This window comes from Taudactylus pleione, unplaced genomic scaffold (assembly GCF_031769625.1).
Source record: "Taudactylus pleione unplaced genomic scaffold, aTauple2 ptg000331l, whole genome shotgun sequence".
Classification (NCBI taxonomy): Eukaryota; Metazoa; Chordata; class Amphibia; order Anura; family Myobatrachidae; genus Taudactylus; species Taudactylus pleione.
This window is the reverse complement of record NW_028284732.1, coordinates 1,084,193-1,228,371: the sequence shown is the minus strand read 5'-3', so window position 1 is coordinate 1,228,371 and position 144,179 is coordinate 1,084,193. Positions and strand designations below refer to the sequence as shown.

The 144,179-nt window shown below is 42.7% G+C and overlaps 2 protein-coding genes and 1 pseudogene across 3 annotated transcripts; all 3 read left to right on the top strand.

The window, feature by feature from the left end:
- The first annotated feature begins 7,541 nt into the window (after positions 1 to 7,541).
- LOC148509127 (lysozyme C, milk isozyme-like) lies at positions 7,542 to 12,084 on the top strand. Its single transcript, XM_088443550.1, has 4 exons — positions 7,542 to 7,677; positions 7,871 to 8,017; positions 9,326 to 9,401; positions 12,024 to 12,084. The coding sequence occupies exons 1-4, from the start codon at positions 7,542 to 7,544 to the stop codon at positions 12,082 to 12,084; spliced, it is 420 nt and encodes a 139-aa protein (XP_088299676.1).
- A 37,942-nt stretch (positions 12,085 to 50,026) lies between these two features.
- On the top strand, positions 50,027 to 62,641 carry LOC148509126 (lysozyme C-1-like; annotated as a pseudogene).
- Positions 62,642 to 73,040: 10,399 nt separating this feature from the next.
- TMEM98 (transmembrane protein 98) lies at positions 73,041 to 131,158 on the top strand. Of its 2 annotated transcripts, none has more exons than XM_088443548.1 (7): positions 73,041 to 73,104; positions 96,505 to 96,683; positions 101,219 to 101,350; positions 104,245 to 104,278; positions 115,372 to 115,487; positions 125,896 to 125,955; positions 127,730 to 131,158. In XM_088443548.1, the coding sequence occupies exons 2-7, from the start codon at positions 96,553 to 96,555 to the stop codon at positions 127,935 to 127,937; spliced, it is 681 nt and encodes a 226-aa protein (XP_088299674.1). In that variant the 5' UTR covers positions 73,041 to 73,104; positions 96,505 to 96,552; the 3' UTR covers positions 127,938 to 131,158. The 2 variants fall into 2 exon arrangements, with proteins under 2 accessions (XP_088299674.1, XP_088299675.1); XM_088443549.1 differs by lacking the exon at positions 73,041 to 73,104 and adding an exon at positions 78,809 to 78,887.
- Positions 131,159 to 144,179: the final 13,021 nt, after the last annotated feature.

Sequence of the window (144,179 nt, the reverse complement as noted above, 5' to 3'; positions counted from 1 at the left end):
TGTAGCATTTCTTTAATGGCAATAGCCAAGCATGATGCACTTCATAGACCTTGAATCAGGCTTGAGTCTTATTTCCTTTGGTATGTGTTCATAGGCCGTACTGCCAAAAGTTCTGAGATGCTCTACATTTTGTTTTCTTGCTGACCATACTTAAATAGGTGTTTTATCTTTTAGGCAACTTTGGGAGATTGATCTTTCAGCTAAACTGCTGTGGACATGGCTTCTGGGCAAAATTATTTGTCTAGCCTTGCAGCCTTCAACATGCATCTGTCTTTCTCCACTAGTGTTCAGTTTGCTCACACACTTACACTGGTTTTGTTCTGGAGTTTACGCAAGAGTCAATTTATGTTCAATTAAAATTTTCTTTAGGAAGAATTCCACATCTTTGTTTAGATATTCAACACCGGTATTAGTTTTCAGTGTTTTGCATCTGTGACCTGTCTGATTCTCTACAAGTCTCTTGTAGTCTGAAATTTCTTCACTACTTCAGAGTTCTCTTTGATGAAATTTATTTGTATAATTCTTGTGAAATTTATCAATGCATTTTATGAAGTAGCTGTATCTACTTACTGATCTGACTGTATTTGTTAACCCTAGTGCTGCTTCAGCTCTGCTTGCTGACATTGGAAATTGCTTTCCTGTTATACAGCTTTAACATGTTTTTTTTTCACCGACATTGCTGTGACCATTCCATTCAGTAACGTTGAATACTGTCATATCCAAGGTGACAAAATATTTTGTGCCAGAGTTATATAGACTGTGACACAGTTGTCATCATCACATAACAGTACTGTGTATCATGGATGTATATTTGATGGCACTGAGTACCTTTTGCTGTTACGCTCCCTTTTCTATTCCACACAATGCATTTCCCTCAAATTAAATTAACTCTATCTCTTCTTTGCTCTGATAACTATAAGATTAGTTCCCATTTCTGGCACATTATGCATGTCTTGGATTTTTGTGACTCTTATTTCAGTCACAATTTTTAAGCAAGTTGTAATTGTTCCAACTTTTTTGCTGTAAGCACTTCACTCTCAACTCCTTTGATTGTGATAGTACCACATGTGACTATTATAGTGAACCACTCCTCATTGCAGCCAAAATGTCATGTAGCACCTGTATCGATATATTATCAAAGTTTTTTGTGGCTATCTGTGACACTCAGCACAAACTCATCTTTACTGTTTTCAATCTTTTCCTACCCTGGTAGACTTGATTGGAACTATCCCCCCCATGTTCTCTCATGTATATCTTCGTCATCTCGCAAAGGAGGAATATCTTTTTGGTACTCTCTTATATTGTCGACAGGAGAACCGGATAAGACACAACAAATTTTTAAATGGGAACAACATCTGGATATATGTTTAGACTCGTATGTATGGTCCCAACTATTTTTAAAATGTCTACATGTATTTCACATATTGAAATGTATATGAAAACTGTTCTACCATATTTACTGGACTCCTGACAGGTTGCAAAAAATATGGCCTTCTCAATCTAAATTGTGTTGGTGTGCACGTGGCCAAGTTGGAGAGCTTTTACATGTTTTTTGGCATTGCCCAGTTATAAGCCCCCTTTGGTTGGAGGTGTAGGATTTAATCTTGAAGGTTACCAGCCTACGGCTGACCCTATCCCCCTCTACTGCTCTCTTACATATATTCCATGATGACGTCCCCGTTCAACATAGATATTTTATTAGGCATGTTTTTATTGCTACTAGAGCAGCTATTGCTCAGTTTTGGAAGCAGGATAAACCCCCACCCCTTCTGTTGATTAAGTCCAAGCTTAATTATAGTTTTTTGATGGAGACTCTAAACTGCCCTTATTCTTCTTCTGCCACCCCAATTATAAAGTGGTTAGCTGGCATCAGTTTATAGCGGAGGGCCCATGCCTTCCAGTTAATGCACATTGATACTCTATTTCTTTTTTTGTATGTTTTGAACTGTCTGACAGGTTAAAAGTATTATCTACCAATTGTGTATGTTATATACTGATTTGGGTCTTTTTATTGTTTTAAACTACTGTTTTGAAGTGCCTATTGCCTGTACCCCCTAACCCCCCCCCTGTGTTTTCTCCCCCTCTCTTTTTCTGTATCCCTTTATTTTTGGGGGGAAAAAGAAAGAAAACCTCAATAAAAATGAATGTTTAAAAAAATAAAATAACATGTAGTAGATGCTGCCATTACTAGATCTAGAGCTAGTAGTGCTAGAGCTGTGATTCGCAATGTGTTAACACTTGTGTGTTTTCAGGAACTGTTATCAAAAATTAAAAAGTATAACATTATTATCATATCACCCTTATACTAGGAGTGCTGTGAGGCATTGTGTTTTGTGTTCAGACACTGTTATCAGAAATTAAAATGATAAAACTTCTGTGTTAAAAAATATAATGTCATTAGGGTGCCACCTGTATAATAGGAGCGCTGCGAGTCGATATGGATCAGTCTATAGAAGAGCAGGAGCAGCAACCCAGTACTAGTGCTGTGGCTGCTGCCAGCAGCCATGATAGTACTTCAACATCTACTAAAGGTGGTCCAGGGGAAATAAACTTAAGAAAGGGCACCTGATATCTTAGCAATATTTCACAATGTTAATGAAAACATCACCTCTAATAATGATAAAGGGTTTAAAAAATTGCACAAAATACAAACACATCTATATGGATCAATCCCCTAATTCAATAGGTTTGAATAGTAGAGGAATATACACAAGTAGCAAACAGTCTAAACACAGGATAACAAGTAGAGCAGGCAAGAGTCTACAGGAGTGGATCGGCTGACGCAGGAGGATCACACTCATGGAACTATGCCAACTATTACAGGTAAGGACCAGACATTCCATATACACTTTACACTAGTGGGATCCCACTAGCTTTTAGAGGAATCAACAATATACAGTACTCTGTAGACGAAACTATTCATTCAGCCCGATTTATATCTCTGACAATATCTGTAAACTAGAATTTAGCAACTTTGCCTTATACCAACTGTTAGAGAGATTATACATCTCCTTGGAGTAGCACATTTGTGTTACTTAACCCCTACAGAGACATGTAAATATATCTATATTTCTGCTTGATTTGGACTTTAGAGCTAAAGCTTTTATCTTCATACCGATTTATATCCTTTTTTCTCTCTGGGAATTGAAATACAGTTATTAATTTTATTGTATATGATTGCCAAGAAACAAGACAGTTAGGGGTCTATTCATCATCACTTAATTTCTACAAAAGCATATGTACTGTATAAATTAAGTGTCAGGGTAATTAATCATTTATGTAACACAGATCTCTTCTGGATACAATTGTCCCCCGATAATTAACACAGTCCCCATAGTACAGTATGGGGATGTGGAAATTATGTAATTCATCAAGTTCCAAAAAAGTTTTTTTTTCGGAAATTAACATTTTGAGATGGCGTACAGCACCCGATGCAGCAGAGGGATCTGAAAAGATCCTTCACTGCGGTGTACTCTTACCTGAATCTGCTCCCTCCTGGCTCCCCAAGCTCTTCTCCTGTGAGCCGGTGCCAAGGGAGAGGGCACGGAAGCGAGGGACCTGCACGGGGATGCAGGTCTGAGCGGGGGGAAAGCACAAGTCTCTGGTGGTGGCAGCTTTGAGGAGAACAAGGGGGAGTCTGAGCACTGACACCAGCGAGGTTTTCGTCGGGCAGGCAGATAGGTGTGGGGGTCACAGTCTCTTGCGGCGGCAGGCATTAAAATCTGAAGACAGACTGGAAGAGCAGGAGAGAAGTCTCTCACTTCCAAAAAACTGACTTAGTAGAAATAGCAGAAGTGATTGTTTAGAGCACGAGGCATGATGAATTCCTCCCAAACGTTGTTTGAACTCGTAGAGAGTTCAAACCATAATTATTACAAGTGATAATTATGTTTTGATGAATAGATCCCTTAATGTATTGTTACTTCACTGAAGTATCACAATATTTTAAAACAATAGAACAAATTAAAAAATAAATATAACAATAAAAGGAAAAGAGAGATTAAAAATGAGGTTCTCTCACACCTACCACCAACAACTTCAGTAAAGCAGTGAGTAAAATCCATCAAACAAGTCTCACATTCCTCAAAAGTCAGAATTCCTATGGGTCTAACAGATACATACATAAGAAGAGCTATAAGTAAAAACATGGAATTAGGTTACAGGTGGGCATAATTATCAAGTCCTTCAGCCCCAGAAATCATGCGGAAATTACCAACAAATTAAGTAACAAAGCTAATTGTTAAGAATCAAAACACACCACAGTCCCCATACACTGTATGGGCACATTGCAGTTGTGCTATTTATCAAGCTACTAATACTAAAAGTTTTAGTGGAATGTAGTCAATATACCGGCAGACGGGATGCCGGCCATCGATATACAGATGCCAAAATCCCGCCGCCCTGCAAGATGTAGATACACACTATCCCAAATATGGATAGCCATGGGAAGGGGGGGTTAGATTTAAGGACCCGCTGGGGGTGGGGAAATTAGGGTCAGGCACCACCCAGGGAGGGTTATGTTTAGGCTGTGTGGAGTGGTAGTTAGGATTAGGCACCACAGGGGGAGGTTAGGGTTAGGCACCCCCTGGGAGGATTAAGTTTAGGGTGTGGGAAGGGGGGGTTAGATTTAAGGACCCGTGGGGGGGGGGAATTAGGGTCAGGCACCACCCAGGGAGGGTTATGTTTAGGATGCGTGGAGTGGTAGTTAGGATTAGGCACCACAGGGGGAGGTTAGGGTTAGGCACCCCCTGGGAGGGTTAGGTTTAGGGTGTGGGAAGGGGGGGTTAGGGCTAGGCACCACCGTGGCCGGTTAGGGACCCACCTGGAAGATTAGGGCTAGGCACTACTAAGGGAGGTTTAGGGTTCGGGGGGAGGGGTAGGGATAGTATCCTTACCGTTGCTGTCGGAATTCTGTATGTTCCAGCTTGCAGCATCAGCCGCCAGGTATTTCATATTCAACCCGTTTTAATAGTTACTAATAGCATGACAGAAAGCATGTGAAAACCAGGCTTGAAAATAAATGATTCTTCATCAATCTACCTAAAACATTTTCACATGCTTATAATATGTAAGTACACAGTGAGAGAGAGAAATAAACTACCGAAAACTTCTCTAGAAATTATTTTAAAATTGTATTAATGAAATCATGAAAAACTGCTTCAGCGTGGCATAAACCAAAATATATGGCCAGATACACATAAAGACCATCCTGAGAATTAAAGGCTGTCTCCCACTCATCTTGCTGCTGAATCTCTATCAGATTATAAGAATCCTCTAAATCAATTTTAGAATAAGTGGTAGCTCCATTTTTTGACAATTTTAAAGGTTTTTTTTTTATATTTCTCTATAATACTGTATGTACAAAGACAAAACACCACATCTATTTTTGAAACAAAGACAATCCCTACACCAGCAGATAATATGGAAGGCATAATGATTCTCTTTTATAATTTTTCTTCATTCCTCAAAACATAGGTACTCACTATGGGGAGGTTTGAAAAAGTAATTAAGTCAATACAACAGTCAAAATTGCTTTGAAAGTAATTTATCAGCAAACTTTACTTTTTATTTCATATACCCTGTTAGCAACACATACAGACAAATGAAGTCACTGCTTATGGCTATAATTATTCTATTGGACAATGTTCTTCAAATTCCAGTCATTAACTAATTTATGGATATACTGTGCAACCAAGAGTATTCCAAAACCACTGGAAAGAAGGGGAAATACTAGGGTAAAAGAAAATTCCATCGACATGAAGGCTGCTGAAGGCAAGGATCTCTATGGTATCTATTAAAAATACCATCAGATTATGAACCAATGGTAAACACCAATTCCAAGAATGAGCCTCTAGAACCACAGTAATCATGTTTTTCCCCTATAGCTGCTATAAACAGCAATAAGGAAAGACTGGAATTTGGAAGTATACTAATTAATGTATATCATGGTCTGTGCAACTTAGGAAAAGGATCTGCATTAATCTAGATGTAACAATGACAGTAGCAGTATCCATGGATAAGTTAAACACTGGCAATAAATCTGCAATGCCAAAAACAGAGATCAGACATGCAAAAATTAATATCACATGATTGCCCAGAATCTTAGCCATTGCAAGAGGACAGGTGACCACAATTTAAAGCAGGCCTGGCCAACCTGTGGCTCTCCAGATGTAGTAAAACTAGAAGTCCCAGCATACTTTACCAGCTGATGGTGAGAGGGTATACTGGGACTTGTAGTTTCACAACAGCTGTAGAACCACAGCTTAGCAAGCACACACCCAGTCACTTGGAAGTGTTCTTGGAATCCTGACAGGCCAGTAGGGAGAAAGCAATGAACGTTGCAAGGGGCACCTGCATCAGATGTGAGTCACATTGATTTAATGGGCATATGTCTAAGTGGAAATTGTTACCCATATGACATAACTGAATAAAGAGACATAGGATATGAATATTCCAAAAATGTGCCAAATGACTACATAAGTCAGTGTCCTTAAGTGATAGAGGCACTGTATATGGGTTGGAACATGGTAAAGGGCCACTGATTAAACTAGTTTTGTGGCAATTCTAAAATCCTCTTTACTAGTGGCATGGATCTGGAGTTGAGCAAATGTGTCTACATTTCCTCTTTATATTACAGTAGCTAGTCACATCATTGAGGCACTTCATGGACAAATATGTGGAGTATGAGTTACAATATGTGTTACAGCTTCTCAGTGAACGAACAGGCTGCATTTTCAGTTTCAGCCAACTGACAGTACAAAATAAACTTGGACTCTCTATATGCTACGATTTGAGGTGAATGGTTTTATATAACAATATGGCCTTTGTGATAGTATACAGTAACTGGGAAAAAGTGCATTATGATGTTTTTATTGTGGGGTTATATAGAAATAAAATTTTCAGGTAGAAACAAAAACACACAGAATCTGGTGCTGGATCTCCACACAGCTGGTATTAATAAAGTACAAATCCGACTGCTGCTTCAAATTCAAGATAGGTTATACCTGCGTATCAGAAAATAGCTAGGTAGAAGCTTAGTGAAATGAAATAAAGGGGTGGAGAGGGTCCACTCTCGGATGTGTTATTTGCTTTGATTAGGAAAAAGCAATTTACAGTCCTCAAACTTGAAATTAATTTTGCATCAGCTTAGAACTGGTGGCCTTTGGGTCATGCTCTAGGCGGCTCCACTACGCACACCCTGCACCCTGAATTCACCTATATGGATCAATGCAGAGGACCCCCTCCCTAATGTAATGTGCCCGTGGTGACATTTTTCAGGTTCTCTCTTCAGAAAGATGACGCAGCTTAATGAAAACAAAGATTTAGGTACTTTGCCAGAGCCTTTCCTATCTTCTGCTCTTTTTTATTTGCTCCAACAAAACTTTCTAACAATACAATGCCCAATACAATGCCCATACTTGCCTGAGGGGTTTACATCCATTGTTTTCTTAGGAGTTTGTACACAGTGAGTGTTCTGTGCTGACACATCTTTGGGCTATAATTATGAATAGTGCAAAATGTTACTCTCACAACACCTCAAGATGAAGATCATTATTGTGCTCATTATAGCAACCCTGGCTACTGGCAGCTGGGCAGTAGCACAATGCTCAAAAGATCGATGCACTCTCTACAACGCGCTCAAAAACGCTAAAATAGGGGATGACGTTCTGTCAAATCGTAAGTATATTATCTACTTTTCATTTCTATCTGTCTTTCAAACATTTATTTTTATTGTGCTCATATTTTTTCAGCATCTTTATTATGGTGTCCTTTCTGCAATGTCCCAGTATGTGACATCTCCTGCTTGCTCCCATTATCTAACAACTAGTGTAAAAATCTGTGCCCTTGTTTTCTCTCTCTCTCTCTGCAGTAATGTGCATAGCTGATTATTCCAGTGGGTTTAACGTTCTTTTTAAGAAAAATCCTCAGTATTCCGGCATCTTCCAGATCAATGAACAGGATTGGTGTCAAGGCGAAAAATGCGGAAACAAGAACCTTTGCAATATGCCATGTGCACGTAAGCATATATCTCAGTATTCTGAATTCAAATACTGGGTCACAAATCTACTGCCAGCCAAGCTATCATCTGAAGTTCACATTGTAGCATGTCCCTTTAGCTTAGCAAGTATGTTACAGAGCTTAGCAAGTATGTTACAGAGCTTGACGCAACTTAAAATGCATCGAGCCCTGAGTCACACATAGCGCCATTCAAGGTAAAATCTAGCAGATCTTAAAAAACTGTGCAGGCGCAATAGGGAAAATCTTTTCGTATCTCCTTGCAATTCTGACCTCAACTGTTTTATCCAAATGGTATTTTTACTAAAGCTATTAAAAGTGAAAAGTGGTGGTGTTGTCTTAGATTCTATCTATTAATTTCTAGGATGTAACAGAGAAATTAATCTGTTTGGTTGCTATAGGTAACACCTCCACTATTCATTGTTAGAAGCTTTAGTAAATCTTCCCTAAAATGGGAAATAGGTGTTTCTGGAAATCAACTGGGTGACAACTGGGAGGAAACACAAAAGAAAATTGTCTTGTGGGAGAGTCACAGGAGTGTTGTGGGTGTGAGTTGTGTCCTAGTATGTCAAAAGAGCGCCTACTGTACTTCAGATTATCTCTTTCACCCAGCATGGAGTAGGTGTAAGGTTCAATACTAATGATGATGGCTGAGCTAGCGGACAGAAAACATTGGGCAACTTATGTAGTTGTATTAGCATTCCTGTAGCAAGATATCCGCATTCCTAATGCTGCTGCTTATGGAGCCGCATGTGACAGCACCAAGCCCAATTTGTGCATTTTCAAGTGCATTTTAAACCTAGATATTAGGAGTAAAAATTGCTTTACTTTTATATCAGTCCCTAAATGTATAAAAGGCATGCATAGTACTTAGAAAACAAGTAGGATTTAAGTGGGGATAATCTAGATGAAAAATTATAGCCTGAGGACTATCATAAACACAAGATCTTGATTAGTGCCGTCCCTCCCTTAGATTTTGTCATATATAATTTGTTAATATATGCATATCACACATGTAATATACATACAAGTGTGATATTGCATATGTGGCACTGAAGGTTTTTCTTTATTACAATCTTTTAGATAATATTTATTTACTAGATTAGAGATACCTCTAAACAGCACCAGTAATAGTTAATATAAAGTGCCTTTTAAAAGTTAAAAATATTTATGTCATTTAAATAAAAGCATCCAAACTATTAAATCCCATTAAAAATTATGTCTCAATAATCTAATTTTTCCGTTCTAGCAAAATGTTATGGTAATAAATGAACATATGGAGATTTATTATATTTTTTCTGTTCTCTAGAGTTACAGGATTCAAACCTAACAGATGATATACAATGTGCTCTGAAAATCTACAATACCCAAGGACCGAAGGCTTGGTATGTTTGCTATAGGTTTTACAAAGTGTTGAAAACAAGATTTCATCTAGTAGACTGCTTGTTCTTAATTTATCAATAACCTCATCACAGTGACTAGAGTGAGGAGAATCTAAAAATCCCATATCAACTACTTGAGATTGCTTAGAGAAACCGGTCTGATGTTTCCGATATTCAATACATCCAAACCAACTCATGAGAAGAAATTAGGCTGTAGAAGAGTATTTACAATCTGAAATGTCTCTGTATCTTACCCTCGATTGTCCTCAAACTAGGCATACAAGCAGTCCTCCATAGCTGGGCAATGGCCGCTTTGGTGGCTACAAGGATATCGCCCATAATGTGCCTATTAATTTGGCCCCCTAAAATATTCATCAAATAATATTGCCTCCACAAGATAATTTTTCCACCTTATTCAAAACAGAATGATTGCCTACATAATAAATGTGTAGTTCCTCCTCATCTTCTGAATTTATGGAATTTGGGTGAAACTGCCAGCAGTATGATAATTTCTAAATGCATGAGATTCAACCAACAAACTAGTGAATAGAAAAATCCAGTGAGTTGGAGGTCAAAACTTCTGGCAATGTTCTGCAATTACCAATCGTCTCACAAACCGCCCGTTAGAAAATTTCCCCTTTAAACTGTACCTAATTCACAGCATTAGAGCAAAGGAGGCAGCTGTCTGTCTTACAATACTTATTCTGTATATGGTACAAACTGTGTTGTATAATAATATTGCAGTTAAAATGTATACATTAATTTTTTGTCTAGTATATTGTATGCAGGGACAATCTCAGGTCTAAAGATTTGACTTTGGAATGTTTTGTTGCTGAAAATTGCCATAATTTTCATTACCTGAACATTTAAATAGTACAATTGTTATTATTCCGCATATTAGTGTAGTACTTCATATCTGTTCTAGAATATAGAATTTACAGCTTATTAAGGCCAGTAGTACAGTAGTATTTCAAAGTTCAGTAATGTGTCACAAATGGAGACTGCAGTGCACTAAGTCGGCCCCCTTTTGGGATATGTTTGTATTTACCTACAGCAGCATATTGTAAATAAATATTATTTTACCATGTTGCTAACTATATTGGTGTATATCATGTTCCCATTCCTTATATACAATCTCCAAATTGAATAAACTAAAATGTTTATTGTATGATAAATTCATGATACTAGATCAGGGGTCAGGGAACTTTTTTACCTTTTACCCCAAAAATATATTTAGATACGCCGACATTACCCCCCTTGATTTGAAAGGAAAGAAATCATATAGTAGTGCCCCATATAATGCCCCTGTAGTAGTGCCCCCATATAATGCCCCTGTAGTAGTGCCCCCATATAATGCCCCTGTAGTAGTGCCCCCATAGTTATGCCCCTGTAGTAGTGCACCCATATAATGCCCCTGTAGTAGTGCCCCCATATAATATTCCTGTAGTAGTGCCCCCATATAGTGCCCCTGTAGTAGTGCCCCCATAGTTATGCCCCTATAGTAGTGCACCCATATAATGCCCCTGTAGTAGTGCCCCCATATAATATTCCTGTAGTAGTGCCCCCATATAGTGCCCCTGTAGTAGTGCCCCCATATAATGCCCCTGTAGTGCCGCTTGTACAAAATAAATAAAAAAAAAAACACTTACCTTAATCCCCACTACTGCATCCACCGCTGTCCTGTCCGCCCGGCTGCTCCTCAGAACTATGGGAGAGATGTCATGATGTCTCTCCCATAGTGCGCATGGAGAGAGCCGGAAGCTGGAGTTCAGAAGAGAGCTCCAGCCTCCAGCTAACATGGCGCTGAAGGGAAGGAGCCGGGCGCCCGCTGGTAATAACATCTCAGCGGGCGTCCGGCTTAGAGACTCCCTGCGGCACAGCCGGGCATGCATATGAATCATTCTATTTTATAGAATAATTCATATGCATGCCCTGCTGTCCGTCCATTACCCCCAGGAATTTTATTTTTATCCCATGTGGGGTAATTTACCTCTGTTCCCCGACCAATGTACTAGATCATAACTAGAAGGTATTGTACGTATACTGTTTTGTTACACTCTTCTAAAGAAATGGAAGCATTAATTAGAAAGCGCTTTAAAACCATAGAGGAAATAGGTCAGTATCAGGACTGTTTCTGTGCCTTGTCAATGCAAGCCTCAGATATGAAGTCCCGCTTATCAACAGCAAATTAAGCTTACTGTAATAGTGGAAATTTAATAAGATGTAAAAAATTAAAGCTCCAACAAAATCTTGTTTGTGAAACTTATTCCAGGTGAGTACATACATATAAGTAAAAATAATTGGCTACTTAGAAACAGAAACATAATAAGAAAGGGCAGAGTATCTATTTCTCATGACTATCAAATTGTCCCTATTTTTGATCAGATGTTTATATCTGCATCATCTGCATGTACAAGCTCATCATTTGTACAAGCTCATCATTTATCTCCTAGAAGTGCTTCTACTACATGTTAATCACTAGGTTTAGCACAAAACGTTGTTCTCCCCAAACGGTGCAAGACGACAGTTGATATCCACTAAGTAAGGTGTTACAGTAAGTAGCTGAAGCGCAACCTGGATGGATTATTGTTTGATCTAATTTGTTTTTCTTTCTCTTTCCCAAAGGGGTGACTGGGCACCCAATTGTCAGAATAAAGATCTCAGACCATATTTACAAGGATGTTAGATGAACCCCTCTGAGTGAAAACTGACAAAGTGATTCTGATTCTACTAAAATAAAATTATACAGTATTTCTTGTCTCTGTATCACCAAAACTGCTTTAATTTTCACCTTCTTATTCCATCTGTGAATCACCTAATCTATTAAACATTATGCAGCATTGATATTTGTTATTTGTCTGTTTTTTTTTACTAGTTTACACAACATTGGGATTTAAAAGCATTACATACATATTACAGATCAGAACCATGATTTATAGCTGCACTTCTGTAGTAAGACTGTAACCTACTCATGCAGATTATAATATGAGTATTAAGGAGAATAGTTTGAAACTATTGTTGACACCTTTTATAAAAAAAAAAAACACTTCTTATCTCTGTTATGTTTTTGGATTATTAATAAAATGTGGACAAAGGGCCTGATTCAGCAAGGATCGCAATTGCGATCGCAGTTGCGTAATCGCACGCAATGCAGCTGCAAAAATATTCTAATGTCTGCCAATGTTCAGCCAGCATAGACGCCCACATAGAGACGCCCACCACTGCCTTCTCACATCCATAATACCTCGCAGTCCTGCATATACTTTGGTAACATCGAGTAACATCTGACCCTTGGCAGAATTACAGCAGGTCTGACCTGTCTCAGAAATTGCAAGTCTCATCGCACACAGTGAGTACTCAGGCTGCATAGGCAATCGCAGTGGCTAATTTATGCACACCCATGCAACGGACAGGCACGTCTGTGTTTCTGCAAACACTCCCCCGTCACCACTCCCAAACGCTCACGGTCTGTCACTCACTCTGCAATGGATTACTGTCTACTTCCGTAATCGCAGTGCAGGCGCAATGCAGTGCATAAACATGCGCCGTACACAACAATCGGCCAATCTGAGTACGCGGTTGCAATTGCGATCCATGCTGAATCAGGCCCAAGGTGCTATTCTTAGTGGCCATGCCAGCAAACTATCAATGAGGTGACAACTCTACTTGTAACATGGGACTGTGATGCAATCAGATTTTCCATTCTTTAACTTAGTGTTCCAAATATATCCTTGACATGGATAAAGCAAGACTGTGGCTAGGGTTTTGCAGTTTATCCCAGTGAATTTGTGCATATACAGTACTGATTATTGTAAAGTACTTTGAGTTTGAGGCTTGATGTGTATATTAACATAATACAAAAAGTTATTTCATAGGTCATAATAAATAATTGTCACTTTTGTTTGCACAAAAATAATGGTAATGATGACTCATCAGTTCCGCACCACCTGGGTAATTTTTATTTGAAACTAATTACCCATTAAAGTGGAAAAAACTGAAATATATGTAAAATGTCTATTACAGAATAAAAGAATCTGCATTGTTTAAAATGTCTTTGTTGGCAGAAGAGTTCTGTTTAATCAGGAGATCAATTATACTACAAGAAAAAGAAAAAAGAGAAAATGGTTTCCCCCAGCACACTGCAAAAAACCAGCAGAAAAACTTGAATACTACAGGATAATAGAAATTGTTGCATACATTTGCATATATATGGTTAAGCGCCAGGCCAGCGTCAAGGCTCCTCTTTACTGGCGTCCCTAATGCTACATGATAATAGCACTCATTCGGGGTCATATAATTGCATACTGTGCTACATGATAACAGCACATACATAAATATATATAAGCTGGCAGCCAACTCACCTAGGAGGTACCCCAGAAACCTCCAAATAGCACTACAGGAACCAGCACACCCTCCTACTGCTGGTCCTATCCATGTCTCTCAGAACAGAAATACAAAATAGTGGTTGCTCATATGAACTTAATGGTATTTCACAGGTGCTTGTAAGAGGAAGGGTTTATTCTGAACTACAAGGGAAAAAAAAGAAAAAAAGGTTTCCCCCCAGCACACTGCAAAAAACCAGCAGAAAAACATGAATACTACATAATAATAGAAATTCAAAGGTATTTGTTGCATACATTTGCAAATATAACAAACACTTTTGAACAGTATATTGTTTGTCTCTATTTTGAACAGGAGGGGGGGGGGGGTTGGGGCACCAATTCTTTTTATGGCACAGGGCTCCAAAATGTCTTGTTACTGCTCTGTATGTACACACCAGCATATGCCCTTAGTCAACGAGCAGCCCAATGGGGCTGTTTATTCAGCAGTAATGAAAAGTGTAGAGCCGTCCGCACAGTTATGCTTATACAGACTCTTATGCATGGGGCAGAGCTTGAGTAGACTATACAGGTCCCCAGCCGGCTACTCCATCAGGGTAGCAGTGCAGTGAACAAGTGGCAATACAACATCAGGCAAGATGGATGTGCAGCAATCAAAACATCCATTTCCCACTGTGGAACTCTAACAGAGTTATAAGATGGGGCCACACATTTACAGAAGTATGGTTGGTGGCCATCTTGGTTAGGGATTGGAATATAAACAAAAAATATATTACATTAGGCACAATAGAATTACTCCTCAATCATTGTTCTTTGAATAGATTAATTCAGGAAGTTGAACAACAGGCAAACAGATTCACGGTAAATCAGTGACAAATTTGTAAAATGCTAGGCAATAGCATCATCTTTCAGTTTCAATGTGCAAGATTATAAATCCACAAAATCATCAGTATGGTTTACCAACCCAAAAATGGGCAGAAAGTTTTATAATCGCAGATAATGACTACACATATATCTCATCTCACTAGTCTATGTACATCTCTTAGTGGCAATTTGAAACCAAATAGTTACACAATGTTATTCTTTTAACGGTACTCTTGTACCCATAACTAATGTGATAAGACACCCTACATAAAAGCAGTCTCCTATTTCTTAATGGTGTGTAAGGTCTCAAGTACGCTGCATAACCTAAATGTCTGCAGTAAGATAAGATTGTCTTGAACTGAGCTGCTAATGATTTCTACTTTCCAATCATTTGTCACTCAGACAGTGAATTATGGATGAGAGGATCATAGACAGGTGTTTCCAGGACAAGAAGTATAGAAAAAAGGAGAGACACCTCTGCTGTTTGTATAAGAAGTCAACCTCTAGAGTCCCCTGATGCTATAGTATTGCAGGGTAACATCAGGGGACCAGATGAGAGGGTGTCTTCTTGAAATACCTGATTGTTCAGTAGAAGTGCCTAAGTGTGCAGTCCTGTTCGTCCAACCAGGTACTGCAGCAGAGGTGTCTTTCCTTTTTTCTATCCATCTTGTCCACGGGATTACAATATACTTACAAAGGGCTTTTAGTGATAGCAAGTACATCACCCTGCTGCTCAGCTGTCCTAATGGAGCTCCAGGAGGATGTGGCTAGTCTGCATCCTGGCTGTCCCAAAGGTCCAGTTCAAAGCCCTAAGAAGGAGAAAAGAAAGATCATTAACATGTATAAGTATTCACGCTGTCAACTCTGCTCCTGGGAAAAGAAAGAAGACAGATACTAGACTTAGAAAAGTTATACTTACCAAATGTTTTAATTTTCTTATACTCCTTAAAGTTAAGGCATTTGAATATGCAGGTGCAACAGCAAATGATTAATCTGCTAAATAAAAACTTTACAAGTAATACTATAATAACCAAACATATAACTTATTTAAAAAGTGTTTCAACTTAACAAAATTACCTGCAAAACATGTAACACTTATCTAAAACTGTAGAAACACTGTGTAATACTTTAACTGTTCCAGTAGAGAGGACCAAACTTGAATTATTTATGATTCAAGGATGATGTTCTATGAAAATACAATAAAAATATTGTGTAAAAAAACTTTTTATAAATTAGGTTTAACATGGATTAATAAATGTCCTAAAAACTTATATTCAAAAAAGGCAGCTATGAGATCACGCCAAGAGCTTTGGCCAAGGCCAGCATCATCAGCCACTGCAGGGGACAGGTCAGAATAAAGACACTGATCAATGGATCAATCTCGGCCTCCAAACGGTTTGCAATACATATATTGTGTAAAATTGTATAAGCAATAATGATATTGCAAACCTTGGTTGGCAAATTCAGCAACACACTCCCTGACCTGCCAAGACAGGGAAAGCAGGTTTTAAGAAGACCAAAGGAGCGTTCAATCATTCCCCTGGTCCTATTGTGAGCTGCCTGAAACCTGTGTTCTGCAGAGGTGTCAGGATTAGCCAGTGGAGTTAGTAGCCAGGGGAAACTTCCATATCCTTGATCGCCTAAACGAAAATAATCTTAAAAAAAAAAAATAATAATTTAATTATTTACTTACCAATCAGCCATCCATGAGGCATCTGTTGATCTTGAAACTTCTCATAGAGGCTAGCTTGATGCAATACAAAGGAATCATGAGAAAATTCTGGCATGCCAGCAAACACCTGCATGAAGCGTATGTTTGAATCACGAACCATTTGTACAATTAGTGAATGGAAAGATTTTAGATTTCGAAAAATTTCTTCCATTCAGCGGGGGGCTATGAGGGCAACATGGGTGCAAACTTTTACACCCAAAACATTAGGGATTCACTCCACAACAAAAAAGACCACTTTCACAGCATTCCATTCATGTTCTGTCTAAGGAAAATGTACAAGCTCAGAAGCATGTTTTCACATTGCCAGAAGGACCTGTGACAGACAGCGAGAAAAAGTGGCTTGTGAAAAGCCAGCAATTATTGCCAGGGTAGGTTAGAATGTTCCCGATGCCAAAAAATGAAGTGTGGCTAGCAGTTTTGCCAAGCCTGGAACAGCTCTGTTCATAGGAACACGCGGTTCAAGATCCTTCTTCAGCAGATCATACAGCTGGTAAATGGCAGCAGAGGAGAATCCCAACAACTGTCTTTGCCTATGCCTATATAGACGTGGCCTTGGGATTCAAGCATGACCCGAGGAGGATGGAGTACTTTCTGGTGCACCTGCAGAAACACCCACATTCACAGCTGATTCATCCGGAGTGGCTGCAATACTAGTCTGCGCTCTGAACTGCAGCCTACTCGCTTGAACACATGCTACAAACATGAATTCCCACACTTGAGCCAGAAAGCGCTCCATTTTTAAAAAGGGGGAATTTTACAAAGATAAAATTAATAAATCCAAATATAAGGATACTATCCGAGTCACGTGCCTTCTTCCTTCTTCTCCAGAGTCAGGTGCCTACTTCCTTGACAGGTATAAATTCTCTCTTCTGCTTCTGCTGCTGAGAAGAGTATAAAAAAATTACATGCTGGTATATTTATAACAAGCCAATAGATTGTTAAAAAAAAACATCTAATCAACACCTTTTAAAACAAATATTGCATGGTATAACTTAATTGCTTGCAGTTTTAGCAACTTCATGGCAAAAATCGCCTTTTAAGCGAATGATATACACCATTCTGGAATTGAATAGCAATGCTCTACTTTCGCAATTGGATAGATTGGTCTTTTAGGCGAATTGCACTTTTCACATAATTCGCTAGGTCAATTGAATTAGGCGAATCGTTATTCGCTGGTGAAAATTACGACAAAGTCCAATTCGCCTGCCATTCGCACCTAACTGAATTCCCCTCAAAGTGTTAAGTTCTTGGAAGTGGAGGATCCAGAGGTAAGGCTGCAGCACAGTCCAATATTCAAATAGGGGAGTCACACCAACTGCCACCCCAAATGCTGTCAATCATCACTGGCAGTTGATATAGCTCCCCTATCTGAATATTGGACTGTGCTGCAGCCACACCTCTGGAGCCCCCACTTATCCCAGACAATAAGCTTACAGTTCCGCAGCACTGGGGTCATATTGCTTTGTCACCAAACCAACTAGGTCGAGAGGAAATATTTTACTCATTTTCAGCCCCTTAGAAGGCAAATTTTTTCAAAAAATCCTTGCTTAGTGGCTGCTTAGGTCATGTTTCTAGGTCCAGGGGTTTGGGCTGGGCATTGATGAGTCAGTTAAACAGGACACTGCACAGGGGGAGGAAACCTTTTACCCCTTTTCACCCCCTTAGAAGTTGAATTACAAAAATCTTTGCTTATCGGGTGCTTAAGACATGGAAGGAATATACTTCCCAGATTTCATGTTTCTAGGTTAGGGGGTTGGGCTGGGCGTTGATGAGTCAGTGAGTCAGGGCATTTGTTTTTATATATTAAGATTAGTATAATACAGGCTCAGAGATCCAGGGCTGGTTATAGATTTGGAAGGACCCCATGCATTTTTTAAATTAACTATTTCACTGCTACTAGCAGCATCTAAACTAGCGGGTTTGTAGAAGTGTGTTAGTATTATATTTTCTACTAGGCTTCTACTTTTAATCTATTAGTTCTTGATTAATAAAAACATTTTATAGGGTCATATAGTTTATTAAACTGCGATCATGCCTTCCACTGCTGTGCCACTATGTTTCATAGAAGGGCTATATTATTTTTATCTGCCATGTGTTTGTGCCACTGCATTGTCGCTTAGTTTAGCTAGCCAGCTCTCTGCAGCCTTTGCCCAATATTGGTGAAAAAAATATTTTGAGCTGTGAGGTGGTCAAAATTGACTGGAAATTAATGCTATTGATGTTCATAATACTGTAGGAACCAAATTACATGATTTTAGCTGTTTTTATACATTTTTAAAGAAATACAGATTTCAAAACAATGATTTAGAACCAAAACCAAAATATGAAGTCAGCGCACATCTCTAGTTAAAATATCAGCAATAATTCATTTGCAGTTAATATGTGGATATTGCTTCATAAACCAGCTCGGCAATCAATCCTGTCAGACTTGGCAACTTAACAATGGGCCTCATTCAGATGTGGACGCAAATGCCATTGCAGCTGTGAACTCTTAGGGATACGCAATTGCAAAAATATGCTAATGACCCACTAGTTGTCCAGTGCTTAGAGACCCCACTGAAAGCATTTCATATCCGCTGCTCATGCACAAAACCAGAAACATCGAATGAGATCAGTCAGCCATCAGTCCTCTGAGTAAGTCTAAGCTGTTAGATACAGCGGGTCTCCAGATATGCAAAGGGCTCTCCTGCTGCGAGCAAGAACACTGTGGCTAATTTATGGATGCCCAGAAACCAGTGTTTAAATGGTCAGATGCATCTCTGTTTTTCTAACCACCCCCATTACCTCCCCCAAATGCTGACTACCTGTCACTCACTTTGTGATTGACTCATCTGTGTGAGCATAATAACAATTCAATCGCTGCGTATGCGCAATGCAGCTTATAATATGCGCAAGGTTAACACATACTCAATCTGCGTATATATCAGCTTTGCATCCACATCTGAATGAGGCCCAATATCAATTGATTCTTGTTCTAATGGCACATTTTTTTAGCTAAACAAAATATTATATGTCTTTTGTTTAGGTGTTAATATTAGCTCAGAAATTCAAAACTGATATTTTGCTCTATTGTTATTATGCAATAGTAGCCTTCCGTAAGCTACATATTTATTGACACAAATGTTCTGGATCACGCTGGCCATACACTCTGCAATTATCGGGACGATCCGCCCGATATCGGCGGATCGCCGCGATAATTGCATCGTGTATGCGGGCGACCGAGGGTTAAATATTGCTCGGTCGAGCATGCTGGATTGTCCAGCATGCCCGTCCAATGCGATATTTACCCGGGAAGCTGTCGGCCGCATCGGGCAGTGTATGCCCAGCGCGGCCGACAGACAGACATTTCCTGTGTTCCTTCCTACGAAAGGAACAGGGAAATGTCTCCTCCCCCGGGGGTGGAGCGGGGATGTCGGGCTATACACTGTGAGATTTCTCTCACAGTGTATGCCGGCGACATCTGCGGCTGGCAGGCAGCCAGATAAAATGTCTGTCGGTCTGACAGACATTTTATCTGGCAGTGTATGCCCAGCATAATGTTTGAATAAACCAAATATTTCTTATGTGCACTGCAATACGGACACATTGTAATTAACTACATGTATTCAAAGGTTACATTATATAAAGATTTTGTAACATCTATATCCAATACAGTAATCTTCCAGCAACTGGTGCTACAGGCAGTGCTTTCATAACTAGCACATTCAGAGTAGTGCTACCTTGCAGAGGGGAAGCAGTCGGGAAGCCGACTGACGTAATCCCCACCGCCGGCTTCCCGACTGTCTAATCCCGGCAAGTGTCTAATGACAGGTCTCAAAATCCAGATACCTGTCATTAGACCTACGCTGGGAGCCCGACACCCGGCTTACGGACCAAAGGTAAGCCGGGCGCGGACAGCTGCAGGGGGGCGGGTTAGGTTAGGGGCTCCCGGGGGGACTTAGGGTTAGGCACCCCCTCCGGGAGGTAAGGGTTAGGCTAGGGCAATGGGGGGTTAGGGTTAGGCACCTCCGGGGGGAGGCTAGGGTTAGGCACCCCCCCGGGAGACAGGGTTAGACTGCAGGGATGGGGGGGTTAGATTTAGCCACTTAGAGGGGGGTTAGGGTTAGGCACTTGGGGAAGAGGTTAGGGTTAGGCACCCCTAAGGGAGGGTTAGGGTTAGGGGGGGAGGAGGTTAGGTTAGTAAATAGAAAATATAGTTACCTGTCGTGATCTTCACTGCCGGGCTTCCGCTGTCTGCCGCCGGTAAATCATATCGATCCCCTTGCATACCGATATTGTTCTCTACTAATCTGATGAGACTACCTAGCTATATGCAGAGCTTTCTCATATATATGAATTTATATGAACACAACATATAAACCACCACTCTGTATTACTATCACTGTTATACTGTACATACACGCTGAATTGTATCATGCCATTTGTCTCTACATGTTATTATATAGAGTGTTTTATTTTGGATTAGCAGGATCTGTATGAATGCACCAAATAGAGAGAATTTCCCCAGTGTTCAAAATTATTGTGACTCTAGGATGTATATCTGGTCCTCTTCCATATTAATATATTAATGGGCACATATATACTGTAAAAGTATATTGAGTTAGAATACTACTTAATTATATAGTTGTCCACAATCTATAAATGGCTAATCATCTTGAAATAGTATGTTTATGTGAACTTATTGTAATATTATACCATTGTCTAGTGCTCAGTAAATAATTCATGTCCATTTAAAATGCTAGTCTTTACCAAGGTAGTCTTAATTTTATGTAAGGATTCTCATAATCCACCCATTTTACTTGGTAATTTTTACAGACTTTGTCATTTCAAATGTAAACAAACACATATTAAATTCTAAAAGAAGACAAAACACAGGTATATGGTTGAAGATTAACTTACAGTATGTTTAATTTCCCCCGTGTTCTTGTTTTGGCAAAACCACCCTCAAGTGTTTTGGTTCAGATTTGGTGTTTGGTTTCGGATATCTTTAAAATTGATAAAGACAGCTAAAATCATGTCATTTGGACATTTTTACACTTCTGAATTTACAACTGACCCAGGTTGGGACTCGGGGCTTGATTCAGAGCCGGACACTCTGACCTGAGCGCTCGCTCTGAATCAGGGCCCTCCTACCTAAAAATGGAGCGGCCTCTTGGACGCTCGCATAGCTGTGGGTTACCACCCACAGCTTATGTGAGCGTCCATGATGATGGTCGCGATGGTCAAGACCATCGTGACCATCGGGCTTGCGACGAGACCCAACGGTAGGGTCTCGGTGACCGCAAGCCCTGGAGTGATTTTGGCTCTATCAGAGCCAAAATCACTCCCACTGACAGCACTAGTGATGTCAGTGGGGCCGGACCCAGACGGTAGGCATTCCCATGGGAACGCCTCCGTCTGGCAGCCACGACCCCGGCACACCCACCAAAGGGGGCGTGCTGTCAGTCACCATCGACAGCACGCCCCCTTTGGTGCGAGACCCGGAGCGACAGCTTGGCTGTCGCTATGCGGGTCTCGCGCATGCACACGACGGAGCTCCCTCCATCGTGCTCATGCGCATTAGGGCACCATCGACCCGCTTGCGAGCATCCTATGCTCACGAGCAGGTCTGAATTAGGCCCTCGGTTCTTCTCAGAACCCCAGAAGTGTTCTGAGCTGGGACTCCTTTTGACTCAGAACCCCAAAGTTCAGGTGTATTAGTTTTTTAATGAAAACTGAGCAAAACATCTAATTCTAAGTTCTGAGGTCTAGCAATGGTGGTAAATATGAGATCTAGCTATCTTTATAAAGAGGAATGACATCCAACACCAATTAACAAATGCCTGCACACTTGAACAGAATAATATAAGTGAAAAGATAAACAGAACAATGTGGGTCTGGATAAAAGATTATCGGCAGAAGCAGTCCTAATGCAGTATACCTCAAGAATTGAACACCTACAGTGGCAGTTAAAGGTAAAACACCATTGGAGGCATGATCCAGTCAAAAACCAAACACCAGTCACCTACATGTTTTTTGGGTGCAAAGTATATGCCAATATCCCTAAGATGAAGAGACACAAACTAGTCCATCACATGTATTATGTTTCAATATTGTCAAGAAAGTAAAAGACACAGATGGTGGGACAGTGTCAACCAAAAACTCATAAAGTGGAGAGACATATCCTTCCATGAGAGACCTTCGATTAAGGACAAGCTAGATGTTATAACACTTCAAAATCTTGTGATGCTAGATATACCAACAGCTGGAAACGTGCCAGCAATTGAGACTACAGACATAAGTGATGAATCACAGAGCAGGAGTCCAATGAGGAGCAACAAAGTCAAACTACCTAAAAGATACAGCAAGGAATTTGCCAACTTTGGGCCTGATTCAGAGCCGTTCGCTATTTGTGGTCGTTCGTTCAAAAACAAGGGGTGGCTATTCAAATGATCCGTTCGCAAATTGCAGTCTGTTCCCACCTCTAAGTCTGAACGAGCGAGCAAAACATACGCTCGTTTATTTGATAAAAACGCCCCCTGGCCGCACGCACCATACGTCATGTCCGCTATTTATTAGATTAATCGAGTACATCGTATGAACTGCTCGCTATTCTTGTGGTTGGTGTTTTCAACCGCTATTTTGCGAGCAGTTCTGAGTTAAAAAAAACAAGTGACGTGGTCAATGACGCTGCTGTATTAATTATGCACTCCCTTAAAACGCCCGTTTTGACCTTTAAGCACGCCTGCGTTCGGATCTCCACTCCCCGTTTTCAAGCACCTTCCCCTGTTACCACCCACATACGCCTCATTCTGTCACTCAAAATAGCAGGCCCTCGCTATATTGCGTACCAACGATTTTCGGCCGCACTGACTGGTTCGCGCATGCGTTCTAAAAACCGTATGCATGCGCAGATGTGCGAACATCGCTCGGAACGAGCGTACTGCCGCTAGCGAGTGGCTCTGAATGAGGGCCTTTGTCTTCTGTGAACCTCAAACTATACAATAAGCAAAGGAAAGCAGCAACTGGGAAGAATGGAAATCATACAATGTTTAGAATTGTCTGCACTTGCTATATTAATTATACAATGTTACACCATCACCCAGGATATACATCAGATGAAGATAGAATTATCTATTCTCTGATTATCAGGGGGCTGTTCCCTAGAACAAAATATATTATCACTAGATTTAAAAATATAAGAATCCCTCTGATCTAATGTTCATGGCTATTCAGAATATAAATAGGAACTGGAGAGGAGGAGATATTGTAACCAGCTTAAAGAAAAATGAAACAAAGTGGATCTTTGAATTAAGGACCTTACGACCTCAAGGCCTGAACATCAATATTGTTGGTGTTATTATATTTTATGAATCTTTTTTCCTCTTGAATTTTTGCATTTTATAAAGTTTTTTAAAAATGTTTAGACATATTTTATTCACATATATTCACATATATATTTTTCCCAAGTGGCACTAGATCACAGCGCACGGGCAGGAAGGTGCAATGGCAAACAGTCGCTCTATCTGCATGAAATTGCATTAGCTTCAGTCTCTGAATCAGGCCCATAAAGACATCCACTGCTGCTTTCTCACAACTGTCCACTGTTGTTTTTTTGTGTAAACATCAGTACCATCAACACATATCGACCACTCATGCAGAAATTACACAAGGTCTGACCTGCTGCAGACACTGCAAGTCTCTACGCACGCAGTGGGCTCTCAAACTGCATATGCAATCACAGTGGAAAATTTATGCACGCCCAAGCAACGGCATTCAGACAGCCACGCCTGCGTTTTTCCTACCACTCCTGTCACCACCCCCAAAGGCTCACAGTCTGTCACTCACTCTGCGATGGATTCCTCTGTGCATCTGTAATCACAGCGCACACCCAGTGTAGCTTATACACATTTGCAATGGCTAACATTCGCTCGATCTGCGTTTGTAGTTGCATTTGTGATCACTGCTGAATCAGGCCCTAAGAACACTGTCAAAACTATTTTTATAAACTCTATAATTAACAAGGAGCATAAATGAGGTTCTTAGCTCATATTTGAACACAATTGTTAGTGTAAACCTCATCAGATGAGTCTCTAACATTGCTAATACTAACACATTATTTCAATTCACTGTATTCAAGAGCTTGCCATAATAGTGCCCTCTAATCTGTTGACAGCAGTGCGGGATCTGAGAAGATTCAAAGGGCAGATGGTGCCAGTACCAATTGTACTTTATATATAGAAATAAAGATGAAAGGGGGGGCTTGGACTCAGGGGAGTCTTAAAAGAGGAGGGGGCCTGTGTGCACTCCTTGTGCGGGGCCCCCTCTTCTCTCCCCGGTGGCCGGCAGCCGACTGATGCGGCCAGAGCCGGATTAACAATGGGGCGGGTGGAGCTTCAGCTCCAGGCCCTCCCATAACAACAGGCCCACAGCATCTGTTGTGCTGCTGTACACAGGAATTGTTTTTCCTGCTACAGCAGCCTGCCAGTGGCTGTCTGATGCCCCGCCCCCTGAACGAGGCCCCGCCCCTATACACGGTTTATTTATATATATATATTAAAAGAGATCACTAACCTAATGAGCCAGCCCCAGCTTAATTATGCTCTTCTGGTGGCTGGCCCCTCCCCATGTACCAGCGTCCAACTCTGCAAGAGCTCCTCCAGCCTAGAAAAAAGCTGCAGCTTCCGGTTGGAGGAGCTGTGCTGTGGATGTCAGGAGGGATGGGGGGAGCTGTGCTGTGCCTGTGGACATCACTCAAGGGATTCCGCGCTGTGTGGAAGTTACAGGAGGCCTGTGGGCATCGGGACTGGAGCTGCTGCTGCTCTATTAGGTCAGTCACTGTCTTTGCTTGCCGGGTGTACACACGCAGGTCAGTGGTGCAGCCCCATGACCTGCAATATGCTGCACACCAGATCTGTCACGTGCTGGCCCCTAACTGCTCCCTATGTCCCTGACTGCTCCCTATGTGCCTGACATACCTCTGACTGCTCTCTATGTGCCTGACATACCTCTGACTGCTCCCTATGTGCCTGACACACATCTGACTGCTCCCTATGTGCCTGACACACATCTGACTGCTCCCTATGTGCCTGACACATCTCTGATTGCTCCCTATGTGCCTGACACACCTCTGACTGCTCCCTATTTGCCTAACACACCTCTGCCTGCTCCCTATGCCCCTGACATACCTCTGACTGCTCCCTATGCCCCTGACATACTTCTGACTGCTCCCGACATACCTCTGACTGCTCCCTATGCCCCTGACATACCTCTGACTGCTCCCTATGTGCCTGACACACCTCTGACTGCTCCCTATGCCCCTGACTGTTCCCTATGTCCCTGACGTACCTCTGACTGCTCCCTATGCCCCTGACTGCTTCCTATGTCTCAGGGGCACTGTCTAACCCAGTGTTTCCCACCATTACTGACCCCCCCACTGTGCCCATATCACTGCCCCCCCCACCCCACCTAGAATCCCCTCAGCCAGTCCAGTCACAGCGATCCCCCTTCATTCAGCCCATTGTTCCCCCTACCATCCTTTTCTCACTGTCCCCTTTCCATCCTGCCCAGTGCCCCCCATCCAGCCCGGTGTCCCTCACCCTCCCCCTGACCTAGTGTCTCCCCCCTTCCCTCCCCTAACCAGCCCACTGCCCCATCTGACTACCCCTCAGAAAGAACCCCAAGCCAGTCCAGCCTAGTGTCCCCCCTCCCACCACCATCTCACTGCCCCCTCCCATCCAGCCCAGTGACCCTGTATATTTAACCCTCTGCCTCTCCCCCATCACCCTTTTATATCACCCACTGCCTCTCCCTGTCACCTTTTTCCTGTCACCCACTGCCTCTCTGTCTCCCACTATTTCTCCCAATCACCCTCTCCGTCACCCACTGCCTCCCCCGTCACCTTCGCCCTGTCACCCACTGCTTCTCCCCATCACCCTCTCCGTCACCCACTGCCTCCCCCGTCACATTCGCCCTGTCACCCACTGCTTCTCCCCATCACTTTCTTGTTAGCCACTGCCTCTCCCTGACTCCTGTTCCTGTCACCCTCTGCCTCTCCCCGTCACCCTTTTCTGTCACCCTCTGCCTCTCCCCGTCACCCTTTTCTATCACTCTCTGCCTCTCTGCCCCCGACTGTCTATCCCTGTCACCTATCTCTCCCGTCACCCTCTCCCTGTCACCCACTGCCTCTCCCCATCACCCACTGCCTACCTCTGGTATCACCCACTGCCTCCCCATCACCCTTTCCCAGGCATCACCCACTGCCTTTCCAACGATGGCGTGGCTCATGGATACGGCATTCAATTTGAGACCACGACTCTTGTTGCAAGGCCACACCCACTTTTACATGAACACAATTCCCCCTGCTCCTTCCCCTGTCATGGTGACCCCCTGTCATTTTGTTCTGGATCTGCCCCGGCCCACACCACACAACACTGGTCACACGCACCATATCACTAGTCACACTCCCGTGGCACTGGTCACGCCACCTGCATTAGCACACAGTAGGCCCTTCAGAAATATCAGCTCCAGGCCCATGAAGACCTTAATCTGGCACTGGATGCAGCTGGCCAGCCATCGGAGCATTAGTAGACTCTGGGCACTAGAGTGTGCCCCGAGTTTACTGCACATGCGCAGAACGCCAGAAAAATGGCGACAGCCATTTTCCGGTGTTCTGAGCAGCGCTGACACCCAACGCGGGGCCAGGGACAGGTAGGTTTAAACGAATATGGGTGCAGGGTGTGCGGTGCGGGGCCCCCCTGGGCCCGGGGATCCGTGTGCCCCACACACACTGCACCCATTATAGATACGCCACTGCTTGGATTGTACACCCAGGGCTGGCTCGACCATTACTCAGATTATGCAGGCATTTAGGGTGCCAGCCAGAAGAGGGCGCCATACTCACAGAGCCCCCAGATCAGCAACACCCGCCATGCTCCCTGCACTGAGCAGCAATTAAAGCCCCTCGCCTGCCCTGCCTCCAGCCTACTCTGGAGTGTGGTGAGTAGGAGGGGAGAAGCACCTGAGAGATGTGCTGCTTACCTGATGTTAGCAGGTCGGTCGGCCCCTGTGCATACTCTAATCTGCTTCAAAGTTCACACTGCTGTGACAGCTTTAGCATCTTTTCCATAGTTGCATCTGCGATGCTATGCTAATGCAAGCCAAAGCCTTTCCTCTGATGTACAATGGTGTATCAGAATGCGCAAGGACTGGGGCACCCACTTTGTGAATCTAATCAGATGTAGCAATCCTGCATAGTGCATCTATAGATTCTACCATTGGACACACCATCAAAACTAGGTGCAGATTCTGATTCTCCTTCAGACTCTGGCCTCCAATTTACCAGTGATGCAATACATCTGCGACACTCCCATATCAAGACCATAAGACAGTGCATCTCTGTACATCTGAATAAGCCCCTTCCAGTCATCACCTAGGAATGCCCACTGCATTCCCAATACATTTCTGAGACTGTGCGTCTCAATTGTTACTTCAACTCTGTGCATACATACTGTGGAACGCATGCGCTGTGCGACTTTTCAGCTACTTGTGCAATTGAAAAATATTGGCAATTGGCGTGAAGAGGTGCTACCCTGTGGAGACTTGTACTGCCATGCAGGATAAGAAAATCGAAATGCAGGTACAAACTCTAAGCACTAAGGACACTGATTGTCAAAATATTGGTATATTATTGAGACTAATCCTGTTCTAGCTCCAAGGTGTGCTTCTAAGCTTTAAATTTACTACTATATAACATTAAAGATTTTGGGCCTGATTCAGCACTGCATGCTAGATGGTCGGGAATCTGCGCAGGCGCCTGACCCGTACTGCCCATGTCAGGGGCTGGCTGGCAACTTTCAGCCTGGGGGGCAACACAAGCAAGAGGCCCTGGTGTTGTTAACCCCAACTAGAGGTTGCACGTAAAACACAATAGCCCTCACAGGAAAAAAATAAAACACACTGTCGCCTACAGGAAAAGCAAATCAAATGCAATGGCCCTCACAGGACAAAAAGAAAACACATATTTATTGCCCATGCCGCCCTACAAAATTCTGACTTCAGACTCACACAGCAGAACTACTAGTTGCCGCCACTTCAACTTGCAGGCGCTGAAGAGCGGAATAGAGGGAGGAGCTGAGGTGAATTCTCAGCAAAATGATGAACTGACACTTCACACCAGTTGAGTTGTGGTAGGACTGGAGAAACTGTTAAATAGGTGCAATGTAAAAGGATGTTTGTAATTAGGACTGGACTGCAATAAAATAATAAAAGTTTTTACCTAGGGTGGGAAAGCAGAGCTGACAAATGGCTGAACAGAATTCTCTGGATTTCTGCACTGCTGTTCAGAGATAGACAGAGAGTGTATGTGGCAGTGCTAATTCAGTTAGCTACAGCAGCAACGTTTCCCCTTTCAGCACAGGGTGCTACTGACTGCAATTTCTCCCAATTATCTCTGCAGTGCAGACTTTGAGGAGCAGGGCATTTAAAATGGAGTTAAGTGTTGTAGGGCAAAAAAAAAATGTCAGATGCATGCCTACCTGAGAAATAATTTGCAGCAAGTTGGGCTCTTCAGGCAATCTGTGACCCATAACAATGGCATCCACTGTAGTGTTGCGGCTCTTCTCAGCTCCAACTGCCCATATCCTTGCCAGTCAGCCTGACCTATCAGCTCCGCTGGCTGACTGACACAGTCCGGCTCCCTCAGCTCCTCCTGCCCCCATGATAGTTAGTCAGACCGACCTCTTAGCCCCGCCGGTGGACTCAGCTGACACAGTTCAGCCACCTCAGCTCCAAGTGCCGCTATCCCTAGAGTGAGTTAGTCAGTACAGCCGCCGCAAGGATTACTGTATGCTGATTGCTGACAGTGTAGGGACAGACTGCGCGGGACATTTGGGAAGTGGAATGGAAGAGGAGGTGTCTTGCTCCCTCACCTCGCCCCATGGCGCCCAGCCCCAGGCTCTGGCGGCCGGAAGACATGCACAGAATGCTGCCGGCTGATTATTACAGGGGCTTCAATGAAATCAGTGCGGCAGGCGGCCACGTTGATTATCTTTTATACACAAACTGAGTGGCCGGGGAACATCCTCTGCATGTCTCCCGGCCGCCATAAGTGTATTTGTAAAAGCATATTAGGCAACTGATGGCCCAATAACACTAAAACAATAACGGCACCCTGCAACCCGGCCCAGCCCGCCCCTGGCCCATGTTCAGTATGGGTCATGCATGTTCGCACACAGACTGTCAGTGATTGACAGTCTGCTGCCGTTTGTGGGTGGGAGGGGGCGGCAACGGCCTCCGTTTCCCGAAATGGAGGAGTGTTGCCATTTTTGGGCCAGGATCTCCGTCTTTCCTAGCCTCTTTCTCTCATCTGCGCCGGCGGTTGGCTCGTCCCCATGGATCACTTAGCCGGCCGATGTTCTCGCAGATTATCCAATGCTGCTTTGTACAACGCAGCTGGAATAAGTAATGCCTCCTGCTGCTTTACCATAATTGCAAGGGCAGAATTGCAAAGCTGCTTGCTTGCTGCTTTGCAATTTCGTCCTAATTTGAATCTTGCACTAAGTGCGCGCAATTCCAATGTTCATATAGTTGAGCAATTATTTGCTATTGCGTATGCACAAAATAATCTGGAAACCCTTATGGCACATGCATTACCCCGAGTGCACGTACAAATGCACTGTTGTACATGGGACTACTGGTATCAGAACTGTCAAGGGAAAGAGAAGCACATGAGGGTAGAGGGTCCTGCTTGTGAAAGCTTACATTCTAAAGGGGAGGGGCCGACAGACAGGAGTAACACAGATGGGGTAGGCAGTGAGGAAAGCACATGGAGCAATGGATTAGGATGAGAGTGTCACGGCTGCCGACACTTGAGACTCCTGGAAGGAGTCAGGCCTACTGGGTACTATAAACTGTGGTGGTTTTAGGAATTACCTTTTCATGAAATCTCAGTAACAGGGAATAAAAGTAAATAGAATTTATTCACAGGCAGAATCTTATAGCAACGTTTCACATAAAGTCTCAACAACACAGAAGTTCAGATAGGCAGTAATCAATATAGGAGTAAACCCCTATATGTAAATAAAGTCTCTGATACAAATGTGATAGGGAACCCCGAGTCCAATATGAGGCAAGACATTAGGATGGTATAATGGACCTTACTAGGGTTGAACCCTGTAGCGTGGTGAAAATCCGGAACAGGGTTGAGCCCTGCAATGTAGTGAAGATCCGGAACAGGGTTGAGCCCTGAGACGTGGTGAAAATCCGGAATAAGGTTAAGCCCTGTGATGTACTAAAGGTCGGAGCAGGATTGAGCCCTGTGATGCAGTGAAAATCCATGACAGGGTTGAGCCCTGCAATGCAGTGAAGATCTGGAGCAGGGTTGAGCCCTGTGATGTAGTGAAGATCCGGAGCCGGGTTGAGCACTGCAGCGTGACGAGCATCTGGAGTGAGGTTGAGCCCCGCGATGTAGAGAGGGTCCAGAGCATTGTTGACCACTGTGGCGTGATGGGGATCTGGAGCGGGGTTGAGCACCGCGATGCACTAAGGGTCCGGCGACGATAACTGTAATGGTGCAGTTGACAGCTTTAGTAAAGGTGAGTTCAATGTCCTCGGAAGTAGAAGACAACAGGCAGAGTAAATAATCCAGCAGGAGATGCAACCACAGCAATGGAGCAGAATATCAATACTTAGGCAATGGCAATGCTGAGCTCTGTAGTGCAGCTGGTAACCAGTATCAGAAGTTTAACCGGAACACGGGCAGAGATATAGCAAAGTCCACAGCAAACCACAGGCACAGCAGGGATCTGGCAGGAGTCCAAGAAAGACCTGAAAGTGATGTTGCACAGACACTGAGACACAGTTAGTAACAGGCTTTATACTAGAGGTCTGTGATCCATAGGAAGTTCAGGACATGTGACCCAAATGGTTTCAGGTTTGAAATAATAAGCAATCAGAAATCCCACAACCTGACAACACCTTTGAGACAGATGATCATTTTAACTCTCTGTCCCCTCTATGTGGAGAACGCCGGCAACCAGGATAGCTCCTCCAATGACCACAATGGAACTTTGGCAAATGGAGTTTATCTTTACATACTGAAATAGTTACAGTCCTGACAGAGAGCTGGAAAGCTTTGATGAAGTAGTGGGGCTTGAGATCCCATTAGAAGATTTGTCGAGAAGTGGAGAGTTCCAGAGGTACGGAGCAGCACACACAGCAGGTGCATCCAACTCTGAATCAGGCCCATTAGTAGCAGAAATATTGGCTCTAACTGGCCTTCTCTCTAAGCATTTGCCTTCAAATGTACAGGATGTGGTAACGGTCCATATATGATAAATGGGAACTCTTTTGTGTAACCAAATAATGGTGTTACACATAAGTTATGGCACAGACTGACCTGTCAGAGCAAATATATCAATTATTTAATCTTGTGTCCATGTAACCATGTTATTATGAGTAGTATGGTGACAGCAGATAGCAGTAGAAGAGTAAAGCTGTCATATATACTGTATGCATAGCAGAATGTGCATAGTGCAGTAGTCCTTCAGATAAGAGGTTAAATCCAGGTACATATGTATTGGCCAAGATACTGACGGGTGCTGGTGGCAGTTAGTCTACACATGGTATGCTTAAACAGATTTATTATAATCTGGTAGAACAGTAAATAACAAATGACACAGGGATATCACTGTTGTAACAACAGTAGGAATTATGTGTTAAATATAGTACCCTGGAATTTAGGGTAATCCTGGGCATTCTAGTGCTCCTGGCAGGAACTGGGTGATGGCACCGGCAGATAGTATCCCTGATATCCTACTATGCACAGGTGGTGGTAAAGGGCACTTGTGGTTATGTTTGGGCATGAAAGGGCTCTAGCTGTGGTGAGTCTCAGAGTCTGTCCTGATGGACACAATGAGCTAAAGACCTATGGAGTCATCGTGCATCTGCTGCAGCACATGTCAGAGGTCAGACCCCTTCTGACTGAGCTTGGTGAGTTGTAGTGACCACCAGCTCAGTGTAACTAACAGAGTGCTGGAGGAAGGCAGAGCAGGAGCCCACTCCTTCCAACCCCCCCAACCCCACACACACACACACACACACAATCAAGACATCTATTCATCACAGGACACATTACGAACATCACATTTGACATATATTCAACATTTTGAATAAGTTCCAGTCCACATTTTTGTAAGGGAAAAATGTAAGTACAAGAAATGAAATATTTACTGAACATTTCACTGGAAACAAATTGCACTGAGCAAAGTATTCTTCATCATAGCCCTGATAAAGTGAAATTCAGTAGTAATATAGATGGCCCTCTCTGAACTAAATATATTTAAATCCCATTTATTCCCACAAGCCAGAAAAGTAACTGTAGGTTTTCATCCACTTCTTCCCTTTACAGTTGGATACACAATACTTGATATTTTCATGCTTCTTAGGCCTTTGTTTTAGAAATCTGGATAAATAGTAGACTTCCATTACTTTAAATCACAGGTTGGCCTTGGATCATGAAGTCTTTTAGGTATACAGGAAACAAGTCCAGCAAACTCCTCACTAAATCTTTTAGGTGGTTTCCCCTTGTTGCTCCTCATATATCTCCTGTTCCCTGGATGGTAGTTTACTTTAGTAATTTCACTCTTGTTAGACATGCTTTCTGGTGTAGTCTGTTAGGAAACTCCTACACTATTACATAAGCCCCTAGTGTCCCTCTATGGAGGGTCTTCTGCCTATAACAACCACCCACTGTTCTCTTAGTGTTAGACGCACACACACGTTACTTAGGCGGCTACCAAGTCTTGTACTTCTGAACAGTAGGAGCTTATGCAACAGACAGGAGATCACTAGATAATAACTGGAGTAGTAGAATATAAAGCACAGTAATTTGGCAAGGACACAGTTAACTGAAGTACTGACAACAACCACTATTTTTTTCCAGTATACTGGAACAGGTAGGAGCCAGGGTATAATATGATGACAGAGGATATGGACATCGTATAGAGTAATGCAAATTTTGAACTGCAGCACCGTACTTAAACACAGGTGGAATGCAAGTAATAGTACACTCAGATCTGCATCACAGGTGTTAATGCAGTTGCAATGGTGAAACACAGCCACTTCATTATTGCAGCAGCAGCATAGCTCAGTAACCCAATATAGAAATGCAATTGTATAATAAAAGAGACTCCAGTAAGGCACAGGTGGATTGCTCAGCAGAAAATGAATGTACAGGTCCCACAGCAGTATACTAAGGAATATATATCAGCAGGGTTAATGCACAGTAGTGAAACACTTAGCTGAGTAAATCTTTCAGGAAGACAGCTAGGATATCAGGAACAGTAACCAAGAACAGGGACCAAATGACAAGGCTCCAAGAAGAACTATCACTGGTTGAAAGTGTAGGGCTGGCTGTAACTTAACAGAAGGGACCAATGAGAGCAAGTCCTGCAGAAAGCCTCTTTGATGAGTAAATGGATTGCAGCTGTGAGCTACACACACAGAGACTGAATGGATTGCACCTATGAGTTGCACTGACACAGCCAGTGTCCCAGCTGCCTAGCAGCAGCCAGGGCTGGAATCATAGGCATAAAGCAGCATCCCAGTCACCTAATATGGCTGGGACCTGCACCCAAGATGATACGCTGGATCATAACATGGGCATATTCTAAGACACAGGTCCCTGTGGCTGTGCGACATCCCTGTTAAGACTAACTGAAGTTGTCTTATCAAACACATGGCACAGGGCACTGCAGGGCAGAGTGCGCTGTTTAGGCCTGTCAATTTTCCTGTTTATTATCAATCTCACTTGTAGCTTCCTCTTTTTTTATCCCCAGCATCTCCTAGCACCCTATCTCTTCCCTGGACCTTCCCCATGAGGCCATGGCCCTTTTTCAGGTGCACTATCTTATGTCCCTATTTAAAAAATGCAGGGAGGGGCACCATTGCTCTCTCTGGCACAGGGCACCAAAAAGTCTAGTTACGGCTCTAGTATAAGTCTATTGTTATGTCGATTTTTACCTGTTCACGCTTTTTATCTGTATATGCTTCCAATAGTGTACTGATGTATTGTGCGTGTAACTCAGGAGTTGGTGCTGGTGGTGGTTATTCCACACATGGTATGCTTAACCAGTTCTTAGATTTATTGCAATCTGGTAGAATAGGGTCTGTGCTGGCTACTGCCGTGTCATGGACTACGCTATCCCCCTTTCCCTCTGGGACATAGACAACTCACCTGAGTGGCCATGTGAGTAGTCCATATCTCAGAGGTAGTGGTGTATGTGGTTGTCCATGACCCAGCGGAGATGTGGCACCCTCTGTACCAGCGTCTTCCCACACCTATGATCACAGGTGTAACAATGGTAGGCAATCTGTTTGGAATATAGAATCCAGGAACATAAAGTAATGCTGGGCATTGTAGTGCGTCAGAAATTAGCTGGGTAAATGCACCGCAAGATGGTAGCCCTAGTATCCCACCAAGTGTTGATGGTGGATTAGGGTACTTGCATTTATGTTTTGGTGCTGAAATAGCTCTAGCTGTGATGAGAGTCTCAGAGTCTGTCCTGTGGTCGTGGACGCAATGTAGTAAAGACCCATGGAAAGCACACCCTTTGCAACAGGATCAGCAGGGGAAGTACCACTGCTACTTCTATAGTAGTGTTAGGGATGGCAGGGACAGCTGCTTTTTGGAGCAGCTGTCTCCACAGCCAAACAATACAGAATTTCTCCAGTGGTTGAGTATCGACCGCCACAGCACAATTAGAAACGTAATTATCAAGGGCCACCTGGCCCCTGTTGATGAATAGCCCCTCATGCCGTAATTTATAACTAAAGGTCATCACCTCAAATCACATTTGTTGTAATTGAAAAATCAGTTAAGTCCCATGTTAGAGTGTGCTACCACTGACCATCAATTCAGTATACCATTTGAGGCAAAAGAGAAGACAAAGGAAGTATCATTAGCACTGCAGACAGGACCTTTAGTATTCAGTTAAAATTAATAAGATTTATTAATTTTAAGTAAATGTTTGTATTTAAAAAAAGTCCCCCATAGTAATAAAAAATATAGAAAGTCAGATTAATAATGGTACTGATGGGACTGCAGCCCCAGGCCTCCTTCTCAATATAGGAACATCAGCCTTCAGCTGTGACCCCACTCTTACATATAACCTGCTCTCTAATAAAGCGGAGATGTTGAAAGTTGAGCAGGAGCTGCTGGCTTCCATGTCATGTGACCTCCTCTGCACACTACAGGGGGGACAGATGACTTACACAGCACATCAAATACGAAAGAGCTTTGTGCTATCCCTCCTTACTCTGTGGGGCCCCGTGAGTCTGTAAAGGTGAATATCAGCATTTCAGTGAATGAGAAATATGTGGACAGTGCTAAGTTGGGGCATGTGTGGAGTGCCAGTTTGTTACGGTGAGGAGGGAGTGCCAAGTGGGGGGATGTGTAGAGTGCCAGCTTATGGGGGCATGGGAGCAGTGCAAGTGGCATATGTGGATATTTGAGTGGCATAGAGAAAGATTGAGTGCATCTGTAACCTTTCCTAAATTTGCGGACTGTGGAAGGGGTGGGGCTTATATGGAAGTGGTCAGGGCTCATTTTGTCCTGATTTAGCCTTTATATATTTTGAGGGAGATGTACAGTATCAAACCAATCAGCTTCTAGCTATCATTTATCTAGCACAGTCTATAAAATCACAGTTAGAAGCTGATAGGTTGTTCATAGCAACCAATCATTTATCTCTCTCGAAGGTTTGATACTGTACATTTCCTCCTTTCAGAGTTATGTGAAAATCAGGTTGGGAGGTTTTATAGGCATGTAGGTTGGTCTGAGTGGCATGTGGGGAAGTGTCTGGGGTATGTTGGATGGTGTCAGTGGCATATGGGACATGTAAGGTGGTCTACGTGGAATGTAAAGAGATATGAGAGGTGGTTTAAGTCACATTCAAGATGTTCTATTGCATCTGAGGAGGTGTGGGATTTTCTTTGTAAGTCAGAGTGGCTTTCCGCAAGGTCTGAGTGGCATGTGGGAAATATGAGTTGCATGTGACAATCTTTTTTTTAAAGATCTTAGTGGCATATGGAGAGGAGTTGGGGTCATGTGGGGTGGTCTGAGTGGCATGTAGAGTGGGTGTGTGATATTCCAGGAAGTCTTAGTGGCTTATGGAGAGGGCATGAAGGGAACATTTGGGAAGGGCTGGGCGCCATTCTTAGATTTCTTGGAGGAATGTGTGGATATCTGTGTGGCATTCCAGGAGGTATAAGTTACATGATTACAGTTGTGGGTCATGGGAAAAATGTCTGTGACATGTGGGGAACATGTGAGGAGGTCTGAGTGGCATTTGGTGAGGTCTGTGGCACAATGGTAGTTGTGGCTCACATTTTGGGCTCAATGGCATGTGGGGAGGTATTGGGGCATTTGGGGAATTCTAAGTAGCATGTGAAAATATGTAAGACAGTCTGAGTGGCATGGGGATGTGGGTTACATGTATGGCATATGTGTAGAGTAGTCTATAAGTACATGTGGTATATGTTGGCTTGTGGAAGCATGTTATGGCACGTGGGCATCTAAGTGATAGAATTAGGCTCAGCCTACATGTAGGGACATGGTCCCACTTCCATGTGGGATATATTTCCCATATTTCAATTTCCTTACATTCTGCATGAACTATAGAAAATGTGGAAGGGAGGTGTAGGTGATTAGAGGGACGCACTACCTATGCCCTCTATGGCATTGTCCACACCTACATATCACTGTACACACGCTCACCCCACTGGCAGCACATCCACCGCTTCTCACGGTTGATAAATTTCAGTCCAGGCCATTGTGTCCCTTATCGTGCTAGAAATTAGAAAAAGTGATTAAAAACCATTCACTGTGCAGAAACCACTACTATAATGTTACTTGAGTCTGCATTGGCTAATAATGTATACATTATTTCACTTTAAGTAGTGATACAATGCCATTTGGGTAGGCAGTCTTCATATCTCGCTCCTCCCTAGTGCTTAATAGCGTCTAGTGTTATGAAAATTACTCCCTCTAGTGGCAGAATAAAACAAGAGCATCTACTATTCCAAATAACAGTTAAGCTGAGTAATTTAGAAAATAACTTGCTTGCACAAAGGTATGTCCCTGGTTTTATTGTGTGACCATCACATGTTGTCCATAACAATGAGGTTCTCAGGATCAAAGATCACTTGAAATTCTGTGGCAGAGCAACAAAGTTTTGATTCTATAAAACTTCAATAAGCTCTCTAAGATTTACAATAATTATTCACATACATGGTATTCTAACACTGTGGCCCCATGGGTGGAACAGCAGGACAGTGCCCAAAAAGAAGGACAGTCCTGCTGAAATCGGGACGGTTTGGATGTATTATTCATAATCACGCTAGCACTTCATCAATATTACCCTTCGTGCTATGTCCGTTACAGGTACCTACAGATGTACTGTACCAGTTGTGTCCCCCTGTGTCAGTGTCAGGAAACTAAAAGTGACTGCTTGAATTTGTGCTTACAGTTTGATTTCCATGGCAATAATGTAGCAGCGGTAGGATTGCAGTCAGTATGTGTGACTGCCCTAACATCAGGGATGATGTGACAGAACAGAAGGTAGCACCACTGTTCAGCATTTATTACTGGGGGCAGGATATACTAACGGCAAAATGTGGTCACAACTTCTAAAACTGCTGTTTGCGATGGCCGCACGTGCACATGACTCCCGGGTCATAAACTCGGAAGTCCTCATATCACAGTGAACAGCTCTTTTCGGAAGTGTTGTCCTTTGCTAATGGGGGGAACCCCAGTAGAGGTTCCCCCCATTAGTGTCCCCAGTAGAGGTCCCCTCCATTAGTGCCCCAGTATAAGTGCCCCAGTATAGGTCCCCACCATTAGTGCTCCCAGTATAAGTGCCCCAGTATAGGTCCCCTCCATTAGTGCCCCCAGTATAAGTGCCCCCAATATAAGTGCCCCCAGTATAGGTCCCCTCCATTAGTGCCCCCAGTATAAGTGCCCCAAGTATAGGTCCCCTCCATTAGTGCCCCCAGTTTAGGTCCCCTCCATTAGTGCCCCCAGTATAGGTCCCCTCCATTAGTCCCTCCAGTATAAGTGCCCCCAGTATAGGTCCCCTCCATTAGTGCCCCCAGTGTAAGTCTCCTCCATGAGTGCCCCATTAGTGTCCCCAGTATAAGTGCCCCAGTATAAGTTCCCCATTAGTGCCCCCAGTATAAGTGCCCCCATTAGTACCCCAGTACAAGTGCCCCCAGTATACATGCCCCCAGTATAAGTTCCCCATTAGTGCCCCCAGTATAAGTGCCCGCAGTATAGAAACCCGCCCCTGACAAATACACACTGAAAATAAAACAATACATAAAAGAAAAATACTTACATGAATCCATGCTCTGGCTCCCGCCGCCGTCCGCACATCAGTCCTCCTGTGCTGGCGCGCTCTGCATTATGGGAGAGATGTCATGATGTCTACACTTCTTAAACACATTGGGAGTGATCTTGCCACAGTGTCCAATTGTGCACTGTAGTATGCTACAGGTCTACTAGCGTCACCATGTTTTTGTGTGAGGACGCCTGCTGCGCAGCCATCAGCTTCTGTACAATATAACTCAAAAGGTTTTTCATAATCTGGTATTCACAATGCAGGTGCTTTTGTCAGACTGTCCTTAAGGTTAAGTAAAGCCTGCTCTGTTTCCTCAGTGTGTGTGACACGGTCGGGTTTTGAGGTTGACATCAATTCCTTCAATGGTAATGCCAAAATAGAAAAACCTGGGATCCAAATTCTGCAGTATCCACACATGCCCAAGAAGGTACGCATTTGCTGTTGGTTTTGTGGCAGTGTCACGGTCTGTATGGCCTGTATTCTGTCAGTCGTCAAATGTCTTAGCCCCTGGGTTATACAGTGTTCCAAGTATTTAACCTTAGTCTGGCATGGCTGTAATTTGTCCTTTGCAACCTTGTGTCCTGTTTGTGAGAGATGAAGTAACAACAGTATAGTATCATTTAAACATGACATAAATGAATCAGAGCACAACAATAAATCATCTACATATTGAATTAGAACAGATCCATTGCTTGGTTGAAAAGATTGCAAACAGTCATGTAAGTCCTGAGAGAAAATACTGGGGCTATCTATGAAACCCTGGGGCAATCGTGTCCATGTATATTGTACCCCCCTGTAGGTGAATGCAAAGAGATATTGACAGTCAGGGTGCAGAGGGACAGAGAAGAAGGCAGAACATAGGTCAATGACAGTGAAGTGGGTTGCAGATGGTGGAATTTGCATGAGGATGACAGCTGGATTGGGCACTACGGGGAATTGGCTCTCAACTACTTTGTTTACACCCCTAAGGTCCTGTACTAATCTATAGCCCCTCTCCCCAGCCTTCTTCACTGGAAAAATGGGACTATTGGCTGGGCTAGCTGTACGAATTAAAATCCCCTGTTGTAACAACCTCTCAATTATTGGATAAACTCCTAACTCTACCTCTGGTTTTAACAGTTACTGAGAGATTTTTGGAGCTTGCCTACCACTTTTTAAATTTACCATTACAGGAGATGCATTTGCCATCAATCCAGTGTCCTGTCCATCCTTGGTCCAAATTGAACCCGGTATTTGAGATCACATCACTTTTACTTGGGATGAGCTTTGTTCTAAAACAGTAGAGTGAAGCATTAACCTGTGTGGAGTGTCCAATATATCCCTTACCTCATGCACAACCTTCTCTGGGATATCTAGGAATATACCATCAGGGGTACAGTAAATGACACATCCCATTTTACACAACAAATCCCAGCAGGTTAGTAGGAGCCGCCGCTGCCAGGAGAAAGGAATGCTTGGTTTGCAGTGGCCCAATAGTAACCTCTGCAGATTTGGTTAGAGGATAATGCTACACTCTCCCCGTTACTCCCATTGCTGGTACTGTCTTGTTAGTAATCTGCAAATTAGATGGAGAATTTAACATGGATCTGGTCGCCCCTGTGTCTACAAGAAAAGTATGTTTAGTACCAGATATATCAACTGTCATTGAAGGTTCTTCCCTAGTATTCTCAGTTAACCTGACTGGCTGTAGACTACAGGTATGACCTGACCCCTAGCGTTGACTATCACTCTCTAGCAAAGCATTCACTGCCACTATGTGAGCAGGTGATTGTTAGACGTTTCCTGAATTATGTGGGTGTCCTCTCTATGTGTAATTTGGTGTTCCTTTCACTTTACAGAACCTACTTATGTGTCCTACTTTATCACAATTATAACACCTTCGGGGTTGGTATGTGTTTTGTGGCTGTGCGGGTTGATATGTGTTGAGATCTTTTAATTGTGCTGGGAAATATGTGTTTTGCAGCTGTGTATATGAACCCTCTAAAGTCTGAATGCTCACAGCCATTAACCTTTCGCTTTGTGTCTCTTTCTTCCTGACTATGTTCTTATCATGGTCTATTGCTGACTCTCTAAGAGCATCTACAGTAATTCCTCTCCAGTTAGGCTGATAGGTCTGCACCTTGATTTTTAGAGGGTCTTTGAGCCCATCCATGAGTACCATTGCAGCTACCTCCCTGTGGTTTATATCATCCTTTATATTCTCTATCCCAGTGTACTGAGATATCGTCTGCAGTGCCCTGGGGAAATAGTCTGCTGCAGATTCACTATCTTTTTGTTTGATAGTGAAGATCTTGCTCAAGTTAACTATCACTGGAAAATATACGGCCAATTGTGTGACTATACGTTGAATGTTAGCCTGATTATCCTTGTCAGTTAAGGGTACATCTTCATCCAATACACAATCCGTGATAAACTTTTTCACGTTGGTATTGGGAGGGAGACATGCCCTTAACACCACTCGCCAATCTTTATTAGTTGGCTCATGGGCATTACCTAAGTCCTTAATAAATTTCTGACACTTAGCTAACTCTTTTCTAGGATCGGGAAAGTCTGACATTATGGAATGTAACTCTGCTCTCGTCCATGGACAATGCATTGTTACAGCCCGCATGGGAACTAAACCTTCTCTGTCCGGTTTCCTATGGGGAATAGTTATTGTACAGACTGGATGTATACCTGCCACACTAAGTTCAGGGTTAACTACGGGGCTTATGGTTTCGGTACTCTGGAGGTTCAGTTTCTTACTGCAACGCACTCCACTACCCTCGGCAATCTCCTCTTCTGCTACAACTGGGGGGGTCACTTCCTTTACTTGTTTCTGTAGTGCCTCTAACAGATTAACAGTATGTGAAATGGCTGATATTACTGTGGGTCCATCATCTTCTACATACACATTTTCTTTATAGTTGCTTAGTACAGGGTACAAATTACTTGTTACATTTTTATTATTTTTGGCATTGGCTGTGCCTTCACCTTCAACCACATAGGGCAGTGGAGGTGTGCATGCGCGATCCCCTTTACCTTTGGTAGCGCTACCTTGCGGTGCATGCGCGCTCCCATGCGGCGCGTACACGACGCTGTTTTGCATCGCATGCACACTCCCTTGCGTCGCATGCGTGACGCTATTTTGCATCATGCACATGCTCCCTTGCGTAGCTTGCATGACGCTGTTTTGCGTTGCGTGCACACCACTCAACCATGTGTTCCCCTTGTGCTGCCACAACTTTAAGCAGTCATTGTATTTTACTCGTTTCTTCAGTGATTAGACTAAACATATGCTATTTTTTACATTATTTAGTACATCCAAATCGAAACTGCCAATTTTAGGGAAAGATTTTTTAAATCCTTTGATCATCTTGACATATTCATCACAGTACACAGTAGCATACGCACCATACTTCGTATACATTATGTACCTTGCCGACCCTTCCATGAGCAGCACATCGTTGACCGTTACTAGTGTTTGCTTAGCCCCCATTCTGGAAAATTCTTAGCAACTTCTCACTAGAGGATTTTGAATGGTGAACGATTTCTAAGAGCTACTTTGCTTTGTGTAGTTTCCCGCGGAAGAACTGGTTAAACTGGCTACAGACACTACATACAAAATGTTAACATGCTAACCAATAACTCTCTTTAACTTGCGGACGCATGATTCGATCTCCTTGCTGATAGAACCGGAGATCTGCAAATGAACAGTGATTTAATATAATACCAAACATGACATGTCTACTATGTTCTAAACCTTAGATCTTATTTACGCACACATTACATCATAATTAGTTGTTAAAAAGACCTTTAATAACTCTCTTTATTAACTTATTGTAAATAGGAACCATTATATACATATGCGTTTGCATATGTGCATCAGTGCATTGATGTAGGAAATGTTCGTATGTATGTGAGGACACACGTGGGCATCTATGTGTATGCATGTGGTTACACATATGAGCGTCTATGTGTAAGCATATAAGTCTATTGTGTGTGCATTATGTGATTCAGTGTGTGTGTGTGTGGTGGGTTCGCAGTTGTCCGCATTGGATTGTGCTGATGCAAAGTAGCGTCTGATTTACCATTTATCAGACAATAGACGACTAGATCATCAGATAATAACTGCAAATGATCATACTCAATTATTTGACTTCGACAGCCCCTAAGAGCGATAAAAGATCAGTCGACCAAATAATGTTCATGATAAGTAATACCGATGGTAGGAATTTTAACTTACTAAATAATTGCCCAAATGGCTGAAGATCTATAGACAGGAGTTGTCGTAAGCCAGGTAGCAACACCCACCTATGATTCCTATGTGACTGATGACACTGCCCGTTTCACCACCACCATGTTTCAGACTAATATATGGAAGAAAAGAGATACATGGCATAACCATTATAAGTGCCAGAGGTTACCCTAAGTTCCCTATTGTATATGTAAATATTGAATTAAAATGACGTGTCCCAGTAGTTGAATATACAGTACATTTGTTGAGTTACAGTAGCTACCACAGCCGCAGGTAGTGAAGCATTTTGCGTAGTACCACCTATGCATGTAGAGGAAGCATACAAGCATACTTTATGACTTACTGGGAAGTACACATCTGGGTGAAAACAGGCAAGTTTAATGTAACCAATTACCTGGGCCCAGGCTTGCTAGAGGGACCTGGGGCCGCCCCCCCACTTCCTCTTATCTCACAGCAGCCCAGCACACGTTGAGCAGCAGCCGCAGAAGTCTCCTATGCCTGTGGGTGGTAGCGAAAAGTATTATTTAAATTATTTTTTTTTAGCCTAGTGGCGCATGGCACTGCCTCCTCCGATTAGGTCACGCCCCCCGTGCCCGGCTTGGCTCTTGACGCCCCTAGGAATATTACTGGGAGGCCATTACTACAGCCTTAGGATAATACTGACAAGTGTATAGAGGAAGTTCAAGGAAGCTTTATATGGCCCGATATGTATCTACCAATGGGTATATTCTTGTTATGCGGTAATATAGCTTTTTCTAACGCTAAAAGCACTGTTATCTCTCTTATAAATCATGAATTAAGGGAGGTTAGAGCATGGATGTTAGATAACCTGTAGCTGTAGCTCAAAACTGGAAGTAGGTATGAACACTTCAAAAGGATGCGTTGTTTCAATGTTTCAAGCAATTATGACCCTATTTAAATTAAAATCAAACAGTTGTAGGATATAAAAGAAAGTATGCATCAATATAAGGACTGGGATACTTTTGGTTGAATAGGACAAGTTCTTGTTAGTGTAGTATTCATGTATTCATGTAAACCATCTATGTAAAGCGGGGGTCTAATAGTAATTGCCTTGATATAAGTCAGTGTTACTGTAAGTATCTACCAGCCATGGTGCACTGCTTTAAGAAAATCTGTACTCCAGCTAGAAAGCCCACAACACAGCTTATGATTGTAAAGCCGTATATATATATCCCAGTAGCACAGAAATGAGTGAATCATCGATTCCAGGATGTTATACATAGACCTACTTCTTTTCCCCTGTTTCTGCTTATCATTTACACGCACACCACTGCTAAAAATCTGCATCAAGCTATGGGCCTCAATCCAATGAAGGAGTGAAGATTCTCCTTGCTGTCACTACTCTATATTTTCCTCTATACTCTGACAGGGATGGTGCACCCCACACCATTACCAATGGTCCAGGGCTTGTGAGACGCAGTCAGAGTAAGTACTATATCCCAACACACACTAATTACCTTTTCCTATCTCACTAAGCATTTAGAAGTATCTTGTTATAGGAGGATCAAGTGTTAATTATTAATTAACTAAAGGGTGGACTGTGGAGTTAAACCAAAATACTTCTGTATTGTCTCATTGTACATTTCTGTGTTCATATTAAAATTTCTAATGTTTAATTTTTGCAGTGACCAAGAGACTTTAAAAAGGGTTAAATGCTGAAGACGTTTAATTAGTGTTTATTGCTGGACTATGATCAGGCCTGGGCATATGAAAATGTGTAATGGAAAGAAGTACACTTTATCATCTAAGACTTTGATCATATCACTATAATCAAGATGGACCATGGACCCTTTTGATTAAGACTATATGAACAATACTGAACTCTTGTTTTCCCCTAAAAGTAATTGCTCCACACTTCTCCAGGTACTTTTCCATGGACTTGAAATATTTGTCCTCTCCCAAGTATGCCCTCACATCCATTCCCAGCCCGTCACTCTCTATCATTATCAGTGGCGTAAGTTCATCCCAGACGCCCATGGGCAAGTTATAATTTGGTGCCCCCCGTCACAGCTGCAGACACTGTAATGTAGTAATTTGCATGCAGACAGGCTATAGACAGACGAAGGCAGCAGCTGATGGTCTGACATGGAGCTCTCCACTAGTGTATGGTGGCTTCTCAGGTGCCAGGAAAGGGTGCCATGTATTGAGCGGCCTTGACAGTACACTCCGGGTACATAGTTACAGCCCTAAGTGGAGTGAATATGTTGTGGATAATGGAGGAGGTGCCCCTTTAGAGCTGGAACCCGGCGGCAGGCTCCTCCATTATTTCCCATAGTTCTGCCACTGGCCATTATGTTCCACAAATCATGTCTCTGTATAGTGTTGTAATGATATACACCTTTTTATTAATGATCTGCTAATGTTGTATATAAATTGTATTGGATATTGCCCTGATGGCAAGAATTCTCATTGATTTCTCACTGTATATGGTCCATGTCAGTGCGCACAAAATAATGGCGGGAACTTTTTAATCTATCTTTGCTTTTACCACAGAAACATAATTAACTTAACATTGACCAAAGGCTGCAGCAAACTGACTGGCTAAACTACAAAATAACATGAACGCCCCAGTAAAGTACAGTAAAACTGTTACTTGATACAAAAGAAAACATCCTGGAAATGTATAGCAATATACACTGCCTGTCAAACACACACAATCTTGGCAAAGCCTATAATGAAAAGTGGTGAAAAGTGGTGCATGATGGAATTGTCCTTGGGCCCTCCCATCCACTCTTGTTGTATATTAGAAAGGTCATGCACAGTTTAAAAAATCAAGCACTTCAGCAACAAGGACTGCCACTTTTGTGGCTGAAGCACTTGGTTTGTTTGGGTCCCCACAAAACAAGCTAACAATAGGTTTAAGGCAGCTAACAATGTGGTTAATCATCTCTACAGTTTGATCATCTCTACAGTTAAAACACGTTATTATCATTGTCATCCTCACCTTCATCACTGTTGTTAACATCATCATAACACTATATTAGCTCATCCCCACTGGAATCCACTATTACAGAAGTCTCTGTACATTGTTGTAATTGGCTGCAAAGTTCTTCCTTATAAAATTTGTAGTCCATTTTTATGAACATCAGTTTTTCCACATTTTTAGAAAGTAGCCTCCTACACTGATAGCTCTCAAGGTTCTCGGCTGTGCTAAACACACTTTTCAAGTAAATAATCCTCCTCTATTTTTTGAAGCTCACTGTATCAAATTGAGTCACAGTAGAGGTGTCAATAATTTGGGGCAATTCTTTTAAGCCTGACCAGATGTCATAATGGTGCTTCACTCTGGTGCGCTGAGTTGACTCATCCTCCTCACCAGTGGGTCTCTTGTAAACGGTCAGTTTTTTCCTGGCAGCAGCATTTTCTGGAAAAACTGAAGGAGGAGACATCATTCTGTCATCTTTGTGAGAATTGTTTTGGGGTGCAGATTAAGGGTGGGACACCACTGCACACATCATTGCTTACACTGGAAGGATAACACATTTTATTTTGCACTAATGAATTTTACCAAAAAAAACCCCAAAACACTGGCAATTGTTTGCACACACTTGGAGGAATAGGTCTTTGTGAGAATTGTTTTGGGGTGCAGATTAAGGGTGGGAAACCACCGCACACAGAACAGCATAATTTTTTAATTCAATTAGAAAAGACTGCAGTTTTTTTTTTAGGCTAAACGGACAAATATATATATATTTTGCTATTTCTTGTTTCTATAACTGAGAAAAAAATCAAAACAAAGAGGTCTTCTTGGGGTGCAGCAGCCTTAAACACAGTAGAGTACTTTTGGGACAGATAACAAATAAGTATACAGTACTGCAGAAAAAAAAGGTGCAGGATCACTTTGAGAAACAAACAAACAAAAAAAAATTAACAGCAACATAGACAATATCTAGCCTATTTGTTTGCATTTCAAACACACATACTGTACACTGAAAAGTGACAATGATGCCTGCAGTCACACTTCCTAGGCACCTACTCCTGTCTCCAGATCCAAGTCCGAAACCTAAACCTAACTCCTCCTAACCTAATGCCTGATGGCTTGCAAAAGCTGTTTTTTAATATAGTGTCTCACTGCCCACAGTCCCACACCTTGGGCTTCATTCAGAGGCGGCCATACGGTCTATGACCGCACGGCCGCCTCAATGTTTGTCCAGTGCGCATGCGCACGAGGGAGCCGGCTCCTTCGTGCGCATGCGTGAGACCCGCTACGACCGACAGCGCCGGTCATATCGGGTCTCTTTCCAAAGGGGGTGAGCTGTCAATGTTGATTGACAGCTCACCCCGTTTGGAAGGCGGGCCGGGTGGGTGGCAGCCCAAATGGAGGCGTTCCCATGGGAACGCCTGCCGTTTGGGGGAGGCCCCACTGACATCACTAGTGATGTCAGTGGAGAGCTTCCGGCTCTGACAGAGCCAGAAGCTCTCCGGGGCTTACGACAAGTGAGACCCTACCCTAGGGTCTCGTTGTAAGCCCCGATGGTCGTGATGGACTATGACCATCGCGACCATCACCCTAGCGGTCGTTAGAGCTGTGGGTGTAAACCCACAGCCTAACGGCCGAAACAGAGGCGGCCGGTCAGGATGCAAGCGGCTGCCCAGTTTCTGAGCGACCGCTTGCATCCTCCGACCGCCTCTGAATGAGGGCCTTTCTCCTTCCACCCTTCTGTATGAAATGGCACCCGATCGTGTGGGAGGGACTTTTATATGCCATCCAAAATATGTGAAATTAGATGCCGGGAAGATAACGTTTTGCCTTCTTTTGGGATATGAGATTGTCGCGAAGACTATAGCCAGGACTCGGAATCCCTTGAACCCCAAAGTTCGGGTTCGGTTCCAGGAACCCGCACATCTCTAATGCAGAGTAGCAATAACTGATATATATGCAACTGTTTGAGTCCTGATTTATTGTGGGATGAGCTACTGTTTTATATGGATTGCTTATTGTGTTAATCACAACACATGTTTCGCCAGAGCTTATCAAAAAAGAATATCTTAAGGAATAACTAATAAAAGTTATTAGCAATATATAATGAAAGAAAATGTAAATCATGTGCTCCAAACAATGAATGCTGCACAAAACCCACAACAATTGATCACCAAACACCCCACATGGAATCATAAAACAAATTAACAAGATTAAGGCACAAACTTCTAGGAAATAGGTATAATATAGTTCCAGTCTCTAACTTGAAGAATAGTGTACAGCCTTGAATTTATAGGACAAATGCTTCTCCTTCGTTAATCTTCTGTGATAAAGTTTCTTAATATAATCCACTATATGCAGTTTTTGCCTGGTTTCTTTAAACTCCCAGTACATATACTCCACATGGATAGGGAGGGTTGTAATGCACACCCAGCCAGGATTTCAGCAGGTGCTCCAAGTACCTTCCTGGAATAGGGATCAGCAACAAAGACGCTCCTGATGTACAGTCCTTGGTCCAGATGGATAATAAGCTGGTCTAACCTTCATCGACGCTTTTGAACTCCTTCAGAGTCTTTATAATACACATATATATAATACACTTTGAAAGAGACTCTAAAGTAATTGAAACGCATTAAGCTATGATACTGCAAACTCCTCAATTGCAGTTTGCAGTGTCATAGCTTTGCCCACTTGTGGCACGTTATATTAGATGCTCCGGAAGAGCTCAGGGGTCTATTTATCAAGCAGTGAAAAGCGTGGAGACATGGACCAGCTCCTACCTATTATTTTATAGACTGTACTTGATAAATGCTACTTCAAAGCTGATTGGTTGCTATAGGCAACTTCTCCACTGGTCCTCTTCTCCACACTTTTCACTGCTTGATAAATAGACCCCTTAGACAATGCCTAATGTCAAGGAAGGACTGCCAGGGAAGAGCTCTAGCGGCCGTGGAAGAGACCAGAAGACGGCGGGATCAAGCCAGAAGATGGCGGGTGTGGCTACTGAGGACCCGGTGGTTGTGGCAGAACCTTGAGAACATTTTGTTATTTTATTTTTCACTGGGTGAAGGTTGGGAATGAAAAGAAAGTGGGGCTGAGGACCACCTATGACTGCAGCTGTGTGTAAAATAACTCACCGACCCCCCACCTGAAATATCTTTAGCTAAAAAAGAATAAAAAACACAATATCTACATGATTGCATGATGCATATAATGTGTCAGTATTAAGAATGAGGTTCACTGTGCCGTGGTAGATGGGCATGCATTTATTGGCCAAACATGCTAAGAAACCTTATTTATACTCCATAAAAATGTTATAGTTTATTATAACTATATTGATTATTAGGATTCTTAGTGCTTAGAGCAGTGTTGGCTAACCTTGACACTCCAGCTGTTATGGAACTACATAACCCAGCATGCACTGCTACAGTTTTGCTATTAGTGCATGCTAAAACTGTAGCAATTTTAGTTCCACAACAGCTGGAGTGTCAAGGTTAGCCAACACTGGCTTAGAGTGTGCATCTGCATTTTCTTTTCATCTGCATAGCACTATAAGTCTCAGCATGGCAGCACCTCTTATGTTTAAAATTAGGGTGTGCAGTCTAAACCCCCGCTCCCCTATTACCTATAATTTGAGATAGATTTAAGTATGACCACCGTATAGATTTTCTTACTGGACTAATAAGGAAGGTGTGAAGGTTGTAGAGGAATTGTTACTTATGTTGGTAGAAATTCACTTTGTTAATAAACCTAGATTATGCCAAATAAATTTTAAATCAATGTAATATTTTCTGGAAATCCCCTTCAGACCAGACAGTTTCTGTCAAATTAACACAGTTCCGTTCTAGGAAATATTTATAAAGATTATTTTATCTGTTTTAATCTTGAACATAAAGTTAATACAGATAAACTTTTTGCTTGGTTGTTTGTTGATGGCAAATATAACTTTTACAATTCCAGTTTTCCTGCAACCCGTAATTGATTGAAAATATTTTCAAAATATTCCTGTCATTAGATCAACTAGACTGGAGTGTTATTGATAACACTGCTGAGTTCATGTTTACTATGTGGCATTGTGTCAGCAGAGCTTCTGGCTATAAATATGGAAAGTTTCTATAACCCGCACAACATTCTCAGGATGAAGATTATTGCTGTTCTCCTGCTGGCTGCCCTTGCCACTGAAAGCTTGGCAATAGAACGGTGCTCCTTAGTGAGAGCGCTAAGAAACAGCGATGTCATTGGTATTAAGCGTTACAAACTTGAAGATTGTAAGTATTTCTTCTACTTTTCAAATCCTTTTTTTTTTAAATATCAGTTTTTGTTTATCTGTGATTGCACAATTTCTTACTGTACTTTCTAATTAGAGATGTGTGGTTTGGTTTTGCTGAAAACCGTACACACCCAAATTTGGGGGTTTTGAGTCAAATCTAGTCCCGGCTCTTATCCCTTTTCAGGTTCTGAGTAGAACTGAGGGCCTGATTCAGACCCAGTCGCAAGCGCTGAGTGCTCGCAACCGGGTCGATGTTTGCCCACTGGGCATGCGCAGGACGGAGCCGGCTAGCGATGGGTGCTCCGTTGCTCTGGGTCTCGCACCAAAGGGAGCGAGCTGTCGATGGTGATTGACAGCTCACCCCGTTTGGTAGGTGGGCAAGGGGGGTGGCTGGCCAAACGGAGGCGTTCCCGAAGGAACGCCTGCCATTTGGGGCGGCCCCACTGACATCACTAGTGATGTCAGTGGGAGAGCTTCCGGCTTTATTAGAGCCAGAAGCTCTCTGGGGCTTGCGGCCATGAGACCCTACCACAAGGGTCTTGTCGCAAGCCTGATGGTCGCGATGGTCTTGACCATTGCGACCATCAACCTGGCCGCTCACAATAGTTGTGGGTGGTCACCCACAGCTATGCGAGCGGCCAGGAGGCCGAACAAAAAACAAAAAAACCGCCCTGATTCAGAGCGAGCGCTCGTTCAGAGCGTCCGTTTCTGAAACAGGCCCTGAGTCCCAGCTTAGGTCTGCTGTAAATTTGGAACTTTCATTCAAAAACCAAATCTCTGGTTTTGGATTACAAATGACATGATTTTAGCGGTTTTTCATCAACTTTAGAGAAATCCAAAACACTTGAGGGTGGTTTTGGCAAAATCATAACATTTGAGGGGGTCCATGAGGGTGTGGTATGAAAGATTGACAATGTAAAGCTTGTCAGTCAATAAGTCGATGCCAAATGGTCAATGGGGACAAAAGGTCAACAGGTACAAAAGGTAGACTGACAAAAGGTCAACAGTGCAGAAGGTTAACAAGTACAAAAGGTTGACAGATTGAAATGGTTGACACACATACTGTATTATCAACACAAAAATAGACATTTTTTTTTGTAATTTAACCGTAATTATCCCCCTAGTGCCTATCCCTAACTCTCACCTTAGTGCCTAAACCTAACCCTAACCCTCCCCCTAGTGCCTAGCCGACCCCTCCAGCAGCCTAACCCTTACCCTAAAAATGTTGAAAAGCCATTCAAAAATGTGTTTTGTCGACCATTTGAACCTGCCGGCCTTCTGCACTGTCGACCTTTTGTCCCTGTCGACCTATTGCAGTCAACATCTGGTGTCAACCTATTGACTGTTGACCTTTACATTGTCAATCTTCTAACAGGATACCGGTCAGTGCACATCTCTATTTCTAATACGTTTTCTCTATATATCAGATCAGCCATTACACTTTACATACAATGTTATGTTTCTCCTGCAGATGTGTGCATGGTTCATCATGCCAGTTACTATGATCACACCCTGAATAGAAGTCCTAGTGAGTATGGCATTTTCCAGATTAACAGCTACTGGTGGTGTAATGACGGTTTCACCTACGGACGCAAAATCTATGTGGAGTATCTTGTAGAGGTAATATATGTAATGGCAAAATGACCAGTTAGCAAATTATAGGGCAGCTGGTGACCAGCTCATTCCTTTATATGCTAACTATTATGGGCTGAATTCATTTATATAATAAAACATATTTAATGGTAACTAATGAGTAAGTTAATGCTACAGGAAAGTAAAACAGTAGAATGGGAGCAAATCTTTATTTTCTAGATGATATATTAGTTAGTTTCCCTTCAGGATGATTTTCACCTTCATTTAGTATTACTGTAATGTATTGGTATGCACATTTCCTCTTGCAAGATTTAAATACATTGCATTATCTCTTTGGTTCTTCACCAAAAACAATTAATGTATATAGGACCTGATTAAGGATTCTGGCCGCTCTAGGCTAATGTATTTGCAGCAACCTCCCCTAAGCACCAATGTCTAGGGAAGGGTTTTCATGTCATGCCCATACTAGTTACATACCCACAGAGCTACTTAATTTCCTGTGGTACCTGAATCCAGACACCTTTTCCCTCTGCTTCAACCACTTTTCATGTTATGCGTCTTAACTCTTAACCCCCAAATCATGTGGGATTCCTTCATTTGCGCCATGGACAGAGCTCCAGTTATAAAATGTTTACCGAGAGTTGGTAAACATTTTTTCCCTACTTCATCCTTCTCTACTCTCCTGCTTCCTCCTCCTCCATCCAACCCTATCTTCCTGCTTTCTCTTCCATCTTTTTCTATCCTTTCCCTTCTCCATTCTACGCCTCTTCATTTTGCAATTCTTCATACTTCATTATTCTCCTCCCTCTTTTGTTTTTCTCCTGGTCCTTTGCCCTTCTTCATAACTATCCATAAAACATATTTATTCCTAACTGATCCACCTTACCTATATGGTGATGTCTGTGAAACAGGGAACCTCTGAAGAAATTGATCCTCCCTGTGTAGACAGTGTCTTCAGTCGGTACTCATGTAGTAGATCAAGTGGTCCTGAAGTTGCCTGTTTGTGTGGGATTGAAACCAATGTCATCATCAAACAACATAGGTTCAACCAGACTCATGACATCTCCTGCGTTGTGCCCCCCGTATCTCTCCCACCACCCGTATTTCCAGGCTCCTGCCTCCTGTCACTCCAACCCCCTGTCTATACAGGCTGATGTACCATGTCTTTCTAGCCTCATGCCCCATATCACTCCAGTCTCTTGCCTCATCAATAGTCATCCCCCTCCCCCGGTCCCCTCCAACTTACATTGTTCTTGTACAGCCTGCGTGCTCCTCTTCATCAGCGGTGCAGTGTGGAGGAAAGAGAAAGACATGGTAGTAAGTCACACATGAGCAGAAGGCTTATGTCAGGGGTCACATCTCTGTGGAGAGCCACTGGGTCCTAGTGCCTAGTGGCCGGCAGTTATCTAAGAGATGGCAGGGTGACGCGACTGTGCCCAAAGGCCGAGGCGCCCCAGGCAATAGACCTGCCAGCCCACCCATTGAGCTGCCCCTGCTGTGGATAGAAATGTAGCTATTGTATTGTTCACAGATTAGTTGTTTTGTGTACAAGTAAGACTATGTTACATAAAAATAGTGGAGAAAACAGAGAAGACAGAAAGACAAAACAATGAAGTTAATCAAAGTTGCAGGAGGGCATGTATAAAAACTACATTCAAACTTGTCTTAAACTGTAACTACATGTAAATATACCATAGAGTCCAGTAATGAGTATTAAAAAAAAGTAAATGTTGATGCTATTATGTTATGTGTGTTTTGGAGTGTGCTGGTCCATAATATATCTGAAAAAGAAAAAATGCACCTGGACACTGTTTAGAAAAAAAATATTTATTTGAATATGTAAAAACTAAATAATAAAATTATATATATTGAAACAAAATGATTTATACAGAAAGAGTCTGGGAGAACCACCACTGAAACTCCCTATAATTGCTAAGATAATTATACCAATGCTGTATGTGACTCGTTTTTATGAGAGGCTGTTGCTTCACCCACACTATACAGCCCCTCTCGAAGTGCGCCTTTCTCGCTCAAAATGTGCATCTTATTTACGTAAATAAAACTGGAAGTGACAATACTACTTTGCTAGATTACACTGATCAATGTTATGTGCAACATTTGTATATCTCTGTGCGAATGAGTCTGAATCTGTATACGAAGTGGTGCGATGCAGCAACCGAGGCTTTTTCCCACGTCATGCTTCGTTGTGCTTCATCTGTGATTATGGATGTAAGTAAAACGAATTCCTGTGCAGTTAAAGTTGCAGCCTAGTGTCTTTAGTACACCTTGAGGGGTATTTTGCTGGGTGTTTAAACAAACGCTATGCTACACCTCTCTATATGAGAATACATCTGTACCTGTTCTGGGCTGGAAAAAATTTCACTGTTAGCACTTAGCAGTGCTAGGAGACAGAGTGAAAAGTGATAAGAAAGTGATAAGGTGCCAGCCAATCAGCTCCCAACTGTCATCTCACAGGTTGTGTTTGAAAAATTACAGTTGGGAGCTGATTGGCTGACACCTTATCACTTTCTTATCACTTTTCACTCTGTCTCCTAACACTGCTTAGTAAATAGACCCCTTTATTTGTTGCACTGACAAACTGTGTAAAAGTAGGAGTTATGCAAAAGGAATACAAAATAGATAGAATAGGTAGGCAGCCTGTGGGTCCTATGGAACTATACATCCCATCAAAGATGCTGACAGGGGATGCTGGGATGCATTATAGCAACAACAAGAGCAACATATGTTACCCAAGAGTAATCAAACATAACACTATAATGGGAACATTTGTGTATTTTCTTACCTTACTAGGAAACAATCACTTACTATTCTGTATGCAAGCAGTCTATGTGCCTTGATATAGTTACAGTAAATGTAAGAATTTAAAGTCCAGAACAGGTCAGATAATAAAAGATACACTTTAATATGTTGTTCCTTTCATAGCTTTACTCAACACCAACCTCTCAGATGATATATGATGCCTTAAAAGAATTGTGAGAGATCCTAATGGACTTGACGCTTGGTATGTAGTAAGCAGACAATTATTTAGCAAAAAGTTCTGTTCTAGAGCTTTAGAAGTGTATAATAAAGGTACTTTTAATCAATCTGATAAAGTCACTATTAACATAGAACAATACTGTATGTGTCTCGAATACCCTGCATGGTGTTCATAGGAAAACTCCTTGGTATAATTTAGCTGTGTGACCCATTATATTGTCTGTAATTGGGTGGTGATCTCTTCTCACCTGCTTAATATGCTAAGTATTTATCTGTTTGCTGTGTTACTTCATGCTGCTACCCTTATGTCACACATTGATAACGCATCTCTGTACAGATAATGTGCATCACCTTCTCGGTCCAAATCCCACTTGTGAAAATGTTATTGGCCGCCACTGGTATAAACTGTCACCTGAAGACTGTCACTATTAAATAGTTCTGATGCTAGAGACCTGCCCATAGGATAATATCCCATGCTTACTGGTTTCTTGCTTCCTACCCCTCCCACATGTCAATCTCCCAAAACCACAGAGAGCTGTTAGTCCTGGTGATTATAAATAATGACAAAAAATATCACACACATTGCATGGCTGGAGCAGGTATAAATCTTACCTGCGTTTTACTACAGAAACTATTTGTAAAGTAAGAGAGTGGGACTGATACCAGATAGTTTATACATCTGTATATGAACAGAAAATAGTCATCACTACATAAAAAAAGTTGTCTTAATTGTCTTTACACCCATCTGAATTAAAGCAAATCATTATATTCAGTAACACAGGTCTTTTTTACCTGAGAGATTAAATTAATTTGAATATGTATTAAAGGGAGAAAATCATTAGGATAAACAATGTAAGTATACATAGACAATTGTAAATCCAGCTATGGTAAGGTCCCTTGGAGAGCCGTAACTAGACATTTTGGTGCCCTGTGCGAGAAAGAGCATCGGTGCCCCCAAAAAATATATATATGGCTGATACGATTAAGGATATTGCTCTCCCCACCCCCACCCTGTCTCTCTCAGATCTTGCAGTTGTCACCTAGTCAGTAAATTAAAAATACCTACTCTGGCAAGGGGCAAGGATATGGGATCATTAGTGTACCTCATCCTTTAGAAACATTAGAAAAATGTATATTTATATATAGGACCAAATAACCGGCAAACCAAACTATGCCCTCACTCATAAAGTGTACACAGAAGACCATATGTGCGGCACTCAAGGTTAAATAACTCAGACAAATAGCAGAATTGTCAATGTTTCAGTGCAGCTATTCGGCACTCTCTTCAGACAGTGCTGAAGTGCTGAAGACAGCTGCACTGAAACGTTGACAAAGTATTCTGCTATTCACCTACATTATATATATATATATATATATATATATATATATATATATATATAGAGAGAGAGAGAGAGAGAGAGAGAGAGAAAGTGAAACTGATAAAAGAGCGACCAATGTGCTAATAAATACTTTGATAAAGTGCAAAATAAATCAATAAATAATGTGCAAATATGCAAGACTGAAAATATGTGCAAATAAACACAAATAAATGTGGTAGCGAATTATTATAAAGTGCATATAATTTTGTATAAATGACAAATATAATAAGATAAAAAAGGGGTAATTTATTACAAATAACAGCTGACCCTAATATATAGGGCAGTACAATACAATTAAAAAGTGGAAAAAAGCACATATAAAAAACAATAAAAGGGGTAGGGATAAGGAATAAGAGCTTATCTGGATCGCAATTAGGTAAGTTCATGTAAGGCTGGAACCAGGAGTCTCCAACGCGTTTCGTCCGTAAGGTGGACTTCTTCAAGGGATGTCAATGAATGAGGCGTATGTGGGTGGTAACAGGGGAAGGTGCTTGAAAATGGGGAGTGGAGATCCAAACGCAGGCGTGCTTAAAGGTCAAACGGGCATTTTTTGGGTGTGCATAATTAATACAGCAGCGTCATTGAGCACGTCACTGGGCTATTTTATAGCCAGAACTGCTCGCAAAATTGTGGTAGCAAAAACCAACCCCAAGAATAGCGAGCAGTTCATACCCTGGTCGATGTACTCAATTAATCTAATAAATAGCGGACATGACGTAGGATGCGAGCGGCCAGGGGGCGTAGTTTCCCAAAAAACGTCCGCAAGTTTTGTATGCTCGTTCAGACCTAGAGGCGTGAACAGACCGCACACAGCGAACGGTTCATTTGAATAGCCACCCCTATTTTCTTGACGAACGAGCGAGTTCAAATAGCGTCCGGCTCTGAATCAGGCCCCTAGTTTTCTCCTTCCTCCATCTGGAAGACACTTCTTGACCATATGGATGTACAAAATTTGCCCCTATGGGAGGATATGTTAATCCTTGGCAGAACACAATACTTTCCATCCAAAAGAAACATACCCAAATGCAAAGTCATAACATTTAAAAAAATTGTTGAATGTATCAACCGAGGACTATGTAGTTGCTCTACATAACTAAATAATGTGGTACACAAAAGATACTTAATAAAATCTAACTTTTATTACATATTATTAATATTCACAAATAATGTTAAAACTTGTGATATATATGATAAAGAGTGAGAAAATGTGTATCAAAGGTAAAAAATGTGATTTATACTTTGTAGGCACAGAGGCGGAGGGTGCAAGCGGTCGCTCAGAAATTGGGCGGCCGCTTGCATCCTGACCGCCCTCCTCTGTTTCGGTCGTTAGGCTGTGGGTTTACACCCACAGCTCTAACGACCGCTAGGGTGATGGTCGCGATGGTCAGTGACCATCGCGACCACTGGGGCTTACGACGAGACCCTAGGGTAGGGTCTCACTTGTCGTAAGCCCCGGAGAGCTGTACCTGAGGCATCTGTCTGCAATATAAACTGCTTTTTAAAGTAAGGAGCCTGCAAAACAGGTTCTGCACACAAGGAGCGCCTTAAATCCTTCCATGCAGCTTCTGGTGCTCTAAACCACAGTATCTTGTCTGTGGACTGTTTTTTAAGAAACTCAGTTAATGGTGCTGCCCGAGTGGCAAAATCACAAAGGAATCTGCGGTAGTAACCCACTAGGCCAAGGAATGTCCTGAGCTGGGATTTACATTTGGGTTTAGGCCATGTGAGGACCACCTCCACCTTACTGGGCTGAGGTTTTACCTGCCCTCTGCCTACAATATATCCCAAATATTTTACCTGCACCATTCCAATGGCACACTTCTCAGGATTAGCAGTAAACCCATGTGCCTGTAAAGATTGCAACACTGCTTCTACTCTTGGTAGGTGTGACTCCCAAAAGATGACTATGTCATCTAGATACTCAGCTGCATATTCCTTGTTAGCAGGGCCGACGAGAGCCGTGCCGGGCCCAGATAGCAGGGTGTGTGGCCTAATCACAGGAGGCGTGGCCATGTCCCCTTAGAGAAATAAAGAAAAAGAATATAATATTTCAGCGCTGCTGCACGCTAGGGTGGGGGGCGCTGTGTGCCCCTCAGCCCGGTGCACAGCCAATGGGGGGCACAATCAGCATGATCGCTCCCCCCATAGGCATAGGAGACTGCTCCAGCTGCTGCTTTAGCAGCCATGAGCAGTCTCCCAGTGCAGCCCAGCACACAGCAGCGTGTGCCGGGCTGCTGTGACTTAAAAGGGAGGGGGAGCGGACCAGGGCCCCTGCAGCAAGCCTGGGCCAAGGCACTTTGTACCCGCTGCCCCCCCCTCTTGGCGCCCCTGCTTGTGAGGTCACAGCAACCTGTTCATAGCCCTCTGGAAGGTTGCCGGAGCCCCATGCAGACCAAACGGCAGCATTTTATACTTAAACAAACCTTCTGGGGTAGAGAAGGAGGTTTTGGCCTTAGCAGCCTCAGTTAAAGGAATCTGCTAATAAACTTTTATCAAATCTATTGTGGTGAGATACTGACTGTTTGCTAAATTCTCCACCAGCTCGTCCACCCGGGGCATCGGATAGGAATCAAACTGTGACACTTTATTTAATTTGCAAAAATCATTGCAGAATCTTAAAGCACCTGAAGGTTTAGGCGCTAAAACTATGGGATTATTGCATTTGCTATTTGATTCCTCTATGACCCCTAGGCGCAGTATTTCCTCTACTTTCCATTTAATCGCTGCCCGCTTTGCCTCGGGTTTACGGTATGGACTCTGTTTTATTACCACACCGGGAGGAGTAACTTTATCTTGCTGTATCATTTGTTTTTTTCCCGGAATGGCAGAGAACACATATTGGTGCTGTGCTACTAAACTCACCACCTCCTGTTTCTGACGGGGATTAAGGTAACTTCAATGGGTACCTGACATTCTGGGGTTTTCTTGGCAACCAAAGAGGGCTGACCAGCACTCCCTTTCCAGGGTTTTAACAGGTTTACATAGTAGATTTGCACTTCTTTCCTCCTACCATCCTGTCGAACCTTATAATTAACAGGTCCCGCTGCCTCTATAACTTCATAAGGGCCTCACCACTGGGCATACATCTTGCATTCAGTAGTGGGTACCAGAACCAGTACCTTGTCTCATGGTTTAAAAGACCGATTAGCCGTGGTCACATCATATCGATGTTTTTGCCGCTGTTGTGCCCTATCCATGTGCTCATTCACAAGTGGTGCAATTTCTCTTAAATGGTCATACAGATGGGTCACAAACTGAACGATGTTAGGCTCTTGGAATGACTGTTGTCCCCACCCTTCTTTCAACAGATCTAAAATCCCTCTAGGTTGCCTCCCATAGAGGAGTTCAAAGGGACAAACTCCTGTAGAGGATTGGGGCACTTCTCGCATTGCAAACAATAAACAGGGTAGGAGTAAATCCCAATCTCGCTTTTCCTCAGACACCGCCCTTTTTATCATTTGTTTAAGGGTCTGGTTAAAGCGTTCAACAAGCCCATCTGTTTGCGGGTGGTAAACTGAGGTAGTAATCCTATCCACCTTTAACAGTCGGCACATATCTTTCATTCGTTTATAGACAAATGGGGTACCTTGGTCCCTTAAGACCTCCATTGGTATTCCCATGCGGGTATATAGCATCAACAACTCCCGGGTAATTTAGATTTGTATTTACATAACGGGATGGCCTCCGGGTACCTTGTGGCATAATCTACCACCACTAATATGTATTGATGCCCACGAACAGATTTTTCCACCGGCCCTATCAGATCTATACCAGTTCTCTCAAAAGGTACAAAAATTACTGGGAGGGGAACCAAGGGTGCCCTAAACCCTGGCCGGGGTGCTGTCTTCTGACACACTGAACATTCCTGACAATACCTTTTTACTGCTGCATGAATGCCGGGCCAAAATAATCTTAACTGAATACGCTGGAGAGTTTTCTCGTCCCCCAAATGGCCACTCCACAGGTGTGTATGAGCAGCTCTTAACACCAACTGCTCGTGTTTCTGGGGAACCAACAATTGGTCTACTCTTTCACCCTGCAAATAAGTTACACAATATAACAAATAATTTTTTAATGCAAGGTATGGTACACCGTCTGCTGGTAAAGCCGTGATTACTCTACCATTAATCTCTACAACATTTTTAAATGCATTTATCAAGTTCCCATCATTCTGTTGATCCTGGCCAAAGTCCTGCAAGGACACTTCCTTGCCAATGGGAACCCACTGTGTCTCGGTCTCACTCCACTTCGGTTGCTCACTGGTAAAACTTTGGGAAACAGCAGAGCTTGGCTCCTGGGACACCTCTGATGTGGATCTTCTGCTGTCATCATGCCACTTAACCACCTCTTGCAACAACGGAAAGTCCCGACCGTGGATCAATGGGTAAGGTGGCCTGGTGGCTACTGCGGCTATCACCTTCAGGGATTGCCCTTTGATCACTATTGGGAAATTTGGAAGTGCACTTGGGGACATTCTTCTACATTCCCATGTACACATATAAACTTTACCGGGGGTAGCACCTGATCAACCCCAGGTGGAACCAGGTTGGCAGAGATGATGGTTAATTCGCTGCCAGTATCCACTAAGGCCCAAATCTCCTGGCCTTCCACTCGCACCATCAAACAAAACAAGGTGGTTTGCACCAAGGAAGTGCTTCCAGCAGCCATGCTGACCACTGGTTGAATTGTTTTTCCAGCACTACAGTCTATCGGCTTGCCCTGTTTTGGGCAGTGCTGGCGCAAATGACTGGGCTTGCCGCAGTCAAAACACACAACTGGAGTTGGGTTGTTTGCTTTAATGACTGGGACCTGTGTTCTAGGCTTGGGTACTAGCTGGAATCCCTGTTTGGCTTTGTTTAACTTCCCAAGAGTCAGGTACTGTTCAATCACCACCACTAATTCCTCAAACGTTTGAGGATCAGCCTGTAGGGCCCACTGTTGCACCACACAATCTAGTACCCACACAGCATGGTCTAAAGCCACCATCTCTACTATATGCTGAGCAGAGTTCTTATCCGGCTGCAACCAAGCCTGGCTAATTTGGCCAGCTGGACCCTTGGAGCTTCAGACTGGTTTAGCCACCATTCCTTAAACTTCTGAGCTTTGCTAGGTCGTCATTCCAACTTTGCCTAATATGCAGATAGGAGTTTGCCTCAGTCACGTTTAATTCAACATATGCTCTCTGAGGTTCCCCTGTGAGACAGGGAGCAAGTCTGGCAGCCCACTCCTCCTCAGGCCATTTTAAATGTGCAGCAGTATGCTCAAAGGTGCACAGAAAAGCTTCAATGTCATCAGTTGGAGTGAGCTTCTTTAACACCTCTCGCTCCTGCCCACCTTTCCTTATTTCAGTTAACTCTGCATGTAATAAGTGTATTTGAGTTTATTGTCCTTGAATCAAAGTTTGCTGTCCTTGCACCTGCACTTGTAATCCTGCTGCTAGAGCTTGTTGCTCTTGCATCTGTGCTTGATACTCTTAGGAGGCTTTATAAATTCTCTTTTGGAAGGCAGATTCCCAATAATCTATATCGCTGACTTCTCTTAAAACTGCACCACATTCCCTGGCCATGCACCCATACACAGGAATTAAGCAGTTGTTATATTGTGCACAATTTTCATGTACACAAACATATTATCACTGTGAACAACTGCTGATTTATGGCTAGCCTGTCACACTCACCCACCCAGCTGCTAATAAAGCGACTTACTCACCAAGCCACTGCACAGTGGGTAGTGTCCTGCAAAGCATCTTACTGCTGCTGTGGGTTGATATGGTTGCTGTATCTGGGCTGTTGCTGCGTAGCAGTATCCAGCAAGAGTCCCTGTTCTGGTGCCAAATGTGATAATAATCACATAGACTGGGTAAAATCCATCAGTAGCTTTTATTGCTCACCACAGACAGGTACACAGGATATGGCAGTTTCACAGGCAAGATGTCATAAAAAGTCTTCCAATACAGCAATATTTCTTCAGTGGACTCGCAGGACCAGGAACCCTAACACTAGTCACCCCCAGGTCTATAAGCTGGGTGACTATTTCACTATCAGGCTCAGTTTCCCCAGTGTCTCTGAAGTTCTTAAGCCAGCTTCTCACAGGTGTCTGTAATCAGCTGTCTTTCCAGGCACTGATTGAGCTAACACCTGAACTGGACATTTACACAATACTCATGCCTTTGCTATGCCAAACCTGGGAGATCTGGATGTTCCACATTTACTTCATGTGGAATTATGCTGACCCTGTCACACTACATAAACCCTATTACTTTGAAACATCTTTTAACATTATGTCAAGTAAATGATGCAATAGAGAGATCTAGTTTAAACTTTCAAATATGAAGGAGTATTTCATAAGAAAGTTGTACCAAATTATACAGAGTCCTGAAAATTGTAATGTTTTTTTTGTGTTAGAAACCTTGTTCCTTAATGGCAAACTGCAAAAACTGGAAAGCCGGAGTGAATCAGCTAAAGAAAAGAGATGCAAAGCAAAGAGTGTTATAAAGGAGCTGGAAAATACTTGAAAAGCTTAAAGTGGTTTCAATTCAAAAAGAGGGGCTGTGATAAATGCTTGGTGTATTGACTCAAGAGCTACCAGTCACATAACAAATTATACAAATTACTTTATTCAATTAGATCAAAGTAATTCAGAAAGAATAACCACAGCTATTGGTCATTATATAGTCTCAGAAGGAAAAGGAGAAGGTCATATTTATTGTCCAGTCTCTCCAACATATTGATATACTGGAGTTGTGGTCACAATAGGTGTTAGGCAGAATGTGAAAGTGACTGTTAGGCCACACAGAGAGTCCTTAACCAGGATGCTGTGTTTATTGATATCAACAGGGTAACAGGTAACAGTGGTATCACAACTGTATCAGTAGTAAGCAGAACAGTGGTATTGTAGTGTTTACCAGCAGTACTTGGGTGTCTCACCTCAGGAGCAAAGTACTGTACATCCACACAGCACTGTGACACTTTTCACAGTCAAGATGGTGCAAGCTGCAAATGAGCAGTAACCTAGTGGTGACATCATCAGGTCATATCTCCCGCTGACTCTGGGTCCTAGTACCCAGCATCTATAGAAGAGAGAGGAAACAGTACTGGAGTATAGTGCTTTCTAACACAACATTTACCAGAAAGATATTTATAAAGAATGTCTTATATGTGCCTAATCTTGAAACCAATCTTTTGCCTGTGAAAAAGCTTACCAAGCAAGTACATATTGTGACATTTAAAGGTGATAAATACATTATTACAAATAGTAGCCACATACTTGCTGAAGAAAAAAAAAACACAAGTCAACTGTATCAGTTAAATTGTAATGAAACTGTAAAGTAGTTGAATATTAACTGCATTTATGTATGGCACTGCCATCTAGGGCACAGATGTCCAGAAGCCTTAAGAATACTAACCCAAGAACAACATGAAAATGCTATAAAGATTCATCCCTGCACCCAAGTAATGATATGTGTAAGATGTTTAAAAGGGAAAATTACAAATTTTTTTTTTCCAAAACCTAGTAACAGCAGAGCTAAGAAGTGTCTAGACCTAAAAATGTGATCCCAGAAAAAAAGTTAACAACACTTTACCTGCTGCAGAGTAAGGATGACGTCTCAGAAAAACATGAAGCATATCTTGAGAACAAGTTTGGACATTTTCCTAGAACATTATGTGCATTTAATGGGTCAGAATACAAGTGGCAAGACACAAACCATTCTGAAAAGATAGAGGGTTTTAATAAGGTACAGGAGGGAAGCATTCTTCAAAGGAAGAAATGTACAAGACCACGAAGACATGCACTGAAACTGGAGGGAGGTAGGCTCAGAGGAAATTTGAGGGAAAATTACTTCACAGAGAGGTAGTGGATAAGTGGAATAGTCTCCCATCAGATGTGGTTGGAGCTATCACGGTGGAACAATTTAAACATGCTTGGGATAGGCATAAGAATATCCTTAAGACAGACGTAAGGAGCAAATAGGGTTGAAGTTGCCAAAAGGATACATGAAAAGGGGAAGACTAGATGGGCCAAGTGGTTCTTATCTGCCATCAAATTCTAAGTTTCTATGATGAACTGGACATTCAGAAAAACTGGACAGAACATGCTCTTTGATGCAGATATGTCAGCAATTTACTGGGGAGAAGCAATCATGACAGCCTGCTATCTTCAAAATTGTTTATTGGGAACAGCAATTGAAAAGGCTCCATATGAACTATGTAATGGAAAGAAATCTGACCTATAATATATATAAATATTTGGAGAAAAGCTCAAAGTGAGAAACTCATGCAAAGGAGGGAGTGCTTGTAGGCTACAGTGATGCACAAAAGGGTTACAGAATTCTGCATCAAGAAACAAACCAGGTGACAATAAACAGAAGTGTTATTGATGAAAACTCAGTGTATCCAGGGGCGTATTTATAAAGGGTCCAGGGTTCAGGCGGGGCCCACACTGCACACCCTGCTCCCATTTTATACTTACCTCTCCGGAGTCTCATGTCGGTGCTGATGTCTGCGCTGTAAAAAATGGCTGGAAAATTCCTGCTGCGGCCATTTTCCAATCATTTGCGCATGCGCTGTACTGGAAATATGGCCACCGTGGCCATTTTCCCAGTGACCTGCGCATGCGTTATAGACTCTGGGAACACTCTAGTGCCCAGAGTCTATAAGTGTGGTGCTGGCCGCGCACAGCACAGTGTACTGCTGGCCACCGGACGGAGAGAAGGGGGCTCCCTCCTCTCTAGAAAGGCCCTTGAGTGTATCCATGATTTCATGAAACTACACAAGCAGAACAGCTTGCAGAAGAAGTTAAAAAATCTCCACCAGAGGAAGAGAAAAATTAAGGTAAAGTTACTATGTATGATCACCTTTGACTCAGGAGATGTACTAGATGGAACAAGAGTATGCCACCAAAGCGGTTTTCTTATCTTGCATGGAGAGCACTGCACCCTGTGCCAGGGTCCTGGAAAGAGATGTAGAAACTGCCTACCCATTAAAAGGAAAGATGGATTAAAGCTGCTGAAGAAGAGATGGGATCTCTCAAACAGCTGGGATCTTACAGGAAAATATGCAATTGGATGTAAATGGATTTTTAAGAAAAGGACTAAGAACATCTTGTTTCCAAATGACAAAACTTGTTCTATGGTCTTAAGCAATCGGCAAGAACATAGAATAGTAAAATTAGCAAAGCTTTATTGCAACAAGATTTCACAAGAAGTAAAGCTGATCCTTGACTATACTCAAAGTTTGAAAAGGGGAAATGGATGTATCTGCTCTTATCTGTGGATGACTTGAGTATTGCCCATGAAGAAGACGAAGAGATCACAAAACTAATTGAAGTTCTAAACTCACACTTTAATACTATATACCTGAGAGAGGTGACATATTACCTAGGAATCCACATACAGCTTGAAGAAGTTGGAAGTTTTGTACTTAATCAGTCTTCTAAAATTGGTACAATTCTCAATAAGGGGTCTATTGACTAAGCAGTGTTAAGAGACAGAGTGAAAAGTGATAAGAAAGTGATAAGGTGCCAGCCAATCAGCTCCCAACTGTCATCTCACAGACTGTGTTTGAAAAATGGCAGTTGGGAGCTGATTGGCTGGCACCTTATCACTTTCTTATCACTATTCACTCTGTTTCCTAACACTGCTTAGTAAATAGACCCCTAAGTTTGGAATGTCAGAAGCAAAAGATGCGACAACATCAATTGATGCATTATATCTAAAATTATAAGATGATCTCTTACAAAGTAATGAACAGAACAGACAAGAGGTCCAGTAAAAAGCAAATGTCAGTTGCTTTATCATCAACAGAAGCAGAGTACATTTCTGCATACCTATGCCAGTCAAGTTGTTTGGCTAGGTCAGCTACTACAGGATTTTTGAATCAGTAGCTCAACCGACAGTATTGTTTGAGAATAATCAAGGATGTATAAATCTTGCAAACAGTGAAAAGATATATGCTAGAGCCAAACATGTTGATGCGAAACATCATTACTTTTATGATCTAGTGGAGGAAAATGTGATTCTGGTTACATACAGTACCATGAGACTGAAAATGTTTTGGCAGATGTTTTGACAAAGCCAATTCCATGGCCAGAGTATGATGACATTAGATCCAAGATGGGACTGGGTTGAGAAGCATTTGTTAAGTAGGGGTGTTAGACATGTGTCAATTAGATATTGCAACCACTGTTCTCAACTGTGTTTAATATACATGCAGATGTCATCAGTGTTCAGCGGCTGATAAATTTAGATAAAAAAGGAAAGTGGCTAGGGAGTGTGTTCTTCTAGATTGCACATACCTCCAAACTAGTAGTGGAGATTGGGACCTTTGCGTGTGTTGAAGGCACAAGCCCCGAAAAAGGATTGTTGCCATTCTCGTGAGCCATGTCCCCTATTTTCATCACAATGGGGGCATGCCCAGTGCTCAAGGTGCTGCAGGGTATGCCCCACAGTCCCTCTATCTGGTGAATAGATGCTGAGCGCATGCACACAGCATATACGCAGAACAGCAGGTGAGAGGGGGCCTACCAGCCACTACCACCGTAGGACTCTTTGGCGTATGGGTGGGATGGCAGGACAGTGCCCAACAAGAGGGAGAATGTCATGCTAAAATCGGGAGGTATGGACTTCATTACAGAAGAAAGTGTTTCTTCTTTCCTTTCCTCTATGTTGAAAGCAGCGTGTTAAACTTGCAGCATGTGTTTGATCCTGTTTGTACAGAAAGAGTTCCTGCTAGATTATACTTTTGTTGCTCTTGTATAGCGTATCTGCTAACATAGCATGACAATGCATCTGTGTGAATAAAGTTATTTGAAAAAATATGCACATGCAAATTTAGAGTTGGAAGCAAAGCAAAAAAAAAGCCAGGAGTGACATAGCACCTGGCAAACCATGTTGCAGTGCAAGGGGTAAAATAAATTTGTTTTCCTTGCATACAGGATAAAATACAGTACCAGTGATCACACTGAGCAAAAAACATTGTGGTTCCCGGGGACCACTCACTTTAAAACATTGATGACCTACTCCACGGTTTCTGGTTCCCATCTAACATTATGGGGGGTGAAGGCAGGCCACAGTTGGGACAGTGCTGGGGGGCAAGAAGGGGGTTAATTGCAGGCAGTAGAGAGGGTAGGGAGGGGTAAGGGTAGATAGCAGCTGTGGCAGTACTGGAGGCAAAGAGGGGGTTAGCAGCAGGCAGTGCTGGGGGTAGAGAATAGGATAAGGGTACATAGCAGCTATGGCAGTACTGGGGGGCAAGAAGGGGGTTAGGGGCAGGCAATAATGGTAGCAGTGTGTGGGTAGGGAGGGGGTCAGGATAGCAGCTGGGGCAGTACTGGTGATAGGGAGGGGGGCAAGGGTTGATAGCAGTTGGGTGTAGCACTCCAGCTCCCTGCTGTACAGGGCAGTGTCCACCTCCTTGGCCTCCTGCATGGACAGCCACAGGTGGACTTCAAGTCGCAGATGGCATCCCTTGTATATCCATGTTACCTTGCTTACTTCTGAATGACGTCCCATAGACTACGGTGAGAGGCTGTCATGCTCTAAAGTATTTGGCCTTCACATGATGGAAGGAGAAACACAAATGCCGGCAGCCAGACAGAGCAGGAACTTGAAGCTGCGGGACAGATTGGAGCAGAATGGCAGAGTGGACTAGTCACGTGCACCAGACCCTGGTGCTGTCGCCGGTGGCTGGAGGTTAGCGCAAGTCTAGTGCTGAGTGGCAGGCGCACTGGAATGGTTCTCGAGCCGGACCTGCATGACCAGACACTGCAGGGCCGGTTACATGCAACCATGAGTCACACATAGGCTCACAGAGCTGGCTCACTGGTGAGAGGCAGAAGTCCCTGCAATCACCAGCGGCAGCCCACGATAATATCCTAGCGCAGTGGTTCCCACATTTTTTGAATCACGGCGCCCTAAAGCATTGTTTTCACCCCTAAGCCAAAAGTTTGTCATTGAAAAATTCAGAAAAAAATTTAGTGAAGTAGTAAAGTGAAGTAAATTGTGCTTACCTGTCACCCTTATGTTCAGTTATGTGGTGGTGGACAGGTTTGCGCTTCAGTTTGTCCACATATTTACATTACATTGACCATGAATAATTTGAATTGGTGCTGTACCACCAACCTGAGGCACCCCTGCAAGTGTCTCGAGCAACCCCAGGGTGTCACGGCACACAGTTTGGGAACCACTGTCCTAGCGGCTGCTGGGGTGTAGGAGGCAGTGGGGTGTGGTCGGCAGGGCTTGGGTGGCGATTGGACGAGGAGAAGCTGAAGGATGTGATTTGTTGGGGAGATGTTGATGACTGTTATTGGCTGCTGCAGCACCCGCAGGTCAGTGACTCACAGAGCGTTTCTGTGGGACCCGCTCATTTTAAAAAACTGAGCCCCTCACTTCCTGTAGTGCATAAAAACATGCATGTGCATGTATTTTGCGATCACCAAGTACATTGCCACTTTTGCCTGTAACCCACAAAGTTATTACACAGCAATTACAATTTCAGTTTGGATACACTACTCCTAAATCAAGCCTGTCTGCATGGTTTTTGCTCACAATTCAGCCCTATAATGTTGCTTTGCATCAGGCACAGTAAATCCTACACTTCATACAACATGTCCTTGCATTAAGAGCAGAAGTTACCTATACATGAAATAATTGGCTCTGTGAAATGATTTTGCTCTACAGAAGAGACCTCTAGTGGCTATAAAAAATACTGTATTATTACTCACATGAGATAGATCTATTGCAGTGATAACATCCTAATAGTTTCTCTGGTAGTCATGTGTTTAAATAGATTTATTTTGTGTTTGAAGTTCACTTGGTGTTCTTATGATTGGGGTTCCATTTAAAGACAATTGTAAGGTTAGGTCCAAATGCAAGGGGAGTATATCTTATGTTTTAGTATGAAAAAGTTAGTGTTAATAAACTTTTGCTGATTTCTAAGAATTTGCAATTGAATTTTGACATTAACAGAATAAATATAGCTCCTCGTTCTCCACTACTTTTTAGATTTACTTACAACTTTTAGTTGTTTGGTCTTCGATACTACTTCTTGATGTAAATGATAGGCATACTGTCTATTTTCATTGATTAAATATTCTGGCTAGCCTCTAATAAGAAAACTATCCAGCATATTTTTAAGGATATTGAATTAGAACCTCTATACACTACTGCCTATACCTTCTAATATCCTGCCTATACCTTCTAATATCCTGCCTATAAACCTCTAAGGATGACGCTATTTTGGGTACGCATTCATATAGTAAATAAAGACTCCAGACCTTGAACCTGTGGTTCCAAAGCACAAAGTGATATTTCAAGTAAAAGTACAGTCAGTTACATGCTATGATCTAAGTACAATTTAGCGCAAAGAATTATACAGACCAAAGTACAGTTATACATACGCAGCACTCTGGACCAGATGTAGGCATCAGCAAGAAACCCCCCGTCAATCAGCATTCAGCAAGAAGACTCAGACTGGGGTCACAACACACACGTTTATACTCTCACAGAAACAGACAACACAATAGAGAGGCTTGTCGCTGATGCCATTGGTTCCCAAGGAGGATGCATCTGTTGCAGAGCATTTAACAGGTTGATTCAAATAGACACAGTCCAGCCTCTAACAACTGGTTGTCTCTGGTTTCCTGCCTCACGCACATCCTAACAGTTGGTCATATAATGTACATTTCGGTGCTTTAAGTCACTGCGGTCCATAAGTTGAGAATGCATGTTGCGATCTTCACACCAATGATACCGGGAAGCTGTGGAGAGGGTGCAGATCAGTATAATACCAAGCACAGCATACTTATCATGTATTAAATCTGAGCTACTAAATAACCTTTATTTCACAGCAATTATAATAAATGAACAAACTTGAATCTTATACTTTAAAGCTTATGAGACCTTTTATGTGAATATGTACTGTGTAAGTATTTGGGGTTTGATATAAAAATGCTAGTTAACTTGGGGCAGATGCATGCGCATGAAGCTAATAAACAGCGTTTTCATACAGGATTTTATGCATTTGTTAATATGCGACTAGTTAACAGCGCAATTCTGCATATTTATGTGTGTATGAGAAATGGTGTAAGATGCAATTGCATGATGCTAATAGTAACATTGCCATATGTACTTAAGTGTGAGTTTAGCTAAAATGGCGCTGGGCGGCCATTCGCAAAATGGCATTTTGCAATCTGATTTACAAGATGGCGTCTTGCGGCCAGTCGCAAGATGGCGTTGTTACGACCTAATTTTAAGCTGGTCTTGTCTCAGCCAATTATCCAGCTTCGACATTTTTGACTTGTAGATGAAAATCCACATCTTTGGTGCAACTGCATCAGAGACGTTGAATCTGTTTTTTGGGATTTTTTTTTAAGCCATGGTCTTTAACTGGCCACTTATATAGTATAAATAATTATTTGTTCCTTCTTGTTTCACAAAATTGGAGCATATTATTTCATTGTCCATGATGTAGAAGGCTACATCCAAAAAGTTAATTGTTTTGATCTCAAAAGTGTGGGTGAAATGTAAATTAAGTGGATTGGTGTTTAAATAATTAACAAATTCCATTGCCAAGTCAGACCTACCTCCCAAGTAATAAATAAGTAATTAATAAAAAGGCCAGAGGACCAGGTTATATCTATATAGGCTGCTCCAAATTATAAAACCTTGTTTCATGCCTTATGACATTATGAGTCCTCCCAGAGCAAAAACGTGGTAGTTGGTGAAGTATAGAAAACACCTATCAGCTCAGTAAAGTACACACTAGTGAGACAATACATCAGAGAGGCCTTGCGAGCATTAAAGCTGAGGAGCATATTAGAGTGAATTAAAGGAGAGAGATAAAAAGATGTAACAACTGCAGCTATAGCCATTCTTATGCCTTTTACAAAATGATGACCTGCCACAAAGCCCAACTGGTGTTCCATTAGTAACATAGGAAGTAAGCTCTGTAAACAATTCGCCATCATCCATCAATTTTTTAAAATTAGGAAGTATTACAGAATAGTAAGGAGTTAACTGAGTATATTTTACCCGGCCTCAAAATCAAAGTAGTATAGGCATAATTGGGTCAGATATGCAGGTTGCAATCTATGAATGGTATGGTATATAGTGTCAAAAGCCAAAGTAAGCAGTTTATGGTTACCAGGATACCAGTAGTGCCACAGATACAAATATAAATGTTTCTATACTTTAACCATTTACTACACCAAATCCTACTCTAAGGTGTGTTGGGAATGTCCAGTGTTCTTCAGCATAGGGATGGGAGAAAGCATTTTTTATTGCACCCAATTTCCTTAGGGAATTCAGCCTGATGTTGACCAGGCAAGGGCTGACTGATATTTTGTTTAGAAGAACATACTTTTCATCCCTGCAGAATTGCTATTACCAGACAAGTCTATGAGCATTAGTGGTGGTAGCACTCTTGGCAGTAGTGGGCAGGTACATGCAGTTTATTTTTTACTATTATTATTATTAACACTAGAAAGGTATGTGTGATGATCAGGGCTCGAACACCCACAACAGATGTAATTCCTGAAAGGTGAAAATTCAGGTGTTTTCGCTGCTCTATGGGCGTATTTATTAAATCTGAATTTTTAATGACATGATAATTACACTCACAAAAGCAGTAATAAAAATGCACTTGCATTTACCATTCTGTAGCTGCGGGACAGAGCTTTAAAAAAAAGCTCTGTACTAGTGAATGGCTATCTATTTTCTTCAAGGTGAGGACCCAGTGAGCATAATGCTCAGTCATTGGCCTGTGCATGCATCAACAGGGGCTGATGGGGAGGGATCCAGATGATCCCTCTCCAAAATGAATTGTAAAAGAGTAGCCCAGAAACTACTATAGATTAACAACCTATGAAGATGTCGCTAGCTGCCTAGGCCAAGCTGCTTGTTATATCTGGCAGTTTAGCAGTCCACATAGAAAACTATGAGGGCTGCTTTTGAGGTTGGAAAAATGAGGGACAGTGGCAGATATCAGAGATATGTGCTGTGGTCCCTCCTAGGGATACTTACCTTTAGGCAGCGATGACTCAATATAATTTTCATAAATATGCCCCTATGTGCCATAATTAAATTAACACACCCTCACTGTACATTCCTGCCCCTTGCCTCTCATGTTCCACACCTCTTTAAGGGTACACAGTAGAAACTTTAAGATGCACCATAGCCTGCATAGAGATATATACTTAAGTATGCACAGTACAGAAATTCATATTTTTCACACAACTTCCAACTCTCAGTGCTGTCAAGGGAGAGACATTATTGGAGTTTTCTGTGACTCTTCAAGTCTTCCGTAAATCATGAAATAATTCCTACCTTAACCTACCTTGTAAACCAAGATCTCTTAATACATTGAGGGGTTTCCAACACTTAGGACTGAGAAGGTGTGACAGTATGGCAGCAGGAAACAAGATGGATGCTTTCATTAAATCATGATTTTCCGCAAGATAGAGGTTGAAATGGGAGCAGAAGCAATCTCAGAATTTTTTAAATCTTAAAACTTTGTTAGTACCATAGCCTCTGATTATCATGCCAATCATTTCTGGAAGCAATACTATTTATTTAAATACTTTTTAGCTCCTGCTTTTCCTTTGCAGAAAGCCCATTGTTAATGTTACTGCACGAATCATTAGCTTCTTTACTAGTTTAGAAGCACGGTTCTAACAAACATAACCTGAGATAGTTGAAAGATATTTCAATGAATATCATTTTGTTCCCAATATACAAAAACAGAGAAATCTCTACGTATTTAATTAAATACATGAATGTTACATTATATAGAGACAGCAGATCTATAGAGATGATAGTTTAAAAAAATAAAAGATATCTACATTGTGTTTTTTCTCAGAGTACACTAATCCCATAATGCAATGGGCCTGGTTCTCTGTAATCTGTCAGACTGGAATGTGTTCTACTCCCTGTGTCCCAGATAAGAACTGGAATGTGGCAAAGGAGAAACGTAAGAACAAAAGGTGAGTTTTAGATTATTATTTTTTTACTGCAGCTCTCTTTGAGCAATGTTACAAATATATATGTATTTATATATAATGTATATATATATTTTTTTTATATATATCTGTTCCTTAACCTAATTAAATCAGGAACATTATATAGAAGAGTGTAAACCAGTTTTGGTTAAAATAGTCTGCTTTGAATATCCTGTATGGGGGAAGGGGAGTGATTTATCTGGAAATTGCTTTTTTTTCTTCTTGAACTTCAAGCTCTGTTTAGTCTTTAAAGTAAAGCAGGGAAACCTGCCATTACTAGACTAGTTTTTAATGTCATTATTTTATATCACCACAGAAAGTATATTATGGAAAATATATTGGTATAACTTTACTTGTAAATGTTTGAAATAATTGCTACTGTTCGTTGTACTAGATAACATTGCTAAATGCATTGTATATGTCTGTCCTTATGTGCTGTTCAATATCAGGACTCATTCTACTATAATAGCTAATGTCTTCTGCTGCATAAAGTATCTATTTATCTATCTATCTATCTATCTATCTATCTATCTATCTATCTATTGCCATACCCATCCCAGTGGGTATATCCCAAATAATAATACGTAGATAGGGCTGCACTTAGAGCACAGAAAAAAAGAGGCAAACTAGTTGAACTTGTCTACCTCTTTTTCTATGCCTCGAGTGCTGCCCTATCTATCTATCTACATATAATATATATATATATATATATATATATATATATATATATATATATATATATATATTATATATATTATAGATGTGTGTGCTATTGTGCTTTTCTTTTATTGCAATCTTTCAATCCAGTTCGTCTAAAAACTGTAGGAATTTTAATCCTATTATTGATTTAAAGCTCTCTTTGACATGCAGAACATTTGATCTCTCCTTACGGTACATATTTTAGTACAAATCTTTCTTTAAATCATATTAGTTTTATAGTGTAAAAACAAAAAAAAGAGACTGCATTGATAACTATAACCAATAAAAATTGTGAGATGGAAGAAAATATATTAGTCAGGACTCAATTAAATAGCTATATAAAAAAAATAGCATTTACTCACATATAAAATATATATTAGAATATCTCAATAAAAGTGTTTTACACATCGACATAAATATAACAAATTGTCTTTATATTGCTTTGAATATATATGGTGGCTTAGATCAGTGCCCAATACCTTAATAATTATGAAACACTTATTTGCAGTCCTTTGTTTGGCTACTGAAATATGTCTGAGTCTGTGACACAGGGCTGCTCACAACCGGAGGTGACTGATGCATTTTGCCCATTCTGAAGGGGGGGTGGTTTAAAAATGGGTGAAATGCATCAGTCACCCCCAGTTGTGAGCACCCCTGAGTGTGACAGACTCAATTGATGACTTAGGATCCAGCGTTGTGAGCACCCCTGAGTGTGACAGACTCAATTGACAACTTATCTTATCTTCAGAAGTGCACAGATATCTTACCTGCCGAGTCCCGATCAGGCTCCCTGCATGGTCTAGAGCCATTCTCAGCCTGCAGGCACAGGAGTCAGGGGCAGTGTTGGTGCAACAAAGCCTGGCTCCAGATGTGGTGGGACTAATATTGGAAGCCAGACTCGCAATAGGACCGTGTAATTATCCGGATTACTCCCAGCACACTGAACCATGTATCTATAGTCATCCTTGCTTTACCAACTGTGACTTTTATTCCTTTAATTGAGCTGGGTCAATACCGGTATAGGGGACACATTTCAGTAGTCAAACAAAGGATTGCAAATAAGTGTTTCAGAATTATTTAGGTATTGGACACTGATCAGAGCTACCATATATATTTTATATGTAATTAAATGAAAATGTTTTTTACAAATCTATATAATGGAGCCCTGACTGATATATTTTCTGCCATCTCACAATATTTTTTGTTATAGTTATCAGCGCAGTCTTTTATTTTAGTTTTTATCAGGTTTTGTTTTCTTAAGTTGAGCGAGCAAAGCTCAATATTAAGATTCTGCAGCTTTAATGATTACATGAAAGCAGAAATGATCGGTTCGGATTCCTTGGAATTCGAACACACCTGAACATTGGGAATCCGAGTAGGTCTGAGTGGTGGTTCGGATCTTCCCACCTGACTCGGATTCCACTTCAAGGCACAATGTCACCCTTGCAATGCCGGTTTCTCGTGGATTTTGAATTCTATATAAGGCGTCAGAGATGGGACTCGGCACCATTTCCTTGCTAAGCATAGTGCTGTATGCTGCGCTTAACTCTGCTTTATATGCTGTGCTAGTAATGTGTAAGGGGGGTGCACGCTGCTGTGCTATACTCCGCTGTAAAGGCTGTGCTGCTTAGCTAATGTGTATATAGGGGGTGCGTGCTGCTGTGCTGTACTCTGCTGTATAGGTAATGTCCAGACTCCACACTCACAAGTGGCTGTGCTACTTAGTCAATGTGTATAGGGGGTGCAGACTGCTGTATGCTGTGCTATACTCTACTGTAAAGGTAGTGTCCACACTCACAAGTGGCTGTGCTGCTTACTCGATGTATATAGGGGGTGCACACTGCTGTATGCTGTGCTCTGCTGTATTGGCAGTGCTGTGTCCAGTAATGGTGCATACACACGATCAGATTTTTTCTTCAGATATGGATGATAACGATTTAAAAATCGTTCAGTCGTTCATATCTGATGGAAAATCGTTCATATCTGACATGCCTGAACGATGGACGATCAACGATGCGCGTTCCCGATGGTCAGATAACGATTTCTGATATCTGATGTGTTTGCAGTCAGACTTGGACGATTCCATTCATTTTAATGCAGTCAAAAATCGTTCAATCGTTCAAATCGTTCAAATCGTTCAAAACTTTGGTAAAATCGTTCAAATCGTTGAAATCGTTTAATCGTTCAATCGTTCATCTGACAAATCTGACAAGTCTGACAAATCTGACCGTGTGTACGCTCCATTAGACATTCACGTGCACTGCATATATAAGCCCTGTCACTCCACTCCATGCTGTTTGAATAGACCTACACCTGCGACATCAAAAATTTAATTAAATCATTGTATTGTTTGTACTGTTTGATGCTCTTTGTTTTGCTCACAAGCATATATAAGCCCTGTGGCTCCAGTCCACGCAGGAATACAGCTGCGCCATAAAAAAAAGATTAAATAATTGTATTGTTTGTACTGTTTGGTGCGCTTGAACCGAGCTGCAAGTTCATAAAAGAACTCTGTGTCCTAGATGTGCCATGTTTGAAGTTGAACTGCCACATGTTTGTGCCCCCACTGCTGTCGCTTAGCTTAGTCAGCCAACTAGCTCGTTGCAACCTTTTGGCCTAAACTGGATGAAAACAATGTAGTGAGCTGTGAGGTGGTCAAAATTGACTGGAAATTATTATTATTATAATTATTATCATGTATTTATATGGCGCCACAAATGTTCCGCACTGCCTTACAAAGTACATAAACAAGTTGTAGACAAGCGACTTACAGAACATTACAATACAGGACCAGGACATGGACAATATATATATTGCTACATTAGCGATCATAACACCCAGATAAGCAACAGAGCATAAGCAACCAAGTGTTAGGTGCCCTAGTGGTGAGTAAGAAGTAGATGAAACTAAAGTAGGGAGAAGCACAAGAGGGTAGAGGGACCTGCTCGTAATGAGTGGAAAGAAATGTTATTGAGGTTAATAATACTCTAGGAACAAAAAAAAGGCTCAAATTATGTAATTTTAACTTTTCTTGTCCATTTTTGGAAAAAAAAACAGGATCAAAACCAGTCACTGTGTTTTGGCAAAACCAAAACCAGATGGCGAAGTAGAACCAAAACCAGGAAAAATGGTCCGGCGCACATCTCTATATGAAAGTAACTTGTGATATTTTGAAAAGTAGCAGATTGAAGTTCTTCAAACTATTTATTAGCGCCATCTGGTTTTGGTTTTGCCAAAACAAAGTTATTCTAATTACACTAGTTGTACAGTGTACAAACAAGCTTCAGTTATGAAAAGGCCAAGGCACAGCACAATATTATCATTAGTAGAGCTGTGCACCTACAGTTTGCACAAGTGCACCTTGAGTTTTTCAATGTTCACCTAAGGTTTGCAGCCATACACATAAGTTTACAGACCATGATGGTGATCGTTTTGGACAAGTAGACATTTGCACTGGCTAATGAGAAAATTGGGTAAATACGGAATAGGTGTGGTGATATGCCTGGTTTTTCAGAATCAGTATTCAAACAAGTACAGAGGGTGACTTTTTATGGTTGCACAGCTATTTCCATTCTGCAAAAGAACTTGATTTTTGTACCTGACTGGCTTTGAGCTAATGGAAATTCACTCAACACTTCATGTCAGTTCAGCAGAGATAACAACTTTGCCCTATATAAAACAAAGCCTAAAACTCGCAAAAATATAATACTGTCACAATCAGTGGTGGCACTGGGGTTGGTGACACCCAGTGCAATCAGGAAACCCCCTGCATGAGCCAAAAGGGGGCATGGCCTACTGGCGCACCCTCTGTTTCATCACTCTGGGGGCGTGTCCAGCACTCCCGGGGATGCGTGGCTGCTTCCAGAGGCTCTCCCTTCTCCTCAGTGACTGGGAGCTGGCCAGTGCACTGTAATGTTAGCGTGCACCACATGGCTCCTTGTCACTGAGAAGGAGCCAGCTTTTTGGTGTCAAACCCTCAAGGGGTGACACCCAGAGCGGTACACACCTCCTGCTCCCCCATAGTGACCCCACTGGTCACGATGTCTCCTCCTTTGCAGGAGACAATTTTAAAAGTGATTGGTACTGCTCTTGTTTGCACCACTCGAATATGACTGATACCTTGGGGATGCAATTGGGAAACCGGCTGAAGTGATCCTGACAGCCGGCTTCCCGACTGCTTTATCCCGGAGTGGGTTAAATGACAGGCATCTATATCTAGAAGCCTGTCATTTTCCCGACGCCAGGGTACAGGCGCTCCGGCTTCCCGATCAAAGGGATCCTGGGCGCCGTGAGTGGACAGCCACGTTTAGGTTTAGCGCACCAGGGGGGGTTTTAGGTTTAGGCAGCCGGGAAGGGGGGGTTAGGGTTAGGCACTTACAGGGAGGATTAGGGTTAGGCACTTGGGGGGGAGGTTAGGGTTAGGCACCCCTAAGGAGGGTTAGGGTAGGTTAGTATATACTTAACTCAGAACGATCGGGATTTCCAGCGCTGTTGGGTTGCTGCTGCCGGGATCTGTCCATCTGTCGGGCTGCCGCTGCCGGGATTCGAACCGCCGGCCATGCGGCAGGCCTTATTTTATACCGATTCCATTACTTGTACAGAAATGGTTGCTATCAGCGTGTGTAAATGTAAAGCAAAATTTGTGTCACTAATACATCACAAGCTTTCTTACATGTAAACACACAAAACAACTGTCAGCTATTTTAATTATAAAACACATACTGTAAATATGTTTTGCAGGGATGCCAGCACTTCTGCATTTCCTATCCCCTCTGTTGTTGATATGTTTAGTGTCCTTTTCAAACTATTATGTATTTGAAGTCATCATTTTCTAGAACACTGAACCTTAGTTATATTGCAGCACTAGGGAAGAAGAGACAGGTAATAGAAATGTCTCATACGAATGGTATAAGGTTGAAGTAAAATGTTATTCACGCCCCTTTGTAAAAGCCTGTTAATGATTTAGGAAAAGACAAACGTAGGCAGAAATGTTTACCCACTTATGTATCAGTGTAAGGCCTACACGGAAGTAATTATCAATAAAACTGAGCTTCGATGTCTAAATCTAGGTAAGGAAAATTTAATGAAACATAAAATCCTTCAATTTGAGCAGTGGGATTAAGTGTGAGAGTAAATTTGCTAGATGGGAATATAAAGGGAGACTATTTAATTTTATATGGCATAAGAACAGATATTTTCTTATAAAAGAGTTAAAATGTAAAACGTGAAAGACATTGTGTGTGTATTTCTCATATTACCACAGTATAATAAACATGTACAGTATGTAGCGAATGTGATTTCTTGTTGGTAGATACAACTTTACAGCTCTGCCAGGAAAGTGCTAAACTATTATTACTCTATTATGATTTTAATTATTATGATGATTTTAATTTTATTACAACCACCTAATTTGTGAGATTACAGTATATTGAAAGATATAATTGCTGTCAACATAATTGTTGTTGTTGTGTATTATATCTAACTGCAATTCGGTATCAGTGATTGTTCCCTCACAACCATCTACTACTAACAATCAGCATTTGGCACGGAGATTAGTGCATTTTGTTCTTCATGTTTGACATTTTCATGCAGGCTTCGTGCTACTTTCTCTAACCTGTATTCTCTATAGGAGAATTACATTGGTTCTGCAGCAAGAATAATGTTATGAATGTTGTGTTTGACTTGGACAAACTTAATGATTACATTGATTTTCATGGTATGTATTTCAGCAGTTTGCTGACAAACTGCTTTCATGTTGATGCTTGAATGTGTGCGGCCGCCAGTATCACATACTGATTCCCAAATGGAATACTGTAATAAAAATATACTTACTTTTGTTTACTTGTCAATAAAGTCGGAACTCTCAGATGTAAACAAATCTGAGGAAGTAATATTTTAGCGTGCTGTCAGTTTAGGGCAACATTGGTATCAAAAACAGTATATGTGGTTGCACCACCAGACAAACATGAATATTCATATTATAATGTATTAAAGAGCAAGGGCCCTCATTCAGAGCCGCTCGTTAACAGCAGTATGCTCGTTGCGTTCCGATGTTGAGAAACCGCGCATGCGTCGGTGTAACACTGCGCATGTGCGTGTGGCATATTGCAAGCTTTTTTTGTCTCGTTCGTCAAATTGCGTACAGGAAGTGACATGTCAAATGTGATTGACAGAACAGGGCATTTTTGGGCGTTGACGGGAGTAGATGGAAAAATGCAGGCGTGGCGAGGCGTTTTTTTGGCGTACATACATTATCTGATGCGAACGTCAAATGTGTTCGTACCAAGTCATACGTCACTGGATGATCCTCTTTCCGTTCAAACTGCTCGCACAGCTTGGGGTCTGGATTACTCGACCACATTGGCGATGGTCTTCTCCTCCGTCCCGGCCCTCCACGATGTTTCATCGATTAATCACGGCTTGTCAGAAAATCAATCAGTTTTGAATTGAAAACCAGCTTGTAATGTGTTTTGAAAACATTTTTTTTGGTTAGCACAAAACCGTACGCAGGTGGAAATCATAGCTGCTAATTTCAGGATTACACAATCAATTAGCGTACATTTGTAGGTATGTTTTTTTTTGTTTGTATTTGGTTTTTGTGCTATTGTAACAATAATGTCATCATGTTTGTGTGTATTTTTCCATTTTGCTTTTGTCTGGAGAATTTGCATCCTTATGTAAATTTTAAAGTGTTCCTTAAAGAGCCCTTTTGTTTTTTTTTCGTTTTAATCTTTTGGGAGGTCGTTTTTGCCTTGTGGGCCAGGATTAACTGTAAACCATTTCTAAAATAATGTCAGAATACAATGTCGAACATTTTTTCAAAATTTATTGGAAACTAAAAACATTTTCTGGCCCATTTTTGGCCCAAACTTTTTTGGCAGTGTTATTCCAATAAAAATTATAATTTGTGCAAACATAAAAGGTATGGAAACTTAAAACAAAAAATTAAAAACAATTCACAAGAAAGGAGAGGGAAGTTTTGGCCAGAAAGGAATATGGGGCAAGCACAGAAGGAGTGTGGGAATAGCAGCCAGTGCTGTCAACGTTTTTTCCCCCGTTTGGCTGGGGGAGGGTGGGCGCCAGACCGGGTCCGGGATGTCATCGGGCTGGCCTGTCCAGAGGCAGATGTTGTGGCCTCTGGACTAGGCACAGGGCTAGACACATTTGGAGGATTGGCTGATGTTGTGCCAGAGGTGGAGGATCCTGATGTTCCGGCAGGAAGGGAGGTCGGCTCCACCATGTTCTGGCGAACGAGCTGCTCCAGGGCATTGGCGATGCGGATGTTGGCCCTGGTATTTTCCGCCAGGGCCTGACCAATGGTCACGTTGGCCGCAGCATTTTGCTCCAGGGCCTCAGCCACCCATACCAGACTGGCGTCCATCCTCTGCAGAATCTCCGTATGGAAATCCGATTTAAAATTGAGTTCTGTGAGGAGTGCCACTGCCTGCGAGGGGGATTGCCCTGGACTGGCTTCTGCAGGGTCCTCAGCCGGATGTACTGGTTCCTCCCCTGCAGAAATTCTGCGGCCAAGGCTCCCCTCTGGAGCAGACTCATCCGCCTGTGTCTCTGTTTGAAAAATGAGAAAAGAGTCACATTAGAATCTACATATTGGCACAATAACATTTCAGAGTTGGTTACATCACAATATTTACCTGGGACAACATGAGGAGCCGCAAAGTCTGGCATGTCCGTATCCATGTTGGACACGCCAAACACCTCCACAGCCTGCACACACCCCTGTGCCAGCTCTTCTAAATCATTCAACTCCAATGACACAGGGGTGGGACCCCACCTGTCCCCCTTGCATGCCTAGCCCTGTCCGCCATTTTTTGTTTCAGGCGATATTTGAAGTCTTGCCATCTGTGGGTAAAAAAGTAACCATTATTCTGGTTTTTTTTTTAGTTTTGGTTTTAGGGGGGTAAAGTTTTTACTTACCGCCGTTTGACATCCCGGGCTAGACGGACATAATCACCCACCCTATTGACAGCACTGGCTACCTCCTCCCACATTCTCCACTTCTGGCTTGCACCCATATTCCTGTCTGCCTGTGGCAGGATGTCCACACACTTCTGAACCAAAACCTCCATCTCCTTTCTTGTGAATTGTGGCTGCCTTTTCTTTTTCCCTGCTTTGGCCAGAATACTGGGCCCAGCAGCCTCTTCCATGTCATCCTCCTCACCTATTTGTTTAAACGTTGAGAAATTTAAGCTTGCAAACTTTCACTATATTATGTTTCAAAATAATCCTTGTTTGGAAATGCATGAAATACTTACCGCCTGACTCTTGGCCATTGTTTCCCTGGTCTGTAGCCATTTCTTACCTCCAAACAAGAAATACACCAGAACGTTTTTTTTCGGTCGTGACGTATTTATACATGCGTCCTTATTTTTCGTCCGCATCATTGATTGTGCGTTCCTATGATCCCTCCTTAATTTGTGCGGGAAAATAAACACTATTTATGGCTTGGGGCGTCTCGAGTCGAGGTGGCGGGTGTTGGTTGTTGGAGGTTACGTTAGTCGGAGTGGATTGTTGGTGGGATTTGTATTTGGCGTTGTTTGGAGTTGTTTTTGGTTTGTCTTTTTGGAGTTTTTATTTACGTTCGCTTTTTTTGGTGTGGTTGTTTTATTTGTCGTGTTATTTTTTGGTAAGTTTTTGGCCATCTTACTTTTGTTCACTTTGTGTCTCCTTCTTTTTTTAAAATTTGGGTCGTTAATTTTTAACAAAATCTCCTTTGTTAGGTTTCTTTTGGCTCTGCCCCAACGACCTTTTTATCCGGTGACTTATATATCCTCTATTGGTAAGTTTTTTTTTTCACTTGTTTATTAAATGTTCATGTTTTTTTTAACGCAACTTTGTTTGACCTTACACTTTTAACCTTTGTTTTTGTGATTCCGAAATGTATGAACTAATTAGCGCTTTTTTATCTGCTTATTTTTTGTCTTGTATTTGCGAACTAATTAGCGCTTTTTTATCTGCTTATTTTTTGTCTTGTGTTTGCGAACTAATTAGCGCTTTTTTATCTGCTTTTTTTTTTACTTGTATTTGCGAACTAATTAGTGCTTTTTTATCTGCTTATTTTTTGTCTTTTATTTGCGAACTAATTAGCGCTTTTTTATCTGCTTATTTTTTGTCTTTTATTTGCGAACTAATTAGCGCTTTTTTATCTGCTTATTTTTTGTCTTGTATTTGCGAACTAATTAGCGCTTTTTTATCTGCTTATTTTTTGTCTTGTATTTGCGAACTAATTAGCGCTTTTTTATCTGCTTATTTTTTTACTTGAAATTGGTTGTGATTTCCCTTTAGCAAATTTTTTTTAATTTTGGGCCCAAATTGTGGTAGTCTGTGCACTGTCGTTTTGCTCTTTGCCCAAATGTGTGTTTCTCCCCTTTTATGTTTTGTCTTGCACCCAATTTAGATTCCTAAATGGCCACCCTAAATTGTTGCATTGTTTGTTTGTTATTATTTATAGGTTGGGAAAATCATGACAATACCCCGGCATGTAAGCATCATTGGATTGTGTCGTCAAGCTAAGTAATTTTTCAATTATTTTTGGCCAAAAAAACGTTACATTCAATTCTTGCCATTTCAGGTTGATCTTGGTCGGATTGTTCTGGCCATGCTCCCGGAAGCCGACCAACCTCAATCTCGTCCCAGGCATAGGCATCGTAGGCGTGCAAGGCCCCAGATATATCGAACATGTGTCACCCTTTTTGGAATGCCCAATGATGAGGTGTTAAGACGCAACCGTCTTCCACCCCAAATCATCATAGACACTCTCTCATTAATAGAGAGTGATCATGAGCGGCAAATTGACAGTCCTACAGCAATACCACTACTTACGCAATTTATGGCGGTGTTACATTTCTGTGCCTCAGGATCGTTTCAAACAACGGTGGGAATAGTGGTGGGAATCTCCCAATCCTCCTTTTCCCGGATCCTGAGGGCAGTGATGGAGGCCCTTTTCAAGCACCTCCATCATTTTATTCAAATGCCTTTGGATATGGGTGCCCTTAGTGTGGCCAAGGCCAATTTTTACCAAATAGCTGGCTTCCCACACATCATAGGGGTTGTGGATGGTACTCACATACCACTTCAGCCTCCAGCATGGCTGGAGGCCATTTTTCGCAACCGCAAACACTATCACTCCCTGAATGTAATGGTGGTATGTGATGCCTCCCTCCAGATCCTGTCCCTGAATGCAAAATTACCAGGAAGTGCACATGACTCATTCTTCATCCGGCAATCAGGGATATGGCAAAAATTAAACAACCTACAAGATGGTGATGCGTGGCTTCTGGGTAAGTGGAGACCTTTAGTACATAACAATGTTAAGCTTGATACAGTGATCCTGGTGTTGTCACTTCTTTTTCACAGGAGACAGTGGCTACCCTAGCACGCCCTGGCTGCTCACTCCTAATTTGGCTCCCACACCAGGGCCACAAAGTAATTATAATTCCGCACTTACAGCAACCAGGCAAGTGGTGGAGCGCTGCATCAGCCTTTTAAAAGGCCGATTCAGATGCCTCCACCGCTCTGGTGGCGAGCTCATGTATTTGCCGGATATGGTTTCAAAAATTGTGGTCCTGTGTGGGATATTTCACAACATTGCCATAAGGAGTGGTGTCCCAATGCAGCCAGAGGATGCCTTGCCAAAGGATGGCCCCCCCGAGGTTGGTCGGAGGTCAGTATGTGGGGGGGCCATACGCGATGATGTGGTGGCCAGATATTTTAGGTAATTATTGGCACAAAAGAAGTTCTTTGACACAATGTGGTAAGGATTTTTGGAGACCATCTAATTAATTTGTTTTTTGTTTCCCATCTTCTGTTTGATTTCATAATCTTTGGTACTCAAACGATGACTACTTCCTGCTACCCAAAACAAACCTTCATGGGGACACATTGGATATATATTCTGGAACCAATATTGAAACGCAACATTTGTGGAATCATGTTGGCATGCTCATTCGTCAACCAGTTCTTGATTTTTCTTTACTTTTTTCATATGGTGTTTGATGGGTTGTATTTTTTGTTATCACTGTGTGTATTGTTTGTGAGCCAACACTTTGGTTTTTTAGTTATGTTTTGAATAAATTTTTTGAGAGTGTAATTTTGCAAATTTTATTGACCATTGCAAGCAAGTGTAACCAGGTTCACCCACGTTAAAATTGCTTAAGGGTTAATCCTGTAATGTCGCAATTTGATCTAAATTTAAATATGCTTTCTGGGTCAAAACCAACACCAAAAGGTATTATGTACAATCAGTAGGCTTTGTAATCTCGGGCTAAGCAGGTTGCGCCCCAAATTGGAACATGTAAAATGTAGTAATATAAAAATTGTAACACGCCAAAAAAGCCCAAGCAGATTGTTACTGTTAACTGTTTCATGTGCCCGTTTCCTAAAAATCACACAATCTTAGTGACATTAATTGCAAATACTTGCTGGAAGAGTCTACTTATGTCAGTGTAAACAATCTAAGATTTGGAGACAAGGAATGAGACAGAACGCTAAGTTAAATTTTTTTATTGCAAAAAATATTTTTAAATGAAAATAAAAAATTATGGACGCAGGATCCCAGACATACGGTCAAGGACCACCAGCAGGCCGATCACGTGGCCCCGCATCACTTGGACGCACCCGGCTAGGTCTGCCAAACGCCACTGGTCCTCTGTGGTTAGAAAAGTGTGGGGCTTAATACATAATTAATGAAACCCACAGAAAAAACAAGCCAAACAAAGGTATCCAAAAATGACAATATTGTGACCAAAAGCACATTTAATCCAAAAAACCAAAGGACACAAAAATGGACACCCCAAAAATTGCACAAAAAACAAAAAAATGTTGCCATGTGGGATATGTGTATGGGGAAATCAGCAGTAAAAGGTAAAGACAAACAGAGATCTACCCAAACGTCTGACAAACCAAAAAAAGTAAAAGGCACAGACACAGGATTAGATCCAAACATTTTAAAACACAAAAAAGGATAAAAGGGAAACATACCGTTCAAAATAACGCCTGGCCCAGAACCAACTCCCTCGTCCTCCTCGGAGGTGGCAACATTCCCCAACGAGGTGGGAGGGGTGATTTCGGATTCAGGGGAGGGGGTAGTTATGAGAGGGGTGGTTGGAGGGGAGGAGGGAATTGGGATGGAGGGGAAGGAGCCCAGACGGATGTGCCACAGGGTCTGTGCAGGCAGGGGAGGAGGGGGAATTTCGGGTATTTTGGGGTGAGGATGTTTGGCTGGGGGTTGGGGAGAGGGGCCGAGAGCGACGTCTTTGACGGCGATGACGCCGTAGTCTTCGCTCTGCCCCTAAATGATGGAAAACAAATTGTGGTTATTTTAGAACATCACCTTGTTAAACACTAATTTTTTACGCCCAAAATATGTAAACATGCCCATGCAGATATGAGTACAAAGAATAAATAGGCCATACATGAAAACATGCCCATGCAGATATGAGTACAAAGAATAAAAAGGCCATACATGAAAACATGCCCATGCAGATATGAGTACAAAGAATAAATAGGCCATACATGAAAACATGCACATGCAGATATGAGTACAAAGAATAAATAGGCCATACATGAAAACATGCACATGCAGATATGAGTACAAAGAATAAATAGGCCATACATGAAAACATGCCCATGCAGATATGAGTACAAAGAATAAATAGGCCATACATGAAAACATGCCCATGCAGATATGAGTACAAAGAATAAATAGGCCATACATGAAAACATGCCCATGCAGATATGAGTACAAAGAATAAATAGGCCATACATGAAAACATGCCCATGCAGATATGAGTACAAAGAATAAATAGGCCATACATGAAAACATGCCCATGCAGATATGAGTACAAAGAATAAATAGGCCATACATGAAAACATGCACATGCAGATATGAGTACAAAGAATAAATAGGCCATACATGAAAACATGCACATGCAGTTAGGGCCACAAAGATAAACATGAAAACCACAGTCAAAAAAACTTACTTTCCGCTATCTGCATGCGAAAGCATGCCAGCAAGCGGGGCGTCCGCCGTTGCAGGTCGGACCACCTGCGCTCCAGCTGGCCGATCTGGCGGCATGAGCCAAAGGAACGCAGGCGGCCACGTACCTCCGCATATGCGGAACGCTTTTCCCTATTGGTGATGGGGGGAGGCTGGCTGGTGATCCGCCTGTCCATGACCTCGGTTAACACCATCAGCTCGCGCCTGGTGAATGCCGAGGCTCTCATGATGGCAATGGTGTATTTTAAGAAAAACAATTTTAATAAAGACCCGAAAAAAATTTGGATTGGCTAATGTATTTGGGTAATTAACAGGACAAATTCTATTGGTTAGTGTATGAGTAATGTGTTTGACAGGGCCACAAATCTATTGCGAGTTATGATAGGCTTGATGCAGTGACATGCGTAAGCTAATTTAAATAAAGAAATGAACCCAGTAAAATATGCGTGGTTAAAAACAAAGAAAAAAATTGGATAATTGCCTCAAACATGTATTTTGACAAATAAAAGCGAATGTTTAAGCCGTACGTATTCTGCTGGTAAACACAAACACGGACAAGAGTAAAGTTTATTGCATTTCCCAAAAAAATAAAAAATTGACGAGCAATTAAGATAATTGATATATTGATTGGCATGATACGATTGAGGGAGGTAGGCAGAATAAAGGAGCAGGTAATCGGAATCTGACAGGCCCACTTCCGGGTTGGACTTGTGCGTGCGTTCCCTGCAAGCCACATTGGGGATGTACGCTCGCTATTTGGCACGCTCGTTAGTTAGAGGAGGGGTTGGTAGAGTTTGGGGAGGAAGTTTAGCTGCGTTCGAAATTACGAGCAAGCGCTTGAATTAACATATTTCTGTACGTACGCCGAACGTACGAACGGCCACTTGCGTCCGGGTCTGAATGAGGGCCAATATTCCTATTTTCAAAACAATAAAAGGAAATGTGTGTCACTATTTATTACAGTTTTACAGTCTCAGCTGTTACTGAATCAGAGCTGCCACTGATTTCTCTCACAGTGGACAGTACCACACTGATATTCATAATAGAAAACAAAATCATACAGGTATGGGATTTACTTTCCAGAATAAATTCAGATTAATTTTTTAATTGCAACTTGGTCCATGCTTTTGGGATTATCTTTGTGATTGTATTGTTATGAGTGATGTAATAATATTTAAAATGTTCTATGTGATGTCATCCATGATAACATTAACAATGTCATTTGTCTTGAGTTTTTATCAATTACCTGGTTTAAAAAGCCCTTGTATGTTGGGTCAGTTAAGCAGTTTTTTTTAGATTATCAATCTATCAATCTATCAATCTATCTATCTATCTATCTATCTATCTATCTATCTATCTATCTATCTATCTATCTATCTATCTATCTATCTACCCAAACTAGCAAACGTGATCCGGTCATTGCACAATATATGTTAAATTGTCATTGAAAGAAACTGTTTTTTGCCAGGCCATTTGTATGCAAATATGACTTTACCATATGCACGTGTGCAACTCTCCCAGTAAGTGTATAAATAGTTAAATTAATTTATTCAAAGAGGTATGTATGAGATTCCAGAGGGGAGGTCAAAGGGGCAAGTGTGGGAAACATGATTTAATCATCACTGCTCCCCACCCCACCCCACCCCCCTGTAGTGTGCATTGGGGCCACAATATGATGTTGTAACTTGCATGAAAAGGCTCCACCCACTTTTGCACAAAGACCGAGGTAAATCACATCATTGTCTATTTATCAAGCAGTGAAAAGTTTGGAGAAATGGACCAGTGGAGAAGTTGATTGGTCAGACATGCTTTGTAATCTGCATATTTACATTTTTCTGTTTAGTGTTTTTGAGTGCACCAGTCCATAAAGTACAGTGAGGGCGTAAGGAGAATAGTGCAGAGAAGGGGTAAGGAGAGTATGAAGCTGCCACCTAGGAAAGAGCTTAGAACATAAAACAGCTGGACTTGGAAGACCAGTTGGGCTACTTTACAAGTTCTTTCCCAGGCAAAATGGGTTTTGGCAGAACATGATAGGGCAAAAGTCACTATGCAATTTAAAAATACAATTATAATACAATTATAAAATCCAATTGTAAATCGCAACGGAATATGCTGCGCTATATAAGAAACTGTTAATAAATAAATTAGATTCCAGAATCTGGTGAAAAGATTTTTAATATTTTTGTGTGGAAAATCAACATCATCTGAAGAATAACAGATCAGTAAGGAGTTAATAGCACAGATTTGTGTGTGCAGTCGCCAACTGTTCCTTATAACCAGGTAGAGTTCTATATATTAAAGAGTTGTCCCTTTTGTATGGAGTGTTAGTGGAAATGAGGCTGGAGATGTGGGAGGAGAAGAGTTGTTTAGGGCTTTGTAAGCAAGTTACCAATTGGGGATTACAAATACATGCATTTCAAAGGTCAGCGATTGTCCAGCAACAGAGAACAACAGAACTTTGTGTGCACTTAAGAGTAAATACTGAATAGTTTTGAGGTCTTTGCTAAATCTGCAGAGTAATAATCAGAGTTGCTATTACTGTATATTCATGTTTTACAAAGGTTAATGTGTGTTTTAAATTATAGTATATTGAGACAAGTGAGAATTTTTTTCTAGTTAATGCTAAAGCTAAGATACAAAAGCCCAACTATTGGAACAAGTTATTGCCCATTGCCTATTCACTACTGTATTGCTAACTAATTGCTATATATTCCTATTTGTGCTCCAATCTCCTATCATACTGTATGTATGGAGATCATTATTTTCATACAGTGACCTGCCCCGGCATAGACAAATGCAGGGGGGGTTTCTGATTGCCTGATAACCCCCCTCCCCAGCCCGCACCATGACCACAATAGAAATAGTAATATAATTTTTTTTTACTAGTTCTGCAGTTCTTCTCAGTATCACAAATAAAATAATTAGCAACACCTGTGGATCTTTTAACACGTATCAGCCAGCAATAAATAATTTGAGCACCAACTATGAAATCTGGAAAATATGCACTGTTAGGGGAGCAATATGGTTAATTATTAATACTGTATAATAATAATAATAATACACTATCCAGTGCATAAGGAGCCCAATATGTACAAATATGTCCAGGGCAGTGCTAGGTTCTTCTGTTCCCCCAGACTTGCTCCAATGATCTGGAATGGTGCCCACATCTAAACTAAAAACATTCAGCTCAGGCAGGATGGGTTTGATGCCACACCTAATGGATTACTGTGATCGCTGGTCCTGTGTATGCTGGAATTATGACACAATTAGTTCGTATGACGCATATTAAAGCTGGATAAGTGCTAATTATGCCCTCTTCATGGGCTGGCCACACTCACTCTAAAACTAAGCATTTGGAAACCCCCCTCTAGAAATCCTGCGTTTGCCACTGCCTGAATGAATCTATGTCCTCCTACCCTCTTTAATAAATCGACTTATTCTATTTAGAAGACATAAAGGACTGGCACTGACAGTTGTCACCCAGGTGGCGCACAGAGATATAATAACTTTTTGAGATTTTACACATACTAGTGACCTTCCCCAGCTTCGCATGGGAGCAATTTTGAATTTATGGCAATAGTCTTTTTAAACCGAGGTCATAAGATTGCCTTGTAGATGATACTAGTCGATTTTCCACTTCACGTCAACACCAAAAGATTTAGTTTTGACATGACATGCAAAAGGGCCACGTAAAGTTGTCAATGAGCAAAGCAGTCTCCACTTACTGTAGGTCAACTCCAGCCATGTTAAGTGTCTGTCCCTGTACTTTATTTATTGTCATGCCAAAGAAGACTCTTACTGGGAATTGGACTTATTTGAAATTAAAGCATAATTTTTTTCACAAAACTGAAATGGAAACTGTAAAAAAAAGGGAAAAACTGAAATTTTGCATCAGTAAACAGGACTTGCACACATTGGCCCGGATTCAGAGCCGCACGCTGCTGGCGGCCACTCGCAGGGAATGTGGGCGTATGTTTTTTTGTTTTTTTTCTCCGGCCGCTTGCAAAGCTGTGGGAGACCACTCACAGTTTGTGCGAGCGGTCAGGAGACAATCACAACCATCGGCCTTGCGACAGGACCCTACGAGTGGACTTACTGCTCTAATAGAGCAGGAAGTCCACTACTGAAGTCAGTAGTGATGTCAGTCAGCCCTCCTACAAATGCCAGGCGTTCCTAAGGGAACGCCTGTGTTTGTCCAGCCACCCCCCCTACACTTCCACAAAACGGGTCGAGCTGTCAATCAACATCGACAGCCGCCCCGTAGCGACTGAACTTCAGTCACTCAGCAGGGCTCGCGCACGCCGGATGCGGCGCTTGTGCAGTTAGCAACCATCGGGCCGCTTGCAAGCGCACAGCGCTTGCGAGCGGATCTGAATCAGGCCCATTGTTCAAGAGAAACAGGATTATATGTATCAATATCTACATGGTATAAAATAAATTAAATCAATGAGATATAATATTATATACAGCGGGTAAAATTAGTATTGAACATGTCAACATTTTTCTCAGTAAATATATTTGTAATGGGGCTATTGTAATGACATTTTCACCAAATGTCAGCAACAACCCATGCAATCCACACATGCAAAGAAATCAAACCATAGATGTCCATAAATTAAGTTATGTGTAAAGTGAAATGACACAGGGGATAAAGTATTGTGGATTGCATGGGTTGTTGCTGACATGTGATGAAAATTTCATTACAATAGCCCCATTACAAATATATTTACTTATTTTATCCACTGTGTGTATGTATGTATGTATATATATATATATATAAACACACACATATATACATTATACACACAGAATTATGGTAATCGATAATTCCTTTTCTTTGAGGTCCATAGGGTCCACAGGATCTACATTGGGTATGTAGTTGGATCACATTCAATGCACCAAACAGCAAAGCTTTGGAGCACCCAACATGCACTGGTCCTCCTCCCTATATACCCCACCCCCAGCCACAGGCATTCAGTTTGTAACCAAACCTTATGGCAAGAGACATAGAGTGGAGAAGGAAGAAAAATTGCACAAGAAACACTCAATCATGCAAAGAGGGAATCTGTGAAATAAAGGCTTAAAGAACAGATCCTAACTGAGGCCAGGTGCGTCAGGGTGGGCGCCCTGTGGACCCTATGGACCTTGAAGAAAAGGAATTATCAAAGTTATGTTTTGCCATAATTCTGTATTTCTTCTTCGGGTTCCATAGGGTCCACAGGATCTACCTTGGGGATGTCCTAAAGCAGTTCCCTTATGGGTGGGGATGCTCCTGCACAGAGAGGAGAATCCTCCGCCCAAAGGAAGCATCCTAGGAGGCAAACGTATCAAATGAATAGAATTTGATAAACGTATTCACGGAAGACCAAGTGACTGCCTTACAAAGCTGTTCAGCTGAGGCACCATGTCTTACCGCCCACAATGGTCCAACTGACCAAGTGGAATGTGCTGTCACTCTGTTAGGAACAGGGAGAGCAGCCTAAGTATAGACTTGCAAATTTGTCATACGAAGCCAGCGAGTCAACGTCTTTTTGATTGCTGACCAGCCTCTTTTGTGAAATCCGTATACCACAAAAAGAGACGCAGATTTCCTGATGGAGCTGGTACGGTCCACGTAAACACTGGTACTACAATTTCCTAATTTATGTGAAAACGGGAAACCACCTTAAGGAGGTAGCCTGCCTTGGTACGGCGGACAGCTCTATCTTGATGATAAATCAGATATGGCGAGTGACATGACAATGCTGCCACATCAGAAACAATGCCAGCTGGCGAGTAGAAAAATTGTTTTTGCTGTCAGTCATCTCAAGTCCACCCTATCCAAGAGTTCAAAGGGATGCGCCTGCAGTGCCCTGAGAACCAAAGACAAATACCATAGTGCCTTCGGTGGGAGAAATGGAGGTTGCAGCAGAAGAACCCCTTGAAAGAATGTTCTAACATCCGGCAGAGGGGCAATCTTACGCTGAAACCAAATGTCAAGCAGAAACTTGGACTCTCAAGGTAGCCAGGCGAAGACCTAAATCTAATCCTGCCTGCAAAAATGCAAGTACTTTAGTTACCTTGAACACCTTAGGATCATATTTTCTATGGGAGCACCACAGAAAAAATGAGTGCCAACTTCTGTGAAAGATGCGAGCAGAAGCAGGCTTCCTTGCTCTCAGCATCGTCTGAATTACAGAAGCAGAGAAATCCCTGTCGTCTAATCCTGGTCCAAACAGCACCTTGCCTGTAAAAGGCAAAAAACTCCAGAGCCTTTTAAGACCCTGGAACTGCCTTCCAGTTTGTTAGCCAAAGGGTTCTTCGGGCTGCCACTGAGTTAGCCCAAACCCTAGAAGCGAGGATGCCTGCGTCAATCCCTGCTTCCCACAAATACATAGCCGCTTCCTGCATCTGGCCGAGAAGAGACTGTTGCTCTTTTATTGGATCTACTATAGTCTCCTCCAGAGACCTTGTCCAATCCTTCATAGCCTTAGCCACCCAGGCTACAGCCGTAGCTGGTCTGGTAATGGCCCCTAATAGTGGAAAGATTGATTTCAAATGATTATCAAGCTTCCTATCCGTAACCCCCTTTAAAGAGGATGCTGCAGGAATATTCAATGTAGCGCTCCTGATTAATCTAGTCACATGAGCATCTACCATTGAGGAAACCTCCCATTTACTACACTCCCTTGGTGCAAATGGGTACCGAGAGGTTACATTCCTAGTGGCATGAAAATGCTTACAAGGGGTATCCCATGCTTCAGACATGAGATTTGTCAATTGCCCCGAGTCAGGGAAAGAATTCTTCTAGATGTCAGCACAACCTCCTCTTCCTCTATATTGAGGACAGATCTCACCGCTCTTACTAGAGAGGGAACATCCACAAGGGATTGATGGTCTTCTTTTACTGAGATCGACCCAGAACTGTGATATTCATTATCTGATGAAAAGGATGAGTCAGACCTGTGAGGCAAGACATGAAGAGAACCTCTTTTGTGCCCCTGCTATCTTATTACAACTGGTCTATCCACCTGCGGAGAGGCTGACGATGGTAATATACTCTGGCTAGTGTAAGCAGCCGCATTAACCCAAAAGGGATTCATGGGGGGCAAACACATTGGATGATGTACATGCTGTGAGTACTCCATAGCATGAGGCACTACAGCAGCTGGAGCCCGTATATCCAAGGCTTTACCTATCAGATAGGACAAAACCTCAGGTGTCCAGGATGACTCTGGTGCTGGTGCAGGTGTACCAGATATATACAATAACTGTTTAAAACAGTTTTTACAGATCCCATTCAGGTTATCATCCTGGTTAGACAGGTGTGCCGCACAGGACTTAGAGGATATACTGTAAGCACTGGAGGGCTCCAATCCTCACCTTCAGACATGAAACAAATGTATGAATGGCAAGGTATACAATATTAATGCAATGTGACTTATCAATGAAACACCCCACACACCTGCAGAGGGATGAGGAGAAACACAGTGATAGTTGTACCTGACAGTTTAGAAAACAAAGGCAGTGTACACACAGCATCTAGCATACAGTCACACACAATGCATAAATACGCACAATTGCTACAGCAATATGGACTCTGGATCAACTGACCAGCCCCCTGAGGAGTGATGGTAGGATATAGAGGGCCTGATTCAGACCTGCTCGCGAGCGCATAGCGATCCCAGCGAAAAAGTGGGAGGCACATATTGAAACTGTTGTAATTCCTACACCGTTCACCCGATTTGGATGTAATTACCCTCAAATTAAATCTGAAAGTCTGCAGTTAAAGCACATCTTGTTTGTTTCATTTCAAAGCCATTGTGGTGGTGAATAGAGGCCAAACTCTGAAAATTCTGTCAATGTCCCAATATTTATGCACCTGACTGTATATAGGCCAGTTGTATTTTCCACAGGTAAATGTAGTGAGCAGCAAACCACAGTTCAGTAAATAGTCTGCCTAACGTGTTTCCCTGTGTACCATAGCTCAGTCTAAGAAATAATTGAAGAAGTTACACTCTATTTATTGATTGAGGCTTGCTGAAAGGGCATCGGTATGAATCACTATTTACTGAGCTGTGGTTTGCTGCTCACTACATTTACCTGTGGAAAATACAACTGGCCTTTGGAAACCTATTTATTTTGTAAGGATATATCTCCATGTCTCACAGAAGTTCCACTCCATTTATTGATTGAGGCTTGCTGAAGAAGTTACCTCTATAGGGATTGCTTGTAGCTGCAGGGACATCATCCACCCCTGGTAACTCATCTACCTTCTTATGGTTTTATAATTGGACTACAACATGGCTGGCTGAAAAAGCTACCCATAAGGTACTGCATGGAGGTGCAGTCTCAGCTGTGGGATACCATCTACACCTAACTTTTCTGTGTCCACTACAAAAACCGGGGTAAAAACTAAAGCTAGCCCATCTGGTTCTATCCCATAGAAGAGCTACTTTAGCACAAATTGCTGAAAACTTTAATGCTGGCTATGATAGAAAGGTGTCAGACCCAAACTGGTCACAGTGCCCATGCTGGCCCCTATCCACCACCGAAAGCACCTACAATGGGCACATAAATGTGAGAACCATGGAGCAATGGGGAAATAGGGAAATCCAAGCGCTTAAAGAGCACACTGCTATTTAAAACATATGCCTGCAGCGGTAAGTAACAAAAAGGGGAAAATTGCAACCCCACACAGAAATTATAGAAGGAAATACCGCGCTGGTAACCAGATATATATAAATGTAACCAAGGAGCAATGGAAGAAGGTAGCCTGGTCTGATGAATCATGTTTTCTTTTACATCCTGTGGATGGCCGGATGCGTGTGCATCGTTTACCTGGGAAAGAGATTGCAACAGGATGCACTATGGGAAGATAATTCAGTGGAGGCAGTGTGAACTCTGGGCAATGTTCTGCTGGGGAACCTTGAGTCTGGCATTGATGTGGATGTTACTTTGAAACGTACCACCTAATTAAACATTGTTGCAAACCAAGTACACCCCTTCATGGCAACGCTATTCTCTGATTTAAATGGCCTCTATCAGGAGAATAATGTGCTCTGCCACACTGCAAATATTATTCAGGAGTAGTTTGAGAAACTTAACAAAGAGTTCAAGGTGTTTACTTGGCCTCCAAATTCCCCAGTTCTCGATTTGTTTGAGAATCTGTGGAATGTGCTGGAAAAACAAAACCTTACAGAATCTGCTGCTAATGTCTTGGTGCTAGATACCACAGAACACATTCAGAGGTCTTCAGGAGTCCATGCTTTGATGGGTCACAGCTGTTTTGGTGGCACAAGGGGGACCAACACAATATTATGCAGGTGGTTTTAATGCTATATGCATGTTAATTTGTCACATATAAATTACCAAGGTATGAGGCACAAAGTGGATGCAGCCTTGTGCATCAGTGATGCAATTATTTCTCTTGAGTATTGGTTAAGTCCACCAAATAGACTTTCCACATGAGTGACGCCTAAATGGCTTCCAGTGTGTCCGATTTGTTTGCAGCCTATGGAGGTGCGAGCAGATGTTAGTCTAATTGTCCTTATAAGCCCACCGTGTGTAGCAAATTTATAAATGAAAACTTGAATTAAGAAATATCCTTACCAAATGTATTAAAATATTCACAATTATTCATTGATCCTAGAAACAATTTAACCATTTATGTTTGTTCATTAATGTTTCAGATGATTTTGCTTCAGTTCACGTGACTGGCCTGCTCACCCAGTAAAGAAATGGAGACTGTGGTAATTGTGGCTATTGGTGTCTTGGCCACCATTTTCCTGGCTTCCTTTGTGGCTCTGGTTGTGGTATGCAGGCAGAGGTACTGCCGGACAAAAAATCTTCTGACACACTACAACAACAAGTGAGCATATGGGAATTAAGTGGTGAAGAAAAATCATAAGCATATTGCTGTTTTGTCCTAAACTTAGCAATTGTAATTTGTAAAACCAGGTACACAATAGTACTGTTAGGCCTGAAAAGCTATTTCCTATTTGGACCTATGTTGTTAGTCAAAGATGAAACAAACATGTCCAGGGTTGCCTACTCTCCCTCATCCTGCGGGAGACTCACAGACGACTACAGAGTCTCCTGCTGCCCGGGAAGTTACATAAAAGTCCTAGATACCCCACTGCCCCATCGGCCATCACTATTCCAGACAGCGCCTGCACTAGTCCAGATGCGATGGGGGTGGTATGCAGACGTTACCCGGACATTCTGGATTCCCCACTGTCCCTTCGTGAATGTTAGGGGGGTGGGGCATGGACCAGCTGATGTCCTAGTACACATTGTCCAGGGGTCCTCACGAGTAAGCTATTGACATGTGGCCCCGCCCCCACAAGTTGCAGCATCGTTGTGCACAGATGAAAGGAGCAGCGGTGCTGCCAGAGTGACCCAGGGGCAGAGCTGTGAAGCACATATCAGGGGTGTCAGATGGAGCTTCACTGCAAGGGAAATGGCTCAGTACTATATTCCCGCTGCCATTGCCGCCCCCGGTAAGCAGGTGTAAAGCATGCCTCAACAGATACATCTTATTAAGCACTTAAATAAGGTACAAGTAGCATATAAGGTACTGTTATTCAGGTGAAGTAGAAGTGTTCTAAGTACTAGCTCAGGCAGCATTAGTAGTTAGCAGCTTACCCTGGCCATTGGCTGTCTGTAAGCAGAAAGTGATGACTAGACCCACAAGGAGAAGAGCCACAGGTCTCTGCATTCTGTGGAAGTCTCCCATCTCTGGGCCTGATTCAGAGCCGGACGGTCTGACAAGGGCGCTCGCTCTGAATCAGGGCCCTCCTACCTAAAATTGGAGCGGCCTCCTGGCCGCTCGCATTGCTGTGGGTGACCACCCACAGCTTATGCGAGCGGCCAAAAAGATGGTTGCGATGGTCAAGACCATCACGACCATCGGGCTTGCGACAAGACCCTGTGGTAGGGTCTCGCTGCCGCAAGCCCAGGAGTGCTTTTGGCTCTATCAGAGCCAAAAGCACTCCCACTGACATCACTAGTGATGTCAGTGGGGCCGGCCCCAGACGGTAGGCGTTCCCATGGGAACGCCTCCCTCTGGGCAGCAACGCCCCCGGCACGCCCACCAAAGGGGGCGTGCTGTCACTCACCATCGACAGCACGCCCCCTTTGGTGCGAGACCCATAGCGACGGCTTGGCCATCGCTATGCGGGTCTCGCGCATGCGCACTTGGGCACCATCGACCCGTTTGCGAGCGATCAGCGCTCGCGAGCGGGTCTGAATCAGGCCCTCTGTCTCATAAAGAGAGTGGACCAGGCTGGAAATAGTGAGCTGGCCCAAGTGTCATAAATGTTAATTCCCCCTTAAGTAGCCAAGTGGATGCATTTTATTATTATACTGTACTTTGTAGGCTGTTGTAGGCTGCCTTGTTAATTGGAGGCTGCTTTTCTGGTGCCACATCAAGCAGTATGGTCCAGCGATAAGTAATTTTCCAGATTAACATTTATTAATACCATAATTGTAGAATTGATTGTATAATAAATCCTGATTGACGGAAAAAATTATTTGGTATTGACCACGTGGGATTTGCAACTTGTGGGATTTTGTGTCTCCCATCCCGGTCTTTCTGTGCTCTAAAGTTCTCCTATTTCCCATATTTCACTTGAAGGGACCCTGGACTCCGATTATTCTCCATGTGGCTGCACCTTACCAAGAATCCCTAGAAGTGGAGTGCAGCTGATCTTATTTGTCTATGAAAGTTTGCTAATTCTGCCTACATTTGGCAGTATGCTGCACTTATTACTATAGTTTTCACCTGCCACTGCAGAACACACCCCTGAGTCACTATAAATACACCCACAGGTGGAGCTAGACACACCCTTTGGGTGTAACATGACTCGCCCCCTCAATGGTACACTCTCCTACCAACTATAATCTCCCTGAAACTAGTTTTCAAAAGTAGGCAAGTATGAGGTCAACTGGTAGCCCCTCCTTTCGCACTTCCTCCCACCATATTCTCCCTCTGTCCCCCTTCACTGACACTTTCTGCTCCTCTCTTTCCATCTCTCTAGCTCTCATGCCACTATCTCCCCTCACGCTCTCTGTCTCTCACATTGCTCCAGTACTGCTTCTACACAAGAGGTTTGCCATACTTCACTATTAAGAGTCCCTTTGTTTGTATGGATAAAGACTTGGGTTAACCAAGTGTAATACCAGTGTAAACAGATGCCAGTACACAGGGCTATAAATGTCTACTATCATATTTTCCTAATGGTGGTAAAAGTAAAGAGACCAACTTGCACTAAACAAAATAATTACAAGGAAAACCCAAAGACATTCATCTGTACTCCCTTACTGACCGCTCCACACCCCTCACACCCACTCCAAACCTCATCCAATTACTGCTTGTTTCTTTGTACATCTATATAGCTGACCTGGAATTTACAAGAAGCGGACTGAAAATGTTATAAACTATATGGATACTAAATAATGAATACAACTATTATGATTATACTTTATGTTATGATTATACATCATGTTACAGGACTGTGATACCAATAGAAACCACATTGGCCCACTGACTACCCTAACTTAGCTTACTTCTTTCTAGACCGCAAGGTTTGCTGCTTTTGTGATCACAGCAGATAATTAGGGCTCTTATTGAGACTAAACAGGAAATATTGAGATATGATTTGTCAAGTCTCACTTCTTTATACAAGCATATCAGTCCTCCTTATAACACTCAACTCCACACCAGTGGCTGCTCCAGAGGTGGGGCTGCAGCACAATCCAAAATTCAAATAGGGGAGCAACACCAACTGCCAGTGATTCCTGGCCAGCAATGTATGGCAGCGTTTGGGGTTGCAGTTGGCGTGGCTCCCCTATTTGAATTTGGACTGCGCTACAGCCACCACTGCCCAGCACCACTGACCACCTACCACTCCCAGATCAACCTCCTTCTTGCATGCATTTCTTTCTAGACAATAAGCCATCACGGGCAGGTCCCTTTTCCTTCATTCTCTCTTTCCAATTCAATAGTGCACATCTGTTTCCCTGGCTCTATTTTCCCCACTGGTATCTCTTGTCAGCCATTTAGTTGGTTCAGGTTCATTTAGTGGTGTTTGCTCTCTACTCATCCTTGTGTAACCCATCATTATTTGCTTCTGCAGGGCATAACGAGTCTCTCTATCCTAGCCTTTCCACAATCTGGTTTTTATGGTTATCCTTTGCATTTATGTAAAATTTATGTAATTGTCTTCTTATCATTGTAAAGTGCTAAGGACACTTTGTGGCACCCTATAAATAAAATATAATATAATATAATAATAATAATAATAATAATAATAATAATCACTATGATGAAGTATTGTGCCAACCCTACATTGCAGACTTTTAAGTGCTACATTTATAAAGATTCAAGTTTGGTCGAGATTGCAATCTCTGGTGAGTTTTGGCATTTTTTTTCAACTCGCAACTTTACTAAAGACAAACTTGGGTGATATTTCGCTCTTTTCACTGAAAAACTCGGGTGAGATTGCAAACTCAAATAAACTCACCATCAGCCAAACTCAGAAGTTCTTTTCATGAAAAAGATACAACTCAGGAATTTACTAATAAACGAGATTACAAACTTGGGTGTAATTGTAGCAAACTCGCAGCTAAATTGAAGTTTCCTCTATCCTCCATACCCACAGCCCAGGTGTGCGGGGAAGAGTCCCGGCTTCAGAATAAGCTTGGGGTGCTCAGGAGAGAAGGGACCCCTTTTATTGGGGGGGATCCCCACCTCCTGTGAGATCCATGGCTTGAACTGACTGGCTTGATAATGCTTTTGGCTGGGGTGATAGAGGGGTAGGGTCCCCTGGCCGTGCATTACACCCCGGCCGGATTTGAGTCCGGTGCTAGGTTTAAAAATAGGGCGACCCCTACGCAATTTTTTCCCCCTAATTTTAAAACCAGGAAAGGCTCAGCAGCCCAGTGCTGTTTCCTAAAATACAGGACAACCCTACTTATTTTGAAGAACCAGGACTGGCTGAGCAGTCCGGGACTGGTTAAGCTTTTTTGGGAGGACCCCACATAATTATTTTTTAAAATTAACCCTTTTTTACAGGTACAACACACAAGCAGCCTTCACAGATCTCACTGATATGTACAGGCTGCTTGTATGGGAGAGTTTTGCTAAGAAAATACACTGCAAACTTGCGTGAGAAATTTCATTACAAACTTGCAACTCGGTCTCAGCTAAACTCACTTCTTAGTAAATTTGAGAGATTTTCAGAAGCCTAAAATCACCCGAGTTTCCATGTTGCAAATAGAGTTTAAAAAAACAACTAACTCGAATCTAGTACATTTACCCCTTAGAATATAGAACTAAAGTAAGCTAAAATAGGAGTATCTAATCTAATTTTTTATATATATATAATTCATTTTTTATTAAAGGCCAACAGTGGACTTAATTGGAGCAATGGAAACTCAATCAGAACCATCAGACCTTGAGCTTGATGATGTTGTCATTACAAACCCACAAATCGAGGCGATTTTGGAAGACGAAGACTGGATTGAAGATGCATCGTAAGTTTATATATTTGTTATATGTCAGATGACTGGAATCAGATGACAGAGGCCTAACCCAGATGTAAAGTGATCACATTAAAGATCAGTACATTTTTTACACATCACAGGGGAGGGATCCTGTCAGAGCCCTGCATGTGATTTTTGGTTTATTACTACAATACTAATACAAGTTGAGTCTCCCATATCCAAAATCCTTGGGACCAGGGGTATTTTGGATATCTGAAAATATTCCAAATTTTGGAATATTTACAGACCATAACTAAGGGGTCTGGTTACTAAGCAGTGTTAAGAGACAGAGTGAAAAGTGGTAAATCTGTCATAAGGTGCCAGCCAATCAGCTCCCAACTGCCATCTCACAGGCTGTGTTTGAAAAATGACAGTTGGGAGCTGATTGGCTGGCACCTTATCACAGACATCACTTTTCACTCTGTCTCATAACACTGCTTAGTAACTAGACCCCTCTATATCTTGGGAATGGGACCCAAATCTATATACAGAATGCTATGTTTTATATACACCTTATACACAAAGCTTGAAGGTAATTTTATACAATGTTTTCAATAATTTTGTGGTTCAAACAAAGTTTGTGCACATACATGAAATTAATTTATGTTTCATATACACCCTATACACACAGCCTGAAGGTAATTTTATACAATAGTTTTAATAATTTTGCACCTTAAACAAATTTTATGACCATTGAACCATCAAAAAGCATAGATTTCACTATCTCAATCATGCTAAAAAGATTCCGTATTTCAGAATATTCCGTATTTTGGAATATTTAGATATGGGAGACTCAACCTGTAAATAGTGTGCAGGGTGAATATATACTTTGCACCATATAAGACAGTTGGTTTTAAAAGCTGTACTCCAAGAAACATGAACATGGATGTTCATACTTAGCAGATAGATGTTCCTGGTCAAATTTGAAAATGTTGTCAAATGTTAAAATGTTGGCAATTGTATAAAAGATGTTTTTAGTTCTCTATATTGCCAAATTTTGTGTGTTGATGTCAGCATACAGCATTCTCACAAGGAAAAGAACATGACAATGCCCTATGTAACTTATTGCACTAACAAATCCCATTATGTAAGGATTAGGTACTGTTACAGGGAATTGGAGAGACATGCAGACAAACAACTGTCATTAGAGGAGTGGCACTCACAGACACGCTCTACATAAAAAAATTACAAATTAAGAGGAGTAGAACTCCACATAAAGAATTATGGATTAATAGCCCCTCAAAATAGTTGATGCTTAATGTTGGTGATGTCATGTACCCTTACTCTTTTTGACACTTATACGACAATGTTATTAAGCAGTTGACCCATCAGACTGTCCATAATTCTTTGGACCCCAGATTCTTTCATCTTTACATTGTGAATAGGAGATGATGAAAGATGGTCAAATTAACGATCAGCTACACTCATTGATATTTGTTAATATTAAACTCACACTCTTCTATTAATAAGCCATGCATGTGTTATTACACTGCGGCTAATTAAGAGTTGGAAACAAACATAAAAAAGTGTAACTATGTACCTGGACAAACCACGAAGCAGTGCAAGGGTTGCATGCAGGGTAAATTCTGGCTGCTTTTGCATGTAGTCCACAAATGCTGGACAGCTTTATTTTTACCCTGTTATTTAGAGTTCACAAGTGATCTCTAAACTGTAAGGGCCTGCAATGCCAATATATGCGCAAATGGCTGATGCTTTTCAACTAAGTTCTTAAAAAGTCACACAGCACCTGAGTCCCACAGTGTGTACGCACAGAGGTGCAGTTGAGATTTAAATGCACAGTATCAAAAATGTATTGGAAATGTGCAGTGCATTTCTGAGCAGTGACTAGAAGGTGGCTATTCAGATGTACAAAGGTCTGTCTTAGGTATTTTATGTGGGTATTGAAGAGGTGTCGCTAAACTGGCTGAGAATTTAGGGCCTGATTCAGATATGTGCGCTAAAGCATTTGCAGCTGCGTTCCCGCCTTCAGCTGCTGTGTGAAAATATGCTAATTCTGTAGCCGGTTGGAAATGTAAATATATTGAAACGCCCACCGGGACCATAGCACATACCCAGCCACCATTGCAGATCTCTTGATTATCGGCCATCTGAGTAGCCATATGGTCGCGCAGAATGGGCGCCTGAACCACTTTATCTAAGACATGCCCCCAAAACACGCCTGTGTTTTTACTGCAACCTCTGTAACCGCCCCAAACGGTCCCTGGAATGTCAATCACTTTGCTAAGATATCCTCACTGCGAGCAGCACCTTGGCTCGTGCAAAGTGCTACCGTGACTCATGCGCAGTCTGCTGATAATCGATCAACTGCATAAATATCAGCATTGTGTACATATCTGAATAAGGTCCTCAAGCACTTAATTGCTCACACTGGGGGCCATCTTGATCTTCACCTAGCGTGGGGCTGGTGCAAGTTTTAATGATGCGACTGATAGTTACGTCTAAAGACGCTCAAAGTGGGCGTCTCAGTCTTTTCAGATTCAAACGCACGCTTGTACACCAGGGGAAGAACATTAGCATAAATTCTCAGATACGGTCGCAGTATCACGTGACTGTGGATCAGCCCCTAATTCTCTCTGCACACATTAAATCTGCCCCATCTGCAGCGTAACATAGTTTTGTCAAGGTGCAAATAGCTTCCTTTTTTGCTTTGCTCCCAACTATGAATCAGACAGAGGAACCAATACCCATGGTGTGTTTCTATAGTATGATATATAATTTAATATAGTTCATCACACTGTGATTGATAAATCAGGTGTATACACAATAAATCACCTTTACTATCCTAAGCAAAGAATGTATATAATTATATGTTTGCAAAATAATCGCTTTAGAATAATTTTACATTTATTTTCATATTTTCATAGTGGTCTCGTGTCCCACTGCATCTCAATCCTAAAGGTATGTATATTAGGGATGTAGTAAAACAGTATATTAGAATGTTTACAGGTATTTCAGGTACAAATAATATGAAACAATATGAAATGAAAATTGTTACAATATGCAGGGGTGGAAAGAAAGAAATCTGGAGCTTGAGGTGAAAAGAACGTGTGAGCCTAAAGCTGCATAATTACACACACACAACAATTTTGTAAATTAACGATTTTAGTAAACGATTTTCGTTAATTTTTTCAAGGGAAAAATGAACGAAAATCGTTTACTAAAATCGTTCATTTGCTAAATGTAATGAACGATTTTTTTGAACTACAAACGATTTTTGCATATTCCCTTACTGAAAATCGTTGAGTTGGTCAGTCTGACTGAACTACAAACGTGAACGCACATGAATGATAATCTTTCATCGTTTTAACTTAGAAAGTGACCGATTTTTTCAACGATTGAACGATAAACGATATCGTTAAAAGAATCGTTGTGTGTGTATGCACCTTTAATGATCACTCCCACGTCCCTAAATATCTACGCTACCTCTCCAAGGAAAAGAAAGGCCTATCAAAAAATAAGAAAATATTAAATTAACTTTCATATATAGGCAGCAGAGAAAATTATTGCTTTGTTAAAAAACAATTTGCTACTTGAGTAACAAGGTGTTTTTTTAAATCATTTATTAAACAGTAGTTATGGATTACTAAAATGATTGTTAAAATAGCCATTGCCACATTTTGTTTTCCCAGGAGTGGATACTGCACACGCCCAGTTTGCTTATTGTCAAACCGGGCTATTGTGTGCATTTCCACTGTGGCTTCTGTTTTTTAGAGGCCATTACTATGAGTATAGAGAAATAAATACTGTAGCACTATAAAAGTGGTGATGAGCAGGGTTAGTGTAGGGTTGCTATATTTCAAAATAAAAAAAAGGGACACATTCGTGGGGATTCCACCGGCGTAGTCAACCTACACAGCAACCTATTACATAAACTCCATAATATGGGAATTAATTTGCTCAGAAGGCAAAATACGGGCTGTACATAGAATTTGGTCATGTTTGGATATTTAAAGCACATTATTATTTCCTTTTCATTAAAAAAAAGTGTTTACTGACCAAAAATGTTTTTTAAAAACTCACATGATGATGTAGATGATGATCTTCGCTCACTTTCATTTTGGTTTTAAGACTTATTATCCGCTTTGATAGGTGTAAAAAAAACTGGTTGCCTTCCCAGAAGTTAAAGAAGCCAGAGCTGCAAGATTATGTTTCTTTGATGTAATATGGGCCGTAATGTCAGACCTACCACCATGGCCAACTGAAAACACAGCACTACACATTGAGCATAACAGTCTCATTGTCGTTCATTTTAAATTTCTTAATAAAAGGAAAGTCAGTACATAATTTATTAATTAACTGACATTTTCTTTTTCACTGTAGCATTCTTAAATAAATATAGATTAGAACTATGGGCCTGATTCAGCATGGATTGCAACTGCAACCGCGTCCGCAGATCGGCCGATGGTGTGCGCATGCGCAGTGACAGCATTGTGATCGCACTGCGATCACGCATGTACATATAAAGGCATCACAGAGTGAGAGACGGGATGTCAGCGTTTGGAGGTGGTGATGGGGGAGAGGTCGGAGAAATGCAGGCGTGCCTGTCCGTTGGAACACCGTTGCATGGGCGTGCATAAATTAGCCACTGCGACATCATACGCAGCTTGAGTACTCACTGCGTGCGACGAGACTTGCAATTTCAGAGACAGGTCAGACCTGCTGTAATTCTGCATGAGGAGCCGATGTTACTCAGGGGTCTATTTACTAAGCAGTGTTAGGAGACAGAGTGAAAAGTGATAAGGTGCCAGCCAATCAGCTCCCAACTGTCATCTCACAGGCTGTGTTTGAAAAATGACAGTTGGGAGCTGATTGGCTGGCACCTTATCACTGTCTTATCACTTTTCACTCTGTGTCCTAACACTGCTTAGTAAATAGACCCCTCAATGTTACCGATGTGTAGGCAGAAGTGTGAGGTATTAAGGATGTGAGAAAGTGGCAGTCGGCATCTTTATGCTGCCTGAGCGGTTGCAAACATTAGCATATTTTCGCAGCAGAACTGCATGCGATTATGCAGCCGCATTACAATATCAATCAATGTTGTCTCAGGCCCTATGAGCTTAAAGGCAAAATTAATATAAATGAGACTGGCCCTCATTCAGAGCCGTACGCTCTGAGCAGAGCGTACGCTCTGAATGAGGGCCGCCCTCCATAAAAATGGAGCGTCCTCCTGGACGCTCGTATAGCTGTGGGTCACCACCCACAGCCTATACGAGCGTGCATTTTGATGGCCGCGATGGTCGTGACCATCGCGACCATCAAAACTGCGAGCCGGAGCCTGCGGTTGAGGTTTTCAACCGCAAGCTCCGGAGTGATTTTGGCTCTATCAGAGCAAAAATCACTCCCACTGACATCACTAGTGATGTCAGTGGGCCGGTTTCTGACTGGAGGCGTTCCCGTGTGAACGCCCCCGTCAGGGAAGCACGCCCCCGGCACGCCCACCAAAGGGGGCGTGCTGTCAGTCAACATCGACAGCACGCCCCCTTGGAAGAGACACTACGAGCGAAGGAAAATCCTTCGCTCGTCGCGTCTGGCGCATGCGCACGACGGAGCTCCCTCCGTCGTGCGCATGCTCAGTGCATAACATCGACCCACTTGAGAGCGGACAGCCGCTCGCGAGTGGGTCTGAATCAGGCCCACAGTCTGAGTCAAAAGGCCCAAGACCAAGTATAAATGCTAAAGTGTATGTATATTAGGGGTGAGCGGGTTCGGATTTCTGAAATCCGAACCCCCCCGAGCCCCCCCGATCCGAGTCCGATCCGAGTCAGGCTCGACTTTTCCCGCCTGACTCCGATCTGAAATCGAGGCAAAACGTCATCATCCCGCCTTCCGAGTCTCGCGGGTTTTGGATCCTATATAAGGTACCCGCGTCGGCGCCATTTTCTCACTCGGCTGTGGACAGTGAAGAGGGAGGGTGGGAGTTAGGGCTGGCTGGGCTGTGTAGTGTAGTGTAGTGTAGTGCTGCTGTTGTCCACTACTTCAAAGTCCATAGGGGCTGGCTGTGTTGTGCTGTGCTGCTGTTGTTAATAGGGGCTGTGTCCACTACTTCAAAGTCCATAGGGGCTGGCTGGACTGTGTTGTGCAGTCAGTTCTCCATAGGGGCTGTGTCCACTCCAAAGTCCTGTGCAGTGTCCCAGTCCTAAAGGGGTGCTGTAGTGTTGTCCAGGGGGTGCTCTGTCCATCAGGGGTGCTCCCCCCAAGTGCTAAAAAAATAATATATTTTCTGTGTTTGTGAATTGTGTGCGCAGTAGCCGCACGTGCATCAACAAAGTAGTGCCAAGCGTGCGCCTGTGTCATAAGTAAAGGGCCGGCTGGCTTGACCATTAAAGGGTGCTGTAACCCCCAAAGTACACTCCAGTCCAAACTAAAAAAAAAATTATTTTCTGTGTTTGTGAATTGTGTGCGCAGTAGCCGCACGTGCATCACCAAAGTAGTGCCAAGCGTGCGCCTGTGTCATAAGTAAAGGGCCGGCTGGCTTGACCGTTAAAGGGTGCTGTAACCCCCAAAGTACACTCCAGTCCAAACTAAAAAAAAAATTATTTTCTGTGTTTGTGAATTGTGTGCGCAGTAGCCGCACGTGCATCAACAAAGGAGCAGCGCCAAGCGTGCGCCTGTGTCCCATAAATAAAGAGCCGGCTGGCTCATTTCTTAAAGGCTGGTATAACCCACAAAGTGCACTACTCTCCAGCAAAAATAAAAAAATATTTTCTGTGTTTAGCCGCACGTATATATCAAATGGATATAACATAAATGGAGGACCAAACTTTCTCCGATAAAAATAAAATAGAGAAAGATCAAGAACCACTTCCTCCTAGTGCTGAAGCTGCTGCCACTAGTCATGACATAGACGATAACATGCCATCAACGTCGTTTGCCAAGGCCGATGCCCAATGTCATAATAGAGGGCACATACAATCCCAAATGACAAAGTTCAGGAAAATGACCTTGAAAAAAACATTTAAATCAGCTGAAGAGAAACATAAACTTGCCAATATGCCATTTACGAGACGGAGTGGCAAGGAACGGCTAAGGTCGATCCCTAGTATGTTCATGACTAGTGGTTCAGCTTCACATGACGATGGAAGCCCTCCTCCCACTAAAAAAATCAAAAGAGTTAAGCTGGCAAAAGCACAGCGAAGAACTGTGCTTTCTAAGAAGATATCACAAATCCCCAAGGAGAGTCCAAGTGTGGTGGTGGTTGCGATGCCTGACCTTCCCAGCACTGGACGGGAAGAGGTGGCTCTTTCCACCATTTGCACGCCCCCTGCAAGTGCTGAAAGGAGCACCCACAGTCCACTTGCTGATATGCAAATTGAAGATGTCACTGTTGAAGTACAACAGGATGAGGATACTGGTGTAGCTGGCGCTGAGGAGGAAGTTGGCGAGGAGGATTCTGATGGTGATGTGGTTTGTTTAAATCAGGCTCCGGGGGAGACAGTTGTTGTCCGTGGGATGAAAAAGCCCATCACGGTCATGCCTGGGCAGAAGACCAAACATTCCACCTCTTTGGTCTGGCAATATTTCTATCCAAATCCGGACAACAACTGTCTTTCCATATGTACCTTATGTAAAGGTGGAATAAGTAGGAGTAGGGACGTTAACCACCTAGGAACATCCTCCCTTATACGGCACCTGCAGCGCATTCATAATAAGTTACTGTCAAGTTCAGAAACCGTAAGCAGTCCAGGGACACCTAAATCCCGTTGTCCTGTTGTATCCAAGCGCCTGCAAACCACACCGTCAACTCCCTCCTCGTCAATTTCCTCCTTAGTCAGGATCGGAAGTAGTCCTGCAGGCCATGTCACTGGCATGACTGACTCTCCTATGCGGGATTCCTCCGGAGGATCCTGCATTGCTACGCCTCCTGCTGCCGCTGCTGCTGTTGCTGCTGCTGGGAGTCGTTCATCATCCCAGAGAGGAAGTAGGAACACCACTACTTTTACTAAACAATTGACCCTCCAACAGTCCTTAGCGAGGAGGATGAAGTACGACAGCAGTCATCCTGAAGCAAAACGTATAACTGAGGCCTTGACTGCTATGTTGGTGTTAGACGTGCATCCGGTATCCGCCATTAGTGCAGTGGGATTTAGACAATTGCTGGAGGTAGTGTGTCCCCGGTTCCAAATCACGTCTAGATTCCACTTCACTAGGCAGGCGATACCGAGACGGTACAGAAACGTCAGAAAAAGTGTCCTCAGTGTCTTGAAAAATGCCGTTGTACCCAATGTCCACTTAACCACGGACATGTGGACAAGTGGAACAGAGCAGACTAAGGACTATATGACTGTGACAGCCCACTGGGTAGATGTATCACCTTACGCAGCAACAGCAGCAGCATCACCAGTCGCAGCATCTCAGAAACGCCAGCTCGTTCCTAGGCAGGCTACGCTGTGTATCACCGGTTTCAGTAAGAGGCACACCGCCGACAACCTCTTAGAGAAACTGAGGGAAATCATCGCCCAGTGGCTTACTCCACTTAGACTCTCCTGGGGATTTGTGATATCTGACAACGCCACCAATATTGTGCGGGCATTACATCTGGGCAAATTCCAGCACATCCCATGTTTTGCTCACACAATAAACTTGGTGGTGCAGAATTTTCTGAAAAGCGACAGGGGCATGCAGGAGACGCTTTGGGTGGCCCGAAAAATTTCAGGCCACTTTCGCCATTCAGCGACTGCGTGCCGAAGACTGGAGCACCAGCAAACACTCTTGAACCTGCCCCGCCATCACCTGAAGCAAGAGGTTGTGACGCGGTGGAACTCAACCCTCTATATGCTTCAGAGGATGGAGGAGCAGCAAACGGCCATTCAAGCCTATACATCCACCTATGACATAGGCAAAAGAGGGGGTATGCACCTGACTCAAGTGCAGTGGAGAATGATTTCCATGTTGTGCAAGGTTCTCCAGCCTTTCGAACTTGCCACACGTGAAGTCAGTTCAGACACTGCCAGCTTGAGTCAGGTCATTCCCCTCATCAGGCTTTTGCAGAAGCAGCTGGAGAAAGTGAAGGAGTTGCTAAGACGGAGCGATTCCGCTCAGCATGTGGGACTTGTGGATGAAGCCCTTCTTTCGCTTTGCCAGGATTCCAGGGTGGTCAATCTGTTGAAATCAGACCACTACATTTTGGCCACCGTGCTCGATCCTAGGTTTAAAGCCTATGTGGTGTCTCTCTTTCCGGCCGACACAAGCCTGCAGAGGTGCAAAGACCTGCTGGTGAACACACTGTCAGCTGAAGTGGAACATGACATGTCAACAGCTCCTTCTTCATTTTCTCCCGCAACTGGGGCTGCCAGGAAAAAACTTAGGTATCCTAAGCAACCCGCTGGCGGTGATGCAGGGCAGGCAGGACCAAGTTTGGACATCTGGTCCGGACTGAAGGACCTGGCAACAATTTCTGACATGTCTACTGTCACTGCATATGATACTGTCACCATTGACAGAATGGTGGAGGATTACATCGGTGACAGCATCCAAGTAGGCATGTCAGACAGTCCATACCTGTACTGGCAGGAAAAAGAGGCAATTTGGAGGCCCCTGTACAAACTGGCTCTATTTTACCTGAGTTGCCCCCCCTCCAGTGTGTACTCCGAAAGAGTGTTTAGTGCAGCCGGGAACCTTGTCAGCGAAAGGTGTAGGAGGTTGCTTCCACAGAATGTGGAGAAGATGATGTTCATCAAAATTATTTATCAGCTCTTCCAGGGAGACCAGCCTCCAGAACGTACAGAGGGACCTGTGGTGGTGGATTCAAGTGGGGACGAGTTAATACTTTGTGAGGATGAGGATGTACACACTGAAGAGGGTGAGGAATCGGTGGATGAGGAGGATGAGGATGACATCTTGCCTCCGTAGAGCCAGTTTGTGCAGGGACACATTAATTGCCAGCTTGTTTTGTGGGGGCCCAAACGAACCAATCATTTCAGCCACAGTTGTGTGGCAGACCCTGGCGCTGAAATGATTGGTTTGTTAAAGTGTGCATGTCCTGTTTATACAACATAAGGGTGGGTGGCAGGGCCCAAGGACAATTCCATCTTGCACCTCTTTTTTGTCTTTGCATTATGTACAGTTTGGGGCCTAGTTTTTCAAACTGCCATCCTGTCTGCCACTGCAGTATCACGCCTAGATGGGTTACGTGTTTGTGCCACCCACTCGTGTCGCTTAGCATAGTCATCCAGCTACCTCGGTGCAACCTTTTGGACATAAAAACACTATTGTGAGGTGTGAGGTGTTCAGAATAGACTGGAAATGAGTGGAAATTAAGGTTATTGAGGTTAATAATAGCATAGGAGCAGAAAAACCTACAAATTCTGTGATTTTAGCTGTTTTTATGCTTTTTTTCAAAAAAATACAGATCCAAAACACAAAACCCAGAACCCCAAAACACGGAAGGGTGGTTTTGGCAAAAACCAATCCAGATCCAAAACACGAAGAAAGATCCAGATCCAAAACCAAAACACGAAAAGTGGCCGGTGCACACCCCTAATGTATATATATATTTTTTGTTTTTTGTTTTATCCCTTACTGCATGGTAATAGTGTATTTTAAATTTGCAAGTAAATGGAATCTTTTGCCGATTTGCACAATAATTACTAAAATACAATAACTTAAAACACAAAAAAATGATTTTTATTTTTTATCCCTTATATTGCTGGGTCAGATTTGTTAGAAAAAAAAAAAAAGGACATTTAAAATAGAGAATCGGAGGCAAACAGACTATATAATATATGGTATTCAGCATAGTCCGTGTTGTTTGTAAATTGACAGTGACACTGTCACAGCCTGGTGCACAGCAGCCTCAGCAATCAGTCTATATATGCTCTCTCTCTCTCTCTTTATCTATCTATGGCTGCTCTCTAAATATCATGGTCTCAGGGCCTGATTCAGAGCCGGACGCTATTTGCGGACGGTCATTCAGGAAAAGAGGGTGGCTATTCAAATGAACCGTTCGCTCTTTGCGGTCTGTTGACGCCTCCATGTCTGAACGAGCGAACAAAACTTGCGGTCGTTTTTTGGATAACTACGCCCCCTGGCCGCTCGCATCCTACGTCATGTCTGCTATTTATTAGATTAATCGAGTACATCGACCAGCGTATGAACTGCTCGCTATTCTTGTGGTTGGTTTTTCCTACCACAATCTTCCGAGCAGTTCTGACTATAAAATAACCCAGTGACGTGGTCAATGACGCTGCTGTATTAATTATGCACACCCATAAAAAACCCGTTTTGACCTTTAAGCACTCCTGCGTTCTGATCTCCACTCCCCGTTTTCAAGCACCTTCCCCTGTTACCACCCACATACGCCTCCTCCTGTCACTCAAAATAGCAGGCATTCGCTATTTAGCGAACAAACGATTTTCGGCCGCACTGACTGGTTCGCGCATGCGTATTAAAATCCGTACGCATGCGCAGTTGGGCAAACATCGCTCGGAACGAACGAGCGGCCGCTTAGGAGCGGCTCTGAATCAGGCCCTCAGGCTGGATCTTATCTAGGGAGGAGTGATCCTTCCAGACCAATGCAAATCTAGACTGCAGTGGATGGGCAGAATAGATAGGTGGCAGCCAGAGAACACCTCCAGGCTCCACGTCACTACTCACTAGGCTTCTCTTCCACCCTCCAACCAGGCTCCACCAGCTTCGGACTCTTCCGCCCTGGTCCCTCTGGCTGCCCCTCCAGTAACCAGGACATTTGTGCATCCCAAACGGCAGTCATCAGGATGCCGGGACTGCAGGCTACAAACCAGTACTATCCTGGGAAAACAGGGGTGTATAGCATCCCTAGGTTAGTGGCACCAGGGAAACATAGCAGTGTCTAAAGAATCTGATATATTTAACCAGTTTTGTTATGCACATAGATGGAGTAAAAGGAGTTATATGGCGAAATAGGAGGTTTTACTAGGAGAGGTTATGTGGAGTTTTAGGAGCAGTTACAGGGAGAGGATTTATGGAGTAATATCGAGAGTTTATATACAGTGAGAGTTTATCTGGAGTATTAGGAGGAGTTATAGAGAGGTAATATAGGGCCTAATTCAGTAAGGATCGCAACTGAAAAGCTCCATGTAGCAGTTTTGCAATTGCGATCCTTGCTATAATACAGCAGGAGGTGTATGACACCCATTGGAGGTTGCAGGCTGGGATCACCATCATGACCATCGATTGTCGTGATGGTGGACTGCACCAGGCAGCCGAACAGCTGAGTAAGCCTCGGCTTCCTCAGGCTGGCCGGTTTGCGAGCCCAGGCAGGGCCGGATTAAGGTCTGTGGGGGCCCCTGGGCAACAAACTTGTGGGGGCCCCTTATGCAATGTCCTCAGTAGCAGTGCCCCCAGTAATGGTCCCCCCTATGCAGTGCACACTGTAGTAATGCCCCTTATATAATGCCCCCAGTAGTGTCCCCAGACCCAGTAGTGGTCCCCCCCTATGCAGTGCCCACAGTAATGGTCCCCCATATGCAGTGCCCACTGTAGTAATGCCCTTATGCAGTTCCCCCAGAAGTGGTCCCCCTATGCAGTACCCCTTATATAATGACCCCATTGACCTCTGTAGCGGCCCCTCCCCTATGCAGTGTCCCCTGTAGCTGCCCCCCCACCATGCAGTGACCTCTATAGCGGCCCCTTCCCCTATGCAGTGACCTCTGTAGCAGCCCCCTCCCCTATGCAGTGTCCCCTGTAGCTGCCCCCTCCCCTATGCAGGGTCCCCTGTAGCTGCCCCCTCCCCTATTCAGTGTCCCCTGTAGCTGCCCCCTCCCCTATGCACACACAAACAAAACAAAACAAAAATCACCACTTACCTGAATTCCCATTCCTCACGCAGACGGCGCTGCCCGCTCCGAGTCCCGGCTCTTCCACTGCACTATGGGAGAGACGTCAGCGTCATGACGTTTCTCCCATTATCAGCAGATGCGGGGGGAGCCGGAAGTCGGAGCTCATGAGTGAACTCCGGCTGGCTCCCTCCGTTGTGCAGCAGCCAATGAGAGTCTGACTCTCATCGGCTGCTGTAACATACACACAGCTGCCGCCGGCGGCTGTGTGTATGTCACTGTGTAGTGTAGACTGCGCTCACTGCGCGGTCTACACTACACTAGCGGAGGGGTCACTAGTGGCGGGTGCAGACAGCGCACCGCTGCTTGTGGGGGCCCCTCCGGGTGTGGGGGCCCAGGGATGACCGCCCCTGTCGCCCCTCCCTTAATCCGGCCCTGTGCCCAGGACACTGCATTGATCAACGCAGATCCTGGGCTAGCTACTCCCGGAAAACAGGGAGTACACACTCCCATTTCCAGGAACGGCAGGCTCCCCCGCACTGCTCCTTAAATGCCTTTGCCTGTCAATCAGGCAGAGACATTCAAGGGTTTGCGTGCAACTACGCAGGACCCATTCTGCACACTCACAGAATGGGTCCTGCGTACGCCCAGATTCCTGATAATCGGGAATCTACTGTACGATCAGCAGTGAACTTGCGTTCCCTGCTGAATCAGGCCCATAGTGCAATAAAAGGAAGGCGTTATAGGCAGAGGTTATATGGAATGTCACCAAGCTCTGAGTGCTTGTAGACTTGTCTTGCAAATCCATGATGACTTCTAATATCTATAATAATTTACACTATGGTTGTGCAGTATTTATACAATACTGATATTCCCAATGAATAAGTAATAAGATTACAACTCACTAAACAAATATTTTCAGGAGTACATAGATATACAAGTATTAGATAAGTGAGGCTTTGTTTTCCTGAAAAACAACACGCTCGAAATTTGGGATTCCGAGTAGAAAAGAGTCCATGCTCAGGTACGTTTGGAACTCAGGGTTTTGGATTGCATGTAAACAGGTCCAAATTACATGATTTTAGCTGTTTTTATTAATTTTAAATAAATCCAAAACTAAATACAAACCAAAACACTTGAGGTTGGTTTTGTCAAAACCAAAACACGCGGGTCCGCGCATATCTCTAACAAGTATTATTTGTGTATTATAAGCTTATATTTGTTTGATTTTTTTTATAGATATGTCATACATTGACAGAAAAGTTGGTCGCTATGACTATGGGATCAGGGGCTAAAATGAAATCTTCCTCAAGTCTCAGTGACATCATAATTGTTGCAAAGAGAATCAGTCCAAGGTGAGAACCATTTTTGTTACACTGATACTATAATACAAAATTTTTTCAAGTACATTTTATTTTAGGGGTCCCCACTTTCCGAGGAATTACAGCTCTGGGCTGACCAGTTTGGGGTTAGTTAATGATATGGCAGGGGGACCCCATGCTATGTCTCCCCCTGCTATAGCCAGGTTCAGCCTGGTGCTAGTTAATGGGAAATAGGGGGAACACCAAAACCAAATCAGGCTGAGAAGTCCAATGCTGGTTTTTGATTGGGGGGGGGGGGGCACCACATGAATATTTTTACATTTTAACCCTTTTTTTTACATTCAAACCTAACAAAGCCTGCACAGATCGTAGTAATTTGTGCAGTGCTTCTCCCAAACTCACCTGCCTCAAGCAGGTCAATTGTTTGGGCGGGTTTGCTGTCGTTTTACGGTCGTGTTTTGGTTGGTTTTATAACCAACCATTAGTAAATCAGTGGATCCTATTCTGGTCTATATTTAATAATCATTTGTTGGTCTGATGTTCTAAAGTAATCTAAAGTCGAGGTTTTGGTCAGTCTTCCGTCGGTTTTGATTTTAGTTAATGGTCAGTTTGCAAAACAATCGGTGAATTTCCAAAACCCAAAATCGACATTTAGTGAATACACATGAGTGGCCGTATGAGGAATTAAATGTGATTTGTGCTGTAGGACTCTTTCTCAAGAGTTTACCACCAGAGTACCCGCTGACAACCCATTTGCTTTATTTGTACCCCCAAAATTTGCAAAGCAATACATAAATATAATTGCTATGCCTGTAGATAAAAAATGTAGGCAGTCATATATTAAAAAGCAATAAATGTGATATAAACAAAATATTTAATAAATAATAGAATGAATTGAACATATATACTTCAAACATTAAAATTTTTGAAAAATTAAAAATTGACAATAAGGGGTCAATTTACTAAAGAGAGAGTTTTTAGAAGTGGGTTTTAAAAGAGATGTTGCCCATAGCAAACAATCAGATTCTACTTAACATTTAACTAGCACCTTCTAGAAGATAAAAGCTAAAATCTGATTGGTTGCTATGGGCAACATCTCTTTTAAAACTCACTTCTAAAAACTCTCACTTTAATAAATTTACCCCTAAAACTATAACCACATATATGGGTATATATTTTTTTTAATTTTGGTATAAGGGTCCTACTTTGATGTCTTAGGGGCCTACTCATCATTACATAATTATCACTAGTGATAATTATGTTTTAAACTCGCTGCTAGTTTAAAAAGTCTTTTGGAGGCATTCATCATGCCTCATTAACAAAAGTATCACTTCCGAAAAGCTGCTTTTTTGCAGAGTCAGCTTTTCGGAATTGTGATACTTTTCCCTTTAATCTATGCTGTCTTCGCTCCCAGAGGGCTGCCTCTGCCCCGTGTTTCCCCTCTCTCAGCCCACAGCCTCTGCCTTCCTCCCCTTCCCCAGTGTCTCCTCTCCCTGAGCTCCCCTGCCCTCAGCCTGTCCACGTTTTTTCCCCTCTCCTAGCGCACACTTCCTTCCCATGTCTCCCCTCTCACTGGCTGGGTCTCCCCCTAACTACCTGGACCTCCTCCTCACTTCTCCTCTCTCATTGGCCACCTCTCCTCCCCGCATCTCCTCTCACTGCCACAACCTCCTATCCAGGTCTCCACTCTCAGGGCCCGGACCACCTGCACATGTCTCATCTCTCACTGCCCCAACCTCCTCCCTGTGTCTCCCCACTCCTCCTGTGTCTGCCTGCTTTGTGTCAGCAGTCAGCCCCGGAGGAAGGTAAGATAGCCTGCAGGTGGTGGTGAGGGGAGGAGGGAGGAAGGAAGATGTAGCATACAGCCGCCGAAGTCAGTGGGGATAGAGCAGGAAGGGATCGGAAAAGATCCCTCCCTGCACTTGTGAATGCTTTTGGGGGTCTATACGCCATCTGAGAGTGGCATACAATTACACAGTAAAGTTAAATTTTTTTTCAGTTACCACATTTCCATATTATAGTATGGGGACTGTTGAAATTAACGGGAGAATTGTAAACAGGAGATATCTGTGAATGGGTCTGACATTTATACAAAATGTTAATTTTCACCTGTTTTTGTATAAGTTAAGTGATGATGAATAGACCTCTAAATATAACTTGGATGTTCTGCCACACCCCGCCATTACAAAAACAATTTCAGGTACCCCTGAATGTCACAGTAAGTACCCCTGGGGTAATAGTATCCCAGGTTGAGATCAACTGCTCAAGAAAGTGATGCTGATTTACTGGAGATGTGTGCTTCAGTACAAGGCATGTGTGTTTTATTATAGAGAGTGTGTTCTTCATTACGGACATGTGTGTTGCATTCAGAAGTGTGTGTTTCATTACAAGGAGTATGCGCTTCATTACAGGGTAACTGTTCCCAAGGATGTTTGCGCATTACAAAAGATGTCTGACATATTGCGTGAACCTGGTGGAGAGAGTTAGAGGTGGTTGTTTAAGATGCTAGAAAAGAGTAATGCAGCATATTTAATGCTTCACCTATGGTAAAACATCTCACATTTTTTATACTGATGTGTCCACATACATCTATCCTCCACAAGTCGCATTACATGTAACACGTAACCAGTGCAACTCGGTGGCGCCGAGCGTCTCTTTATCAAAGAGTATCTGTCATATTTTCTGGACAGATTGTTTCATATATACTGTATATACTGTCCAGACAGTGGGGAATTCACGTACTAGCTATTGTAGCAGTTCTTTTTATACCCTCCTCGTTCTGTCTGACACCTCCAGGGCTGCCAAGAGAAATTCTGGGCCCGGGTACTGCAACATCCTGTGGGACCACATCATGTATGGCTGCACCCATTTGTGAGTGGGTCTAGCATGTGAGATGCACCCACTCACAGGAGCATGGCATAGCACCCAGCAGCTGGGACTAAAGTAATCACTACTGTATTAGGATGGCAGGACAGTCTCATAATAGCTGCATTTCTTGTCAGGCTGTATATAGATGCTAAAATGTAACACACAAATTAAAGTGCTTCTACTTTACTTTGTACATCTCTCATGTAAATAACACAAACAATCTATTTTCTATCATAGAGATAGATGTATGAAGGACTTAATTTTTAAATAACATCAGGTCATCTTATACACACACATTCCGCAGCACATATCCTAACCCACTGCTCCATGCTCCTTCCTCACTATCTACCCCTCTGTGTCGCCCCTGTCTGTCCTTCCCCTTTAGAATGTAAGCTCTCACGAGCAGGGCCCTCATCCTTCATGTGCTTCTCCTCCCCCTACTTATAGTATCATTTACTCCTAACTCCCCACAATGGCACCTAACACCTTGTTGCTCATGTACTGCTGCTTGTGTTTTGCAGCTGAGTTTATAACCTTGTCCTGCATTGTTTTGTATTACTATTAACTGTTTTTCTTGTGTGCTCATTTATGTACTGTGTAAGGCGCTGCGGAACCTTTGTGGCGCCATATAAATAAAGGATAATAATAATAATAATAATACAATATAACCAGACAAGTCTGCATATACTTCTTAATAAAAAGTAGTTTTAATTATTGTATATTGTTACATTGTTACTTGTCATGCATATTATATAAAGAACTATTTCTAAATATACATTTGGTGTCTTGATCTTGATTTTTGCCATGTCCAGTCATAGTTAATTATTTATTAGCGCAACACCTATATCTTTTGAATGTCATCGGTATGTATGTAATGAGTGGCTGGATGCATCGCATGCAAAATGCGATGATTGATGCATCCCGCCCTAGGACAGTTAGTACTGAATTATAAACTTGCCTGGTTTTATATTTCATAAGATTGTCCCTTTAAATTCAGTTGCTGATACCGCTGGAGATGCCGCAGCTTTTGAAAAGTGACTGCTTGGTAAATTTAGCCTTAGCTGTCTATGTAACCCAAGGTATCTGTAGAAAATATTTCTCATTTCATACTAGAATGTTCCATCCAGGAAGAGGGTAAAAAATGTACTTAAAGAAATTTACAACAACATGCGACATTGTGCTGAACAATTATCATAAAAATCATCGCCAGGCTCTGAAGATGATCTGAAACTCAAAATCATTCTCTGTAATCAATGTAGATAGCAAATGATCCCAATATTATAATAATTGTGACACGGATAACAACAAAAGTGCCCATACACGGTGAGATACAGCAGCCGATCCGACGGATTGGTACAATTTGGCTGCTCTATCGTACCGTGTATGGGCATGATATTGGACAGAGCGCGCACCCGTGGGGTCGTTCATCACACCCCCATATCTTACTGCAGGTTCAGTCAATCAGGGGATGCAATGTGCGATCCCATGTAGCACTATACGGGTGGGAAAGAGGGGAGCCTGCATATCGGATGGGTGGTCGCGTGATCATACCGTGTGTGGGGACCGCCCATTGTGTCGGGCGTCAGATCCCCCATCATGTCAGAAGGTGCATATCGCACAGTGTATGGCCAGCTTAAGTGAACCTGCCTGTCTGTATTACCTCTCTAGCTGCTCTGTGTCGGATTCATCACTCTGCCAACTACAGTACTTTACTGGTTCCCCATCCACCAAAGAGTACAATTCAAACTCCTTACCTTCACATATAAAGCCATTAATTACACCACTCCCCCTACATCTTGAACATAATTTAATGTCTGTCCACACTTCCTCCTGCCCTGTCTGCTCATCCACTGACTGCCATCTCACTCCAAGGAACTGCTTCAATTAGCCACGAGTTAGCTAAAAATGGCTTAACCCATGTTAAAAACCCGCAGCCTCAATTGTTTGCTATTCAATTATAGGTCTGCGTTAGCACGGATCTCAGAGTTAACGTGGATTTTTGTTCGCAGCTTCAGATTGAAAAGTATGGAAAAATACTTATTTTAAAGGCATAAAGGTCTGAACAAAGTGCAGTACCCATGGGGGGGAGGGTTCAGGATGATTTCCCCTTCATCATGTACCTTACATGGGTCGCACACTGCAGAAATAACACGTGGCATCCACTTCTTGCTGTTTCTAATTGAATTGCACAGGAATTGAGAATACGTTTCATGAAAAGATCCTGTGAAAAGCGCACCTCCTCTCACTTCTGCATCCAAGATTTCTCCCACGCTGTCCCACTACCTCACCCTATCAGGGTCTCTTCCAGTATCCACACCTGTTCCAACAGAAACCTTGATCCTGTGTGTTTGCCCACTTGCTGGGTACAAGATCATCGACTGGTTATTTACTTCCTACTCCTCCCACCACAAAGTGCATTTTAATTACTTGCTTTCATTACCCACAATTTGTGGTTCTAACCTTCCCTTATTTTCTCCATTAACTCCACCCAGCGTTTCACTGTATCATTTTCTTATGCTATATATTGATGTTAAATTGGATTGTTAAACCTTGTATGGCACTGCGGATACTTTGTGGCACATATAAATAAAGGAAATGTCTACTGTATAGGGTTGCACTCAAAATCTGATTCTCAGTGAAACCTTTCAGTGTTAATTTCTTATTACATTAAGCTTTTAGGTCTTTCATCTTCAGCTTAAACTGAACAGTAAAGATTATTTACCATGGGAAAAAAGTGTAGTCTGTCATCCACGCAGCTTTTGTGGCATTTGCGCATATGTACCTGACATATGCGGGGAAGACAGAATTTTACATCTTTGGATGAAATTGAGCTGAGCAGGGCGTAAACTATATGCACTTGTATGTCTGGTAATATATATAATAACATTCTTAGTAATATGGCCATTATATATTGGCTGCATTGTGAAACACACAGAAAGCTGTATAATGCCACTCACAGCAATAATCAATAAATTGTGACTAAGTTGGTCATGTGAACTGAAAAATCCAAGGCTCTATGTGGAGGGATGGGTGGAGTCTTTAAAGCAAATATATATACTATACTAATATATATATACACACATATACAGTCAGGTCCATAAATATTGGGACACTGACAGAATTTTCATATTGTGTCCTCTATTCACCACCACAATGACTTTGAAATTAAACAAACAAGATGTGCTTTAACTGCAGACTTTCAGATTTAATTTGAGGGTAATTACATCCAAATCATGTGAACGGTGTAGGAATTACAACAGTTTGTATATGTGCCTCCCACTTTTTAAGGGGCCAAAAGTAATGGGACAAACTAAACAATCCTAAATCTAACTTTCACTTTTTAATACTTTGTTGCACATTCTTTGCAGGCAATTACAGCCTGAAGTCTGGAAAGCATAGACATCACCAGACGCTGGGTTTCATCCCTGGTGATGCTCTGCCAGGCCTCTACTGCAAATGTCTTCAGTTCCTGCTTGTTCTTGGGGCATTTTCCCTTCAGTTTTGTCTTCATCAAGTGAAATGCATGCTCAGTTGGAATCAGGTCAGGGGATTGACTTGGCCATTGCATAACATTCCACTTTTTAGCCTTAAAAAACTCTTTGGTTGCTTTTGCAGTATGCTTCGGGTCATTGTCCATCTGCACTGTGAAGCACTGTCCAATGAGTTCTGAAGCATTTGACTGAATATGAGCATATAATATTGCCCGAAACACTTCAGAATTCATTAATAAATACAAGGGAACCAGTTCAATTGGCAGCCATACATGCCCACGCCATGACACTACCACCAACATGCTTCATTGATGAGGTGGTATGTTTTGGATCATGAGCAGTTCCTTTCCTTCTCTTCCCATCAAGTTGATCTTTGTTTCATCTGTCAATAGGATGTTGTTCCAGAACTGTAATGGCTTTTTTAGATGTTGTTTGGCAAACTCTAATCTGGTCTTCCTGTTTTGTGGCTCACCAATGGTTTGCATCTTGTGGTGAACCCTCTATATTCACTCTTGTGAAGTCTTCTCATGATTGTTGACTTTGACACATATACATCTACCTCCTGGAGAGTGTTCTTGATTTGTCCAACTGTTGTGAAGGGGTTTTTCTTCACCAGGGAAATAATTCTTTTGTCATCCACCACAGTTGTTTTCTGTGGTCTTCCGGGTCTTTTGGTGTTGCTGAGCTCTCCGGTGCGTTTTTTCTTTTTAAGAATGTTCCAAACAGTTGATTTGGCCACACCTAATGTTTTTGCAATCTCTCTGATGGGTTTGTTTTGATTTTTCAGCCTAATGATGGCTTGCTTCACTGATAGTGACAGCTCTTTGGATCTCATATTGAGAGTCGACAGCAACTGATTCCAAATGCAAATGTCACACCTAGAATCAACTCCAGACCTTTTACCTGCTTAATTGATAATAAAATAACGAGGGAATAGCCCACACCTGTCCATGAAATAGCTTTTGAGTTGATAGTCCCATTACTTTTGCCCCCTTAAAAAGTGGGAGGCACATATTGAAACTGTTGTAATTCCTTCACCGTTCACCCGGTTTGGATGTAATTACCCTCAAATTAAATCTGAAAGTCTGCAGTTAAAGCACATCTTGTTTGTTTCATTTCAAAACCATTGTGGTGGTGAATAGAGGCCAAAATCTGAAAATTCTGTCAATGTCCCAATATTTATGGACCTGACTGTATATACACACACACACTCTATATATATATATATATATATATATATATATATATATACATACACACACACACACACACAGTATATATATACATACATAAACACACCCACACACATACTGCACATACTACCTCAAACTCAAAGCAGCGTCATAACATATTACTCTCCACACAAATATGCAGCTGCAGCAGCAAGCGCCCAGTGCCCAAAGTCAATTGTAGTGTACAAACAGAAGTGGTGACTGGGACTTTACCTGCTCAGCCGACTTTGGTGGGCACAGTGGAGTGTCATCTGCGCTGTTCCTTTCCCTCTGTCACTTCAGAGGCCTGGAATCTGCATCCGTCAATGTTACCAGCTAAGCCCCCGCCCTGCCCCCCCAAATGCAGCATGTCAATCATGCTGCAGCTTGGGACGGTCTGTGAGCTTAATCACACAATCCATTCTGCACATATGCAGAACGGGTCCGGCGCAGGTGCAGAGCCCAAACCATCGGAGATGTACGTTCATCATATAAACGTACATCTCTGAATGAAACCCAGAGTATGTACATTACCATGGTCAGTTCTTAGGGCCTGATTCATTACGGATCGCTATTGCAATCACAGCTGTAATTAAACGCGCAGTACAGCTGCGAAAATATGCTCATGTTTGAAACTGCTCTGCCAGCATAGAGATGCCCACTACCGCTTTCTCACATCCGTAAGACCTCTCAGTCCTGTGTATACATTGGTAACATTAGACCCTCATGCACAATTACAGCAACTCTGACTGGTCTCAGAAATGACAATGCTCATCGCATGCAGAGAGTACTCAAGATGCGTTTGCAGGGCTGCCATCAGGGGTGGACTGCCGGGACTAGAGTCCCGGGCCCGGACTCTCGGGGGGCCCGCCCGCTACTACCACCCCACTGCAGCACACTTGAAGTGAATGACTGCCTGCACGCTCCTATTACCTCGATAGTGAGTGATGACAGGCCAGGCCGGGGGGCGCTCCTAACAGCTAGCCGCCCACTACTACCGCCCGCCAGTACACACTAGAAGTGACTCGTCGTCAGTCACTTCTCACTTAACGCCGCAGGGCCGCCCACTATCTCCGTCTTGCTCCTAAGCCGCAATAAAGTTTTGTGAGCCGACGGGGCGTGACGTCATGGCGTCACGCCGCGCCACTGAATGAGAAAGGACACGCAGTGTTTGGTGTGAGGACTAAGGAGCCGGAGCAGACAGAACAGGCAAGTGTATGATTCATCTTTATTATTGCAGCATGTCATTTGTTGCAGATGTGGGAAGTGGGACTGGCTAGGGGGCTGCTTTGTGCTTTGATTACTTTCTCCCAGCCAGTAAGGGGAAGGGGGGGGGGCTTGAGTGGGTGCTGGGGGCCCTGCCTATTTTATTAGACCCCGGCCCCACAATTCCTGATGGCAGCCCTGTGCATAGGCCATCGCAGTGGCTAACTTATGCATGCCCAGGAAATGGAGTTCAAACGGACAGGCAGGCCTGTGTTTCTCCGACTACTTCTTCATCACCACCTCCAAACGCTGATGTCCTATTAATCACTCTGATCAGGGGCATTTCTAGAGAGGAGGGGGCGCGTGTGCAGTCTCCTCCTCTCTGTCCGGCAGCGCACTGAGCTGTGCACAGCCAGCACCGGAGTTATAGACTCTGGGCACTAAGGTGCGCCCAGAGTCTATAGAGTATGAGCAGGTCACCGGGAAAATGGAGGCGGCCATTTTCCAGTCGTCTTTACAGCATTGGACCCCCGCGCTGACGTGGGACTCTGGAGAGGTAAGTAACACTATGGGTGCAGGGTGTGCTATGCGGGGCACACCCTGCACCCATTATAGATACGCCCCTGACTCCGATGGCTTTCTGTCTGCAAGTGCGATCTCAGGGCCTGATTCAGAGCCGGACGCTATTTGCGGACGGTCTTCCAAAATGGGGGCCAGCTATTTAAATTGAGCGCTCGCTCTTTGCGGTTTGTTGACACCCCTATGTCTGAGCGAGCAAACGAAAAATGCGCTCGCTATTTTGTAAAGACGCCCCTTTGCCATTCGCAACACACGTCATCTCCGGTATTTATTAGATTAATCGAGTACATCGAAAGGCATCTGAACTGCTCGCAGTGCTTGTGGTAGGTTTTTCTTACCGCTATCACTGCGAGCAGTTCAGGCTAAAAGACAACCAAGTGACATGGTCGATGACGCTCCTTTACTAATTATGCACTCCCATTAAACGCCTTTTTGACCGTTTGGCACGCCTGCATTCGGATCTCCACTCCCCCGTTTTCAAGCACCTTCCCCTGTTACTACCCACAAACTGTACATTCTGTCAATCACATTAGCAGCCCCTCGCTGTTTTGCAAGCGCAGAATTTCCGACCACAGTGACTGGTTTGCGCATGCACAGTTGTGCGAACATCGCTCAGAGCGAACGAGCGGCTCTGAATCCGGCCCTCAGTGCTATCTCATCCTGGCCTGTGCACTGCAATGCATACGCATGTGCAGTACGCACCATCAGCCGATCTTCCTACGCTGTTGCAATTGCGATCCGTGAAGAATCAAGCCCTTAGATCCAAACTATAGGTGTACCTACAGTATGTAGTCAAAAGGTGGATAAATAGGTGTGGTAATAGAATATTCCTGTGGTATTATTCGGATTTCATAAATTATACTATATTATTCTCATCAGGCATCATAAAATCTATTCACATCGCTCATGTGTCGATCAATGTCTACATAGCAACTGATGGTCTCCAATTTCGGTGGTATAGGTTTGAATGGCCTAGTGGTTCAATTACATAATTCAAGCATACCTACATAGCTGGGGAATCTTATAGAATTATGAAGTCAAATATTAAAGAATAAAACAACCTATGTCTCTTTTACCTACATTTAGAGTTGATGATGTGGTGCGTTCCATGTATCCTCCACTAGACCCGAAACTACTTGATGCAAGGTATGTATGACAGCTGGCTTATATTAAATTGTATTTGACAGAAAATCTGCCAAGCTTCTAGCTGTTGCCCAATGTTAACAAAAGCTGAAAACACACAAATAATTATATAGCAAAGACATTCTCCAATCTCCTTCCATGACAAATTTATGAATAAAGCTAAATCATGATGTTTTGGAAAATATGACACATTTTTTGAAAGGGGCGCTTGTAAGTTAGGAGATTGTACTTTACTGACAAGTTTAAACATTTACCTAGAGAACCTTTTCAGATTTTTGCCATTCCAAACCAAGGTGCAATTTCACTTTGGGAGGCATCGCTCCAGAGTGGAAAATAGGGGGTTGGGTACGAGATGCCAGTTCTCAGGATCCCGGTGGTGAGAATCCCGACTGCAGCATCCTGATAGGGTTAGAATAGCAAAACCTGCTGGTAAGTACCCTTACCCCTTCCCCTAAACCTAACCCTCGGCGCCGGAATTCTGAGCACCAGCATCCTGACCACCGGGATGTGACTTACATCCCAAAATGGGAGTGCAGTGTGAAATGCATTGGTTAAATCAGAGGTTCCCAAACTCGGTCCTCAAAGCACCCTAACAGTTCGGGATATTTATACACACACACGGGTTAAAGTGGGCCAGAACTGCTTTCCATCAGTTCTATATGAAGATGAAACCAGTTCCACCTCCTCCGGCCCACCTCAGTCTGGCGCCGCAGGGAGGCTCCATTTGCCGGGTGCCCGCTGAGATTTTGTCACCAGCGGGCACCCAGCGCCTTCCCCACAGTGGTAGCGGCAGCCGAAGCTCACTCCTGAGCACTGTGCACTATGGGAGAGATGTTATGATGTCTCTCCCATAATTCAGAGGAACAGCCTTGTGGACTGGATGGCAGCGGACACAGGAGTGGGGCTTAAAATAAATATTGTGGGGTTTTTTTGTGTGTGTGTGTGTGCGCGGCATTACTATTGGGAACATTACCACCGGGGGCATTACTACAGAAGACATTTCTATTGGGGGTATTACTACAGGAGGCATTGCTCAAGGGGATTTTACCACTGGGGCATTACTTCTACAGGGGGCACCACTACTGTGCACTCTGCATTTGGGGCACCACTACTGGGGGAACTGCATAAGGGGCACTACTGGTGTGGGCATTTTGTGTAAGGGGCAATACCACTGTGGGCAGTATGTGTATTAGGGACACTACTACTGTGGGCATTGTGTATAAGGGGCACTGCTGTGTGTCATAACATGAATAAGGGACACTACTATGTGGTGTAATGTGAATAAGATTGTGCTACTGTGTGGCATAATCTGAATGGGAATACTATTGTGTGTCCTCGCCCTTTTCTTTTGAGTCTGCACCCCTTTTTTCGGTGCATGCTGTCCCTTTATTTAAGAAGCGCTGAGGGTGGTGGTGGGGGGGGTGAATACCACCACTTCTCTATGACCACTTTAAGCACTGGGTGTGTGTATATAAATATATATATATATATATATGATAGATATCTATGTATATTTATTTATATGCTATATAAACTGCTGGAAATAAATAATGCAATGTACAGTAGCCATTTCAGCTCAAACATGCACACCTTGCTCCTACTTACCTGAAAATATTTGAGAATTTATTGCAAATGTTCTAACTTTAGAGTTGATTGGGCAAACAGAATTTAGAACCACTATTCACAACTTCTCATAATGTAATAATAAACTACAGTATACTGGGAGTCTTAGCTAAAAGGAAAAATACATTAACAAATATTATATTAATATTTCCAGAACCACTGCTCTTCTTCTGTCTGTAAGCCATCTTGTATTGGTTACAAAAAATGCATGTCACTTAGCCGTTGGGATGGACTGGATAGATCAATCTCTGTCAGCTGCTGAAGAACACATGCAAGTCCTTAGAGAAGCTGCTTTGGCCACTGAACCAGAACGAGTGCACCCAGGAGCAGACAACTTTCTGCAGGAGCAGTCTACAATTTAAAAGCAAGAGGATGGATATTTAAAAGAATATCAATTAAACGTTTTGTGTAATCTGAAACAATATTTTATCTTCCATTATGCATTTCTGATTGCTACAGTGAAGGAAATATTTGGTCAGCTTTGTGCTCAATCAGAATGAAAGTTCTCAGTGTAATTTTGGGCCTGTCCATTATCCATCTGCCCAATCCCATAGATTGTATGGTGTGAGAGTATCCATCACCTACACACATTGCTTGCTCTCGTTTTACATAACCTGTAATATCACTGAAGCATATTTTGTAATGTCACTAATTGCTTGTACCTTTACAGGATCAATATTTGTTCAATCACCCAAATGGCATAATATGCCACAGCCACACTGAGACTGAAATTATTTATAGTCTGCCTTCACTTGAGCAACTCCCTACTTTTCCCATTGTATTAGCATTTTTATTTTGTTTCTCTGTCTATATATAATGTTTGTGTCATTTCCCAACCCTGTCTCCCTTACTTCATGGTTTAATAATTTTTCTGTGTTTTTCTCAATGCTTACACTCATTGTTATTACATGTAAACTTTTTCACTTATGTACATTTTGTAGCGCTATAAGTTAAATATTTCTGTAATAGTCTGTTGAGATTTCATTATTGACATTTTAAGCAGCAATAGAGTGAAGCCATCGGATGCAATATCAAAACTTGCACCAGCCCCATGCTATGTGCAGAATTGCCATCAGAGTATGGCCTTTAATGTAAATGATTAAGAGTCTGAGGTTGCAACACACCCGTGACACTCCCATAACTCGCCCATAAGATTGTATATTGCCATGCATCTGAATATCCCACCTCCCAGTCACCACACAGGAACTCCCAATATATTTCCAAGACCATGCACCTTGGTTCGTACACAGTGTGCTTGCGCTGTGTGAGTTTTTAGCAACTTAGACACATGTGCATTTGAAAAAACCATCAGGCCCTAAGCGATCTTAGATAATATATCTAGCTATATTCCAATAAGTTTCATATTAGTTTTTCAGTTGCCTTAAGCAAACTTAATGGTGTCAAGTTAAATATTTGTATGGCTGATTTTAGCCAAAAGGATCTCCAGCCCCCTCCATGCCAACGCCACACCATGCCATTACATATTGCCTGTGCAATTTTATACATATACAGGTTGAGTCTCCCATATCCAAATATTCAGAAATACGGAATATTCCGAAATACGGAATATTTTCAGCATGACTGAGATAATGAAACCTTTGATTTTTGATGGTTTAATGTACATAAACTTTGTCTAAGGCACAAATTATTAAAAAGATTGTATAAAATAACCTTCAGGCTGTGTGTATAAGGTGTATATGAAACATAAGTGAATTTCATGTATGTACACAAACTTTTTTTGATGCACAAAATTCTAAAAAATATTGTCTAAAATGACCTGCAGGCTGTGTGTATAAGGTGTATATAACACATAAATGCATTCTGTGTGTATATTTGGGTCCCATTTCCAAGACATTTCATTATAATATGCAATTATTCCAAAATACGGAATATTCCGATATCCAAAATACACCTGGTCCCAAGCATTTTGGATATGGGAGACTCAACCTGTAATGCAAATTATATACCAACTGAGATAAACCGTCATCCCACAAACCATGACCAATCCATAGAGTTCCTATTTGGCTGAGGATGGGAGTGTTGTGACTACTGACAAATGTTTGCCGTTTATCTTATTGGTCTTATTATGCCTTTAATCCAGCTATAGAATCATCAGAATAAAAAATGTTAAACAGAATCATAATTTCAGGTACTTCTATACATTGCGGGCCTGATTCAGCAAGGATCGCAGTTGCCAATACGTACACAATCGACCGATTGTTGCGTTCTGCGCATGCGCAAACTGGCCACTGTGATTGCAGTGACTAAGCAGACCCACTGCAGAGTGATTGACAGGTAGTGGCGTTTGTAGGTGTTGACTGGAGGGGGGCTTTGCATGGGCATGCATAAATTATCCACTGCGATGCCCTACGCTTGTGCAAGTGTGCTTGAGGCTGCGATGGTACGTGATTGTACCAATGGTTTTGCGGTCTTGCTAAACATTACGGATGTGTGTAAGGTAAAATGGGCGTTCTTGTGTAGTGCTGCGGTGGCATTGCGATTGCAATAAATTAGCCTACTATTGCAGTTGAACTGCGTGTGTAATCGCTATTGCATTCGCAGTTGTGATCCATAATAATTTGGGCCTTGTGTGAAAAAGAGAGCTTTGTCAAATCTTATAATTCCAACGAGAGAGACAATTTCCTACTGTAGACAGAGGCACTGAGAGGGGGGAGAGCGTGCATTAATTACCCAGGCTGGGGCTGCTGGAGGGGTCCGGGATCACCCCCCCTCTTAAATCACAACAGCCCAGCACACGCCTCCCCAACGAGCAGTGCCGCTACAATTAGGTCACTCCCCTTCACCTGGCCAGCCTCTCCACACCCCTGCCTGAAGGGCAGTCGAGTTCAACTGTCCGCAATCTGAAATGATTGCTGTGTACAGAAAATATGTGAAACGGAATCTGTATGTAAAGCCGGCTGACAGGATGCCTCCTATCAAAATACCGACAGTAGCATCCTGATGGTTGGCATCCCGAAAGCAGTCAGGTAAGTATACTTACCCTTCTCCTCCCAACCCTCCCTTCTTGTAGCCTAACCCTAACCCTCCCCGTTAGTGCCTAAACCTAACCACCCCCCCCCCCCCCCACACCCAGTGATGCCTAAACCTAACCCACCCACCTAGGGGTGCCCAACCCCAACCCACCCAAAACCTAATGCTAACCCGGCTATGCTATTTAAACCTAGCCCCCCCCCTCCCCGCAACTAACACTAAGTGCGCCCCAGACTTACCTCTTTTGGTCTTGCTGCCCTTCTGTGTTCCAGCATCGGGATTACGACCCATGTTGGAGCTAGAGCCCGGCGACATCGTGGCCATCGGTCTCATAACTACATCCCATGTGAAATACAGTATGTCATTCTGTCACCTTTGTTTCTCCATACTTACTAACAATGCAAATTTAGGGAGAACGGAAACCATTTGAGAGCACTTCGTCCTGAATCTTGGAAAGTTGGGAGGTATATCTAGCTCACCACGGTGAGCAGATACTGGGACTGGAAGAGTAATGTTGTAATTGTAACAGACATTGTGCGGGGCATCTTGTAAACTCGCTACGATGTTTCAATAAATCGTTACATTATTTCAACCAAGTGCTGCTCCTATTTATCTCTATTGAGCGATGTGAAACTGTGTGTGTGTGTATATATATATATATATATATATATATATATATATAGATAGCACTCCTCTCCAAATAACGAGACATCACTCAGACATAGATTTATGCCTGAGTGATGACTCAGTATTTGGAGTAAAGTGCCGCTATTCCTGTATATATTCTAGTTCATCACCGGTAATTCAGCGGGCACCCCTCATAGTTTGCCTCTTTGTACCACAACGAGTGCAGTTATTGGAATATATATATATATATATATATATATATATACACACATATACACACCCTCTAGCATAGTATGTTACTTTAAATGTACCAAGCAGTGCTGTAAAAATCTATAAAATGAAAGTACCAGAGCTAGAAATAGAACAGAATATCTGTATGTATCTTTGAATCCAGGATAATTAACAAATTACAATCATATATAAGAAGGGCTATGAAAGTAATCAGATAAAAAAATGGGATAGGAATAGTGTTTAACAACCTATTAGAAAGCGAACATATTCCAGCTAATAAAAAGTTAGGAATGGACTATCGTGACTTTCCGACTACTAGGAAAACAATTGGAGACACAAGGAGGAAAGAATACTCTTGCGGGGACATCGTTGAATTAAACATGTAAAAATTTTACTTTTGTTTAGAACAAATATAAGAGAAATACCTAAGTAAAGATTCAGAGCTACAAAAAAGGGTGCAAAAAAAAAAAGACATGCAGCAAAACATCACAAATAATGGTAGCATGCAATCCACAATTGCAAATAAATCTAAAGTATCCCAATAGATGATATTTGCCAGGAATTGGTAAATAAGTGCTAGACCTGGGATTGCACGGTAAGATTACATAATGAAATAAGAAACACAGTAACCTTGCGAAAAAATACATTTAAGTACTATTTTCACCTGTATGAAAATGACCTTATTCTTGCACGACAAATCTTTGAGATATCTCAGCGATTCTCAAACTCGGGCCTTAGGAATCCACACAGGTCACCCAGCAGATGCACAGGTGTATTCATTACTCACTGACACATTTTAAAAGATCCACAGGTTCAGCTTATTATTTCACATGTGATTCTGTGAGGAGACCTGAGGACAAAGTTTAAGAACCTGTGTGATATGTGCAGGGGCGTCTTTAGAGAGGAGGGGGCCAGTGTGCATCCCCCGTCAAGGGCCCCCTCCTCTCACCCCGGTGTCCGGCAGCCGACTGACCAGCCACCGGTGAATCAGTAGACTCTAGGCCAGAGGTTCCCAAACCTCAAGGCACCCCAACAGTTCAGGTATTAGAGATATCCATAGTTGAGCACAGGTGGTTAAATCAAATTGACTGAGGTACTAATAAGTCACCTGTGGTTAACCATGGATATCTCCAAAACCTGAACTGTTTGGGAACCTCTGCTCTAGGCACTAGAGTGTGCCCAGAGTCTACTGCGCATGCGCAGATCGCCGGGGAAATGGCACAGCCACCATTTTTCGGTGGTTTCCTCACAACGCATGCGTATATAACGCTAGAAAAATGGCCACGGCTGCCATTTTCCGGCGTTTTCAGCAGCACTGAGAGACCCGACCCGGGACCTCGGAGAGGTAAATTTTAGATAATATGGGTGCAGGGTGTGCGGTGAGGGCCCCCCTGAACCGGAGTGGCCCTGGTGCACCGCACACCCTGCACCCATTATAGATACACCACTGGATATAGGATAGGATGTACTGTAATCAGCGAAAAAAAGTAACCTTTCATAAGGCAATCAAATTGATTCATACGAGTGTCCCAGGAACTGCTACAAATAGAACCCAAATAGCTTTACAACAATTGTATCACATCCTATATGCATCTAGCAGGATAATATGAATTATCGCCTGTATGTGACACAAACTGGCCATACACCTGCGTGACCAGCATCAGATCAGATTCACCATCCGACTCCCCGGAGCTTCAGGGCAGTCCCGGCGGCATTTTTGTTGTCTTTCTTAGCATACGATCTGTCGTATGATCGATCGTGTACCTCACGCGCTTATCAGGGAAAGTGTCAATGAAATGACTTGAATGGCCGCACGATGCATCGCAAGCACAAAATAAATGGTACGATCTGCACACGATACGATGGAACATATGTGCTGCACATCTGATCATACGATCCGTTTTAGGAGCTGCGGGAACACGCATCGAATTGTATCTTACTCCAAAAATACACGATTTCCACAGGATCCTTCGTAAGACTCGCCGAAAATCGGGCAATCGGCCCGAAACCGTGCAGGTGTATGGCCAGCGATAGTTACACTGCTAACCACTCAGAAGTGCAAATAATAATATTATGGTAAAATATATTGCACAATATGAATCAAAATACAAACCTCGGGTCTGATTCAGTTGTAAGCAATGCCAATGGTTCACAGATGAGCGATTATCGGTAATCTGTTCATGCGTAGTCACACTGTGCATACAGCAAGGTACATTAATAAAGTTGCATGCTGCAACTCTTTATTTGCAAAGTGATTAGCATTCAGTTAGCGTTTGGGGGAGGTAACTTGGAGTGGCGGCAAAACAGCAAAAAAGTGTCTAGACCATTATTGGGGCGTGTCTCAGGCTGTGACTGATCCCATATGTGTAAAACATGATGCCGGCATCAGTTCCCACTTTCATTCTGCATGACCATAGACTTACTGAGGGCTGCGAAAATCGAATGGTCTATGACAGATGCTACATCTAGGTTCGCAGTTGCTTGGATCTGTAATGTCACCTGTGGGCGTCTCAATAGAAATCTCAGCATCTGCAACATATGCATATCTTCGCACATCCACTGCATACACATTTGCAGCAGCAGCAGCATGAGCGTATAACTCAGAATCAGGCCTAATGTGTAAACAATGACGATAATTACCATGTATTGTCATAATTTGCATATATCACATCAATTAATCGCAAAATACACATATTTTGACTCAAAATACACTGCTTGCTATTCCAGACATCATATAGAATATGTAAAGAAAAGTAGCAGTGTGGAAAATATTCTAGATATAGGTACTGAGCTTCTACTGTCTCTCATGCGCTCGTTGGCAGTGAATGGGGGATGAAATCACTTGTTGCACCTATATCAAATAGATGTATAAGGTAAAGTCTGCATCTGCTGTCAGCCAGGCTGAATTGATCCTAAATCAAAAGAGATTACCCCGTTGAGTATTGATGAGCGGGGCCGTAACTACGGGTGTGAAACCAGTACTTCCGCACAGAGTGTATGGCGGCACCGATGCTGCCCCACAGTTGCTATATCCTGATAGCAGGGCACCAGGTACAGCACTTTGTAGCCAGTGTCACCACTGCAGCGCCGCAAGAGGGTCCGTTGTAAGCTCCAGAAATGCAGCCTGTACAGCACCTGGAGCATTCTGAGGATGCTCCAGCGGTGCTGCATTACTTACCGTGACTGGTGGCCCCGCCCACTCAGCATGATGTCATCAGAAAACAGAGGTGTGCACCTAGGGCTCCCCCAGGAGCGTCTGATGCATGTTTCCCTGCCATTGGTTTGTTCAGTTGGTGTAGTGGACTTTGTAACACCAGTTATCACTCTGCATCGAAAGGGAGAAACAAAACAGAAACAGGTCCTCAGAGAAAGTAAACAATGACCATCACCCTTAAAAATTAGACTGATAGAAGACAAGGAAGACAGGAGGTAAACAAAAGCTACAAAATAACTCTCCACTAAAACCAGCGTGTACATCAAGCAATATTTACATTTATCTGATCAAACTTTATCTAAATCGATGTATCACTCCTTAATAAATTATCATTTGAAACCACTGCTAAAACAAATAGTTTCCACCTCTTCATGGAAACAGGGATGAATTGGGCCACCAAGCGCACGGGGCAGTTCTGGCTGTTTGTATTCTAGTGCAAGGTTTCTTAACTGGAGGTACGCCCAATAAGATGAGGAGGATCTTGCTCCTGTGACAGTCTCCCAATCCAAGCATGGCAGATAGTTCATCAAATCAGGATGCAGTACAGTTCTAAGAGCAGGAGGTGGAAATAGGCTGCATTTGGTGCCCTTCTGTGCACAAATTGCCAGTATCATTGCCATGCACAGCAGAACCCTGGCTCCAGCAGCCAAGCTGCTATCAGACCAGAGCAGAGCAGAGCGATTGAGTGCTGGTGTGATACAAAGACTGGGTGCCTGGCTCTGCAGAAGATAAGCAGTATATTCCTGATGGGGCATCAGGCTCAGGGTGTGATGAAAATTAGGTGGACTGGGATAAGGTATTGCTGTACTTGTGCTGTCATGTCATGTTCTTATCATGCATGGACAATGGATACTTCAGTGTTCACTGTATTATGTTCTGTAACCCGGAATGTGCTGCACATTTGGTCCCATCAGTTCTTCATGCATGGAAAATAATAAAACTACGCAACAAAATTCTCAGCATCTGGCATGTGAATTTGTGATATCGCCTAATTTAGGGATACTGAATTCAGTGGTAAAAATCTGATTTTCTTTATCACGTCACATTTATTAGATACAGACAAACAATAGCAGTAATAACTATATCTGAAAAAAGATGTGAAAATTTCAATTAATCTTTATAGAATTGAATATTCTTATCGTATTCATTTATAAAATACTAATAAAAATACATAATTGCTTAAAAACTTCAAACTCAACTTCAGAAACTCTTAAGCCAAATTAATTGTATTGTAAGTTAATAAAAGATAAATTGTAAAGTCACTTTACATTTTATCATTATTAACAAGTAGACTGTTTGTATGGTGTCTCATTGGTCTCTAAAAAGGAACCAGCAGCAGTCTCCCATCATTGCAGGGTCCCAGGTCCTTGGTAACGATGCTCCATTGTGGTGTGGGGAAAACGTACCCCTGTTCATCACTTACATTACCAAGGTTGTCAGGTAAAAAGTCTAGATGGAAATGTAAAAAGTGATTTTTAATTGACATTCTACAATTCATATTCTTGTAGTTGTCCAAAAGTTCATTCACAATGGAAACTTAGTTGGCCTCTTTTCTCTTCCATAAGAATCCACGCACAACAGCCTTGAAGGAGTACAAAGCAGCAGACTCAATGTCAATTTAGTGTTAAATATTTAATCCGTAAGCAGTTTCCTTATTTAGGGGGTCAACAAATATGCCCTTTTTTTTTTAGCTTTGCTTCGCTTAACTATGAAAACTTATAACAGATAACAAAGTCTGGCCTTCTTCATCCAGAGCTTTCACAAAACTCTTCATTAGGCCCAACTTAATGTGAAGCGGAGGTAAAATTATTTTATGCGGCTCATCCAATGGAGTGTACTTGATGTTTTTTTTCTCCAGCAACATAAGTTTCTCTCTCTGGCCACTTTTATGACATAGTGATTTTTAGTGCCTCTGCTGTCCCATAAACACAGTAACAGCTGTACTTGGTGAGTCCACCTTGCAAACCTAACAGCATTGCAACTACCTTTAAGCCAGAACAAAGATGCCATTCATGATCCTTATGAAAGTATGACTGTTGCTGTAGGGAATCAAGCATAAGTTTCATTCATGTCCACTGCAGAAGTCAGAGGTACTGTAGGGAGTTTGTTCCCATTATGGAGTAACATTGCTCTCAGACTACTCTTTATATTGATTCCTCAAAGTGTTCACTCACTAGTATAGTGGTGAATACCCAACTCACTCATTAAACCATTAAATCAGAACATACACATTGAATTTTTCTTTTCAGAGACTGTGGCCAAAGAAGTTTCTTGTTCTAAAACTTGAAATTATTGTACCTTGAGCCAAAAGATTCCACTGCTGCAGCCTAGAACCCAAAAGTTAGGCTTGTTTTGACAGTTTCAAGTCACAGACCAAATCAATTAATTCTTCCTGTTTTATGATGTGCAGTGATTTTTGGGGTGACACTCTGCTGTGATTTCTGTATCTTCTGACTCTTTCCTCTGATGTCCCCGATTCACTGGTACAAACACAAGGTACAGGAACAGGCTGCCCTTCCCCATAAGGCATAGGATTTAGTGGTGGGCAGTCTTATATTATAAAGAGAAAACATTTTATCTGTGTTCAAAAAACTTCAGGGAGGCGGTGATGCATTGTTTAAGTTAAGTAAGAAGTCAGTAGGTAAAAGGGCCACCATGTTAATATCAGCACTGTGAGTCGACATGGATCACGACAATCAATCGACAGGAGCAGCAACCAAGTACTAGCACTGCAGCTGCAAGTCATGATACTAGTCCTTCAACATCTACTAAAGCCGGTGCTTAAGGGCATAGAGCAGGGGTCTTCAAACTTGGCCCTCCAGATGCTGTGGAACTACACATCCCAGCATGCACTGCACATAGTTTTAGCATGCTGTTATATCAAAAAGGTGGCAGTGCTTGCTGGGATGTGTAGTTCCACAGCAGCTGGAGGGCCAAGTTTGAAGACCCCTGGCATAGAGGGATAAGGCTAGGCTTCTGAAAACAAAACAATGTTATATTGCTGCAAAGAACATCACTTGTAATAAAGGTAAAGTTTCCTGCAGAAAAACAAAATTGCTAACAAGCCATGGCAAGAAAGGCTCAGGCCTTTGCCTTTATTTGTGAGTGGTGGTTATGCAACTGCTGTCAATAGGGCATCTTCTGTCTCACATGACAATGCAAGACCTTCTCATAGAGTCTAGAAGAGGTGTCAAAATTAAAAAACAGGAATATTAGCGCTGACAAAAAAAAAAGCTAATGATGAGGATGTTGTTTGTGTGAGACACTAGTGGAAGCAGTACTTGCCCGTGATAAGGCAGCTATTGTCATGCCTGGACATACAACCAAAAAATCCACCTCTGATGTGTGGGATTATTTTTACCCAAATCCTAACAAGTGTTGTCAAGCAATCTGTAGCGTTTGTAAAGCCAAAGTAATTAGAGGTAGGGACTTTATCCATCTAGGAACCTCCTCCCTGTTACCTCATTTGCTGCGCATTCTTGAAAGGTTTTTGGCAAAATCTGAAAATTCAGCTAAAGCATGAGGGCTGATTGAAAAGTAATACGACTGATTTTTTTTATTCAGAATCAAATGACTGAACATTTCTCTTTTTTAAAAGTAGCGTCCTTCACAATCAATTTTTTTGCAGTGTTTCAACAACGATTCAAAGAAGTGCAGTAGACTGTTTTGTGACATCACTTTTAGTGTAGCAGCTGTGGCATTTTTTACTTCATCAGTTGGGAACTTTCCACGCAGTTTTTTTTTCAGGGTGGGAATGTCCAGAAATCACAGGGTGCTATAGAAATCACCGGGCTATATGTAGTGCTGTCCCATTCATTTCAGTAAGTGCTGCCAATGCAACAGCAGTAACTTTGGTTGGGCATGGTCTTAGAGCAAAAACCACTGTTGCTTCAACAAATGTGGTCTTTTCTCTCTCATGTCTCATGGCTCCATGCAAATGGATTTTCAGGAGGTTTGCATAGTGGTCACCATTGTCTGTCCATGGAGAACGCAGTGCTACTGTGAGCATCAAAGAACAACAAAAGCAAAACTTTACATGCTGAAGGAATCACACAGAATTTATTGGATGGAGGACATTTCACATGTCTCCGAATCATAATGACTGATCCACAATTCGTCACACGTCACAATCTGTGTCAGGAAATCTGGTATCCTCTCCAACATTCGAATGGAGTTCTTGCACAATTCAACTCGTCGTCGCACCTGATCTGCTGTGAGATTTCTGGGTACCCACATGGCGCACACGTGATGCATTTTCAGTTCCTTTGTCACAATATGCTGAACCTGTTCGAATGAGATGCCAAGTGATCCCGAAAATTTGCGTAAAGTTAACCTGTCATTTTGCAACATCTCAGCAGTTTTGGCAACGTTGACATCTTTAACCGCGGTGGATGGTCTCCCAGAACATGCTTCAAACATGCGCGTATTACCGTCTTTGAAGTGCTTCCACCATCTCTGACGCAATCTCAGACACGTCTTCCTCATCAGTCATGAGGAAACTTATGAAGATCTTCCACTAACTGTGACCAAAGAACGAACATTACGGCAGTCCAACCGCAGGCTCAGTCACATCAATGTATGAGATTCACAATAACCAGCATAGCGTTGCTACATCTACCTATGGGACAGAAAAACAGAGGCAGTCTCATTACTTTCTAATCATCCCTCATAACAAGCAGTTCAGCATCAGCTAGCTCCCATCCAGGATTCTCCTTAAAGATCTGCATGGATAATAAGAGTTATGGTAAACTTACCTAGATAACACCTTTTCTTCAAGGTCCATAGGATCCACAGGGATACCATGGAGATATTATGGTTGGAGATTAGGCACCAAACAGTTAAAGTTTTAGCTCCCAGGATGCCTTGGGTCCTCCTCCATCTATACCTCCACCCCTAGCCATAGGACTTCAGTTTAGTTAACAAGCCTCAAGGCAGGAGAAGGAAGAGCAATCGTACAACAGAAACACACACACACACAAAATGAGGGAATCTGTGCCCGAAAGAAAAAATTTACCCATGCAGCCATGTGGGTCAGGGTAGGTGCCCTGTGGACCTCGAAGAAAAGGAGTTATCTAGGCAAGTCTACCATAACTCTTAATTTCTTCTTCAGGGTCTATAGGGATCCACAGGGATACCATGGGGATGTCCTACAGCAGTTTACTTAGGGTGGAGTACGCTCCTGAGCAGAAAGGAAAACTAGTCATCCAAAGGAAACATCCTGAGAGGCAAAATTATCAAAGGCATAGAGCTTAAGAAAAGAGTGGACAGAAGACCACGTGGCTGCCTTGCACAATTGTTCAGCAGAGGCACAACTGAATGCCCACAATGGCCCTACAGACCGAGTAGAATGTTCTGTCACTGTGCATGGGACAGGGAGATCAGCCTGTGTGTACACCTGAGAGATAGTCATGCACAGCCATCTTGCCAGTGTCTGCTCATTAGATGGCCATCCTCATTTGTGAAAACCATAAAATACAAAAAAAGCATCTGATTTTCTAACAGAGTCTGTATGCTCTACATATAGGAAGAGCACGAACTACATCCAGGGAGGCTACACCTACAGAAAGAAATTTCTTCATTCACATGAAAACGGGACACTACTTTAGGAAGGTAACCCTCCCTAGTACAAAGAACAGCTTTATCCTTCCTGGTGAAATATCAAAAATGGGGAGTGACAAAGGAAGCACTGCCAAATCAGAGAATCTGCATGCAGAAGAGATAGCAAGGAGAAAAGGTGTCTTTGTTGTCAACCATTTAAAATCTACAGAGTCCAAAGGTTGAAATGGGGGAGCTCGTAGTCCCTTAAGAACAAATGACAAATCCCATGATGCTACCGGAGGAACAAAAAGGAGGCTGAACTCGCAGAACTCCCTTAATTTTTTTAAAAAATATCTGGTAATGAGGCAATCTTTCTCTGGATACAGACTGACAGTGCAGAAACCTGCACTTTCAAAGTGGCCAGACAGAGACCATGGTCACAACCAGCCATGATAAAAGCCAGTATCCTGGAAATCCTGAACAACTTAGGATCATACCTTCTGTGGGCACACCACTGGCCAAAAGAATGCCAAACCCTGCAATAGATGAGGGCAGAGGCAGGCTTACGGGTCCTAATTGTCTGAATTACAGAACTGTAAAAACCTTTTGCTCTTAAGATGGAAGATTCAAGAGCCACGCTCTCAAAGCCAGACTAGGTAAGTCCGGATAGTGGCAGGGACCCTGCGTTAGAGGAAGAGGATACGGACTGTCTATTGGCAGATTCTGTATGTTGGTGAACCAGTGATGTCTGGGCCAAGCCGGAGCTACCAGTATTACTGTTCCGCCTTCCTGCTTGAATTTACTGAGAATTGGGAATTTGGAGAAAAGAGATACTCCAGCTTGAAGTCCCATCTTACTGCCAGTGCACCCACAAAGGCTGCTGATGAGTCTCTGGACCTGGACCCGTACCTGGGGACCTTGTGGTTGTGACGTTATGCCATGAGATCTATTTCTGGCAGACCCCATTTGTTTACCAGAAGCTGAAACACTCCAGGATGGAGAGACCACTCTCCGGCATGCATTTCCTGGCGATTTAGGAAGTCTGCTTCCCAGTTGAGTACTCCCGGTATGAATATTACAGATATGTCTAGAAGATGACGTTCTGCTACCTCTTTCATGGCTGCATAACTTCTTGTGCCTCCCTGATGATTGAGGTAGGCCACTTCTGTCACAGTGTCGGACTGTATCTAGACCGGCTTGCCCTGGAGCAGGTCCGGTGCCCTGATAAGTGCTTAGTATACTGTTCGCAGTTCTAGAATGTTTATTGGCAGATTATTTTCCTGATTTGTCAATCTTCCCTGAAAGGAGTGATGACCTGTCACTGCTCCCCCATCCACAAGTACCCAATCTGGAATACAGGGAGCTGTAGATAGGCCAAAGGCTAGAGCCTGAAATTGGTAATGCTGCTGAAGGACAGCAACCGTAAAAATTGCTGGTGGGATGGAATAATAGGAATATGCAGATATGCATCCTGATTGTCCAAGGAAACCATGTAATCCCCCGGGTCCATTGCCATACTTGGGTACATGGATAAACCTGTTGAGGGTTTTCAGATTTAGTATAAGGTGATAAGCCCCATTCGGTTTCTGAACCATAAATAGATTGGAATAATAACCCCTTCTCTGTTGCGATACAGGAACCGGGACTATTACCCCCCACCTGCAGCAGAAGAAGAAGGGCTTGACCACATCTGATGGGAAATATGTGCAAAAAAATTTCTGGGGAGGATGCCTCTTGAAAGTGAGGGCATACCCCTGATAGTCCACTTCTCGGACCCAGGCATCTGTTGTTTGATGTCAACAATCCGTAAACTGAAAAAGTCAGCCTCCCACTCTGGGATCCCCCAGGAGGAGGTCCGCGCCATCAGGCAGAGGGTTTGTTATCCGGCTTAGAAGCTGGACGTCTTGCCGGCATAGACCTCTTAGTTTGTCGCCTTGATATTTTGCAAAAACCGGACGTCTTAGAGGAAGGCTGTTCCCTTGCTCTTCCCTAAGAACCAAAAGACTGAAAAGAGACAAGTCTAGACTTTATAGTTGCCGTAGATGGCAGACCTGCTAACTTTAAAGCCGCCAGAGTAGCTATTTTATTCAACTCTGCTCCAAATAGTACTTTTCCAAAGGAAGGTAAAACCTCTAGCGCCCTTTTTGATCCTGTATCAGCTTTCCAGGATCTTAACCAAAGGGCCCTGCGTGCCACTATTGAAGCTACTGCTGCTTTAGAAGCTAAAATTCCAGCATCTACAGCAGCTTCTCCTAGATAGGAAGCTGCTTCCCGTATATGAGCGATATACATCATCTGTTCTCTGGTAGCATTTGGTAAAGAATTTTCCAGTGCTCCCCATCCATTCAACTGCTTTGGCTAACCAGGCTCCAGCCATAGCTGAACGAGTAACCGCTCCAGATGATAAAAATAATTTTAGGAGACGCCTCAATCTTTTTATCCGTGGAATCTTTCAGGGAAGATGCCGACAGAATAGGCAATGTAGCATTTTTTTATTAAATGCATTATATGAGCATCCACAGTAGGAGGTACCTCCCGCTTAGCACATACAGAAGCCAGGAAAGGATACAATGATGTTATTCTCTTATTCACATAAAATAGTTTGTCAGGGTTACCCCGTGCCTCATCCATAAGCTTAATGAGCTGTTCAGATTCAGGGAACTCAGTTTTGACCACCTTCCAATGGTGTTTAAACACTGGAGCCTTTTTACTATGAGCTGTTTCATCATCCTGAATGTCTAGGATTAATTTAACCACCCTCAGTAAAGAAGGAACATTCACTGTGGACGCATGGTTGTCCTCCCATGAGCAAGACCCTGGACAGGAAATATGCGCATCATCTGAATCCACTGATGATGCATCTGTATCCATATGTTGAGCAGACTGATAAAAAGCTAACTTGCGCTTAGGCACCTTAGTAACGACTGTCTGCTATCAACATTAGACGGTGCCAAACTCTGACTAGAATGGCCATAAACATCCTTGCAGGAAGAATGCATAGGAGGTGCAAACATAGCATGATGTGGACACCCCATCCAAGGAGGCATAGTGGGAGCAGCCATACGGATCCACCAATTGCTTTATTACCTGGGACAAAGAGGATACCCAAAAAGGCTCTTGTCCAGGGACAGGTAAACTGAACTGGTTTGGTGGCTCTTTAAGACAGACAACACAAAAACCATCCTTAATGTCCTGAGGGGACAAATAAGCCTTACATGATTTACATGAAACCAGCACAGAGGGCTCCTCTTCCTGTATACCTTTATCTTTTGACATGTTCAAAATAAAGGCAATAATCGCAATGTTATGCGACAGCCTTCACAAAATCATAATGAATGTGACGTACTCAGAAAACGACCTCCACCCCCAAAGGGAAGGAGAGAAAAAAGAGTGATAGTTATAATTGACAGACAGAAATAAAAGACACAAGCTGTATACACACACAACGATTTTGTTACCAATAATTCTATGAACGATTTTCTGTCAGATTATCTATCAGATTATCTGTCAGATTTTTTAAACTACAAACGATTTTTGTAACTTCCCTTAATGAAAATCGTTCAGTTGGTCAGCCAGAATGAACTACAAATGGGAACGCGCATGAACGATAATCGTTCCATGCTATAACTCAGAAACTGAACGATTTATTCAACGATTGAACAATAACAATGTCGTTATAGGTAAATTGTTCAAAAAAATTGTTACGTGTGTATGCACCTAGTGTCAATACAGCAGCTAGCAGTCACATAAAATGCGTATGTAATAAAATTACAATCGACTGTCCGCTCGCAAGTGGGTCGATGGTGCGCGAGACGCGATGAGCGAAGGACTTTCCTTCGCTCGTTGTGTCTGATCAAAGGGGGCGTGCTGTCGATGTTGATTGATAGCACGCCCCCTTTGGTGGGCGTGCCGGGGGCGTGATTCCCAGACGGGGGCGTTCCCAAGGGAACGCCTACCGTCAGAAGCCGGCCCCACTAGTGATGTCAGTGGGAGTGATTTTGGC

What these genes read in the sequence shown, in the direction of transcription:
- LOC148509127 (XM_088443550.1), top strand. Translation starts at nt 7,542, where the DNA reads ATGAAGATCATTATTGTGCTCATTATAGCAACCCTGGCTACTGGCAGC. An exon ending in GGATGACGTTCTGTCAAATC is followed by an intron (nt 7,678 to 7,870) that starts GTAAGTATATTA and finishes CTCTCTCTGCAG; the next exon opens with TAATGTGCATAGCTGATTAT. An exon ending in ACCCAAGGACCGAAGGCTTG is followed by an intron (nt 9,402 to 12,023) that starts GTATGTTTGCTA and finishes TCTTTCCCAAAG; the next exon opens with GGGTGACTGGGCACCCAATT.
- TMEM98 (XM_088443548.1), top strand. Translation starts at nt 96,553, where the DNA reads ATGGAGACTGTGGTAATTGTGGCTATTGGTGTCTTGGCCACCATTTTC. An exon ending in CTGACACACTACAACAACAA is followed by an intron (nt 96,684 to 101,218) that starts GTGAGCATATGG and finishes TTTTTATTAAAG; the next exon opens with GCCAACAGTGGACTTAATTG. An exon ending in ACTGCATCTCAATCCTAAAG is followed by an intron (nt 104,279 to 115,371) that starts GTATGTATATTA and finishes TTTTTTTTATAG; the next exon opens with ATATGTCATACATTGACAGA.